General features: G+C 39.9%; 4 protein-coding genes and 1 non-coding gene across 7 annotated transcripts in view; 2 read left to right on the top strand and 3 right to left on the bottom strand.

Moving 5' to 3' along the window:
- The first annotated feature begins 1,364 nt into the window (after positions 1–1,364).
- On the top strand, positions 1,365–6,328 carry FAM237A (family with sequence similarity 237 member A). Its single transcript, XM_020913906.2, has 2 exons — positions 1,365–1,776; positions 5,626–6,328. Exons 1-2 carry the CDS (start codon positions 1,365–1,367, stop codon positions 5,763–5,765), a joined length of 552 nt encoding a protein of 183 aa, XP_020769565.2. The 3' UTR covers positions 5,766–6,328.
- A 2,140-nt stretch (positions 6,329–8,468) lies between these two features.
- Positions 8,469–75,105, bottom strand: DYTN (dystrotelin). Its single transcript, XM_070458432.1, is given in 13 exon segments — positions 8,469–8,818; positions 22,930–23,007; positions 23,010–23,439; positions 25,604–25,763; positions 54,015–54,160; positions 55,555–55,666; positions 61,859–62,022; positions 62,277–62,348; positions 67,438–67,538; positions 68,060–68,145; positions 70,018–70,219; positions 73,033–73,107; positions 74,829–75,105. Coding segments are annotated over 13 exon segments (1,836 nt in total). The 5' UTR covers positions 74,902–75,105; the 3' UTR covers positions 8,469–8,681.
- LOC139032280 (U6 spliceosomal RNA) lies at positions 36,890–36,996 on the bottom strand. Its single transcript, XR_011484815.1, has one exon. It is a non-coding gene; the product is annotated as a U6 spliceosomal RNA (small nuclear RNA).
- A 32,905-nt stretch (positions 75,106–108,010) lies between the features above and the next one.
- On the bottom strand, positions 108,011–134,931 carry MDH1B (malate dehydrogenase 1B). 3 transcript variants are annotated; one of them, XM_020913899.2, is made up of 11 exons: positions 134,666–134,931; positions 129,849–129,961; positions 126,577–126,711; positions 126,250–126,263; positions 123,962–124,458; positions 118,806–118,947; positions 117,350–117,513; positions 113,975–114,114; positions 113,606–113,657; positions 111,427–111,507; positions 108,011–108,264 (listed from the first exon to the last, which is right to left on the bottom strand). In XM_020913899.2, the coding sequence occupies exons 1-11, from the start codon at positions 134,685–134,687 to the stop codon at positions 108,185–108,187; spliced, it is 1,440 nt and encodes a 479-aa protein (XP_020769558.1). In that variant the 5' UTR covers positions 134,688–134,931; the 3' UTR covers positions 108,011–108,184. The 3 variants fall into 3 exon arrangements, with proteins under 3 accessions (XP_020769558.1, XP_020769557.2, XP_020769563.2); XM_020913898.2 differs by having other exon boundaries at positions 126,250–126,392; positions 134,666–134,928; XM_020913904.2 differs by lacking the exon at positions 134,666–134,931 and adding an exon at positions 134,439–134,550 and having other exon boundaries at positions 126,250–126,392.
- Positions 134,932–134,955: 24 nt separating this feature from the next.
- FASTKD2 (FAST kinase domains 2) overlaps positions 134,956–144,179 on the top strand; it is a 19,610-nt gene continuing 10,386 nt past the window's right edge. Inside the window, 8 exon segments of the mRNA XM_070458532.1 lie at positions 134,956–135,052; positions 135,826–135,930; positions 136,046–136,866; positions 139,966–140,069; positions 140,957–141,065; positions 141,357–141,480; positions 141,728–141,867; positions 142,964–143,136. Coding sequence (XP_070314633.1) covers positions 136,147–136,866; positions 139,966–140,069; positions 140,957–141,065; positions 141,357–141,480; positions 141,728–141,867; positions 142,964–143,136 — 1,370 coding nt within the window. The 5' untranslated portion in view covers positions 134,956–135,052; positions 135,826–135,930; positions 136,046–136,146.

A 144,179-nucleotide genomic window follows, 5' to 3' on the forward strand; every position in this document is an offset into this window, starting at 1 on the left:
TTCATGCCAATATCCTGTATAAATAATCTGAAATACAGAGGAAATGTTTCTGAATAGCCTTGTATCTCAATATGCCTCTTCAGGAATGTGTCTATTCAAAGACAGTTTCTGAAATATTGATTTAAAGGAGATCCCCTGGAGAAAGAAATGACAACCCACTCCAGTATTCTTGCCCCTGAGAAATTCCATGGTCAGAGGAGCATGGCGGGCTACAGTCTATGGGATCATAAAAAGTCGGATAAGACTTAGTGACTAAAAAAACATGTTTTGCTGTTGTACAGAAAAGAAAGAGTCATCTTATGGTGTTATCATTAAGTATTCTAATATAGACATATCCTCCAGAGTAGTCCCATGAGCTGTGCCTGGCTTGCCTTCATTATACTAACATCTAAAAGATTTGGATATATAAGATAAAAGTGAAAGTGAGCTGTATATAATCTCCTGCTTTTTCTTTAGGATTGTTTAAGTGTGATATAGTCTGTGAAGATTCAGATAAGCCATTTTCAGGGACAAATTATTATGTTAAGTACATCATTTCTCATTGGGCTTGTCTGAAGTTAAAAGTATTTTCAAAGTGTGTAGGGATGTCTAGGTTTTATTGCAACAGGCTTTGAAAGCCAGAAAAGTTGAACAAGAGACAAATAATTTTTGTTAAAATACTTGAGATTTATAGCAAGAAGAGAAAAATGAGAATATCATTTTTGTGAAAATTATGTAAAAATTGCAGAACATTTTAGATGTTTGTAAAATTAATTTTACAATATTTGTTTATTAATTCTATTCTAATGGATTGAATATATATGTGAATATATTCTATAAGTATATAGATAAGTATATATCCCATACTTTTAACACACTGTCTTGTATTTATTTTTATTTATAACATTTTACAATTCATATACCTTTTTTAATAATGAAAGGAACCGGAATAAGAAAGGATTCAAAGGTAAAATACGTTCAAATTCTTAATTGCTTGGGAGTCTTAGTTTAGGATAGCTAGGATAAATTATGGTATTATGGAATAATAAAGCCATGTAGCAAGACTGAAAAATTTCACTTAATACTCCCTTAAAGTACATTTCTCAGTACTAGGGAAAAACAGCGTTAGTTATTATAAAGGAGCATTTGTTAAGAGTAAACCTTTCTTAATCTAAATATCATTGTTTCAGGCTACTTGGCTTGACAATGCATCATTTTAGATAGAGTGGGGCTTGTGGGAGGTAGGATAAGACTTTTCCTAGAGATCCTGGTATGTTTCCATTGCTGGCACCACGGTTCTTAAAGGACATAATTATTTTCTTTACTGAGTAGAGCACAAGTAGGGACTCATATGAAATATTTCCATCTTGTGCAGTTTCAAGGTCATGGCTGATCTTGGAAGCAGAGGAAGGATCTACCACCCCTTGAGTCTCACCTGCTCCCTGCTCATTGTGGGAACGTGCTGTGTGTCTCCTTTCTTTTGTCATAGCCAGACAGATCTGCTGGCTCTTAACCAAGCTGATCCTCAGTGCTGGGAATCTTCTTCAGTGCTCCTCCTGGAAATGCGGAAGCCTCGAATCTCTAACAGTGTTTCAGGTTTCTGGGATTTTATGATCTACCTGAAGTCATCTGAAAACTTGCAGCATGGGGCATTGTTTTGGGATCTGGCCCAACTCTTCTGGGACATCTATGTGGACTGTGTTCTCTCCAGAAACCATGGCTTAGGAAGAAGACAATTGACTGGAGAGGAAGTGAAGATGTCAGCAGTGCATCCACAGCACACAGGGAGAAAAAAAGGTGGTCAACCCCAGGCCCCATGTCTCTTGAAAGGGTAACCAAGCATGAATGTGCTGAATTGTGAGGAACAGGGAAATGGCTTTAGGGGAATCCATTGCCACACATAGTCTTCTTGGGGGTGAACCCAAAGAACACACAAGTGATAGATAGATACTTAACACTTCCTTCTGTAATTTGTGGTAGCTTTTAAAATATCAACATATTGTCCTCATCTTCATACTTCTGGTAAATAGCAGCAAAGAAGAATCAGATAGACAAGTAAGAAAAGACATGATTCTTAAAACACAATATCAAGGTATAAAAGGATGCCCCAAAATTTACATTTTTTTTTTCAGTTAGGTTGAACATTGGTAGTCATAACCTGTGTTTACTTGCTATGGAATCAGGAAGCTTGAATATAAGCATGAGGAACACCTACAGCACACGAGCTCTTACACCTTTTAAATAGAAAAAATAACCCAAATGTTTTCATATAAATGGAAGGACTCCTTGAAATTCACTTAGTTGATGATATAAATGGTGGAAAAATAAGCTGGCTTGCAAATTCACTCTTCCTTGTTTTCTGAACAAATCTCAAGTAAGTAACTAACTTCCAGCAAGCTGAGTAATTAATTTTTAGAAATCTGGGACTTCCTACAAATTTAGATTTTTCATTGAATAAATATATATTCAAATATTACATATTAATCTTCAGTCTTACATATATCAGTCTTCTCTGGGGGCACTAGAAAAAAATTTCCTATATAGAATTAGAATGAGGGTGAACGAAGCACTGTGAGTAAGCTGAGAGATAACAGCTTTATTCATACTGTCTTTGTTCCTTTTTCTGTGTTGTTTTCAATCAATGAACTTTTAAAGCTTGCAAAAAGGGCTGTTCGAGTGGCAGCAACTGTTTATGAAGTAGTGGAAACCTGAAAAATAAAATAATTTTTTCATTTGCACATTTTGTTGTGAGAATTGTTATATAATTGTAAAATGGAGAAATCTATTAAAATAGCAACTAACAGTGATAGTTCTAGATAAATCTTTTCTCAAGATATTGTAGAACATTTAAATATTTAATTTGTTTTAATCTCAATAACAAAAGATATGATTAACTGATCCATAAAACCAGATAATCCACTGGTATTATTTATACATAAATTTATTGTTTTGGCAAATGTTATTGTCACTTAAACCAATTTCACTTCCTAGAGGACATATTCTTTCACCAGCTTAGTTACTAAAGCAGAAGTACAAAATGAGTGTCTATAAATGTTGGTTGCCAATATTTTGAAAATATTTTGAACAGAGGCTGCCCAGATATTGACATTAGTAAGCACTGTATATTTTCTTCATGTGTATTGTAGACTTTTTATCCCACCACTCTTTTCCTATATAGCTGTCATACTCAAATTACTACCAGTACTTCTTGGTTTTGTATTTTACACTCACTTTGAATTACTTTATCTATAGAATAAATGAAAACAATAATATTTGTGTTCAACTTAACATGAAAATAATCTATAAATATATCACATATAGTGATATTATAATTTTATATTATGTACTATAATTCTATATTATAATTATGTAGATATACATGGAATCTCAAAAAACACTTTCAGTTTGCTTGCTTGCAATAAGCTATCAAAATAGTCTGAGACTACATGGAATTTTCTGAGCACACTTCAACATTTCTATCTTTAAAAAAAAAACTGGTGGATTTATCTTCAGCATTGGAAGTCACTTCCTTCATCTTGCTACAGAGATGCTATTGACCCAGCTGATCTGAAAACTTTGCAAGCAGTAGGACTAAACATCTTACATTATTGAAGTTATTTTAATGTTTGACATAATCAATTGTTGCATATCAGGAAGTAAGACTTTCCATTTATGCTGTATAGTCACAGTCAAAGAGGGTCTTGGGTCAAGGAGACACCATGTTTTAAAGCTAAATAATTGCAGGAACATTGAGATTTTATCTCAAGAGGCTTGATTAAATCTCTAGTGGCTCAACTAGACTCTGGATGTACCTGCACAGATTCTCTACCAATTTTTTTTTTTTTTGTCCCCAGGGAATTAATATTCTATCAGGTTGGGATGGGGTGAGAGTGAAGAGGTATTTGTCCCCATAGTTCTCAGGAAAATTACATCATCAGAGCAGAAGAGAAGAACTAAAATAAGTGTCTCCATAATACACAAAAAGGTTCTTGCTATTTTGATGTCTTCAAGTTAAATAGTTTAAATACACTTGAATAATGTTGCAATGAATCATGCCTTATTAAACACACAGAACTTCTATATAACTTTGTATGTTAATATATTTGTTTTTTTTAATATGTTTGTTAGTATTGAGTCAGCAAATATAAAAACAAGAGATATCAAATAGCTATATAAACTTGGGCAAGCTAATTGACTTATTTAACCCTTAGTTTCTTCATCTGAAAAAGAGGGATATGGAAAAAATTAGAAGACCTGTAATGTCTCTATGGTTCTATGTTCTGATGTTCTGTGATCTTATAAAAAATAAATGTATGAAAAGCATGGATTTACCTATAGGAAGAATCTGAAAGAGCTTTTTACTCCAAGGATAACTTCCTGAGCTTAGTGATGACCTAGACACTGTGGTGCTTTATAATGATGATAAGCAGGAACAGAGGTGATCCAGAAATGAGAATTGCCAAAATTCTGAGACCTAAAGATATCATCGTTTGAGAAAAGACTCAGAAGAGCATCATTAATTTGTCTAGAAAAACACGAGCTAAACCGAATGCTGAAATATTCAGAAGACTGAAGAAGTTATACCCAGGCTTAAGTACTAAATTATGATGGATTCTGTGTAGGCAGATAGGCAGAGAGAATGAGAGAGAAAATGATAAATTGATTTAGGAAAAGTGTAAGCTGATAATGTCTCCCAAGTAGAAAATAACAGAGTTCAGGTTAACTTATGGGTTAGTAAAGGCTTCAATACAAATGAAAGGATTTTTAAGCATATCCTTGTTTGAATCAAAAATGATGATTCCTTGCTTCAACAAATCTTGCTCTGCCCCTGAGAGGAACAGAAAAACTTGCTTTCCTGAGCTTGGGAGTTTGGATGGTCTAGAAAAGTTGTGAGTCTTTGCTTTCCTCTTTGACATGAAAATTAACATTTAGATTTAGAATTTGATGATGTTTGCAGTTGGTGTCTAACTAGCTGACAAATGTTCATAGTGCTTATTTTTTAAACACTAAGCAGAAGACAAAACAATGCTTTAGAAATACAAATTAGATTTACAAATGCTTGATTTTCTACTTGACTCACTATAAGAAATTTTTTAAGTAGCATATTCAGAAATTACTTATCTAGAAATCTTTCTAAAGAAACATTTGGAGCTGTAGTCAATTTTGCAGTACAAGGTCCTTCACTGCTGCAATATTATTTATAGTAACAGAAAATCGGAAATAATCTAAATGTCCCAGAGTCAGGTAATGATAAATTGAATTATGGCATAAAGTATGTATTATGATTCTCTTTGGAAGATTATACTATAGATGGTTTAAAGTTTTTTTTTAATTTTTATATTATATAACAATTTTTTACTTTTCTAATCAGAAAAGTGTACTTTAATACATATTAATCCAATAGGAAATGTATTTCTTATAATCTACTTAATTCATATTACATAATTAAACTTTATAGAACACAAAATTTTGCATAAATAAAAATTTACATATATACCTTTGCAATTAATTTGTACAGAACCTTAATAGCAGAGTAGCAGAAATAGAGTGGCAGAAAATTTTCTTTTTAAAACCAAGTCATTAATGTTTAATCAGCCTGAAAATATTTTGGTGATCTAATGATTAGTTCCTTTTTTCTACTTTCAGGCGCCTATTCTCAGCAACCAAGAACCCCTTCCCTAAAGAAGAAAGAGTTGATTGAAGACTTGATAAGCATGCATGTGCATAGGAGCAGATCAAAGTTCATTGGAAAAGTGACCAGTGGCCTGGAAATAAAGAGAAAATAAGTCTAACCTCAGAGCTACGCACATCTTCGCATTTAAACAAATATATATATTTTTCTTGACTATTGATCATTCATTTACTTGAAATGATGGGAGTGCAGAAAGATAAATATTAAACCACATGCTCTCAGAGTACTTAGCTTCATTCTTTTAGGCTGCTAGCACGTTCCTTCAAATGGTGACACTGCTGTCAGATCATCCCACTGTTTGAAAGAGAGGACCTGTGCATGCTAAGTTGCTTCAGTTTTGGCTGATTCTTTGCGACCCAGACTCCTCTGTCCATGGGATTCTCCAGGCAAGAATACTGGAGGGGGTTGGATGGGGCTACTCAGATTCTTTATATTCATTTTGGTCATTGTTTTGGGATGCTTGACATTGTTAATGAACTGGAGTGCTAGACATTTAATTTGAATACACTGCATGGCTTCAAAGACATCAATCACTGAATTGCTTATGCACAGGCATATGATACTATACTTATTAATTACCTGAATTTTGTTTGGAAGAATATTTTTGAATATTTTGAACTGAGTGATGTGAAAAACAAAATGAAGCAATTCTACTAACAGAAACAAGATTAATAAAAGCTCTGGACCCCAAGTAATGTCATTGAAGTCTTTTTATTTCAATATTCAGTGTTACCATTAATGATAATCCAAACTCTAACAAAATAGCAGTAAGTATAAATTTTTTCTCCAATTAGTATATTTTCTATTGGATTAAATATTACGGCTATAATTGATAACACTTTGCTTTGAAAAACAAACTAAAAATAAAAGCAGCGTTATAAGAAAAGAACCCATAAAAATATTTTTCCTCAAAATGACCAGGCCTGAATAAGGTTCATTGCAAAGAAGTCCAATTAGCAAATTTATTTGCGTTCCAGGCATAATGCTATTTTTATCTCTAATTATGTTAATCTAGCCAATCATTCTGACTATTATAACTGGTGGTTGAAAACCAGTGTGAATTTCAGCTATGTTAGCAATTCACTTGCTTTCCTAGATCCAAAGGAAGTCTCAGTAAGTGTTTTCACTGAAGATTTAGGGCCTCCTTAAATGATAAATCTTATCCAAAGGGTTAATATTAAAAGACATAGCTGCATCTGAAGATTCACCAAATCCTGACAATAGGGGAAGGAAGTCTGGGGAAGGAAGTGAGAAGGGGGCCCAGCCTCAGCTTTAACTTGATTAGAAGAATGAGCACATTCTTTGACTACCATTTCTACAGAGGGTCATGGTTTTACTTTTGTGCTACTTTCACTAATGTCTTATATCAATTTCTTAAAAAGTATCACATAAACTCATTATCTGTTATACATCGTTGAAGAGATGCCATTCTTGCAAGGCTTGCCCCTTACTCCTACACCTCGGTCCTACACGAGAGGGGCTGCCCATTTTTTCTGACGCTTTGTGAGCCATCTAGTCTCTGGTGCAATTAATCAATTCTGTCTTTGCAGAAGGCAAGCAGCTGTGAACAACATGTGAATACATGAACATGGCAGTGTCCCAATAAAACTTGGCTTGTGGACACTGAAATTTGACTCCAAGTCACTTTCAAGTGTTAGAAAACATTATTCTTCATTTGACATTTTCCAGTTATTATTATTATTTTTTAATGTAATAACCTCTTCTCTTTATGCACAGCCAGCACAAAACTGGCAGTGGGCAGATTTGACCCTTGGGCTGTAGTTTGCTGACCAGTGCTCTGGGGCATCCTTATCAAACTTGCAAGGAATAAGCTGGGAAGAAGTAAGAAAGAGTGAATATGCTGAATAACAAAACAAAAAAAAAAAAAAAAATCACGTTAGGCTGAAAAAAGATTAGGATGAGATTGAACAGGAGTAACATAGTCTTAATCTTACCCAGTTGGACATAATTTCACTTCGGAAACATTACTAGAAGTTATGGATCATATGAAAAAGAGCACACAGTCTCTCTAAATGTAATACGAACTGCACATCCAGACAATAGGTGAAATAATGGAACCAAAGCAATTTTTATTCAAAGTTGAAAGCAGTGATTAGAGTACAGGCTCAAGAGCTGGTTCGAGGCTCAACTTCATCAAGTAGTGACGACTTTGGACAAGTTACTGATCATCTTTGTGCCTTAATTTTCTTATAAAATGAGATATCTGTTTACTGGGTTTGTTGTGAGGTTTAAATGAGCTAATACATATACGGTGTGTAGAAGCTAAACACTCTCACAGTTAAAAAATGTTAGTTACTACTTTGAACTTTGTTCAGTTAAATACCCTAATCATACACACAGAGGAGGGAAGCACAGAAGTACTTTGATCAGATTCATTGAATGTGGGAGTTTAGTAAGAAACATTTATGTTTTAAAATAAATTTATTTTGAGATAACTGCTGAGTCATACACATTGTAAGAGATAATACAGAGACATCTTATTTACCCTTCCTCCAGGTTCCCTCCGTTATAACATCTTGCATAACTATAGTACAATAACACAACCAGAGAATTGACATTGATAGAATCCACAGGGTTTATTCAGATCTGACTGGTTCTGCACGCATTCGCATGTGTGTTTATTTTGTTCTTTCCCAAGCCTGTTCTCCAGAAGAAGTATCTGGACAAAAAATTAGGCCATCAATTCAGAAATTTAGATATTGAAGAAGATAGTTTCACAAATTCCTGTAGACCACACACTTGGATACAACTACCAATGTATTCAAAGAAAGGGCCTCTGTTGGAAGTACAGCACAACTAGATTTGAATTTCCTCTTCTTTCCATTTCCCTCTACCCCTCCTCACTCCCAAGGCTTTACTCTGAAGAACTAAGTCACAAGAGTAGAGAGATTAAAAAAATAAAATTTGTGTCATGCTTCATAGCAGACTATCAAGAAAGAGGTAGAAGGTTTAGTGCGGTCAGTCCAGATTTTGAAAACATGTTTCGTCATCACCTTAAGGGCATTGGAATCTGGGTTCCTTTTGACTTCAGGTTGGTCAAGGTGATCTGATCAACAAGGGCAGAGAAGGCCCTGCACACTCTCTCAGCTCCACAATACAGGTCCAGGTTTACTGAAGATTGCAGGTCTGAAATCAACAGAAGGAAATTTCTTCAGAGAAAGCACCCGGTCCTTAAACTGATCTGAATAAAGTTCTAGCACAGAGAAGAACTAAAATTCATCTCTCTTCAGTTCCTGGTGGCAATGCCCTTTCTCTAAGCTAGCCTGCAAATGAGATGGGTATCATTTACCTTGATCAATTACCAATCGAGACAAGTTGTGGTTCTTAAAGAGAATTTTCCCATAGGTCCAAGCAGCATTCTGAGTAGCCAGAAAGCCCACTCTTGAGCAGCGGTTTTCAAACTCTGGTGTATGTTGAAATTGCCTATGTTTGTTGTGTTAGTTGCTCAGTCATTTCTGACTCTTTATGATCACATGGACTGTAGCCTGCCAGTCTCCCCGTCCATGGAATTCTCCAAACAAAAATACTGGAGTTGGCTGCCATTTCCTTCTCCAGGGGATCTTTCTGACCCAGGGATTGAAGCCGGGTCTCCTGCACTGCAGGCAGATTCTTTACCATCTGAACCACCAAGGAAAACCCAAAATCACCTTGAGAGTATTAAAACAGATTGCTAGATCTCAGGCTCAGAGTTCAGATTCAGTATATACAAGGGTTAATTTTATGTGTCAATTTGAATAGACTGTGGTGCTTGGATATTTAGTAAAACATTTTTCTGGGTGTGTCTGTGCAGGTGTTTCTGGATGAGGTTAGCATTTCAATGAGTAGGCTGAGCAGAGCAAAGTGCCCTCCCTAATTAGGTGGATGGACCTCATCCAATCAATTGAAGGCTTGAATAGAAAAGGTCTGAGTGAGAGAATTCCTTCTGCCTGATTGTTTTCCAGCAGAGACATCAATTTTCTTCTGCTTTTGGACTCAAAAGGAGACATCAGTCTGGGGAACTCAGACTGCTATAGTATATCAGGGATGGAACCCAAGAAACTGTGTTCCTAATAGGTTCCTGGGTGATACTGATGCTGCTGGCCTAGGGACGATGCTTTGAGACCTCTGCTCTATAGTTACTGATTAATGGTTTGAGTGGTCCCCCTATGATCTGTTGTAATAGGAATCGTGCTGTAGAAAGATCTTCAGTTTGGCAGTTATCAACCAAAAAATGGATATGCATAATTTTTAAGCTAAAAGTTTCACTTCTAGGAATTGATCCTACAAACATATTTACATATGAGTACAAATATATATGCTATAAGGATACTCACCAAAACATTCTTATCATAATAAAAAATTGGGAGCAACTTAATTACACACTAATAAGTAAATTATTGTATATTTATACCCTGGGATATTATGTAGCACTTTAAAAATGATATTGCTCAATGTCTAAGGTATATTGGCAAGTGAAAAGAGCAAAAACAAGTACAATCTAATTTACGTTGAGAAAGTAGAGACACACACATGCAAAGAAAAAACGTCTGAAGACAAATTCACTAAACTGCCAACAGTGTTTACTTCTGAGAAATAGGTGCCATGTCATGATGGTGAATTCATTTTTAAAAAGCATGTATGTGCACTTGGTCATTTTAATTTTACGATGAGCATGATGTATAATATTGTTTGTGTAATCAATAAAAATAAGATTGCAGGAAATAAAAACTTGGAAAGGCTTATTTTGCTAGTTATACACTTCAGTTACATGATTTATTTTGGCTCCATCTGTGCTGTTTTCTGTTGAATGTAAGAAGAGAGGGTTCATGCCTTTTTTTTTATTGTTTATTCTCTAACACTGCTCCAGAACTACAAGAACCTTGAATAAATAATATTCTATTGCCAGAATAAAATCTTGTCCAGAGGCAAACTTATTTTAGAATATTCTGTTTCTCAGCCCATAGTTGTAAAAACTTTAAGTACAGTAATAAAAATAGAGAAACAACACTCCATTTCATACATTTTTTAAAAAATTAGTTATTTTTTTTAAGCTCCAATTCCTTGAAATGTTAAAATAGCTGAAGATATGCACCTAGAGCTGACTGTGGCTCAGATCATCAGCTCCTTCTTGCAAAATTCAGGCTTAATGTGAAGAAAGTAAGGAAAACCACTAGGCCAGTTGAGTATGACCTAAACCAAATCTTTTATGTTTATACAGTGGAAGTGACAGAAAGATTCAAAGGATTAGATCTGATACACAGAGTGCATGAGGAATTATGGACAGAAGTTCATAACATTGTACAGGAGGCAGTGACCAAAACCATCCAGTAGAAAAAGAAATGCAAGAAGGCAAAGTGGTTGTCTAAGGAGGCTTTACACATAGCTAAGGAAAGAAGAGAAGCAAAAAGCAAGGGGGAAAGGAAAAGATATATCCAACTGAATGCAGAGTTCCAGAGAACAACAAGGAGACGTAAAAGCCCTTCTTAAATGAACAGTACAAAGAAGTAGAGGGAAAAAGTGTTATGGGAAAGACTAGAGACTGCTTCAAGAAAACTGGAGATATCAGGGGAATATTTTGTGGAAGGATGAGCACGATAAAGGACCGAAACACGGCAAGAATACATGGAAGAACTGTAAGAAAAAGCTTTAATGACTTGGATAACCACGATGGTGTGATCAGTCACCTAGAGCCAGACATCCTGGAATGTGAAGTCAAGTGGGCCTTAAGAAGCAACACTACGAACAAAGCTAGTGGAGGTGATGGAATTCCAGCTGAGCTATTTCAAATCCTAAAAGATGATGCTGTGAAAGTGCTGCTCTCAATACGCCAGCAAATTTGGAAAACTCAGCAGTGGCCACCAGACTGGAAAAGGTTCATTACAATCCCAATGAAGGTCAGTGCCAAAGAATGTCCAAACTACTGCACAATTGGGCTCATTTCACATGCTAGCAAGGTAATGCTCGAAATCCTTCAAGCTAGGCTTCAATAGTATGTGAACTGAGAACTTCCAGATGTACAAGCTGGACTTAGAAAAGGCCGAGGAACCAGAGATTAAATCGCCAATATCCTCTGAATCATAGAAAAAGCAAAGGAATTCCAGAGAAACATCTACTTCTGCCTCACTGACTATGCTAAAGCCAGTTTACAACAAACTGCAGAAAATTCTTAAAAAGATGGGAATACCAGACCACCTTACCTGCCTCCTGAGAAACCTGTGTGCAGGTTAAGAAGCAACAGTTAGAGCTGGTCATGGAACAATAGACTGGTTCAAAATTGGGAAAGGAGCTCTTCAAGGCTGTTCAGGTAGGATCAAAAGAAGAGGCCACGTGTCCTGCCACCTCCCCAAATCCTTCTTGTTGGAATCCATCTTGACTGAGCAATGCATGTGCCACCAGGAAGGACCCTGAGTCAGAATAATTTGTCAGAGACAACCCAGAAACTAATCCCATCACCATACAACTGGAGACTGTGAGCCATGTGGCAGAGCAGTCTTCCTAGGTTCCCTTACCCTCCTGCTCTCTGCCCGGACACCTTTTCCCAATAAAGTCTCTTGCTTTGTCAGCATGTATGTCTCCTCAGACAATTCACTCCCATACGTTATACAAGAGCCCACTTTTGGGCCCTGGAAGGGGTCCCCCTTCCTCTAACAGGAACACCTGTGAAATCAGTGTGCATGGGTATTTCAGTCGGGTCCAACTCTTTGTGACCCTATGGACTGTAGCCTGCCAGGCTCATCTGTCCATGGGATTCTCCAGGCAATTCACCATGGAATAGGTTGCCATACCCTCCTGCAGGTGATCTACCTGACCCAGGGGTCGAACCTGTATCTCTTACATCTCCTGCATTGGCAGGTGGATTCTTTACCACTAATATCACCCAACAGTCCAGAGGAAATTGCAATTGGAAAATAATTCACTTGACTGTAACTAACAATCAATCTGGGCTCTGAATGAATTAAGGATGTGAGAGAAGGCTATCAAAATAATGGGTACAGAGGTTTAAACATATTAGATTATCTAGTCTGCATTAGTCTTCTGGCAATGAAAATACTGATCCCATGCCTTCCTTACAAGAATAATTAATCAGGCAAACCAGTATATAGTGAATATCTTCTCTGGACTAAGACCTCTCTCTTGAACTCCAGATTGTACATGTTAATTGCTTCTGATATTTCTATTTGGTTGTTTCCAAGCAATTCACACTTAATGTGTTCAAGACAGAACTCCTGATGTGTTGACCTCTGTCTTAGCTTTCCCAGCCTTCCTCATTGCAATAAGTATATAACCTTTTACCCAGGCTAAGCCACTGTCACTTGCCTAGACTACAATAGACTCTCATCCAGTCTGTTTACAAACCTTCTTGTCCTTCTTCAAGTCATTTTCCACACAATGTCAGTTTTGTAAAAACATAAATCTACCCCTTTCTGAATGAATGCCCAGGATCCAACACAGCTCTTAGCACATAAAGTTCAATTACTATTTGTTGAATGAATGAATGATGAACCAACTAGACACATTTTTTCCTACCTTCATGGAGCTTAATGCTAGAAATCTGTGTACCATTTCCTATCAATGATTTTCATATATGTGCCTATATATGTGTACTTGTATATATGACAAAGAGAGAAAGACTAAGACTTCAGTACATACACTTAGGATTCCTAGGCAGTATATCTATGTATACCTTCATGGCTACATTTGAGAAGTCTACTTTCTAAATAATTGAGATAAAGATCCAGTGTTGCTTAAGCACTGTTCTTTATTTTTCTACAATCTGCTGAAGTTCAAGCTTCATTTTCTGATTATTTAAAATAATAGTTTAGATGACCGTACCAGGTGGGAAAGAAAGGAAATGGAATAACGCTCCCACATCCCCCTTAACCTCGCCTCCTAACCCTCTCATCACTCCCTCGCCTTCTCATCCTTGAAACATGCTGTGGTAAACAGAAGGTAAAGAGATGGAAGAGGAGCAGAGGAAAGGATTTCATAGATTTACATTGGAAATTTCATTCATAAATGAAAAGAAAATAATTTAATGAGAAAGTAAGACTAGAGTATGCTGCCCTTTTTTTGTCACCATAAAAATAAATAGTGTTAGATGCTCCTTCAAATCTAATTTCTTTACTTCAAGTTTGAACAAATCATTTACTGCTGATTTTCAATCCAACATTTGGAATTTAAAGAGGTTTGGGACCATTATACGCCAGTCAGGATGGCTGCTATCCAAAAGTCTACAAGCAATAAATGCTGGAGAGGGTGTGGAGAAAAGGGAACCCTCTTACACTGTTGGTGGGAATGCAAACTAGTACAGCCACTATGGAAAACAGTGTGGAGATTTCTTAAAAAGCTGGAAATAGAACTGCCGTATGACCCAGCAATCCCACTTCTGGGCATACACACCAAGGAAACCAGATCTGAAAGAGACATGTGCACCCCAATGTTCATCGCAGCACTGTTTATAATAGCCAGGACATGGAAGCAACCCAGATGCCCATCAGCAGACGAATGGATGAGGAAGCTGTGGTACATATACACCATGGAATATTACTCAGCCATTAAAAAGAATTCATTTGAATCAGTTCTAATGAGATGGATGAAACTGGAGCCCATTATACAGAGCGAAGTAAGCCAGAAAGGTAAAGACCATTACAGTATACTAACACATATATATGGACTTAAAAAGATGGTAACGAGGAGACCCTTCTATACACTTCTTTTCCAGTAAGTTCTCAGAGTCTCCTGAAATTCTACTATCCTAGATCTTGATACTGAATGACTATTCAGTTATGTCAACAACTATGCCCAAACTGGCCATGAAGCTTGCCATTTTTGTTGCATCTCCTGCATTGGTAGGTGAATTCTTTACACTAGCACCATCCAGGAAGCCCGAGTCATATAGTCATGTAAAGTTCATCTTAATTTCCAAACTATGTTGACTTCTTAGCAAAGCTCCAACTCAGAAGGCTAGTCAGCTACCAGGATAATCACAACACTGAGTGAATATGTTGATAGTCTGAGTAAATCAGTATGTTACAAACTATAGATCTTTCTGGTTTTTCTAACAATTCTCAAATAACAAAAATTAAAAATTGGGGCAGTAAAATGATTAGAAACTTCCTGCCGTTATCTGATGCATCTGTAAAAGAGACAGAAATAAAATAAAAATGACAAATACCTTAATTTAGTTTGTTTGTCTTTCCACATCTTCATAAATGTGGTTATCACATTTCTGTCTCTGATTATATTTGGTGTGATTTTGGTAGGCATGCATAGGTTATGTACAAACTACAGGGGGTACTTTTATAATCCATATCAACAATGGCTAAGTTGAGTTTATAAACAGGATTATATTCAATACATCACTGAATGAGGATACAAAATTAATGAGAAACATTTGAGTAAAGAATGACAGTGTTCACTATGGAGAACAGTGTGGAGATTCCTTAAAAAACTGGAAATAAAACTGCCATATAACCCAGCAATCCCACTGCCTGGCATACACACTGAGGAGTCCAGAATTGAAAGAGACACGTGTACCCCAATGTTCATCGCAGCACTGTTTATAATAGCCAGGACATGGAAGCAACCTAGATGCCCATCAGCAGACGAATGGATGAGGAAGCTGTGGTACATATACACAATGGAATATTACTCAGTTATTAAAAAGAATGCATTTGAATCAGTTCTAATGGGGTGGATAAAACTGGAGCCTATTATACAGAATGAAGTAAGTCAGAAAGAAAAACACCAATACAGTATATTAAGGCATATATATGGAATTTAGAAAGATGGTAACAATGACCTTATATGAGAGACAGCAAAAGAGACACAGATGTAAATAACAGATTTTTGGACTCTGCAGGAGAAGGTGAGGGTGGGATGATTTGAGAGAATAGCACTGAAACATGTATATCAACATATGTGAAACAGACCGCCAGTCCAGGTTTGATGCATGAGGCAGGGTGCTCAGGGCTGGTGCCCTGGGATGACCCTGAGGGATGGGATGGGGAGGGAGGTGGGAGGGAGGTGGGAGGGGGGCCAGGATGGGGACACATGTACACCCATGGCTGAGTCATGTGAATGTATGGCAAAAACCACCACAATATTGTAAAGTAATTAGCTTCCAATTAAAATAAATTAAAAAAAAGAAAGGCAGTGTTAAATAAATATAAAAAGTAGCCATGAAGGTATACATGGATCCTATGCTTAAAGACCTCAAAGAAATTAAATTGATGTAAAAGAAATGAAACAGTAAATTTAAACCTTACAGTTAGTACTTGTTGAATTATCACAAAGTATACAATGCAATAGAATAACAAAAAGGGAAAGGTGTACTTTCCTGCTAATATCATAAGCATGTGTGTCTAATAATGCATGCTTTCTGCAGAAGCAGCTCAATGGTGATACTGTAAATGACACAGGTAAATTTTTTGAGATATATATTTTTTATATTATCTACAAGATTGGATAATGCTAATCATATCTTTTTACATTATTGCATCATCTGAATTTAAAAATAAACTTTGCCTTTTCATGATATCCCTTTTAATGATCTAATGATGGGTGTATATATAGATATATCAATATATATACATATATATGCTGCTGTTTAATCGCTAAGTCCTGTCTGACCCTTTGGGACCCCATGGCCTGCAGCCCACCAGGCTCCTCTGTCCATGGGATTTCCCAGCAAGAACACTGGAGTGGGCGGCCATTCCCTTCTCCGGGGGATCTGTCTCACCTGTGCCTCCTGCGTCTCCCTCACTGCAGGCTGATAGTCTACTGCTGACCCACCAGGGAAGCCTCCATTTATGTGTATGTGCTTAGCCACTCAGACATTTCCGACTCTTTGTGACACCATGGACCATAGCCTGCCAGGCTCCATTGTCCACGGGGATTCTCCAGACAAGAATACTGAAGTGGGTTGCCATGCCCTCCTCCAGGGGATCTTCCCAGCCCAGGGATCAAGCCCAGGTCTCAAGAATTGCAGGCGGATTCTTTACCATCTGAACCACAAGGGAAATCCAAGAATACTGGAGTGGGTAGCCTATCCCTTCTCCAGGGGAACTTGCCAACCCAGAAATCGAACTGGAATCTCTTACATTGCAGGTGGATTTTTTACTAGCTGAACTACTAGGAAAGCTCCATTTGTCTATATGTATAGACCTTGGTAAAGCTACTTAAAATATTCATGGAACTTTTAGATATCAAACTGCATACAGTGCTGTGATCAGTCAATTCAGTTCAGTTGCTCAGTCATGTTTGACTCTTTGCGACCCTATGGACTGCTGCACACCAGGCTTCCCTGTCCATCACCAACTCCTGGAGTTTACTCAAACTCCTGTCCATCGAGTCAGTGGTGCCATCCAGCCATCTCATCCTCTCTTGTCCCCTTCTTCTCCCCCCTCCAATCTTTCCCAGCATCAGGGTTTTTTCCAATGAGTCAGTTCTTCACATCAGGTGGCCAAAATATTGGAGTTTCAGCTTCAGCATCAGTCCTTCCAATGAATATTCAGGACTGATTTCCTTTAGGATGGACTGGTTGGATCTCCTTGCAGTCCAAGGGACTCTCAAGACTCTTCTCCAACACCACAGCTCAAAAGCATCAATTCTTTGGTGCTCAGTTTTCATCACAGTCCACCTCTCACATCCATACATGACTACTGGAAAAACCATAGCTTTGACTAGATGGACCTTGGTTAGCAAAGTAATGTCTCTGCTTTCTAATATGTGTCTAGGTTGGTCATAACTTTTCTTCCAAGGAGCAAGCATCTTCTGATTTCATGGCAGCAGTCACCATCTACAGTGATTTTGGAGTCCCCCAAAATAAAGTCTCTCACTGTTTCCATTGCATCCCCATCTATTTGCCATGAAGGGATGGGACCAGATGCCATGATCTTAGCTTTCTGAATATTAAGTTTTAAGCCAACTTTTTCACTCTCCTCTTTCACTTTCATCAAGAGGTTCTTTAGTTCTTCAGTTTCTGCCATAAGGGTGGTGTCATCTGTGTGTCTGAGGTTATTGATATTTCTTTCAGCAATCTTGATTTCAGCTTGGGCTTCCTCCAGCCCAGCATTTCTCGTGATGTACTGTGCATATAATTTAAATAAGCAGGGTGACAATATACAGCCTTGATGCACTCCTTTCCCTATTTGGAACCAGTCTGTTGTTCTGTGTCCAGTTCTAACTATTCCTTCTTGACCTACATACAGATTTCTCAGCAGGCAGGTCAGGTGGTCTGGTATTCCCATCTCTTTAAGAATTTTCCACAGTTTTTGTGATCCACACAGTCAAAGGCTTTGGCATCGTCAATAAAGCAGAAGTAGACGTTTTTTTGGAACTCTCTTGCTTTTTCTATGATCCAGCAAATGCTTGCAATTTGATCTCTGGTTATTCTGCCTTTTCTAAATCCAGCTTGAACATCTGGAAGTTCACGGTTCACCTACTGTTGAAGCCTGGCTTGGAGAATTTTCAGCATTACTTTGCTAGCATGTGAGATGAGTGCAGTTGTGAGGTAGTTCGAACATTCTTTGGCATTGCCTTTTTTTGGGGATTGGAATGAAAACTGATCTTTTCCAGTCCTGTGGCCACTGCTAAGTTTTCCAAATTTGTTGGTATATTGAGTGCAGCACTTTCACAGCATCATCTTTTAGGATTTGAAGTAGCTCAACTGTAATCCCACCACCTCCACTAGCTTTGTTTATAGTGATGCTTCCTAAGGCCCACCTGACTTCAGACTCCAGGATGTCTGGCTCTAGATGAGTGATCACATCATCGTGGTTATCTTGGTCATGGAGATCTTTTTTGTATAATTCTTCTGTGTATTCTTGCCATCTCTTCTTAATATCTTCTGCTTCTGTTAGGTCCATACCACTTCTGTCCTTTATTGTGCCCATATTTGCATAAAATGTTCCCTTGGTATTTCTGATTTTCTTAAAGAGATATCTAGTCTTTCCCATTCTATTGTTTTCCTCTATTTCTTTGCATTGATCGCTGAGGAAGGCTTTCTTATCTCTCCTTGCTATTCTTTGGAACTCTGCATTCAAATGGGTATATCTTTCCTTCTCTCCTTTGCCTTTCACTTCTCTTCTTTTCTCAGCTATTTGTAAGGCCTCCTCAGACAGCTATTTTGCCTTTTTGCATTTCTTTTTCTTGGGGATGGTCTTGATCACTGCCTCTTGTACAATGTCACGAACCTCTGTCCATAGTTCTTCAGGCACTCTGTCTATCAGATCTTGAATCTATTTGTCACTTCCACTGTATAATCCTAAGGGATTTGACTTAGGTCATACCTGAATGGTCTAGTGGTTTTCCCTACTTTCTTCAATTTAAGTCTGAATTTGGCAATAAGGAGTTCATGGTCTGAGCCACAGTCAGCTTCCAGTCTTGTTTTTGCTGACCGTATAGAGCTTCTCCATCTTTGGCTGCAAAGAATATAATCAATCTGATTTCGGTGTTGACCATCTGGTGAGGTCCATGTGTAGAGTCTTCTGTTGTGTTGTTGGAAGATGGTGTTTGCTATGACCAGTGGGTTCTCTTGGCAAAACTCTGTTAGCCTTTGACTTGCTTCATTTTATACTCCAAGGCCAAATTTGCCTGTTACTCCAGGTATCTCTTGACTTCCTACTTTTGCACTCCAGTCCTGTCTAATGAAAAAGACATCTGTTTTGGGTGTTAGTTCTAGAAGGTCTTGTAGGTCTTCATAGAACCATTTCACTTCAGCTTCTTCAGCATTCCTGGCTGGGGCACAGACTTGTATTACCGTGATCCTGAATGGTTTGCCTTGGAAATGAACAGAGATCATTCTGTTGTTTTTGAGATTGCATCCAAGTACTGCATTTTGGATTCTTTTGTTGGCTATGAGGGCTACTCCATTTCTCTTAAGGGATTCCTGCCCACAGTAGTAGATATAATGGTCATCTGAGTTCAATTCACCCATTCCAGCTATTTTAGTTCACTGATTCAAAACTGTCTATGATCACTCTAGCCATCTCCTGTTTGACCACTTCCAATTTCCCTTGATTCATGGACCTAACACTCTAGGTTCCTATGCAATATTGCTCTTCACAGCATTGGACTTTTACTTCCATCACAGTCACATCCAGAACTGGGTGTTGTTTTTGCTTTGGCTCCGTCTCTTCATTCTTTGTGGAGTTATTTCTCCACTGATCTCCCATAGCATATTGGGCACCTACCGGCCTGGGGAGTTTATCTGTCAGTGTCCTATCTTTTCACCTTTTCATGATGTTCATGTGGTTCTCAAGGTAAGAATACTGAAGTGGTTTGCCATTCCCTTCTCCAGTGGACCACATTTTGTCAGAACTCTCTCATGACCCATCCGTCTTGGGTTGCCCTACATGGCATGGCTCATAATTTCACTGAGTTAGTCAAGGCTGTGGTCCATGTGAGCAGTTTGGTTAGTTTTCTGTAGTGGGTTTAATTCTGTCTGCCCTCTGATGGATAAGGATAAGAGGCTTATGGAAGCTTCCTGATGAAAGAGACTGACTGAGGGGAAAACTGGGTCTTGTTCTGATGGACGGGGCCATGCTCAGTAAATCTTTAATCTAATTTTCTATTGATGTACAGGCTGTGTTCCCTCCCTGTTGTTTGACCTGAGGCCAAACTATGGTGGAGGTAATGAAGATGAGGGTGACCTCCTTCAAAAGGTCCCACGCAGGCACTGCTACCCTCTGCACCCCCGACCCTGCAGCTGGCCACCATCGACCCACACCTCTGCTAGAGACTCATGGACACTCACAGGCAAGTCTGGGTCAGTCTTCTGTGGGATCACTGCTCCTTCCTCCTGCGTCCTGGTGCATACAAGGTTCTGTTTGTGCCCTCCAAGAGTCTGTTTCCTGTGTAAGTTCTGGTGGCTCTGTGCTGGGATTAATAGTGACCTCCTCAAAGAGGGCTTATGCCATACCCAGGTCTGCTGCACCCAGAACCCCTGCCCTTGTGGCAGGCCACTGCTGACCTGTACCTTTGCAGGAGACACTCAGACACAGTTCTGGCTCAGTCTCTGTGGGGTCTCTGGGTCCTGGTGGGCACAAGATTTGCTTGAGCCCTCTGAGCATTTCTGGTGGGTAAGGGGTTTGATTATAAATGTGATTTCACCCCTCCGACCATCTTGCTGAGGCTTCTTCTTTGCCCTTCAGTGTGGAGTATCTTTTTTGGCAAGATCCAACATTCTCCAGTCAATGGCTGTTCAGCTGCGACTTGTAGTTTCGGAGTTCTCACAGGAGAAAATGAGCACATGTCCTTCTACTACAGCATCTTACACCAGCATACAGTGCTGGGATATTATCTCCCAAATATGTGTAGCAGATGTAGTCTGTTAAGAATCTGAAATGAACCACATTTGTGAGGGCTAACCCAATATTTTTAGTATTTTAAAAATCAATAGCTTTCATAAATTCAATTGGAGAAACAACACAAAAAATAAAAATGGGATGAGTATGTGAAATCCTATAAGAGTTTCTAAAATAAAAACCACATATTTATGTGAAATTTTCCTAAAAAGGTCTAGTGGATATTGACTTTATTTTGGAATACACATCATGACCCCAGTGATGTTTAGATGGAAATAAGTGGGTGGAATCTTGTGTTGGCCTAAGAATCAGGCACAAGGAGCTCTCGTCTAGTCTTTATCTCAGCAGTCTGAGCATACTTCTGGCATTTTTGTGATTTTACTTTCTCTAATACAGGATTATAACTTCAGCTCTCTTCACAGTAGATATTTTTAGAATTACCTGGTAATTACTTCATTGACTTGGCTCTACCAAGTTCAATATATAACTGACATTATCATGTTCCCATCTTACAGCTCACCAACTGCTATTGTATTTCCCTTCCTAAATTCTTATACTGAAGTCCCACTTCCACTATCTCCAAATGTGACTATATTTATAGATAGAGTCTTTAAAGAGTTAATTAAATTAAATGAACTTTGTGTGGCTGGATCCTAACCCAATATGAGCAATGGACTTATAAAAAAGAAGAAATTAAAAAAAAAAAGAAGAAATTTGGACAGAGACATTTTGTTGTTTTGTCACTTACTCATGTTTGACTATTTTGGGGATCCCATAGCTGGGACTGTAGCTCACCAGGCTCCTCTGTTCATGGAATTTTCCAGGTAAGAACACTGGAGCAGGTTGCCATTCCCTTTCCCAAGGATATTCCTGACTCAGAGATCAAACCCATCAGTTTCTTTATTACTGAGCCACCTGGGAAGCCCATTATAGAGACATGCACGGAGGAAAATGGTGCAAAAACACAAGGAGAAGACAGTCATTGCCAAGCCGAGGACAGAGGCCTTAGAAGACACCAATGCTGCTTACACCTTGACCTCCAGCTTCTAGCATCCAGAAGTGTGAGGAAAAAATTTTAATTGTTTAATCCACCCAATTTGTGATTCTTCCTTATAGCAGTCCTAGTAAGGTAATACATCAACTCAGAAATATTTGGGGAAGGTCTTCTCTGATGCAAAAACATGAGAACATTAACCTTTGTTTTATCGCTGGTCTCTAGATGACTCATTCCCACATAAAAGATCTTAAAAAGAAAGGGATGTAAATACAGATATAGATATATTAAGATGACAAAATCTTCTATAAATAAGACAATGTCACTGCAAAACAGAAGAAATAGCTATAATAAAGAAGCATTAATAAAAAGAACTCTCGGATTTAGCAACAAGACATAGCTTATAAGGGTGATGATGATGACAGTGTTACTTGTAGAAACATTCATCAATTATCCTCCAGAGAAAGTCTATCATTCTTACTCTCATTTTAAAAGGGTCACATCAGGCTGCCCAGTTATATATGTTTTAGTACTATTGATAATGACAATTGCCACAACAAAATAATAGGCATTTATTGAATTCTTGGTATGTGCCAGGTTCTACAATAAAATCTCATATGGCTTATCACCTCTAAGGCTCACAATAACACTGTCAATTAGGCAATACTAGAAATCAATTCAAAGAGTGCTCAGTCACTCAATTGTATCCAACTGTTTGCAACCCCATGGATTGGAGCCCATCAGGCTTCTCTATCCATGGAATTCTCCAGGCAAGCATACAGGAGTGGTTGCCATTTCCTACTCCATCAAAGAAGCTATTAATATCCAAAAGACTCACAATTCTGTTACTCACTAGATGAATTACAGCTATTGGGCTAATATTATGGACTCAATTGTTTTAAAAGGCAGCCCGATTCCCTGGTCATCATTATCTCTAGTGATTGTAAGAATCTTACCAGAAGGCGCTTCTAGAGTGAAGGCATCTGTGAGTTTTGACAACAGCTCTTGCAGTTCTTCCTCTAGCTCATCCTTCCCTCCTGGATGTTCATTGCCCCTTTCTTTTCCCCTGGTGCCAGAGCAAGACTAGTCATTTCAATAGGAGGAATTTTTGGGATGTCCTGCAGCCATCCTTCCTGGGAACTGGGCAGGGCACTAGAGGTTTCCTTTGACGTCTTCTGTGCTCGGCTTTGTGCCCTGGGGCTTTGCGCTGGCCTTGGCTTTGAGGTGGCCTCTGGTAATTCTGAGTTTGGTAGAGCATGTTTTGCAGGCACTGGACCTCAGTGGCTTCCATTAATCACAGTGGACTTAGGAAATGTTTCCTGTTGTGAACCATCCTCAGTGGAACCCTTGATTTGGAAAGAATCTCCTCCCCTGTTCTCAAATCATTCTTCACCCTTTCTGTGGTCACCCTTGGCAATCACATTTTCCCAGGAAAAAGATGAAGGATGGAGGGACTGCAAAATTGCCTGGGTAAAGACAATTTTATTTATGAAAAAATTAACATTTTTCTTACTTTTTCAGTGTGTGTTAAATTTCAATATTTCAATAGGAAATTTTAATGCAATACTTTCTTTTTTGTCTCTACAATATTAGCAAATTTTATTTTATGCTACTAATTCAATGTCACCTTAAAACTATCTACAAAAGTCAGAACAGTTTAGATTCTAAAAAGATCACAGGGAATAATCATAAGGAATTTTGGAAAACTCTAGGTTCTGAAAGTTCAAGTTCCAAAATATCAAAAGAGTATCTGAAAATGTCATGATATATTGGATTGATAGATAAAAATATTACAATAAAAAGTTCATAATGATCTACTTAGTTAGGTTTCAAAATAAGCCATATGTATAAAATCTAGGGAATGTGCAGCCTATGAAGCACAGGTCTCTAAGTGTGGTCCACAGACTCCTGGAGGTCCCTGAGACCCTTTCTATAGCACAGGGAACTGTATTCAATATCTTGTAATAACCTTTATGGAAAAGAATCTGAAAAGGAATATATGTATTTATGTATAACTGAATCACTTTGCTATATACTTGAAATGAACACAACATTGTATATCAACTATTCTCCAATAAAAAAGAAAAAAAGAATATCCTTGAAGGTATAGCAAAAACTCTTGTTTTTCTCAGTAACATGTCTCCTTAATATTGTATGTGCTAAAATGCAATGTATGCATAAAACATTTCTGATGTTTACTGAAATATAAAAATTGTCTCTTATGCAAAAGAATTAGGCTTTGGTATTTGGCAAACATCTTTTTCAAAAATGAATGAAGTGAGACTATTACAGTAAGGAAAACAATGCTCTCTGAAGACAATTTTAATAGCTAAGCTTTTAAGCAAACACTAGAATTTTATAAAACTTGCATCCACTACCATGAGCTTGCCTCCATTCCAATTCTTAAAGAGTTTTCCGACAAGATTCATGGTAATATTAATGAATATGATTTTTAAAATCTTGTATAATGAAGTGGGTGAGCATTAGGAAGTTCAGCATAGCTTGGTAAATTTCCAACTGACCAATGTATGATGGTACAAAATCATGCCTAGATAGAAGATTCATTCAAAAAGCACAACAGAATATTGTGTCTTAATGAAACAGGGTGCAAAAGACATCTGGTTTCAGATTCAATATTGCAACCATTCTCTTAAGAAACAATCATTTATTATGTTTTGATTTGGTATCAAGGAAGATCTCCAATTATCTGAAAAGGCTACTAAAATGCTCCTTTCTTTTTCATCTGCAAATCTGTGTGAGGCCAGATTTCTTCACATACTTCAGCCAAACATCTTGCAACAGACTGAATGCTGAAGCAGGAAAAATTCAACTGTCTTTGTGAAGCCAGACATTAAATAGATTTGTAAAAAAAACATAAAGCAATGCCTGTCTTCTAATTAAATACATATATAAGAATATATGGGCTTCCCTGGTGCTCAGATGGTAACGAATCCGCCTGTAATGCAGGAGACCTGGATTCAATCCCTGGGTTGGGAAGATGCCCTGGAGGAGAGCATGGCTACCCACTCCACTATTTTTGCCTGGAGAATTCCATGGACAGGGGAGCCTGGTGGGCTATAGTCCACGGGGTTGCAAAGAGTTGGACACGACTGAGCAACTACCACACACACACACACACACACACACACACACAAGAATATTTAATTACTGTTTAAAACATTATATTATATAATAGGTTTATTATTTTCATTTTCAAATTAGTTAGTTTATTTTAAAACCACTTATCAGTCTTAATTTTGATTAAGGTAAATAGCAATAGATATAACACAAAAGCTCTCTGGGACCCTCAAAAAATTATAAGAATCTAAAAGGGATGCTGAGACTAAAGGTTTAAGAATCAATGCTATAAAGTACCTCTTTGCCCCAAGTCTACTGTTTGTAAATGGTACCCATGCTGTTGTCTCCCAATGGCACTACCTTCAGAAAAGTGGAAGATATCATCTGGTCAATGAAAGGGGGAGTTGATCAGGGTATGGAGAAAAGTGGGAAAGGGAGGAGGCTGCTCAGAGTGAGATGCAAGAGCCTCAGGCTGCAGCCCACTCTCAGCCCAAGGATTCTAGGTCAGAGCTCCAGATGGTCCAGATGACCAGTGTCTCCCACATTCTATACTTGTAGATCCTGTCCCATTAGCTGCAGCTTGGTCCACAGACTGTCCTGATTGATTGTGAGTTCATGAATCTTTGTATCATATCTGCAACTTTTTTCTTCCTGGCAGGCATATATGGCTTGCAACTTGTCTTTGTATCGGTTTAACTGCTTTTTAAGGAGCCTGCAATGAGGACAGGTCTGAGTGGCTTGGAAGGGCAAGACACCAGTATAGCAAGATGCAAGAGCCCTAGCGAAATGTACTCCGGGTCCCCTCTCTGGGAGAAGGTGCTGGAGAAGCCTGGATTTGACTAATAACACCTAACAATCATCAGTCTTACTTTAACCTGTTCACCCTGTAGAGTTGTTTCTCATGTCTACTATATACACAATTATCCCAAGAATTTCAGTGTTTTTAGAGGTGTTTTCAGAAATTCATCATGCCTGTTATGGACTATTTTTGACAGCATACTTTCAGCAGCTCCTTACATGTGAATATTGACTTTATTCATCATCTTTCTGTCCATAAATACTCCATTTAGAATGACGGCATGCATGTCACGGCTAAATACCTAACATCTGACCATGACCACAAGGGAAGGAGCAATCAAGCAGTTCGTGAATTCTGGGTCTATCTTGGCTTCTCATCCTAAGTCTCGTTGTTCATTGGTTTCAGAATGAATCAAGTAGTCATTCTTTCATAACATGAGGGAGGTTATGTTGCTCCTCTGCTAGAAGTCCTCCAGTGTTTCCCCCTCTTTATTTGGAATAAACCGAAGTCCTTACAGAGGCAGCCAAAACTTGGTAAGACGGCCAGGCTCCCCCTTCCCTCCTTGACCTCATCTCTTCCTCCTCCTGCTCACTGCCTGCCCTTCAGCCACACAGAGCTCTTGGTAACTGCTTCAACTCCCCTCAGAGCTGGCTCTTTCGGGCCCCTCTGTCTGGAATTCTCCTTCCCTAGGTTTTTGCTCAACTCATCCCATCATCTTTAAGCTTCCACTTGCCATCTCACCCTCAGTGAGGCTCTCCCTCACTGCTCTACTTGAAACTGCAAACCAGGACCCCCAACCTCACCTCCATCATCTCCCATCTCCTTCGCTAGTCCTTCCCATCTCCTTGTCTCCGTGGATTTTTGCCACATCTAATTGCTACAGAACAAGACACAATCCTAGATTTTGACTTAGTCTCGAGCCTTCAGACTTCTGGATAGTCACTTTTATGACACACTACCTGCTTCACTTGTTACTTCACTCCTATTTTACTTATTCTATTACTTTATAATTACTTATTGTGTCTTTATTCTGGCAACTTTTTTTTTGGTCTATTTTGCTTCTTGTCATATCCCCAAACCCAGGCCTAAAACAGTTCCTGTTACAAAGTACATATACAACTAAAATTGGCTTTTTAAAGTACAGTCTTATTCTTTGACCAGTACGGTTCTATTTGTGGAATTTGTGGAAATTGGCTCCCTGGTAGGAAATAAAACAAATATTTTCAGTGTTAGAGCCATTGAAATTTTTAATTGCCACAGATCTTGGAGAGGTCTTGGAATTTAGCTGGGGTTCATATCCAAAGCAGGCATCTCTAAAAGATGGCCTTCAAGCTTCCAGATAGCCACACAGGTGGAACAAGAGTCTGACTTTAAAATCTTTGATTGTAATTAGAATTTCAAGTACATCTTTATGATAGGCTTTTCAGAAAAGAGTCAGCTGAGAGATTTTTATATAGCTGACAACAAAGAAGCATTCTCCAAAAGCTTCTCTAGACAGTATTTTCTATAAGTAGAGTGCTATGTTTGTTATGACCAGTAACGACATCCATTTTCTTCTGTATTGCCTGTCGCTGCTATCCCCTTCCTCCTCTCTGGCCCATCCGCCATGTTTGAATGCCTCATAGAAACACATTCCCATCTTGAACAATCCAGGAGAAAGCAGAGGAAGCCTGCATTTCTTTTCTGACTCTGTTTTTTTTTTTTTTTTTAATGGATAAATTATCATAAAGAGTTTCTGGTGAACGTAATTTACCTAGTGCTCATATTTCCAGGCAAATATTCACTGCTAATATGGTTCAGATTATTTGAGAAATAATTTCTTTCAAGTGATCTGAAATCTGTCTTTATAAATTAGGTCTTTATATGTAGTTCTTCTTTCTGAGGTTAAGGAGCTTGAATCTCCCAAGTAGGAGGCCTTCAAACAGAACACAAATATTCACAAGGCAAATCAATCATGTACAGAGTAGTGATAGTTACTTTCCTTGATCAACACCTAGTAGAGAGTAACAAATAGACAACTAGTAATTGAATGATACTCTTTCTCGTAATGTAGCCTGAAACTACATTGCTTTTTAAATAATCAGTGACACAATGTGGGCTGTTATGAAACTTACAGTTGACTAATTTATCTCAGGCCTTTCCACACTATTTACTGTGAAACTGGGCCTATAACTATGGGATTTACATTTAATCTTTTAAAATTTAGTCTTTATTAATTGCCCCACTATTCCAGACTGCAGCATCTTAGAGATTTAAGACTCTTTTTGACTTATTATTTATGCCTTTTGGTATCATGTCACACACATTTGTGAAGTATGCTATCTACTATTTTATCCAAATCTTTGATGAACACAATGGTGTAGACAGGAACAAAGATAAAGCCTTCACATAGATTTTACTCATTATTTAACTTCACACTGGTATTCTTTGTGTTGATAAATACTTTACTAGGAGACCAAAGGTGTATTTAGTGGGTATGAAGTATATAAAATGGAATCAGTTAGTTTAAAACAATAGCTTGAAATACTTTTATTGTGTTTCAAAAGACAAATCATTCCCTGCGTTTCTGTACCCTATTGTCATTCCTTAATACAGAATTCTTGGCTCACTGATTTTAAGAATTAAATTTCAAAGTTTCCTTTTTATTTCTACATTTTGTGTTTCAAAAATGCCTTTTTATTTCTATACTATTTTCCTTAAGTTTATTTCTAATTTACTTTCTGTATCTTCCAGATGTTCAAGCTGGATTTAGAAAAGGTAGAGGAACCAGAAATCAAATTGCCAACATCTGTTGGATCACTGAAAAAGCAAGAGAGTTCCAGAAAAGCGTCTACTGCTTTATTGACTATGCCAAAACCTTTGACTGTGTGGATCACAACAAACTGGAAAATTCTCAAAGAGATGGGAATACCAGACCACCTGACCTGCCTCTTGAGAAACCTGTATGCAGGTCAAGAAGCAACAGTAGAACTGGACATGGAACAACAGACTGGTTCCAAATTGGGAAAGGAGCACGTCAAGGCTATATATTATCACCCTGCTTATTTAGCTTATTTGTAGAGTACATCATGAGAAATGCCAGGCTAGATGAAGCACAAGCTGGAATCAAGATTGCCAGGAGAAATATCAATAATGTCAGATATGGAGATGATACCACTCTGATGGCAGAAAGTGAAGAAGAACTAAAGAGCTTCCTGAGGAAAGTGAAAAAGGAGGGAGAAAAAGGTGGCTTAAAACTCAACATTCAGAAAACTAAGGTCATGGCATCTAGTCCCATCCCTTCACGGCAAATAGATGGGGATGCAATGGAAACAGTGAGAGACTTCATTTTGGGGGACTCCAAAATCACTGTAGATGGTGACTGCTGCCATGAAATCAGAAGATGCTTGCTCCTTGGAAGAAAAGTTATGACCAACCTAGACACATATTAGAAAGCAGAGACATTACTTTGCTAACCAAGGTCCATCTAGTCAAAGCTATGGTTTTTCCAGTAGTCATGTATGGATGTGAGAGGTGGACTGTAGTGAAAACTGAGCACCAAAGAATTGATGCTTTTGAGCTGTGGTGTTGGAGAAGAGTCTTGAGAGTCCCTTGGACTGCAAGGAGATCCAATCAGTCCATCTTAAAGGAAATCAGTCCTGAATATTCATTGGAAGGACTGATGCTGAAGCTGAAGTTCCAATACTTTGGCCACCTGATGTGAAGAACTGACTCATTGGAAAAGACCCTGATGCTGGGAAAGATTGGAGGTAGGAGAAGAAGGGGACAACAGAGGATGAGATGGCATCACTGACTCGATGGACATGAGCTTGAGCAAGCTCCAGGAGTTGGTGATGGACAGGGAGGTCTGGCATGCTGCAATCGATGGGGTCACAAAGAGTCAGACATGACTGAGAGACTAAACGGAACTGAAATGACATCACAAAAAAGATAAAAAAGATCAACATTGTTTTCAACATTAAATTATTTTTAAAAGTGTTGTTAAGCTTCTTTTCATGAATTATTATAGAATTTTTAAATATTCCTTATCTATCATATTTTTATATTATGAAGCACATCTCATTATGTATGTGTATGTATGTATATACCCATCTCATTATGGGTATATATATATATGATGAAGCTATATTAAATGTTCAATAAATTTATTGACAGCATTTTTATTTTAATACATATTTATTAACATATATTTATACATTGGTTTACTGAGCATCTACTAGATACCAAGTATTGTGCCTGCAAAAAAGATCTTCCCTCAGATCGTCCTTCTTATTGAGGGCCAGAAATTCTGTCTTCTAAAGGAATGACAACAGGATACAGGGACTCAAAGAATGATCTGCCTTTGAGACACAATAAGATGGTAAACAGTTTCCAACCAACCTAATAAACCTTCAAGAAAGATGCTGCTAGAGAAGGTATACTGATTTCTATAGAAGCAGATAAGACACACAAGAGACACAGAATACCCCACCGAAAATGCTTAAGCAAATTTCAAAGAATAAAATAAAACCTAAAACTTAATCTAACTATCCAAGTGGTTTTTGTCATGCTTAACCACTCAGATCTCGCCATTACCTTCATATGAAATCACAGGATTTCTCCATTTAAGGACTATTTCCAGATTAGAAGCAATGCAGCAAAAACTTTGCAAAATTTTTTTCTATAAAAGCAAAGTGTAATGCTATTGATGTGTCTCTGCTGTTAGTATTTGTCCACATACATGTGGTTCCTACCTTCTGTCTCTATGGAGAGCATTAGTGGATTCGTGGGTCCTCCACAGTTCATTCCTAATGCTGACTATGGTCTAGAGAAGCAAGAAATAGAGAAAATAAGTCTTTGATGGGAATTTAATCTATATTCCTAAAAATTCATAATAACATGATAATGATATTTCAAAAATGTTCTTTTTCAAAAAGTGATGAGTGTTTGTATGCTCAAAGTGCAATCACATCATCTCATTTTTACATGAGACACTTCTCTTTAAAGATATACAAACATGAGTACAATTTTTAGGTTTTAAAAATAAGTCACAATAGTCTTTTGCCTGAGTTTCGTTGCTGCCCAGAACATCTTCCCCAGAGGCATCTGCAAAAAGCAGCTGGATTATTTTATTTCTCTTGGCTCAAGAAATCTTCCACTTGTACCTTCTGTTGAAAGTTTCTTATCTTTCCATTTCACGTGCATTGAGATTCATCATTTCTCTTGGCATTCACCAGGTCTCTTTGAGTTAATAATCATCAGCTCAATTCTCATACAGGATTTTCCTCACCAAACTTAGCTGCTTCCTGAACTGCACCCTAAGAGCAAGTCCTGACCTGACCCAGCCTGGCCCAGGCTCCTGGGGCACCATGTACCAGCCCACAGGTCTCTATGGGAGATTAGATTTCATTATTCTACATTGATAGGCAGCTGTGGCTATGCTCTGTGGCCTTCTCTCTTCCCTATTAATAATCTGAAGAGGGACTGGGCACTTGGGGAACGTTCTTCCATAGAATAGCCTACAAGAGAAAGAGGTTGGGGCAGGGAAAAAAAGTGAGCCACAGACTTGAAGTCACATTGTCTGGTTGGGTACCTGCTCTTTGTGGCCCTTCTGAGTGACTCGTGCCTGTCTACCTCTTCATTCAAATATTCCAGCAATTTCTACATGCCTAGCATAGGTCATGGTGAATCAATGAAATCTACATCATTAATATCAATGTTATCACATGGTACATACCGCTCTGCAATTGAGAAGCATTAAAGGCTAGCACATATGGATGTATCATGGTATATCCAGAGAACAGATATCATGACTTAGTCATTTGCAACGGAAGGATATTTCCTGTTTCCAGCTTTTCAGAATTAATAAGCAGTGTTGCAGTCAACAAAGTGGTTCATACCTTCTTGTGCATATATGTGCAAGTTCCAGGTTTTAAGTTTTTTCCCCCAGATATCAAGTTTAATAGATAATAGCCATTTGTCTCCTTTGGGCACACACACACACAAATGAATATTTGAATAGTTGTATGTGTAGTACAAGGTCTGCAAGATATACCCCAAACTGATAACCTCTAGAAAACTAGGGACCAGATTTGGGCTGGGAATTATGGCTGAAAAGGACTTTACCCTTATCTGTAATATTTTAACTGTTTTAAAATATAAGGCAAACAGATTCAAGTCTTATTTGTATAATTTTAAATGTTTTCAGGCAGGAATAGAGGTGCAGACGTAGAGAATGGATGTGTGGACACAGTAGGGGATGGGCGAGGTGAATTGGGAGAGTAGGGCTGATACATATACACTGAGAAGTGAAAGTGTTAGTGTTCCGTCACGTCCGACTCTTTGCGATCCCATGGACTGTAGGCCACCAGGCTTCTCTGTCCATGGACTTCCAGGAAAAATACCGGAGTGGGCTGACATTCCTTTCTTCAGATATATACACGCCCATGAGTACAACAGATAGCTAGTGAGAAGCTGCCGTATAACAGAGAGCTCAGGGCTCTGAGATGACCTGGAGGGGTGAGATGGGGCCGGGGTGGGAGGGAGGCTCTCGAGGGAGGAGATTTATGTAAACATATAACTGATTTACTTCATTGTACAGCAGAAAGGAACAAAACTTAAAGCTACTATGCTCCAATTAAAAAAAGATAAAAATTTAAGAAGTGAAACCAACTGCTCAGTGAAAATGACTTTTCTTCCTCTTTTATTCGATGCAGGAAGTGGAGCAGCTCCTCGCTGGTCGCCCCCATGTCTAACTCCAGCTCTCTGCGGGCCCTCCAGCCAGAAGCCTTGCTGGGTGTGCAGGGAGGCAGCCAGGGGCTCGGCTGCCTGAGCTGCTGATGAAAATGCACGCAGATCTGAAAGGCATCTCCCAGAGGCAGCGGCACAGCCCATGCCTGAGTGGTCACAGGGCTTCCTCTCCACCCGCACTGCTACCCAGAGCAACTGCAATATGGGAGCTCTAATTTCTCTTTGATTGAAAAACATCACAGATGATCACATTCTGAAGCCCTTCCTTAGGATCTGACTGTACTGATTACGATGATGAAAGGAACGCCTACAAGTGGAGTTACACATGGGAGGGCAAATCAACAACTGATTGAAAACATGATAAAGTAGTTGCAGAATGTACACTTAAAAAAAAACAGGAAGCATTTCTAATCCCTTTGATGAAAAATATTTCACTGGGATTTTGCTTTTTTAAGTTTCCTCTCTCTTATGTTCCTTTCACTTTCCTGTCTCAACTCTTCCCTTTGAAAACTCCTGAATGTTTTCTTTATGTACTGCTGCTGATGCTAAGTTGCTTCAGTCGTGTCCGACTCTGTGCGACTCCATGGACGGCAGCCCACCAGGCTCCGCCATCCCTGGGATTCTCCAGGCAAGAACACTGGAGTGGGTTGCCATTTCCTTCTCCAATGCATGAAAGTGAAAAGTGAAAGTGAAGTCGCTCAGTCATGTCCGACTCTTCGCGACCCCATGGACTGCAGCCTACCAGGCTCCTCTGTCCTTGGGATTTTCCAGGCAAGAACACTGGAGTGGGTTGCCATTGCCTTCTCCATTCTTTATGTACAGATGAACTAATTTCCCCCCTTCCCCGACTTTTAAATTATAATACATAGAGTCTTAGGATACTGAGTTGTCAAATTAAGGAATTGTGGGCAGAAGAAAGCCTTGTCTGTATGTAAGCTTTATTTTTAAGTTTTGGGAGGAGACTTATTATCTATGGACACTGGAGTAATTTAAAGATACCAAAATTGAATAGGCAGAGTCCTCTCAAAGTTAAACTTTATCTACTAAGGCAGTGAACATGACAGTTGTACATCAGAGGTAGCGTGTGTTGGGGTTGGAACTGCCCACTCTTTAGGGGGCAACAGGTAAGAGAACATTTATGTTCCTCAGCTACATGTAAATGAGGATAGGTTTGTATCTCCTAAAGGATGTCACTATGCAGTCTTCTAAAAATGCTGCAAATGGGCAATACAAATTATACTGTAATTAATTGCATATATCACTGTTGCCATTAATTCATAGTTCTTAACTGGATAGAAAAGTTATGATGTACTTGATCCTTGCGAACATCAGATTAACCTGATCTATTATCTTCAGGGAAAGCTATGCAATTAAGTGTATTAAATAGGCCAAAGACAGATATGCAGTTTTGTATTTTGAGCATATTACAGGTTTTCCTAACATATTTAGTTTGACCCTTCTGATACAAATGCCACTTTTTTCTCTTGGGGTAAAAGCTGAGAATATTTGAGTTGAATTAAAAGAAATTTGAAGATTTGAAAAATGAATGAAATGATAAGTTTAAAATATCTTTCTTAATTAAATTTGAAAATTGTGAAGTAGGTAATTTTTTTCAAGAAAATTAAATTATCAAAGTTAATTAAAGAAAGTATGAAGAAGTATGAAGAGATTACTAAGCTTGAAGAAACAGAAAACTTTATCTAAATACTATAAAGATTACAGTGTCCTCAGGTCTTCTTGAATTGTGTCTATTTAACTCTTGAACTGTGAACTGAAAATTTTATCTAAATATTATAAAGGTTCCCATGTCCTAAGCTTTTACTCTTGAACTTGGTCTAAAGAAATAAATGGTCCTTATGTTAGAAAAATTGTTAAGATGAATAATATAACTGGTAGCTTACATGTAGCTACCAAATCTCAAATGCTCAAAACCAACAAAAATCATATTGAGAGAGAAAAAGAGACTATTCTGATTCATAAATAATGCAATTCTAAATAAAAAATGAGCAAATAAAATCTAAAGTGTAGTTAGAGAATAGTTCACTATAAACAGGTTAGCTTTTAGCCCCCACAATCCCAGGAATATTTACTATCAGGGATGTTATTAGTACAATGCTTTCAAGAACAGAAAACATGGGATATAAAACAAATAAATTCAAAATCAATTCTGACTTCATACTCCCAAAAATCTTAAAAAAGAAAAAGAAAATGACTTTCCTCATACTAGAAGGAATATCAAACAGACAACTAACACCATAGTATTTAATGAAGAAATACTAGAAAAATGTCCCATTAAAGTTGATCCAATTTAAGATCATCTGATACAAGCCCCATCATCTCTTGCATTACTCAATTTTGTTGTGAAAGATCTGGAGCCTCCCAGGAATGAAGACATGAAAGAGAAATGAGAGGTTTAGATACTAGAAAGAAAGAAACTGAAACAAACCTTTTGATTGCCTACCTAGAAGCAAGAGATTCAAGCTAAACCAATATTTGAAATTACTAAGAGTTCAGAAAGGTTTTTCTTTACAAGATACCAATTCAGAAATCCATAACCATCATCAATCTAGCTACAAAAAAGGTAAAATTAGAAAAACCTTTATTCACAATAGCAATAAATATGTGATACCCAGGGTGTCCCCAGTGAGAAACACAGAATAATAAGAAGTAAGCTACATATAACCTTTTACTGAGAACTAGAAAAAGAGCTGAAAAAAAGTAGAGACCTAAATACCACAAAGATGACAGATATTCTCACAACAACACATAGGTTTAATGCAAGCCTAAATGAAATACTAACAGACTAATTTGGCACCTTACAAATGATTTTAAAGATTTCCTAGAAGAACAATTGTTTAATAACAGTACTGACTCAATGGACATGAGTTTGAGCAAGCTCCGAGAGATGGTGAAGGACAGGGAAGCCTGGCATGCTGCAGTCCATGGGGTTGCAAAGAGTCAGACACGACTGAGTGACTGAACAACACTTTAAAAATAAGAGTGATGCTACCAAGATGGTGGAAAAGCAAGCCCTGGATCCTCCTTCCCATCAAGATACACTGACTGAACTACAACACAAGAACAATTTGTCTTCTGCCTGGAGAAGAAAGGCAAGGTCTGGACCACAGACCACTATTCTGATTTTTTCTGTCTAATGCAGTGGCTTCTGTCTAACCTGTCTCATCACATGCTAGATGCCTTCAGTTCAGTCACTCAGTCCTGTCTGACTCTTCGCGACCCCATGGACTGCAGCATGCCAGGCCACCCTGTCCAACACCAACTCCCAGAGTTTACTCAAACACATGCCCATTGAGTCAGTGATGCCATCCAACCATCTCATCCTCTGCCGTCCACTTTCTCCTCCCATCTTCAATCTTTCCCAGCATCAGGGTCTTTTCCAGTGAGTCAATTCTTCTCATCAGGTGGCCAAAGTGCTGGAGTTTCAGCTTCAGCATTAGTCCTTCCAATGGGTATTCAGGACTGATTTCCTTTAGGATGGACTGGTTGGATCTCCTTGCAGTCCAAGGGACTCTCAAGAGTCTTCTCCAACATCGCAGTTCAAAAGCATCAATTCTTTGGTGCTCAGCTTTCTTTAGAGTCCACCTCTCACATCCATACATGACCACTGGAAAAACCATAGCTTTTACTAGATGGACCTTTGTTGGCAAATAATGTCTCTGATTTTTAATAAGTTGCTCAGGTTGGTCATAACTTTTCTTCCAAGGAGTAAGCATCTTTATTTTATTATTTTTTTCCATTTATTTTTATTAGTTGGAGGCTAATTACTTTACATCATTGCAGTGGTTTTTATCATACATTGAAATGAATTAGCCATGGATTTACATGTATTCCCCATCCCGGTCCCCCCTCCCACCTCCCTCTCCACCCGATCCCTCTGGGTCTTCCCAGTGCACCAGGCCCGAGCACTTGTCTCATGCACCCAACCTGGGCTGGTGATCTGTTTCACCCTAGATAATATACATGTTTTGATGCTGTTCTCTTGAAACATCACACCCTCGCCTTCTCCCAGAGTCCACAAGTCTGTTCTATACATCTGAGTCTCTTTTTCTGTTTCGCATATAGGATTATCGTTATCATCTTTCTAAATTCCATATATATGTGTTAGTATACTGTAATGGTCTTTATCTTTCTGGCTTACTTTGCTCTGTATAATGGGCTCCAGTTTCATCCATCTCATTAGAACTGATTCAAATGAATTCTTTTTAATGGCTGAGTAATATTCCATGGTGTATATGTACCACAGCTTCCTCATCCATTCGTCTGCTGATGGGCATCTAGGTTGCTTCCATAAAAATATGGAACGTTTCACGAATTTGCGTGTCATCCTTGCACAGGGGCCATGCTAATCTTGTCTGTATCGTTCCAATTTTAGTATATGTGCTGCCGAAGTGAGCACGAGTGTCTTTAATTTCATGGCTGCAGTCACAATCTGCAGTGATTTTGGAGCCCCCCAAAATAAAGTCTGTCACTGTTTCCCATCCATTTGCCATGAAGTGATAGGACCAGATGCCATGATCTTAGTTTTCTGAATGTTGGGTGTTAGGCCAACTTTTTCACTCTGCTCTTTCACTTTCATCAAGAGGCTCTTGAGTTCTTCACTTTCTGCCATAAGGGTGGTATCATCTGTATGTCTGAGGTTATTGATATTTCTCCCAGAAATCTTGATTCCAGCTTCTGCTTCATCCAGCCCACCATTTCTCATGATGTACTCTGCATATAAGTTAAATAAGCAGGGTGACAATATGCAGCCTTGATTTACTCCTTTCTCAATTTGGAACTAGTCTCTTGTTCCATGTCCAGTTCTAACTGTTGCTTCTTGACTTGCATACAGATTTCTCAAGAGGCAGGTCAGGAGTTCTGGTAGTCCCATCTCTTTGAGAATTTTCCACAGTTTGTTGTGATCCACACAGTCGAAGGCTTTGGCATAGTCAATAGCAGAAATAGATGTTTTTCTGGAACTCTGTTGCTTTTTCAATGATCCAACAGATGTTGGCAATTTGATCTCTGGTTCCTCTGCCTTTTATAAATCCAGCTTGAACATCTGGAAGTTCATGGTTCACCTACTGTTGAAGCCTGGCTTGGAGAATTTTGAGCATTACTCTGCTAGCATGTGAGATGAGTGCAATTGTGCAGTAGTTTGAGTATTCTTTGGCTTTGCCTTTCTTTGGGATTGGGATGAAAACTGATCTTTTCCAGTCCTGTGGCCACTGCCGAGTTTTCCAAATTTGCTGGAATATTGAGTGAAGCACTTTAAAAGCATCATTTTTTAGGATTTGAAATAGCTCAACTGGAATTCCATCACCTCCACTAGCTTCATAGTGATGCTTCCTAAGGCCCACTTGACTTCGCATTCTAGGATGTCTGACTCTAGGCGAATGATCACACCATCGTCATTATCTGGGTCATGAAGATCTTTTTTGTATAGTTCTTCTGTGTATTCTTGTCACCTCTTCTTAATATCTTCTGCTTCTGTTAGATCCATACCACTTCAGTCCTTTATTGTGCCCATCTTTGCATGAAATGTTCCCTTGGTATTTCTGATTTTATTGAAGAGATCTCTAGTCTTTCCCATTCTATTGTTTTCCTCTATTTCTTTGCATTGATTACTGAGGAAGGCTTTCTTATCTCTCCTTGCTATTCTTTGGAACTCTGCATTCAAATGGGTGTATCTTTCCTTTTTTTTCCTTTGCTTTTCGCTTCTCTTCTTTTCACAGCTGTTTGTTAGGCCTCCTCAGACAACCATTTTGCCTTTTTGCATTTCTTTTTCTTGGGGATGGTCTTGATCCCTGCCTCCTGTACAATGTCACAAACCTCCATCCATAGTTCTTCAGGCACTGTGTCTATCAGATCTAATCCCTTGAATCTATTTGTCATTTCCACTGTATAATCCTAAGGGATTTGATTTAGGTCATACCTGAATGGTCTAGTGGTTTTCCCTACTTTCTTCAATTTAAGTCTGAATTTGGCAATAAGGAGCTCACACAGTTAGCTCCCAGTCTTATTTTTGCTGATTGTATACAGTGTCTCCATCTTTGGCTGCAAAGAATATAATCAGTCTGATTTCAGTGTTGGCCATCTGATGATGTCCATGTGTAGAGTCTTCTCTTGTATTGTTGGAAGAGGGTGTTTGCTATGACCAGTGCTTTCTCTTGGAAAACTCTGTTAGCCTTTGCCCTGCTTCATTCTGTACTCCAAGGCCAAATTTGCCTGTTACTCCAGGTATTTCTTGACTTGCTACTTTTGCATTCTAGATGCCTAGGGATCACAGAAAACAAAGACAGCAGTTTGAACTAACACAAAGGTCAAAGAAAAAATGTACACAGACACACAGACATATAGATAGACAGACAGACACATACACATGTCCTATAACTAACAAAAACTACAAATAACCTAATTTTAAAAATGAACAGAATTTCTACAAATAGACACTTCTCCAAAGAAGACATACAAATGGCCAACAGGAACATGAGAAGACACGTATCAGGAACTTGCAAATTAAAACCACAATGAGATATCACTTCATTCCTATTAGAACATCTATTATAAAAAACACAAGAAGTAACAAGTGTTGGTGAGGATGTGCAGAAAAGGAAACCATTGTGCACTATTGATGGGAATGTAGATTTATGCAGCCACTATGGAAGTTTGGAGATTCCTCAAAAAATCAGAGTTAGAACTATCATACAATCCATAAAGTCCATTTCTGAACATTTATCCAAAGGAAACAAGAACAGTAACTCAAAAAGATATTCTCACACTCATTTTCACTGCAGCATTGTTTACAATAGCCAAGACATAGAAGCAACCTAAATGTCCACCGATGGATGAATGGATAAAGAAAATGTGATATATCTATATCTATCTGTGTATATATAAAATATATAAATGAACCATAAGAAGGAAGAAAATTTTCCATTTGCAACATTGTGGATGGACCTCAAAGGCATTATTTTATTTGAAATGGTTTAGACAGAGGAAGAGTAATACCGCATGATCTAACTTGTATGTGGAATCTTAAAAAAAAAAAAATAGCAAAAGCACCCCAAATCAAAAAACTGAGCACATAGATACAAAAATAGAACAGTGATTGCTGAAGCAGGATGTAGGAGGTAGACAAAATGGATGAAGGTGATCAGAAGATGCAAAGTTCCAGTTAAAAGATAAATAAGCTCTGATACAGCATGGTGACTATAGTTAGTAATATAGTTAGTTGTATATTCAAAAGTTGCTAAGAGAGTTGATCTTAAACATTCTTATTGAAAGAAAAACTGTTTGTAACTATGTGTGGTGGAGGACATTGACTAGACTAATGGTGAGCATAACACAGTTGTACATACATTGAATTATTATGTTGTACATCTGCAACTAATGTAATGTTATATACCAATTATATCTCAATAGGAAAAACAAACAAACAAAAATGGAAACTATCAACTTTGGGTTACTTTGTGAATTATCCCATGTGAGTTAAACTGATGGTGTGAAAGATCATAATGAAAGCATTTTGAATTGAAGAAAACAAATTTGTTCTATAATATGCTAATGGTATCATAAAGCTGCTACTGCTGCTAAGTCACTTCAGTCGTGTCCGACCCTGTGCAACCCCATAGAAGGCAGCCCACCAGGCTCCCCCGTCCCTGGGATTTTCAAGGCAAGAACACTGGAGTGGGTTGCCATTAAAGCTAGAATGATTAAAAAATATTCTTGTGTTAAAAATAAAATTAAAAGCAATTGAGCCAAATAGATGGTGATAAAACACATTCTAAAATGGTAAAAATTATAAATCTAAACAAGATGAAAAGGCAGAGAAATACCCAATAGGTAAAGGAACATGGAAAATGCCCACCAAGTCAAACAAAAGAGGAGGAGATAGGGAATCTACCTGAAAAAGAATTTAGAATAATGATAATAAAAATGATCCAAAATCTTGAAAACATAATGGAGTTACATACAAATAGCCTGGAGACAAAGATTGAAAAGATGCAAGAAATGTTTAATAAAGATCTAGAAGAAATAAAAAAAGTCAGTTAAAAATGAATAATGCAATAAATGAGATCAAAAACACTCTGGAGAGAACCAAGAGTAGAATAACGGAGACAGAAGATAGGATAAGTGAGGTAGAAGATAAAATGGTGGAAATAAATGAAGCAGAGAGGAAAAAAGAAAAAAGAATCAAAAGAAATGAGGACAACCTCAGGGACCTCTGGGACAATGTGAAACGCCCCAATAATATTTGAATCATAGGAGTCCCAGAAGAAGAAGACAAAAAGAAAGGCCATGAGAAAATACTCGAGGAGATAATAGCTGAAAACTTCCCTAAAATGGGGAAGGAAATAGCCACCCAAGTCCAAGAAACCCAGAGAGTCCCAAACAGGATAAACCCAAGGCGGAACACCCCAAGACACATATTAATCAAATTAACAAAGATCAAACACAAAGAACAAATATTAAAAGCAGCAAGGGAGAAACAACAAATAACACACAAAGGGATTCCCATAAGGATAACTGCTGATCTATCAATAGAAACCCTCCAGACCAGAAGGGAATGGCAGGACATACTTAAAGTAATGACAGAGAATAACCTACAACCCAGATTACTGTACCCAGCAAGGATCTCATTCAGATATGAAGGAGAATTCAAAAGCTTTACAGACAAGCAAAAGCCGAGAGAATTCAGCACCACCAAACCAGCTCTTCAACAAATGCTGAAGGATCTTCTCTAGACGGGAAACACAGAAAGGTTGTATAAACGTGAACCCAAAACAACAAAGTAAATGGCAACAGGACCACACCTATCAATAATTACCTTAAATGTAAATGGGTTGAATGCCCCAACCAAAAGACAAAGACTGGCTGAATGGATACAAAAATAAGACCCCTATTTATGCTGTCTACAAGAGACCCACCTCAAAACAAGAGACACATACAGACTAAAAGTGAAGGGCTGGAAAAAAATATTTCACGCAAACGGAGACCAAAAGAAATCAGGAGTTGCAATACTCATATCAGATAAAATAGACTTTCAAATAAAGGATGTGAAAAGAGATAAAGAAGGACACTACATAATGATCAAAGGATCAATCCAAGAAGAAGATATAACAATTATAAATATATATGCACCCAACATATGAGCACCGCAATATGTAAGGCAAACGCTAACGAGTATGAAAGAGGAAATTAATAGTAACACAATAATAGTGGGAGACTTTAATACCCCACTCACAACTATGGATAGATCAACTAAACAGAAAATTAACAAGGAAACACAAACCTTAAATGACACAATGGACCAGCTAGACCTAATTGATATCTATAGGACATTTCACCCCAAAACAATCAACTTCACCTTTTTCTCAAGTGCACACGGAACCTTCTCCAGAATAGATCACATCCTGGGCCATAAATCTGGTCTTGGAAAATTCAAAAAAATTGAAATCATTCCAGTCATCTTTTCTGACCACAGTGCAGTAAGATTAGATCTCAATTATAGGAAAAAAAATGGTTAATATTTCAAACATAGGGAGGCTAAATAACACACTTCTGAATAACCAACAAATCATAGAAGAAATCAAAAAAGAAATCAAAATATGCATAGAAATGAATGAAAATGAAAATACAACCGCCCAAAACCTATGGGACACTGTAAAAGCAGTGCTAAGGGGACGGTTCATAGCATTACAGGCTTACATCAAGAAACAAGAAAAAAGCCAAAAAAACAACCTAACTCTACATCTAAAGCAATTAGAGAAGGAAGAAATGAAGAACCCCAGGGTTAGTAGAAGGAAAGAAATCTTAAAAATTAGGGCAGAAATAAATGCAAAAGAAACTAAAGAGACCACAGCAAAAATCAACAAAGCTAAAAGCTGGTTTTTTGAAAAAATAAACAAAATTGACAAGCCAAGCAAGACTCATTAAGAAACAAAGAGAGAAGAACCAAATTAACAAAATTAGAAATGAAAATGGAGAGATCACAACAGACAACAATGAAATACAAAGGATCATAAGAGACTACTACCAGCAGCTCTATGCCAATAAAATGGACAACTTGGATGAAATGGACAAATTCTTAGAAAAGTATAACTTTCCAAAACTGAACCAGGAAGAAATAGAAGATCTTAACAGAGCCATCACAAGCTAGGAAATCAAAGCTGTAGTCAGAAATCTTCCAGCAAACAAAAGCCCAGGACCGGATGGCTTCACAGCTGAATTCTACCAAAAATTTAGAGAAGAGCTAACACCTATCTTTACTCAAACTCTTCCAGAAAATTGCAGAAGAAGGTAAACTTCCAAACTCATTCTATGAGGCCACCAACACCCTAATTCCAAAACCAGACAAAGATGCCACAAAAAAAGAAAACTACAGGCCAATATCACTGATGAACATAGATGCAAAAATCCTTAATGAAATTCTAGCAAACAGAATCTAACAACATATTAAAAAAATCATACACCATGACCAAGTGGGCTTTATCCCAGGAATGCAAGGATTCTTTAATACCCACAAATAAATCAATGTAATACACCACATTAACAAATTGAAAGATAAAAACCATATGATTATCTCAATAGATGCAGAGAAAGCCTTTGACAAAATTCAACACTCATTTATGATTAAAACTCTCCAGAAAGCAGGAATAGAAGGAACATACCTCAACATAATAAAAGCTATATATGACAAACCCACAGCAAGCATCACCCTCAATGGTGAAAAATTGAAAGCATTTCCCCTGAAATCAGGAACAAGACAAGGGTGCCCACTCTCACCACTACTATTCAACATAGTGTTGGAAGTTTTGGTCACAGCAATCAGGGCAGAAAAAGAAGTAAAAGGAATCCAGATAGGAAAAGAAGAAGTGAAACTCTCTCTGTTTGCAGATGACATGATCCTCTACATAGAAAACCCTAAAGACTCTACCAGAAAATTACTAGAGCTAATCAATGAATATAGTAAAGTTGCAGGATATAAAATTAACACACAGAAATCCCTTGCATTCCTATACACTAACAATGAGAAAACAGAAAGAGAAATTAAGAAAACAATACCATTCACCATTGTAACAAAAAGAATAAAATACTTAGGAGTATATCTACCTAAAGAAACAAAAGACCTATACATAGAAAACTATAAAACACTGATGAATGAAATCAAAGAGGACACAAACAGATGGAGAAACATACCGTGTTCATGGATTGGAAGAATCAATATTGTCAAAATGGCTATACTACCCAAAGCAATCTATAGATTCAATGCAATCCCTATCAAACTACCAACAGTATTTTTCACAGAACTAGAACAAATAATTTCACAATTTGTATGGAAATACAAAAAACCTCGAATAGCCAAAGTAATCTTGAGAAAGAAGACTGGAACTGGAGAAATCAAGCTGCCTGACTTCAGGCTCTACTACAAAGCCACAGTCATCAAGACAGTATGGTACTGGCACAAAGACAGAAATATAGATCAATGGAACAGAATAGAAAGCCCAGAGATAAATACACGAACCTATGGACACCTTATCTTCGACAAAGGAGGCAAGGATACACAATAGAAAAAAGGCAACCTCTTTAACAAGTGGTTCTGGGAAAACTGGTCAACCACTTGTAAAAGAATGAAACTAGAACGCTTTCTAACACCATACACAAAAATAAACTCAAAATGGATTAAAGATCTAAATGTAAGGCCAGAAACTATAAAACTCCTAGAGGAGAACATAGGCAAAACACTCTCTGACATAAATCACAGCAGGATCCTCTCTGACCCACCTCCCAGAATATTGGAAATAAAAGCAAAAATAAACAAATGGGACCTAATGAAACTTAAAAGCTTTTGCACAACAATGGAAAATATAAGTAAGGTGAAAAGACAGCCCTCAGATTGGGAGAAAATAATAGCAAATGAAGCAACAGACAAAGGAGTAATCTCAAAAATATACAAGCAACTCCTGCAGCTCAATTCCAGAAAAATAAATGACCCAATCAAAAAATGGGCCAAAGAACTAAACAGACATTTCTCCAAGGAAGACATACAGATGGCTAACGAACACATGAAAAGATGCTCAACATCACTCATTATCAGAGAAATGCAAATCAAAACCACAATGAGGTACCATTACACACCAGTCAGGATGGCTGCTATCCAAAAGTCTACAAGCAATAAATGCTGGAGAGGGTGTGGAGAAAAGGGAACCCTCTTACACTGTTGGTGGGAATGCAAATTAGTACAGCCACTATGGAGAACAGTGTGGAGATTTCTTAAAAAGCTGGAAATAGAACTGCCATATGACCCAGCAATCCCACTTCTGGGCATACACACCGAGGAAACCAGATCTGAAAGAGACACGTGAACCCCAATGTTCATCGCAGCACTGTTTATAATAGGCAGGACATGGAAGCAACCTAGATGCCCATCAGCAGACGAATGGATGAGGAAGCTGTGGTACATATACACAATGGAATATTACTCAGCCATTAAAAAGAATTCATTTGAATCAGTTCTAATGAGATGGTGAAACTGGAGCCCATTATACAGAGTGAAGTAAGCCAGAAAGATAAAGACCATTACAGTATACTAACACATATATATGGAATTTAGAAAGATGGTAACAATAACCCTATATGCAAAACAGAAAAAGAGACTCAGATGTACAGAACAGACTTTTGGACTCTGTGGGAGATGGCGAGGGTGGGATGTTTCAAAAGAACAGCATGTATATTATCTATAGTGAAACAGATCACCAGTCCAGGTTGGATGCATGAGACAAGTGCTCGGGCCTGGTGCACTGGGAAGACCCAGAGGAACTGGGTGGAGAGGGAGGTGGGAGGGGGGATCGGGATGGGGAATACATGTATCTCCATGGCTGATTCATGTCAATGTATGACAAAACCCACTGAAATGTTGTGAAGTAACTAGCCTCCAACTAACAAAAAAAAAAAGGAAAAAAAAATGTAAAAATTATAATATATACTAAATAAACCACTACATAGAATTTAAAAAAACGAAAAGATTGATTTGAAGTCAGAGAAAACTGGCTATTTAAATGCAAAGTAAGAGTAAGGGAATGCCCTCACTTTCTAATATGTATCAAAATAACAGCCAGGTATATTTAAACTTTAAATGTTAAAAAGCAATCAAATAGTGTTAAAACAAATACAGCTAAAAAGTCATTTGATTTCTTAATGGTAAAAACTTTCCTAGCATAAAGCTGTGTAAAAAGTCAGGAATGTTAAGACTGAGAGCACTTTCATAAGAATTGAAAATGTCTATATTACAAGACACATTATAAATAAGATTAAAGAAAATAACTATAAAGAAAGGTTCTGCACAGCTAAGCTTAATGTTTAAAAAGTTAAAATCCATTAATAAATCTAGTTGATGCATCAGTATAAATGAGCAGCGAACAGCAGAAAGGAAATATAACTACCTTCTAAACTATGTGGGGAAAAGGAAGTTTCATTTCACCCTTAATCAGAGAAATGGAAATTATGGCAAATAAACTATATTCTCCTCATAAAATTAACAAAATTTAATTTTTAATAGTCAATATTAACAAAGATTCAGAGAGTTACTTGAACTCACTAGGAGTGTAATTTGGTATATCCTTTCTAAATAGCAATTTTGTATGAAGAGTCTTTAAAATGTTCCCACTTCTTACTTAGTGATTCCACTTTACAAAATATACACTCATGAAATAAGTGGGGAGCCATGTACAAAGATGAAGGTATGAAGATTTCAGTAGTAAATGTTGAAATTATTGCAAAAGTTGGAAATAACCCAAATATCCAACAACAAAGGAGGGGTTAGATAAATATTGCTCAGTCCATTTAAGTAAAAAATATACAACCATTAAGATGTTCTTGAAGAATTGTAACAGCAATGGGAAAACACCCACAATATAACTTACAGTTATAGAACTATATGATCAACACATTCTGCAGCATGATGTAAACTATATTTGAAATATTTGCAGAGAAAATAAGAAACCAAAAATATTAACAATAGTTAGAGATTGATTGCAGTTTTAATTTTGCTCTTTGCTCATCACTGAATTTTCCAAACTTTACAATAAATATGTAGCACTTTATGACTGGAAATAAACTATTTTAAGAAATACATTCCTAATGGTGGATTAGAAGAAGGAAAACCTACTGACCTAGTTCTTAGCTGTGTTGATAATTTTGAAGCTTGAATGACAATAAAAACAGCTTATAATGAGCTTCAAAAAAGAAAGATGCTCCTAGATTTTTCTTTGATCATATTAGCAGCTTGAAAATATTCCCCAAATTAAGGAATGGCCCATGGCAGTTCACCACACCAATGCAAGTCCAGATTAATTGTGCTTTGATTGTTCTTTTCCTCTTTGGTCTCACCTGATGATGTGGGTTGCTGCCATTGGTTTGCTGAGTCTGAGATAGTCTTTGAAGCTTTTGTTTGAAGGTCTCTGAGGCTGCTATTTCTACTGGTTCAGTTGTACACTCATACATTGGTACTTCAGATCTATTACACTGAATGGAGAGCCTGTTATAAGAGTAGAGTTTTCAGCCATTAAAAAGAATTCATTTGAATCAGTTCTAATGAGATGGATGAAACTGGAGCCCATTATACAGAGCGAAGTAAGCCAGAAAGATAAAGAACATTACAGTATACTAACACATATATATGGAATATAGAAAGATGGTAACGATAACCCTATATGCAAAATAGAAAAAGAGACTCAGATGTATAGAACAGACTTGTGGACTCTGGGAGAAGGCGAGGGTGGGATGTTTCAAGAGAACAGCATCGAAACATGTATATTATCTAGGGTGAAACAGATCACCAGGCCAGGTTGGGTGCATGAGACAAGTGCTTGGGCCTGGTGCACTGGGAAGACCCAGAGGGATCGGGTGGAGAGGGAGGTGGGAGGGGGGACCGGGATGGGGAATACATGTAAATCCATGGCTAATTATTTCAATGTATGACAAAAACTACTGTAATGATGTAATGTAATTAGCCTCCAACTAATAAAAAAATAAATAAATAAAAAATAAATTAAAAAAAAAAGTAGAGTTTTATGAGAGGTTGTAATAAGTTTTAATGATCAGGTGTGACATTGAGGAGAATCTTGTTAGAAAATGTTAAGTCAGTTATTCAATCTAATATAAAAAAATAACAGCAGAGTAGTTCAGGTTTTCTCTGTGCTCTCTCTCTCTTTCAACTACTTAGTTGATATGGAGCTAATTAACCAACAAGTGGAACAAAACTTCCATTCCCTTTCCTCTTGACAATCTAGAAATGAGAATGTAAAGAAGTTCAGGGATGACTACAGAAAATCTCCCAGGTCATCCTGTCCGGGTCAGATACTAGGGGTAAGTGCAGATGTGTGTTTATTACCAACATAGCTAAAAGAGCATACAGTAGAGTAGTTTAAGGTCAGGCATATTTCATTTTATACAACTGCATTTAATTTCATTCCCTCATTCAAAAACTATTTAAAGTATCTTACCATCTTGAGTTACTGCAGACAAAAAAGACTTAAAAAAAAAAAAAGAGAACTCCCTGCTCATAGAGAATTTATGTCTAATGAACAGACAGATACAATCATTTCTGACACAGTGCACTTATTTTTACAGAATGCAATGAGAGTATAAGAAAATAAGTGATTACTCTGCAGTACACTGAACTTGTGTGTTTGTTCACGGGGCCGGCACTTTCTGGTGAACAGAATATAACACACTGACATTTTAAGAACCTTTAGCTCTGCACGTTGCTGTTGTTCAGTTCTTCACTCATCTCTGACTCTGAAAGCCCATGGACTGCAACATGCCAGGCTTCCTGTCCTTCACCAACTCCTAGAGCTTGCTCAAACTCATGTCCACTGAGTCATTGATGCCATCCAACCATCTTGTGCTCTATCATCCCCCTCTCCTCCTTCCTTCAATCTTTCCCAGCATCAGGGTCTTTTCTAATGAACCAGCTCTTTGCATAAGGTGGCCAAAGTATTGCAACTTCAACTTCAGCATCAATCCTTCCAATGAATATTCAGGACTGATTTCCTTTAGGATGGACTGGTTGGATCTCCTTGCAGTCCAAGGGATGCTCAGGAGTCTTCTCCAACCCACAGCTAAAAAGTATCAATTCCTCAGCATTCAACTTTCTTTACAGTCCAATTCTCACATCCATACATGACTACTGGAAAAACCATAGCTTTGACTAGATGGACCTTTTTCAGCAAAGTAATGTCTCTGCTTTTAATATGCTGTCTAGGTTTGTCATAGTTTTTTTTTCCCAAGAAGCAAGTGTCTTTTAACTTCATAGCTGCAGTCACCATCTGCAGTGATTTTGGAGCCCAAGAAAATAAAATCTGTCACTGTTTCCATTGTTTCCCTATCTATTTGCCATGAAATGATGGGACAGGATGCCATGATCTTCATTTTTTGAATGCTGAGTTTTAAGCCAGCTTTTTCACTCTCCTCTTTCATGTTTATCAAGAGGGTCTTCAGTTCCTCTTCACTTTCTGCCATAAGGATGGTTTCATCTGCATATCTGAGGTTATGATATTTCCTCAGGCAATCTTGATTCCAGCTTGTCCTTCATCAATCCAGAATTTCACATGATGTACTCTGCATAAAGTTAAATAAGCAGGGTGACAATATACAGTCTTGATGTATAAAGCTATATACAGATGTATATAGCTCTTTCCCGATTTTGAACCAGTCTACTGTTTCATGCCTGGTCCTAACTGTTGGCTTCTTGACCTGCATACAGGTTTCTCAGGGGGCAGGTAAGGTGGTCTGTTATCATGTCTTTAAGAATTTTCCACAGTTTGTTGTGATCCACACAGTCAAAGGCCATAGCGTAGTCAATGAAGCAAAAGTAGATGTTTTTCTGGAATTTTCTTCCTTTTTCTATGATCCAATGGATATTGGCAAGTCCTAGGTTTGCACAGGGCTTACAATTCCTTTTTTTCATCTTATCTCCACAAACACTACTCTGGGAGTAGGAAGAACAAGTTATCTCTATCATCAGGTGAAAAAACCAAAGTCTTAGAAACATTCCCCAAGGCCACTCACTGGATAAGAACAAGACTTCTTTGTCTTTCTGTCCCAGGTTTAAACGTCACTAGAACAAAGCTAGTGGATGTGGTGGAATTCCAGTTGAGCTATTTCAAATCCTAAATGATGATGCTGTGAAAGTGCTGCACTCAATATGCCAGCAAATTTGGAAAACTCAGTAGTGGCCACAGGACTGGAAAAGGTCAGTTTTCATTCCAATCCCTAAGAAAGGCAATCCCAAAGAATGCTCAAACTACCGCACAATTGCACTCATTTCACATGCTAGTAAAGTAACGCTCAAAATTCTCCAAGCCAGGCCTCAGCAATATGTGAACTGAGAACTTCCAGATGTTCAAGCTGGATTTATAAAAGGCAGAGGAACCAGAGATCAAATTGCCAATATGTTCTGGATCATCAAAAAAGCAAGAGAATTCTAGAAAAACATCTATTTCTGCTTTATTGACTATGCCAAAGCCTTCGACTATGTGGATCACAATAATCTGTGGAAAATTCTGAAAGAGATGGGAATACCAGACCACCTGACCTGCCTCTTGAGAAACCTGCATGCAGGTCAGGAAGCAACAGTTAGAACTGGACATAGAACAACAGACTGGTTCCAAATAGGAAAAGGAATATGTCAAGGCTGTATATTGTCACCCTGCTTATTTAACTTGTATGCAGAGTACATCATGAGAAACGCTGGGCTGGAAGAAGCACAAGTTGGAATCAAGATTGCCGGGAGAAATATCAATAACCTCAGATATGCAGATGACACCACCATTATGGTAGAAAGTGAAGATGAACTAAAAAGCCTCTTGATGAAAGTGAAAGAGGAGAATGAAAAAGTTGGCTTAAAGCTTAACATTCAGAAAACAAAGATCATGGCATCTGGTCCCATTACCTCATGGGAAATAGATGGGGAGACAGTGGAAACAGTGGCAGACTTTATTTTTTGGGCTCCAAAATCAGTTCAGATGGTGACTGCAGCCATGAAATTAAAAGACGCTTACTCCTTGGAAGAAAAGTTATGACCAACATAGATAGCATATTAAAAAGTGGAGACATTACTTTGCCAACAAAGGTCCATCTAGCCAAGGCTATGGTTTTTCCAGTGGTCATGTATGGATGTAAGAGTTGGACTGTGAAGAAAGCTGAGTGCCGAAAAATTGATGCTTTTGAATTGTGGTGTTGGAGAAGACTCTTGAGAGTTCCTTGGACTGCAAGGAGATCCAGCCAGTCCATCTTAAAGGAGATCAGTCCTGGGTGTTTATTGGAAGGACTGATGCTGAAGCTGAAACTCCAATACTTTGATCACCTCATGTGAAGAGTTGACTCATTGGAAAAGACCCTGATGCTGGAAGGGATTGGGGGCAGGAGGAGAAGGGGACGACCGAGGATGAGATGGCTGGATGGCATCACTGACTCGATGGACATGAGTTTGAGTAAACTCTGGGAGTTTGTGATGGACAGGGAGGCCTGGCATGCTGCGATTAATGGGGTCACAAAGAGTCGGAGACGACTGAGCAACTGAACTGAACTGAACTGAACTGAATGTCTTCCAACACTGGATAATTAATTACTCCTTGTGACACTTCATACTCCATTCTAAGAGACCCATGTTATCAATCCAACCATCCATCAATTCCTCTATCATGCATCCACTCATTTTATTATTCAGCCCATCAGTATTCAGCAAATATTTATTGTGCATTTATCATACTGAGATGCTGCTGTAAATTCTGGAAATACAACTGGAAACAATGAAAGTTCCCTCCCCTGATGGAGTTTCCATTAAAGCGAAAAAAGTGAATATATAGAACATCAGATGCTGATGAAATACTTTTGAAGAGAAATACAACAAAGGAGAAAGTTTGGGAGTGTCAGAGTGGGGACAGGGGATAAAATGGTAAATAGGCAATCAGGCAGGGCCTTAAGGACGAGCTGACATCTAACTAGACCTTTTGCGAGTATTTAAGAGGTAAGGAGTCCAGCCATGCAAAGAGGTGGTCTAAGGATACCAATTCTTTAAAGTAAAGGTTTTAATTGTGAGATTGGGGGCTACGGCTTAGTCCTATGGTGAGGAGGGAGGAGCAGAACTGAAGAACAGAGGTGTGGAGGGGAGAATGGACCTGGAGAGGCTCCCAGCGTGGCTCAAACACGCAGGAGTTTTCTAAGTCATCTTACAATGTTCAGTCTTTAGCTTAAAAACAATGTGAAGCTAATGGAGGGGCTTAAGGCCTGCAGTGAGTTTGGGGGAAATGATGCGTGAGGAATACCATCTTATTTTTTTTTTTTTTTTTTTTTAAAGATCAGCCAGGCTTCTATGGCCAAAAGAAATGCAAATAAGAGCATCAATCTTGGTGTTCTAACTATGAGAATGGAGGGATCTGGAGAAGATTTCAAGTACGCAATAAATCCAGCTGACTAATTGTCAGAGTTTAGTGTTACTCTGCTAGGGAAAGGTGAAATAAATGGCTTGAGGATGACAGATGAGTTGCTACCTGATATCTTTGCTTTTATTTTTAAATTTAAATTATTTGTGCTATGTTAAAGATATACATCAAGATGATAGCCAGGACTTCCCTGATGGCCGAGTGGATAAGACTCGGCCTGCCAATGCAGGGGACATGGGTTTGATCTCTGGTCCAGGAAGATTCCATATGCTCCTGAGCAGCTAAATCCCCGTGCCACAGCGACTGGGCCGGAGCGCTACGGCCTGTGCTCCACGGCAAGAGAAGCCACCACGATGAGAGCCCCTCACACCACAACCAAGAGGAGCCCCCTCCTCACCGCAACCAGAGAAAGTCCGCCAAAGCAGCCAAGACCAAGCGCAGCCAAAGAGAAGATGAACTAGAGTTAGCCAAATTCTCTAACTTTATGAGTCCTGTGATAACCACCTGCTAGGTAAGTGTGGTACAGGTATAGGCATGGTATCTAATTTCCAAGTCAATATGTATTTTTCCTTTCAGAGAGCTATAAAAATATATGAAATTACACCAAACTATAAAGTGACAAAATGACCACACAAATAGGGTCTAGGATTGAGATGGAATATGATAGATGTCTGAAAAGTTTAGAGAATTACAGAAGAAATTAACAAATTAATATCAATTTGATTAAAGTGATCTATTTTTACACTTCTGGTAGATAAAATAAGAGTGCATGGATTATTCTGGCTGCTTTCCTCCCAAAAGTTTCATGATCATAAGCCCATGGAAATAGTGCCTCTTTCTTTATCTTCTGGAGTTTTAAATTATAAAGAAATAATGACTTCAAACTTTCAGGTCATGATGACTTTTAAAAGGTCATCTTTAGGCTGGTACTCAGGTGTGTGATGGATGATCTCAGTTACCAGGGTGATGGGTGTCCTTTGAGTAACCCTTTGAAACACAGATTAGCATTCTGAATTTTGTGGATTAACAAAATTCACAACTTTTAATGCAACTGTTTTACTTGGGTGAATTTATCTTTTTTTTTTTTACTTGGGTGAATTTATCTAAATGAAGTATTAAACATATAGGAAAATGCACATATAGGGATGTTGACTACAGAATTTTAGCGGGGGCAAAATTTGAAAAGAATCAAAATGTTAAGGGATTGCTTCTAAATTATGGCACTTCTTTATAACGATGAGAGTGAGGTCGTTGAAATGATGGAAGCTACATGCTAAGTTGCCTCAGTTTTGTATGACTCTGCGACCCTATGGACTATAGTCTACCGGACTCCTCTGTCCAAGGGGTTCTCTAGGCAAGAATACTGGAGTGGGTTGTCATTTCCTGCTTCTGGGGATCTTCCTGACCCAGGGATTGAACCCACCTCTCTTTTGTCTCCTGCATTGGCCGGCAGGTTCTTTACCACTAGCACCACTAATGACGGGACAAATGCTCTCCATTTAATGCATATGGAAAAACAGGTTCTTTACCACTAGCACCACTAATGACGGGACAAATGCTCTCCATTTAATGCATATGGAAAAAAGAATGAAAATCTGTATCCACAGCCTAATTCCTGATTTGGTAATACTGAAATGTGAACAGCATATGGTTGTGAGTGATGGAATGTGTCTTTCTTTTCCTTTTTTAAAATAAAATATTAATTCTGAATTAGGCTTTCCAAAGTAAACCAATGAAAAAGAAAGATGTTGGAGAAAGTTATTCAAATCCTCTAATATTAAAAATCTGTGTCTGTCTGAGGTCTTCAACTGGGATAACTAAATGATGGGATAGGCCACTTAAAGGTAATTTTGTCTCTTGTTCTACTTTAAAGGTTTTTTCTAGAGGGGAACAGCATCTTACCCCTTCCCCTGCTGCAGATGCCCTGGGCTGGCTGCATAACCCCAGTACCAGGCTTCGGGTTGCCACCCTGCAGGAATCCACTCACCTGGCCCGTGCATGGTTAGCCATATCCTTTGGATTCACCTTGTCCAGGAGCCATTGCCTTCTCGCAGCTTCTTTTCTCCTACAGCACCCTTGGAGCAGATTTCTGAGGGTCTTGAGGATGAGTTTTGTATTGTCCTTTGCTGACATCTGCTGGGATGGCCAACAGTACAAAGGGCATCAGATCAGCCTTAACGTGGTTTTCTTTCCTTACTTCGGTAGACTGGCCGCCATGAAAGTTTCTGAAATTATTTCACTAATTTTTATGTCCACAGAAAAATCATCTTACTTCCGTCCTACCTGAACTTCTTCACATTCTCTCTCTATTCACATACATATAATATTCATTTCCAAATTAAATACCCCCTAACTTCCACAACAACTCCTCTTCTGGAATGTGGAATTCTAAAACTAAAAGAGGATGTGAAAGAGAACTGTGTCTATGGATGCTAATTGGAGGGATTCTTTGGAAATTTATTTCCAGAAAAATGCCTATAAATTTAACTTTCCATAAAAGTTCAGTGGATTCACAGGCCACCTGAAGTCCATCCATGGACCCCACACATAAGCCAAAAGGAAACAAAGTAATGAGAAGTTTTAGAATGTTCAACTTTTGAAATCTAAAGTGTAATAACAAAATGACCACATGGTGTCAGTCTAACATCGATAAGACCTATTTTTCCCTAGGATCATATGCTAATAAACCTGAGAATCCGAGTTAATAAAGTTTAGTAAAGCAATATCCTCTGAAAATTATTTGGCAAGATTGAGGCACTTGACTTTTGTGGACCATTCATGGTAAAGAGATCATGAGGGAAAATTGTCCTCAGTAAAGGTAATTAGTCAACAGCTTTTACTATTTTGATTTTGAAAGTGAGGCCAACTGCATGGAGAAACTGATTTCTACTAAGTGATTTCTGGAAAATCTTAAATGCTCTCTGCCTTAAAAGTATCCTATTTCTCTTTGTTATTATCATGAGCTGAATTCTCTTCCTGCATATTTATAGTTTTCTTTAAAATTTTTTTGAAAGTCACCTATAAATCTAATTTTATACTGGCTCCAGCCAAAACTGAGATAGTAATCTTTCTCTTTTGTTTTTACTAAGGAAAATATACTTGAATTTTAGTGCCGAGGAAAAGACATGTTGAAAAAGAAAACTTCTCCTGAAATGCACTAGCAACTAGAGGCCTCATTGCATCTTTTTTTTCTTTTTACCAAATGAGAGTTTTTAAATTTTTAATCTGTATCCATTTCCGATGACTTTCCCTTCTTATTCCTCAGATATTTTCTTACACATAGTACTGGTCAGTGGCTTCGGATTAGACTCTGGCCCATTGTCTCCAAAAGGTTTTATTAAAATCTACAGTGTAAAGTATATGTATATTGAGAGATATTTAAGGTTGAGCTTGCCACTTCTTTAATCTTAAATATTGTAATGTATGAAAGGAGTAGAATCTGTGGTCTTCCTGATGGGAATGTTTCATTGCTATAGCTCTCACTGATAAGACTTATGAATAGCTTGGTACATTGTGTTAAATGTTACCTGGATGCAGTTCTCAACCACGGGATGAGACTTCTGGTGGGACTCGCCCTGAAGACTAGATAAGAAACACACTTGGCAGATGTCAAAGTTGAGACACTTCAGACAGCGGTATCTGCCAATTAAAGTGGAAGTGTGACTTACACCACTATTCATAGGTGAGCAAAGAAAATATTAGTCAGAAGGAGCATCCTAAGATAAATAAGAGATATCTGAGGATCTGAGCTATTGAGTGAATGTACAGTTAGATCTTCTTTTTATCATGTATTTTATTTAGTCACTTTTATAATATGACATTAAATGAATATAATTTTGTCAACAAACTATAGTAAAGAGGGCTGATTTATCCTCTCCCCCACCAAAAAATACCAAGTGTCTTTTATATGCATGGGACTGTGTGCAACAACCCTTAGGATACACTCTGAAGTTTGCGGTCACATTTTGGGTAGCTGCACAAAATGTCTGAGCAGTTTCAATGCAACTGCCAATTTAAAGAAACCTGGGAGATTTCCAAAAAGTTAGAATTCTAAATTCTCTTGAGAATTTGTGAGATGTGATGATATTGGACCTGCATTCCTGTGTGGTATTGGGGAAAATAAAATCATAGATAAAAGAATCTAAAATAAATGTGTCATTTTTGTTTTAGAAATTTGTACGTAGGAAGGAATACAGTGAAGAGCGGGAGTTCCCCATCAGCCAAGGTCCAAGTCCAAGTGAAGCCGCTCAGTTGTGTCCGACTCCTTGTGAACCCATGGACTGTAGCCTACCAGGCTCCTCCGTCCATGGGATTTTCCAGGCAAAGGTACTGGAGGGGGTTGCCATTTCCTTCTCCAACAGCCAAGATTGAGTGACAAACACAGCCAAGTTTGTTAACACATCAGCACTGCAGACTCTCTATTATGAACAGTTACAACCTTAAATCACCTATCAGAGAAGAGGAGATCTTGAGACATTTTGCTAAGGAAGGGTGTCTTTAGGCACTCAGGGAAAATGTTGTGCTTTTCAGGAGCGTTGCTGGTGAGACCACACAGTCAAGAATTAGTAAATTTCAAGGATGAATAGAATCATACCATTTGTAAAATTTCAGGGATCTATACTTTTTCCAAAAAAGCTTTTTATTTTGTATTTGGGTATAGATGATTAACAATGTTGTGACTGTTTCAGGTGGACAAGGAGTCAGACATACACATACATGTATTCATTGTCTCCCAAACTCCTCTCCCAACAAGATGCCACACAACATTGAGCAGAGTTCCCTGTGCTATACAGTAGGACCTTGTTGGTTATCCATTTTATATATAGCAGTGTGTACATGTATCTCCCAAAAGTGAAAGTCGCTCAGTTGTGTCCGACTCTTTGCGACTCCATGGACTGTAGCCTGCCAGGCTCCTCTGTTAATGGAATTCTCATTTGTATCATTTCTTTTTAGATTCTGCATGTAAGGGATGTCATACAATATTTCTCCTCTATCTAACTTACTTCACTCAGTATGACAGTCTCTAGGTACATCCAAGTTGTTGCAAATGGCATTATTTCATTCTTTTTAATGGCTGAGTAATATTCCATTATATATGGAATATATATACACACAATATTCCATTATATAAACAATATTCAATTATATTATATATACACACACACAAAATATCTTTATCCATTCCTCTGTGAATGGATGCTTAGGTTGCTTCCATGTCTTGGCTATTGTAAACAGTGTTGCAAAGTACACTGGGGTGCGTGTATCCTTTTGGACCATGTTTTTCTCCAGATATATGCTCAGGACCAGGATTGCAGGGTCATATGGTAGCTCTATTTTTAGTTTTTTATGAAACCTCCATACTGTTCTCTATAATGGTTATATCAATTTACATTCCCACCTACAGTGTAGGAGGGTTCCCTTCTCTATCTATACCTTTTTCCCGGATATTTAACTGATATTCAACTACAGTTTCTGTGACATAAAGTCGTGTCTTCCCCGTCAGTGGCAACAATGGGCGAGGGCAAAGTGGTAGCTAGTTTAGGGGTTCCTCCCTAGCCTCTTCCCCTCATTTATATACTTGTCTTGCCCCAGAAAGCATTTAAGTTATCCATTCCTGTTTCCAAAGTTACAAAAGCAAAACTATGACAAGATTCCTGTACTCTTCAAGTTTTGTATCTTGCTGCAAAGAGATGATAGGGAAACTTGAGGTATACTAACTAGCAAAATTAAGTACCGTGTGATGAAGTGCAGAGTGAGAGGCATGGAAAATAAATGCAGTAGGAAGAGAGGCGAAGACACCTGGGGATGGGATGGTCTGATTAGCTTTCATGGAAGAAGTGAGGCTCGTGCTGGGTGTAGAATGCTGGGTGGGAGATTAAGGTGAAAGAAATCCCAGGTAGAAAGAAGAGGAGGTATGAGGTAATGCAGACTGGGGTGAAGAAGGGTTTAGAGCTTGTCAGATCTATCAGACCTACAGATAACTCTGCAGAACAGAGGAATAAAAAGTTGGAATGTTCCTAAGGCCAGATGGCAGAAGGGTTTTTGACCAAAGTCATTGGAAGGCAAAGCAGGAGAATTCAAGTGCTATGAGGCCAGCTCTCACGGTCCTTGTTCACTGCTGTCCCTGACACCTAGACTCACAGTGGGGTATTAATAGAGTTTTGAAGGGCTATCACAGTAGCATAGAAAACATTTTTGAGCCCTCACTGTGCAGTTGGCAGGGGACACACATTGATGTAGTTAATCCCCATGAAAGTTCTTTAAGGGAAGGCATTTTTATTGTTACCATCATTTGAAGAAACCGATTTCTTTAAATCAGTTCTTAAAACTCAAAGACATCTTAAGCAAACACACAAAGTTACACAATGACTAGTAATGGTTTAATTAGGCTTTGAGCCCAGGGATACCATCTGAATGGAGATCCAGCTATTTTAACCCATGTAATAGACCACCAAGGGGAGACTTCCCTAGTGGTCCTGTGGCTAAGACCCCACACTCCCAATGGAAGAGGCCTGGGTTCCATCCCTGGTTGGGGAACTAGATCCCATGTGTCGCAACTATGAGATCACATGCTGCAACTAAAAGATCCTGCATGCTGAAACTAAGACCTGCTTAAACCAAGTAAGTAAACAATAAATAAACACACGTATATATAAGGGCTTCCCTTATAGCTCAGTTGGTAAAGAATCTGCCTGCAGGTGCAGGAGACCTGGGTTCGAATTCTGGGTTGGGAAGATCCCCTGAATAAGGAAACGGCAACCCACTCCAGTATACTTGCCTGGAGAATCCCATGGACAGAGGAGCCTGGTGGGCTACAGTCCATGGGGTCACACAGAGTCCGATACAACTTAGCAAACTGAACCACCAAACCACCACCAAATGTATATATAAAATAGAATACCAAGGCAGGAGACTTGATTAGAGTCACATGCCACTATTATAAGATGACCTTGAAACAGAAACTTAAGTTCATGGTTTTGAAGATACCTGGTAGGTTTTCAATGAACATTTATTGATTAAGTTAAATGAATGACTTCGTTTCTTCAAGGAGGAAAATGGGGCTAGTAAATCCTGACCTCTAGGCCTTGTAAGAGTGTGAAGTTGCGCAGTCGTGTCCAATTCTTTGTGACCCCATGGACTGTAGCCTACCAGGCTCCTCAGTCCATGGAATTTTCCAGGCTAGAATACTGGAGTGGGTTGCCATTTCTTTCTTCAGGGGATCTTCCTGACCCAGGGATTGAACCCGGGTCTCCTGCATTGCAGGGAGACATTTTACCATCTGAGCCACCAGGGAAGCCGAGGCCTTTGTAAAGTTTTACAAAGCTTTGAAGATCATTCAACATGCGTACTCAGGGAGACGTGCTATGTATAACGTGAAGTATTTTTTACTAAGATGATTTGATAAGCCATCTGTACTGGCTGCTTTACTTGGCTTTACTGTATGGTTGCAGTTGATTCCTTAGGAGAATATGGTGACCCTAACCTTGGCTTATTTCCTCCATGCTCTGAAACTACCAACAGAGGCATGAGAAAGGGTGCAGTGTGGATAATGAGCTGGTCTGTTGTTGATGCTCTTACTCACAAAGGACCACGTTATTTCCCCTAATCTCATTTCATACTTACATGGCTATTCAGGAGTGTAAGTGTGACACATCCTGCTAAAATTGGACCCTCAGCTTAGGAACAATCTCTGGTCTTTCTCTCTGACTTTAGGAGGCCAAGTCTTGCCCTCTTCCTGCTAACTCCAGATCTGCGAACACTTCTGCTCTAAGATGACTTTATGACTCTCACTGAAACTAAAAGCCTTGATGCTATAGCTGGGGTTTTCTGAGAGTCAAAACCACAGGTTTAAGGTTAGACCTGTAATGTATTCAAGCACTTTCTAACAAGCTCAGATTGTTACAGCTAAGAGAAGCCTAAGTCATTCTTTGATTCACCCATCCTTCTCTTGCTTGCAAAGAAACTGTGGTCTAGAGAAGCTCAAGGTCATGCCCAGATGACTCAGCTGTCTGCATATAGGAGAACTGTACATTGCCTTAGATTTCTAGGAGGAAAGATGGGTCACAGAGGCCTTTCTAAGAAGAAGCTTAATCTTACTCTTAGTAGGTAGGGACACAACCTAAAACTTACAGTATGGCATATTTGGCCCCTTGCTTTTGCTATTTTTTTTTTTGAGTGACCTAAGCAAGTCATTCACATTCTAAGACTCCTTGATCAAATAAAAATAATAATACATGCTTTATGTTATACATAATGATTTTGAAAAAAATACGTCAATGTTAAAGTTGTATTTTATGTAACTGCAAAAACGAATTCTGTCTCTGGCCCAGTACAGGACACAGCATAACTGTTTATGTAATGTTTGTTTATTGAGTAAATGATTATGGTATACTTATAATAAGGAAAATCATATTAATGTTTTCCCACAGCCCAATTAAAAAAAGAATTTACTTTTCATTGTAGTGTGGATATTTCTTTGGTTTAGCTTGCTTGGTTACCAACAGTTGGGGCCATTGGTTTTTTTTTGTTTCAACTTGTGTTATTTGTGAAGAGTTTCTGTGAGTGAAATTTCATTGTGTCCTCAGAATTCTCTGCAAAATCAATTCACTTCCTCAGCAAAATTAAAACCTGATTTCCAGTTCTTAGTGAGCTCAACACACCTATTTTATATCAGACTTCTTTTATGTCGCTTTTCCTGCCCCTTCTGCGCATACCCCCTCTTAAAACCAGTTTTGAGTTCCCAGGTTGTCCTAGCTCATCAGTTCCACCACATCACTAGCCCCTGTTACACCTGTGTTCATCCACCATGGTGATGGTCACCCACTTGCCTGGCCCCCACTTGCTGGCTTCCTTCTCTCCTCCCCATCTTTAATAATAACTCAAATGTTACTTCTTTATTGTTTTATTTGGAGGAAACCTACAACACCCTTTTCCTAAGATGGGATTTTGACTGTCATCTCAAAGCCATGGAAAGATCTGAATTTCCTATGTCCAAACCTAGCTTTCAAATCTGCCTTTTCCTCCAGGAAAAGAGAAGCTCTGGCATGAGCAGCTCCCATAAAACCTCATCATCTCTTCGGTTTCAAGGACTGTTTTCAGTTGTCCGCACAAGGAGGCAGCAGAGCGTCACGGTGGCAGAGCAGGGACTCTGGATTCGGGCCTCAGCCACTTGCTAACCACGTGAGCTTAAGCTTAGGTTACTTAGCTTCCCTGCTAAATAATAATAATACCGCCATTAGGCACAATAACACCATTTTTTATATGGAGTTATAACGTTTTCCACAAATGATCCATGTGAACCACACAACCTAGTATTTGTTCAACATTTAGCAAACGTAAACAAGGTCCTATAGCACAGGGAATCATAGTCAATATCTCGTGATAAACCATAATGGAAAAAAATATGTAAAAGAATGCATGTATGTATAACTGAACCACTTTACTGTACAGCAGAAGTTAACACAACCCTGTAAATCAATTAAACTTCAAAAATATTTTTAAAGAACAAAAAATGTAAACTATTGTTATTGTTATGGTTAACTACAAAATATTTAAAAGAGTTTTGGTAACAAAAGACAACATTACTTTAAGGAATAAAAATATCTAGTGGTCTGAATACGTGTCACTAGAACTTAATATTCTATCAATTATAGAAAGCAAAATAAAATATAAGCAGGATCACTCATACAGGAAATTATTATCCACCCCCACCAAATTAGCTGAGTTCTAAAAGTGTGAGTTGGACAACAAAAAGCATCTGGAGAGAAGAAGCTCCAACTCTCGATCCATCTGGAGAGTGATGGTCAGTGTAACAGTGATGAGTGACTGTACCTCAGTCCTGTGATGGGAAAGTTCCTGCAGATTCTACAGCGAACAGGGTGAGTGGCCATTTCAGTGGCTGATAGTCGGTAGCAGGTTGGGATCCATAAGAGGATGGGAGGCTCAGACTGCAACCAAGACAGGAATTTCTCTTCCTTGATTACTGGGCTCAACACCTGAAAAACAGTGGCACAGTCAAATATGTCTCCAAGCAGGACTGCAGTCTCTTGTAGATGTGTTTTCATCTTCTCTTCTGGTTCTGTTTCTGTTGACTCTGCTGAAGAAGTTTATCTCATGCAAAGGTGAATTAGGTGAATTTACCTCCTGAATTAGGTTGTCTGGGATGTGTGTGGAGTAGTAGGTCTGTGATTGAAATGGGTCAGCAGCTGCGTCTGCCCCCAGTTCCCAAGGACATGTGCGTGGCACTCACCCCTTGGAAACAGCTGCGCGTAGCACTCTCCACAGAGCGCAGGGCACGACTTTCCCCAACGACAGCTGGAATCTACAAGAGGCAAGGAACCCTGTGTCAGTGACTAAGAAATGAAGTGGGTGGCCGCTAGTCACACCTGAGCAGTGCCACTTATGGCCAAAGAGTCACACGTATTTGGTGTCTGAAGCTGGATGAACTGTTTCAATTAGGCAAACAAGACATGTGGATTTTGTGCAGTGTATGAATAGAGACAGAATGAACAAGTGGGGAGAAATGGGGCTGGGACGAGGAGAGTAAGAAGTTCTGGCAATGAGGGCAATACAGGGAGGGCTTCCATGTTTCTCTTGTGACTCCAGTTAAATTATTTAACCTTTCTTTGCCCTTGGACTGCAAGGAGATCCAACCAGTCCATCGCAAAGGAAATCAGTCCTGAATATTCATTGGAAGGACTGATGCTGAAGCTGAAACTCCAAAAGGAAATCAGTCCTGAATATTCATTGGAAGGACTGATGCTGAAGCTGAAACTCCAACCCTTTGGCTACCTGATGCGAAGGACTGATTCATTGGAAAAAACCCTGATGCTGGGAAAGATTGAAGGCAGGAGGAGAAGGGGACGACAGAGGATGAGATGGTTGCATGGCATCACCGACTCAATGGACATGAGTTTGAGTAAACTCCGGAAGTTGGTGATGGACAGGGAGGCCTGGAGTGCTGCGGTCCATGGGGTCTCAAAGAATCGGACATGACTGAGTGACTGAACTGAACTTGCCCTCTTTCACCTATGAATTACATGTAACAACAATACCATATTAAAGTTCAGGGCAGTTTTAAGGAAAACCTTTCAAACACACATCATCTCATTTTAATAAATGCCAGTTTTTGAGGCAGGGCAGTTATTATCCTTGTTTACAACAAGAAATAATTGAGATCTGATATTTTGCTCAAGGTAAAACAAACAAACAAAATAGATGCGAATTACTATACAAAGAGATCTCCCTCTAAGACTCTACTCTGCTGAGGGGTTCTCCCAAAGCTTTGTCACACCTGGAACTCATGTATTCCAATGGCTTGATTTAACACTACCTCACTCAGTGCTTTCCATCTTTCACTCAGCCACACTAAGGAGTTTAACTAAAGGACTAAGAACACCCTGTGACTGCTGAGATGGCCAGGGACTTGGCCCTGACATTAACTATATGCACAGATACATGTACCTGTCACCTCCGTTTATGCCCATTTGGTCACGTGTCCTAATTTCATGTCTGATGCCTTCTACAGCACAGATTGTCAGCAGGCATTGCTCCCAAGCTCAGAAGTAATTTCAAAGACCCCCCTGCTGAGTCCATCAACTCGAATAAACATTCTTCTAATCAGGAAAGTGGCACTTAGAACCACTTTGCTGACAATTAGCCAGGCAGAAGTCAACAAACATTTGTGTAATCGTGACAAGATGGCTTGTACTTTAAATTAATAATAACCCCATCACCAGCTGAACTAAACATGATGTGTTATTTGGCTTTTGTCTGAAAAAATAACTCATTACCCCTACTTTGGCCTGTGAATACTGATGAACTAACTGAACCACTTATTTGGATGGTATCTTGAGCTCTGGGAAAGAGGTTTAGCCTCATTTGTACAGTAAGGAAAGTGAATCAGATAGGATCCACTAGCCAGTTCTGGGATTCTGATATCAATCAAAAGAAAATTCACTTCTGTTGTGGTTTTTAACCTACATTTTTGGCTCTTAAGTGTATGCACAAAGATTTTGTGCCCATTTGACTAATTTCTTATAGATAATCTAAGGAAGAATTAAATGTGGCTAGAGGGCCTGCAGCATAGGCAGAACAGCACTTGAAATGATAATTAGGATTCTCGGGGGAGGGGGTGGGATCACACCGAGGGGCCCAGAGTCTTCTATGGGAACCCATCTCGGTGTTCTTAATGGAAGTCAATGGGATGATAATTTACTATGCAAATCTCCACCTTCCTAACAGCTTTCTCAGAAGCCTACTGATGCATGAGGGGGAGAGAGCACAACAGGAGCTGCCATTTCAGCAGCTCATTGACCTTGGTTGAGCCTAAAACAAGGGCAGATTTTTAGGACCTCTTGGGTGGGGAGCCAGCCTGGGGCCAGCTGTACTAGTGAGGAAGCGGCATAGGATTTCAGAAGGAAGATGCCCCTCCGTCCACCTTCTTTCATCACATCCACTTCACCACTTCAGTCTAACTAGACTGATTGCATAAAAGGATGGGCAGATTTTCCCAGTCTCCCCCCCAAAAAGTGGGGATTGTTGGGGCAGTAGCTTCTTAAGATATGCCTGAGAGTCAGTAGAAAACTGGTGACAGGATCCATGTGCTGGGGCAAGCACCAGAAGAGCTCTTTGAAAACTACATCTGAGGTTTGAACCTTAGAAATGAAAAAAAGATCATTGCTCCACTTAAGAAATATGAGCATCTTAAACGCTGTTTAAAATTTGCAGAATAAATTAAATACAAATTATTGCAATCGGTATGAATATAAACTCTTAATATTAAGACCAAATCAAAGCAAGGGTAGCTTTTTAAATTTTTATTATTTTGGGGAAAAGTAATTATATTTTATTTATTTAATTTTATTTTTTGGCAGCACTGCATGGCCTGCAATGCATGCCAGGCATGCAGGATATACCCGACCAGACATCAAACCCATCCCCCTTGTAGTGGAAGTGTGGAGTCTTAACCACTGGACCACCAGGGAAGTAAGATAATTTGGGTAGGTTTTTCTAAATCATATTCCTTGTCTGATAATCTTTCTCCTTATCTACCTCCCACTCTTACCGTAATAATTCCCTGTTCAGAATCCTTGGTTCTCCAGTGTACCAGAATATGCCACCCCCAAATAAACCTCCTTGGCATATGTATTATTTTGAACTAAAAGTCATTGAGAGCCAATAGAAGCAGGAAAAGCTCTAAAAATAGGACACAGGTTTTCCTTTTGTAAAGGTAACTTACATTTATATAGGAAATTTTTTTTTTTAACCAATAGTGTCTGCCTCTACCTACTAGGAAGAGGAGGACTCTTAACAACCCTTGTTAGTGGAGAAATCACAGACTTAAATGTGCATAACAAACAAACCCTACTAAACAACCCTTGTTCACCATTTATTTCCTGATCATCCTCTCATAAACTTGCCTCCCCCACCTAGAAGCCCAGAGTCCCCTTTCCTTTGTTTAGTGTAAAATAGCTTACAAGCCGGAGTTGTATCTACTCAGTGATGAGTTACTCATCACTGGGTGTTCCCATGCACCATACACATGAATAAACTTTGGTTTGTTTTTCTCTTGTTAATTCTTTTACAAGTCTGATTTACAGGGCCCCAGACACAGAACTTAAGATGGATAAGGGAAAAAGAATTTTTTTCTTCCCTACAGTTCAGAACCAGGGGGAAAAGGACAGAAAATTACTATAGTTCCACAGTGGTTTGAGGATTTTACAGGGGCTTGAAGAATAATAGAGACATCCTTAAAGCAGGGGTAAAAGATATAGAGACAGTAATCACTTGTACACAAAATAATCCAGAGCCTACATAACCCATTTGCAGAAGACCTTGCTTGGTTACGTCATTTTTTTACAATTAAGAAGCATATTTACATTAAGGAGGTTAGATTCCTTATTAATTGGATGAAAACAATGTTATATTTGCACATTCTTAAAGCATAGGAAATGATGGAAATCAACTATTGAGTACTCAGGGCTGCATTTCATCTGTGTTTTCATTAAGCACTTGTTAAAGGCCTTAGTAGGCTTCTCTGGCGGCTCATCAGTGAAGAATCTGCCTGCAATGCAGAAGCTTCAGGAGATGCAGTTTCGATCCCTGGGTCAGGAAGATCCCCTGGAGGAGGGCATGGCAACCCACTCCAAGAATCTTGTCTGGAAAATCCCATGGACAGAGGAGCCTGGTGGGCTACTGTCCACTGGATTGCAAAGAGTCAGACACGACTTAGCACAGATGCATGCACCCATGAAGACTTTAGTATCAAGCACTTTTCAAGCTATTGGAGACATAAAGATCACTGAGATATAATCACCGCCCTTGAGAAGCAGCCTAGTGGGAAAAGCGCATATCTAAGGCATGATTGCAACAAAATTTGACAAGTGCTATAACACAGTTATATACAAGGAGTTTAAGAAGTTTTCGGTGACGAGGTGACAAATATTTTGAGTAAACTTGAAAGACAAACAGTATCTGTCAAGGAAAGGAGAGGCAGTGTGTTGTAGATAGATGTACCTGCCCAAGCCAGGAGTGGAGCATGTCAGGTACAGTAAAGACCTTGATAAGCAGGAGAGACAAAGCTGGAAGGAGCATAAGGAAAAATTAACACACAGAGGAAACCACTGGATATCTTTTCATTGGGGATTATCTGAACCTATAGAGATGTGCATCACTCTCTTTGACTAGGCTACCTTATAATTTTATAGAGATTAATGTCAACTTGTTGACAACTGATCGCAATGCAAATAATTCCTATTTATGGACATGCAAATGAATTCTCTCCTGGTTGAGCGACAACTCCCACCTCTACCCAAGCCACTCTTAAGTCCACCTGCAAATTCATTACAACATTCTTAATCTATCAGTTTGTTCTTTAGTTATTTCTTTCAACTTGTTGTGACATCTTACTGGAGCCCTCTTATAGTTAATAAATAAAAAATTAAATACATTTTTATGTTTATTTACTTTTAAGTTACCCATATTTGAGTTACAAATATTTATTTGTTTGCATTCATTTTAAATTTGTATAAGTATCATTTTACCTCTTTTTGAAAATATAAGATTGGAGAAAGCTTTGCTTGTGAAACTAAGGAGTTTAGGTTTTATTCTATAGACAGAAATGGCCAGTGAGGAATTTTAGGCATTTCCATTGACATTTGGAAGAGTCACTAGCTGCTGTGTGGAGGAAGAGTTGGAGAAAGGAGAGGCTTGAGTTGGGCAAACTAGTTAGGAAATAATTGCAATAGGTCAGACTATACTCAGATATTACCAGTGGCTAGAGAAGAGAGAGGTTGCTTGGAGAACTATATCAAGATAGAATTGACACTGTAAAGAATAAGATCCTTTAATAATTAATATGACAAATATAACTGGAACACATTTACAACTCTTGAGCATTAGAGGTTTACCTGTTGTAGATCTGTTAGTAGGTTTCTCAAAACCCTTTGAGTCATGCGTGCCCCCAAATCATGGCCTCCCCTGTTATTTTCTGCATAGAGCTGAAAAAGAGCTAGACATATAAGGGAGAAGAGAAACCTTTAATTGAATACTTGCCATGTATCTTTGAAGAGTATGTGCTTTGAATCCTAAACACTTAATTTGTGGGTCTAAAGGGGGAAAGAGGGGTAAGTTATAATTCTTGATTATTCGCTTGCTATTTTGAAGGCTTCCCAAACTAAATAACTTGAAAAGTAGTGAAGATCCACACACATTTCTAATTTTTGATAATTGAGCACATCGATGGCAAAGACCACGAGTTTGGTGAATGGTGATGGGAATAGGGACTGCTTTAAGAGAATAAGAACTACTGATGTCTGAATAATCTCTATATAAATAAATATCAAGGATAACCAAATTCTGAATAGTTAGAACACACAGATCAACATTTTGGAAAATTCTGAGTTTTGCTGGGTACATGCTGAACCAGAGCCGTGTGGCAGTGGGGATACAGGAGTGAGTGAAGACGGTCATGTGTTGGAGAGATCTGCTGGTCACCACACTTCAGATACTCTAAACTCCTACTTATGTTACCTCTGTATTTTGTAAGAGGGCTGTCCCCTGAGAGGGTGATCAGAGCGGCGGCTGCAGGTGCAAGCTTGAGAAAACCCGTTCCTGTGCTGCATGGCAACAACAACAACAGAAAAACAACAGGCAAGAATAGGAAAGGCAGGGTTATTCTTCTAAAAACCATGACTATGAACGAACATTCCTGACATCATGTTACAAGTTTGCGCTCTTCATGGTCTGTTTTCTTATGTCTAGAATTTGACAGGACTAAGAATTGGATAGAAATATTTCATCCTTCATTATTTATCCATTCACGTGTTCAACAAAGGTTTATTGGGTGTTTTCTCGGTACAAAGCACTAGCCTAGGTGCTGGGGACCCAGGGGTGCACCCTCTCTTCCTGGACCAGGTGGTCTCAATTTCTTTAGGGTTCACGGGCCCAGAAAACAAACAAGAGAGACAAGGACCAAAGGGCAGGCAGAATAAGCAAACCTTTATGTTAAAAAAATCTGCCTCTTCTCAGGTCACTACCTAGAGCCTCATCAGCCTGTGCCCATCAGCTATGCAGTTGCGAAAGCTACAGAACAATGTAAGGCAGGTGGGTTGTTAGATGTAGGCATTGAATATAGAAAGGACAGCCAAAAGCTTAATGCCTGAAATCAAGAAAAAAAAAAGTCACTTGCGGACATACTTATATATTATTTGCATGACAAAAAATAAACAATAAACTAGTAAGGAATTTGCCAAATGGTTAAACTGTCCTTGTCTCTAGGATGCAGGCTTTGGGGGTGATATTGCTTCTTCCTTACTCTTTTCTGCACCTTCCAAATGTTTTATATTCACTGCGAGTTTTTAAAAGTCCATTCTACAAGATGAAGCCAACTGGGTCAAGACCACATAGATAAACAGAGCTGAAGTGGAGCAAAAAAGTGATAAACTCGGGTTCAGTGAAACACACATACACTCACACACACACATCACTTACTCCAGAGCATGCATAATCAAGTCTTTGACAAGGTGGAAATGTTTATGTACCTTCCCTCTCCAAGTCATATGTCAAAATCCTAGCTCCCAGTGAGAGACTATTTAGAGGTAGGATTTGGGGAGATGACTAGGTCACAAAGGTGGAACTCTCATGAACTAGATTTCTGTTACTATAAAAGAGACCCCAGAAAGCTCTTTCATTCTCTTCCACCACGTGAAGATACAGCCAGAAGATAGACCTCTGAGTGGCTGCAAGTGGTTTCTCACCAGACCCAAGTGTCTGCAGCTGCCTTTGATATTAGACTTCCTAGCCTCCAGAACTGTGAGAAACAGATGTCTGTTAAGTCACCTGGTCCATGATAGTTTTGTATAGCAACCCAAACAGACTAAGACAAGAGGTTAGCCATTTATGCACAAGTTATTCAACCTTATCCCACAAACAGAAACTGATAAATGTTTATAAAGAAATAAACAAATAAGTAAATTACTGGGGACTCATGCTGGGAAAGATTGAAGGGAAGAGAAGGGAGGGAAAGAGGATGAGACGCTTGGATGGCATCACTGACTCAATGGACATCAGTTCAAGCAAGTTCCAGGAGATAATGAAGGACAGGGAAGCTTGGCATGCTGCAGTTCATGAGGTTGCAAAGTGTCAGACACGACTTAGCAACTGAGCAAGAAAAAGTGTAATTTTTAGAATCTATAGATGTAATTGCCCTAGAAAAAGGTGTGCATGCTTCTCTAGAGTGGAAATGCAGTTTGTATGAAAATGTGGATTTTCCTCCTTATTGCTTTGCATGAGTCATTTATGTTAGTGAGGTTGTTAAGCATGTACTTCTTTGTTCCCCTTCTGAATGAGTAATACATTTGAGGAAAACAAACAAAGAAGCTTTCTTAGACCTCAAACCCTGAGCAAATATTAGACATCCTCAGCTGGTCAGTGACCAGGGGCAACTGCACACCCCCTGTTAGGTCACAGCTTGATCTCTTCACCCTCACCTGTCATACATCGTAGTGAGAAGGCTCAGAGTGAGTTCCGAAGCCCTGGGGCACACCTGTCCTGGTTTTTCCACTCTGACTTTCTGGAACATCTCCTGCAGAGCCTGAAAAAGCTGCTGCAGAGAGAGGCTGCTTTCTCCTGCCTCCCAGAGACTCTGACGTAGTAGGGCATGCTGAATCAGAGAACTGCCAATCAAGTCCACTGCAGGAAGCAAAGGAAACACTGCATCATCTGTGATGGGAACAAAAGGCTTCAAAAAAAGTAAACATCATCTAGTCTATAAGACAGTTTTTTTATGGCAGCTATTTTTAAGGGAGTTACATATGACCACAATTTGGACACGGTGTATTAATCGCTTAGTCCTGTCCGACTCTTTGTGACCCCATGGACAAAGCCTGCCACACTCCTCTCTCCATGGGATTCTCCAGGCAAGAATACTGGAATGCGTCTCCTTCTCCAGGGGATCTTCTCGACCTCAAACCTGGGTTTTCTACATTGCAGGCAGATTCTTCACCATCTGAGCCACCATCTTGTACATAATTAAGGCATTCCTATGCTGACAGTTGATTTGATTTTGGAAAAGTGCGTTTGTTAGTGAAGGAAAGTTAGAACATTATTCCCAGTATAACCTCTAAGATGTGACTTTAAAGTAGGAAATTAAAAGGTAAAGAAGTGAAAAGCTTGAAAACAGCTTTCTGAGGAAATTAGAATACTGGTGATAAGTTGGGAAAAGCATTTTTTATACTCTTTATTAAGTGGATTGAGAAAATTCACCTTTCATGTTTACATAACTTTTTTTCTTGGTGCATAGCCTAGCTCGAGAAGGAATATTGTATGTTAAAACACACTTGCATTACTTAAAAAACCCAGTGATCTTTATAAGAGAACAGTTGCTGAATTATCACTCTTTAGATCTCACTCTTGCCTTAGTAATATTTATTTTTTTTGATCTTGGTCCCGTCAGTATCACTATCCTGGAAGGCACTTAATAAAACCAAGGTTGCTTACAAACAATAATGGTTTATTTCTTACATATTTTTTTTTATCACATTCTCCTAAAAATGTTACAAGGCAATGAAGATAAGGGAGAATGAAATAGAACCAACCCTATGGTTTCTTGCAGATGGAGAATGACAGACAAAATGAATAAACACCTACTCGTGCCATCTGAGAGATGGGGATGTCAGTGGCACCAAGAGCTGCTGGCATTTAAAATGCTTCAGCTTGTGCAGTGATAAAACCCCGCGTTTCTGTCTACTTCGTAAATCAATCTCACAGATGAGAAATCTAGCAAGTATAATAAAATTTTTTATTTGTTCTCTGATACCGCTTTTAAGGGGAGAGTCTATGGAAGTGAGGGGTAGGTTTGGGGATGTGACTTTAATAAAAACCTGGCTGCAGGTGGTGGAGGCTGCAAACTCTTTTATCATTATTCAATCGCAAAACCTATCACCTCAGCCTGGCTTGCGGTACACAGGAGGCTGTGTCTTCTGCAGAGAATTCTATACTACAGCAAAACAGATAATAGTGGTGTCCATTCATCTCACCACCAGATTTGGTCAGCAACGCTCCCTAGCTCCCCAGATCCTGCCACCTGGAGCTCACGATATACTTTATCTTGGTGTCTGGGACTTTTCTTTTTGTTTTCTAATTTTGTGTGGCTATCTTCTATAGGTAGAAGCTTCCAACTTCTTCCTGTGTGCACTGTTGCTATTTCCCATGAGTATTATTTATATTCACTGTTTCTGATGCCAGGTGTAATAAAAAGTTGAAAAAGGTACACCCTCAAATTACACTGCATCAATTACAGGCATTAATGATGGAGGCTCGTATAACATTGGCTGCTAAATTTCTTTACTAGGAGACATTCTCCAGGAAAACAGCATAATTGAGGGTGAATTTCTTTTTGAGCGTATTCTGTCTTTTTGTGAATTTCTGGAATTAGTGATTTATCTATATCCATGAATAAAAAAATTTTAGGCCAAGAATTCCTTCTTCAAAGGGATTCTTTCACAGAAGTGCAGTATGAAAGATAGAGAAAAACAGAATTGTTCTGGTGCAGGAACAACTTTTGGGTTGTCGTTTGGGTTTTCTTGGCTTGCCTGTACTTCCTTTTCCTGCTTTGCTGACCCTTTCTTATCCTACTTCACACCCTTGTCCACTCTGAAACAATTTAGAAACCACTAGTCTATAAACCTATTACGCAGAAAGTAATATATAAAAAATTTCAACCTTTATATATACATGTATATATATGTAAAAAAATTTCATTTAGATCTGCTGTAATAAATGTCATAAATCATTTCACATGAAGTGATTTTTAAATGCAATATAAAACTTATTAGAAATCAACACTTTAGATATGCTGAATGCCTGTTTTTCATAGTCAGGACCCAAGTCATTTTGTTTTGGAGAATTCTTACAGGATAAACATTTTACTATATTTTACCATGTTTTACCAAGTTGTAACCATATAGGAGAAGAAATGGTGGCATTCAATCAGATAAAATTTGATGCAAAAGAGCAGTTCAGAAAATTCTCAAGAAAATTTTAAACTTTATGGCCTGAGGACTATTCCTCCAAATTTACTTTTGCAGGTTCAGAAAGAGATAGGAGGAACAGCTTAAAAATGCAAATTTTAAGTGGTAGGAGGAATTTAGAAATGTTTATATTTGAATCTACAAGTTAAACTAACTTATTTTGTGATTTTATTTTGTATCAATAATGGTATCCTGAAAAATAAACAACAACAAAAAAATTCCAGAAACAAGTAGGAAAAATTTTTTTAAGAATTAAAATTCTCATCCACAAACAATTATCAAAGCTGCATGTAGTCTGAATACACAGGAGTATCTTACCCACTTCATCTTCTCTGTTACAAGTGGGGTACATGCACAGGTCCAACCTTCTGGATTCAGCACTCACTCACATGGGGGAGTTTTCGGTTCTTTGTGCATTTTACTTTATGTATCAGGGTCAGATTATTTCAATGTTTCAAGAAGGCCTGTACTTACATTGACACAGGGTTTGCAGTGATCGTAATTTGAAGGCTGTTCTATAAGTGGAATTCTCAATACTATTAAGGGCATCTGTAAAGAAAACATGAAATATCATAGATAAAGGACTCTCCCATTAGATAAATCTTATAAGGAAATTCTAGCAAGCATGTTACGCTGCTTCGTCACTAAGTCATATCTGACTCTTTGTGGACTGTACCCCTGCCCCCCAAGCTCCTCTGTTCATGGGATTTCCCAGGCAAGAATACTGGAGTGGGTTGCCATTTTCTTCTCCAGGGGATCTTCCCTGCCCAGGAATTGAACTCATATCTCCTGCATTGGAAGGTAGATTCTTTACCACTGAGCCACCTGGAAAGGCAAGAGAGCATGTAGCCCTACTTTATTTTGCAGGTTAGGAAAACAAGGTCTATCACTGTTTCCTAGTACTAGTACTAAGTCGCTTCAGTCATGTATGACTCTTTGCAGCCCTGCGGACTGTAGCCCACCAGGCTCCTCTGTCCATGGGATTCTCCAGGTAAGAATACTGGAGTGGGTTGCCATGCCCTCCTCCAGGGGATCTTCCCCACCCAGAGACTGAACTCGTGTCTCCTGCATTGCAGGCAGATTCTTTAGCACTGAGCCGTCAGGGAAGCCTGTTGCTCTTTCCTACCTGGGAGCAAATAATAATGTACTACAGTATCCTTGAATTCTCTGGTGGTCCAGTGGTTATGACTCTGTGCTTTCACTGCCGAGGGCCCAGGTTTGATTCCAGGTCAGGGAACTAAGATCCCATAAGTTATGAAAGAAAAGAAAGAAAGTGAAGTTGCTTAGTTGTGTTTGACTCTTTGCAACCCCGTGGACAGTAGTGCACCAGGTTCCTCCATCCATGGAATTTTCCAGGCAAGAGTACTGGAGTGGGTTGCCATTTCCTTCTCCAAAAAGTTATGAGGTGTGGGCCCCCCCCCCCCCAAAAAAAAAAGGTTTCCGGGTGGTGCTAGTGGTAAAGAACCCTCCCGCCAACGCAGGAGAAATAAAAGACATGGATTCAATCCCTTGGTCAGAAGACCCCCTGGAGAAAGAGTAATCATGGGCTTTCATGGGTCACCACCACCATTTCTACCGGCATCATCTAAAATGATAGCAAACACCTGTAACATGGCAACCCACTCCAGTATGCTTGCCTGGGAAATCCCAAGGACAGAGGAGCCTGGTGAGCTATATGGTCCATAGGTTCAATTTAGCAACTTAAACAGCAACACTACCCTAGGCTGCAGACGGCACTAGAGATCATCCTCATAGTGCCCTACGTTAAGTAAGCAGTCCCCCAACGAGGAGGACTTCTCTGTGAAGATATCCGCTTTTTATATAAAAACAAAATGACCTTGTGAAACAAAACAATAAGACAAAAACTATCTGTAGAATATAAATTGTTAACATATTCAACTCATATGTACACACTTATTTATGCATCTATGAAAATTACTCAAAACCTATCCATCCATTCATTTAGCATATTTTTTTTGAGTTCTTGCTATATGACCCTGGCAGAAGTCCAGGCTCTTGAACATAGCAGTTAACAGATGAAAATTCTTGCCACAAGGAGCTTAATTTCTAGTGGCATTCATCAAAATTGTTAAGAGTGTGTATCTATGAGCGCTAGAATTCTTGGTTATTTTCTTCCTACTTGTCAATATTACCTAAATTTTTGGTGAAGAGCACATGTTACTTTTATAATCAGAAAAGAATTATTAATATACCTTCTTTTAACACCACCAATATCACTACAATAGTGGCTAGCATTTCTGAGCACTTACCAGGCACTGAGTGTGTATTCACCCCTTTCACAGTGTGGAGAAGAGAAAGTGCTGGAGCCATATCTAGGTCCATTCTTTCCTTTTTTCTTTGGGGAAACTAGTTTACTTTGATCTTCAGTGTATTCATCAGATTAGCAGGGATCACATTACTCTCCTCCTAGGGTATTCACATGATTTAAAAAAGAAAATACAGTTAATTATCTCTCTTACTTCTGCTGAGGACCTATAATTTAATTTGTTTCACTGATCTTTCAAGTTTGATTTTTGTTTAAGAGACATATAACAACCTCAAAATAGAACTTTTGATTGGTTGAGACTGAAATGACTAGTCTTCATTTCTAGAAAAAGGAAAATCTAAAAGAATGCCACTGACCACTGAATTCACATTATCTAGACTTAAAATTCTCAAATTTAGAATAAATAAATAAATAACCTACATAAACATGAAAAAAAGTTCTAGTTTAACCATTTAAACTGATTTTGTGACACACAAATGGGTTGCAAGTCACACTTGGATGTTACAGGTGTTTGCTATCATTTTAGATGATGCTGGTAGAAATGGTGGTGGCGACCCATGAAAGCCCATGATTATTCTTTCTCTGACTCAGCACTCCCACACTGCCACAGCTGACCTCTCTCCCAGCCTGTGGCCTTCTCATATTTTTTGCCTTATGTTTATTTCTCTCTAATGGCCAATCTTTGATGGGATCTTCTTGCTTGAATCATCTGTGTCTTCAAAGGAATACATGATATATATTTGTTTAATGAATGTCTGAAGGAATAGCTGTAGAAAAAAACACAATAAATTTAGAAAGAATCCCTCAAGTTTCTACTATGTGTGAAAGCTTACTTATAGAGACATCTGCAGTTAAGTCAACATAAAATAGCTATTCATATTTGTTTATTTATTCATTAATTCGTCCCCCTCTCGTGTACACAAAACACCCAAGATCTGAGTGACTATGAGGTCCTAGGTATTATGCTGGGTACTGAGGGCATTACAGAAAAACAGGAGTTCCCAATGTCAAGGGAGAAACAAAATATGTAGGTTTATAACAGGGTTATAACAGAAGATGAAAAAAGTGAACATCGACATTTTAGGAATCAGTGAACTAAAATGGACTGAAATGAGTGAATTTAACTCAGATGACCATTATATCTACTACCGTGGGCAAGAAACCCTTAGAAGAAATGGAGTAGCCATTATAGTCAATAGGAGAGTCTGAAATGCAGTACTTGGGTGCAACCTAAAAAACCAAAGAATGATCTCTGTTCGTTTTCAAGGCAAACCATTCAATATCACAGTAATCCAAGTCTATGCCCCAACCAGTAATGCTGAAAAAGCTGAAGCTGTACCGTTCTGTGAAGACCTACAAGACCTTTAGAACTAACACCCTAAAAAGATGTCCTTTTCATTACAGGTGACTGGAATGCAAAAGTAGGAAGTCAAGAAATACCTGGAGTAACAGGCAAATTTGGCCTTGGAGTACAGAATGAAGCAGGGCAAAGGCTAACAGAGTTTCGCCAGGAGAACGCACTGGTCATAGCAAACACCCTCTTCCAACAACACAAGAGAAGACTCTACACATGGACATCACCAGATGGTCAACACCGAAATCAGGTTGATTATATTCTTTGCAGCCAAAGATGGAGACGCTCTATACAGTCAGCAAAAACAAGACCAGGAGCTGACTGTGGCTCAGATCATGAACTCCTTATTGCCAAATTCAGACTTAAATTGAAGAAAGTAGGGAAAACCACTAGACCATTCAGGTATGACCTAAATTAAATCCCTTATGATTATACAGTGGGAGTGACAAATAGATTCAAGGGATTAGATCTGATAAACAGAGTGCCTGAAGAACTATGGATAGAGGTTCATGACATTGTACAGGAGGCAGTGATCAAGACCATCCCCAAGAAAAAGAAATGCAAAAAGGAAAAATGGTTGTCTGAGGAGGCCTTACAAATAGCTGAGGAAACAAGAGAAGTTAAAGGCAAAGGAGAAAAGGAAAGATATACCCATCTGAATGCAGAGTTCCAAAGAACAGCAAGGAGAGATTTAAAAAAGCCTTCCTCAGTGATCAATGCAAAGAAATAGAGGAAAACAATAGAATGGGAAATACTAGAGATCTCTTCAAGAAAATTAGAGATACCAAGGGAACATTTCACGCAAAGATGGGTTCTATAAAGCACAGAAATGGTATGCACCTAACAGAAGCAGAAGACATTAAGAAGAGGTGGCAAAAATACACAGAAGAACTATACAAAAAAGATCTTCATGACCCAGATAATGACGATGGTGCAATCATTCACCTAGAGTCAGACATCCTAGAATGCGAAGTCAAGTGGACCTCAGGAAGCATCACTATGAACAAAGCTAGTGGAAGTGATGGAATTCCAGTTGAGCTATTTCAAATCCTAAAAGATGATGCTGTTAAAATGCTGCACTCAATATGCCAGCAAATTTGGAAAATTCAGCTGTGGCCACAGGACTGGAAAAGGTCAGTTTTCATTCCAATGCCAAAGAAAGGCAATGACAAAGTTCAATTTACTGCACAATTGCACTCATCTCACACGTTTGTAAAATAATGCTCAAAATTCTCCAAGCCAGGCTTCAACAGTACGTGGACTGTGGAATTCCAGATGTTCAAGATAGATTTAGAAAAGGCAGAGGAACCAGAGATCAAATTGCCAACATCCGTCGGATCATAGAAAAAGCAAGAGAGTTCCAGAAAAACATCTATTTCTGCTTTATTGATTACGCCAAAGCCTTTGACTGTGTGGATCACAATACACCGTGGAAAATTCTCAAACTGATGGGAATACTAGACCACCTGACCTGCCTCCTGAGAAATCTGTATGCAGGTCAAGAAGGAACAGTTAGAACTGGACATGGAACAACAGTCAGCAAAACAGACTGATTCCAAATTGGGAAAGGAGTACGTCAAGACTGTATATTGTTATCTTACTTTTTAAACTTATATGCAGAGTACATCATGCAAAATGCTGGGCTGGATGAAGCACAAGCTGGAATCAAAATTGCTGGGAGAAATATCAGTAACCTCAGATATGCAGATGACACCACCCTTATGGAAGAAAGTAGAAGAACTAAAGAGCCTCTTGATGAAAGTGAAAGAGGTCAGTGAAAAAGTTGACTTAAAACCCAACATTCAGAAAACTAAGATCATGGCATCCAGTCCCATCACTTCATGACAAATAGATGGGGAAACAATGAAAACAGTGACAGACTTTATTTTTTGGTCTGCAGATGGTGACTGCAGCCATGAAATTAAAAGACTCTTGCTCCTTGGAAGAAAAGCTATGACCAACCTAGATGACATATTAAAAAGCAGAGATATTACTTTGCCAACAAAGGTCCATCTAGTCAAAGCTATGGTTTTTCCAGTAGTCATGCATGGATGTGAGAGTCGGACTATAAAGAAAGCTAAGTTCCAAAGAATTAATGCTTTCGAACTGTGGTGTTAGAGAAGACTCTTGAGAGTCCCTTGGAGCTCCAACCAGTCCATCCTAAAGGAAATCAGTCCTGAATATTCATTTGAGGGACTGATGCTGAAGCTGAGGCTCCAATATTTTGACTACCTAATGTGAAGAACAGACTCATTTGAAGAGACCCTGATGCTGGGAAAGATTGATGGCAATAGGAGAAGGGGACAATAGAGGATGAGATGGTTGGATGGCATCACCAACTCGATGGACATGAGTTTGGGCATGCTCTGGTAGTTGGTGATGGACAGGGAAGCCTGGCATGCTACAGTCCATGGGGTCGCAAAGAATCGGACACAACTGAACTGAACTGATAATAGGGCTAAACACATAGGAATGCAGACAGATGATTTCTCAGGGGAGATGAAGTGAGAGCTGACTCTTGAAGGAGAAGGGAATCTTCAGGGCATTAAGTCAGGTGAAGGGTTTGGGAGAATGGCATTTCCCAGGTCTAGGAAGAGCTGGTGCAAAGGCACAGGTGTATGGGGACCAAGGAGATCAGTCTGGCTGATCAGAGAGCTGGGGAAGGGAGGGCATGGGGTAGGTTGGTATGAGTTCGTTAAAGAGCTTGCAGTTTTCTTGCAAGCGTGGAATTGATTGATGTTGTTGTTATTTAGTCATTAAGTCGTGTGTCCCTGTGGACTGTAGCCTGACCAGGCTCCTCTGTCCATGGAATTTCCCAGGCAAGAACAATGGAGTGGGTTGCCATTTCCTTCTCCAGGGGATCTTCCCGGCCCAGGGATCAAACCCACATCTCCTGCATTGGCAGGTAGATTCTTTACCACTGAGCCACCAAGGAAGTCCTCCTGGGGATTGATAGAAACTTTATAAAGCTCAATCCATCAGTTGTGAAGAATGGATTACTGGTGAAATTAGAAATAAGAATTTATTTCAATTACTCAGGTCCAGATGATAGGATTGATCATGATTCAGCCACAAGGAAAATTTAATGAATTTCAAAAGTAGCAGAAATATTACAGAACTAGAGAAATGACACGTTCTCTGGCCCACCATGCAATAAAACTAGAAATAATCAATGAAAAGATTTTTTTTTAAAGTTGTCATTGTGAAACATATTTTAAAGTTTTTCTAAATGTCATGAGGTCAATTTAGAAATCAAAGTTGAAAGTAAGCACTATTTAGGGGCTAAAAAGATGAAAAAAGAATGACTCTCAATACTATAAGTACCTAAGCTGCAAAACCATAATAGTAATAGAATGGGGGGGGGGGACAGGAACTGGCTTTTTTGGTAAGAAAAGTAAACTAAGCAAATAATTGACAAGAATAGAGAAGGAAAAAATATAAAATATTAGAAATGAGAAAATATTTATATTTACAGATACAGATAATATTTTAAAATGGAAAAATGCTCTGTATAATTTTATACCAACAAATTTGAAAACATATATGTAATAGAAAATAGACATCATCAAAATTCACTAAAAATAGTTGAAAGATTAGTTACTATAGAAGATTTTTAACAAGGAGAAACAGTCTTCAAAAATAAACAACCATAAGAAGAGATGGTTTTCCAGGCAAATTCCTTTAAACTTTCAAGGGATTGGGGAGTTACTTTTACTCAACTCTTCTAAAAGCTGGAAACACTGAGAAAACTCCCCAGTTTATTTTAGGAAACTGGCATAACTGTAATACAAATATCTGATAAAGATTTATTGAAAAAATTATAACTGAAAAAAATTTAACTGAGTTAAATTCTGAGCTGAAGCTTTGAAGGAAATTGGTGTAACTGGCCAAGGAAAATTGTCTAATATGGAATTGTTCCAGTATCAACTCAAAAGTCTAATGTATCATCTAAATGTCCCCTAAATCAGATATATAAAAAATAAACATATCTTATATAAGATGAAAGCAAAGATAAACATATCAAACATTTTCAAGAACATATTAAAAATTATGTTCCAGTATATAGAAAGATTTATTTTAGGAATTTAAAATTTGTTCAACAGTTGGTTTATATATTAAAAGAAGGAAAAAAACTATTGTATCAGTGAATTCTCAGAATATGTTGGTTAAAGCCACTCTGATTTTTAAAAACTGATCTTGGTACATGATACATGGTACATGATCTCAGAAGAGAAGGAAACATACTTAAAATGTCAGAAATAAAAGGCAAATTTTAATAAATGTGGTAGACAAAAGATACCCCAGTTCAACTAGGAGAAAAATCAGCCCCACCGCCCATGTCACCACTACGAGCCTGTACTAGTCTGAAGCAGAGGGACAAACCTCAGGGCATCAGGGCCACCTCTGTGCCCTCCACACTGTGCCAGACAGTGCAGAATCTCTTGGATAGATCTTGAAGGACAGCCCTCCAGAATGTCAGTATCAGTCCATTGGAGCTGGTACATAATAACATAGCAGGAATTTATTTGCTGTCCCTGTTTCGGAATTCTAATCTACAGAAACATAAAAATAAGAGTTATGAATTTTGGGAAGGAAGAGATTTATGGATGATCTCTATTTAGATAATTAATGATGATCATCTGCAAGTTGGTTGGATTTTGGACAATTGCTTGAGAATCAATAATTCATTTTATATCAGTGATTTTCAAATTTATCTTGCCTCAGATTGCTGGTCTTACCCCCAGAGTCTGGAGGGGGTCTGGGAATTGCATTTCTAATCTTAGGCGACGCTTGTGCTTTCAGTCCTGGAACTATACTTTGAGGACCATTGTTTTAAACTAACAATAATTATAACAGGTAATTTTAACATCTAAAAAAAGTCTAAAGTACATGAAACAATGTACAAGACCTTATAAAGTTTTATTGAAGGACATTAAAGATAATATGACTACATGGAGACATCTATTTCCTCCAATCCTGGATATTCCTGGATAGGAATGTTCAATATCATAAAAATGTGAACTCTACTCCAAATGAATCTATAAATTTAAACTAATGTAGTGGTTGGCGGTTTAGTACCTGTATTGTGTTCAACTCTTATGACCTCAAGGGCTGTGGCCCCCCAGGTTCCTCAGTCCATGGCATTTCCCAGGCAAAAATACTGGAGTGGGTTGCTATTTCCTTCTCCAGGGGTTTCATCCAACTCAGGGATGGAACCCAGATCTCCTGCATTGCAGGCAGTCTCTTACACTTCAGGTAGATTCTTTACTGACTGAGTCACCCGGGAAGCCCCGAATTTAAGGCAATTCCAACCCCAGTTTCAGCTATCATTTGGAACTTGACAAAACAATATAAAATTAATCTGTAAGAATAAATGCAATGTGTGTTTATTTCAGGGAAAGATAGGGTAATGGAATAGGAAAGAATCAGAAACTGACCTATGTATACAAAGGGTTTTAGCATATGATAAATATGATATTTTAACTCTATGAGAATCAACAACTTCCCTTTATATTGGTGGTTTATATCAGTGGTTTATACCAATGAGGAAATGATAGTTTATTTAATAATAATTTTGAGACCATCGGATGTATAACTCTTTCAAAAAACAGGATATAGGTACCACAGTTCAGATCATAAACAAAAATAACACCAGAATGTACTACAGAGTTAAACATGAATTTGTAAAACTCTCTATCAAACTTTATTTATCTGGGGACAGGAGTACATTATGGGAAGGGTTTAATTTTTTACTTTCTGTAACATGATAGGGATCTGAATGGAGCTAGCGAGAGAAAATTGCAGGGAAATATGAGGCATAATTTGCTAGTGAAATTGACAGGGATTGATGGCTGATTGATTGTGGGAGGGAGATCAAGTGTAGGAAATAATGGGGGAGGAAAAAGTTTGCACATAGAGGTGGAAGGGAGATTCATTTTTTAACCTCTGAGTTTGAGGTTTCTATAGGTCAGCTGAATGGAGATGTCTAGTAGGCAGTTGGAACCCCCTCTCAGACACTTGGGAATCCAGGAATGTGGAACCTGGACTTGGCCCCTGAGGCCTGGGCTTGGAATGCAGGGCATGGTCCTTGGACTGCAGAGCCTGGAACTAAGGTGATCTGAGAGACCAGGTATACATGTCGGTCGAGGTGTCTTTCTGAGAAGGCTTAGAGATCAAGCAGAGGCCAGGTTAAAGGTAACAGGTCAGAAACTGGGAATGCTGGACTACAGCCAGAAGGTTTCACACGGTGGGGAAAATAAGAAGCTTAAAGAGATTTCCTAGCATCATGAGTAGCCATGAGAACCTTTTGGAATATTGCTGTCCAATAGGAGAAATACAATATGTGTCAAATATGCCAGCTTAAGTTTTTAGCAGCTACATTTTAAGATGAAACAGGTGAGATTAATTTTAATGTATTTCATTTAATCTAATCTTTGCTCAGTGGGTAAAGAATCTGCCTGCAATGCAGGAGATTCAGTTTTGATCCCTGGGTCAGAAATATCCCCTGGAGAAGGGACTGGCAACTCGCTTTAGTATTCTTGCCTGGAAAACACCATGGACAGAGGAGCCTGGCGGGCTACTGTCCAAAGGGTTGCAAAGAGTAAGCAAGCAGGCAATCTATCAAGTTATTATTTAACATGTAACCAACATGCTGATGCTGAAGCTGAAACTCCAATACTTTGGCCACCTGATGTGAAGAACTGACTCATTGGAAAAGACCCTGATGCTGGGAAAGATTGAAGGCAGGAGGAGAAGGGGACAACAGTGGATGAGATGGTTGGATGGCATCACTGACTTGATGGACATGAGTTTGAGCAAGCTCTGGGAGTTGGTGATGGACAGGGAAGCCTGGAGTGCTGCAGTCCATGGGGTCTCAAAGAGTCGGACATGACTGAGCGACTGACTGAACTGATGTAACCAACATAAAAATTATTAAGATATTTTCTATAGTTCCTGTCTTTTTTACACTTGTAGCTTGTCTCATTTTGGACTAACCATATTTCAAGGGCATGATAGCTACATGTGGCTAGTGGCTACCAGACACTGTCAGCTACCAGACAGCTACTACTTCCAGACAGCTCAGTTTTCGAGAATACCGGCTGGGGGAGGACAGCTGTTCAGGGTGCTGGACACACGTCAGTTTTTGACTCTGTGTCTGGAGGTCAGGGTTGCTATTTGGGATGGGATAGAATTTAGGAGTCAGCAGCACTGGCTTTGGGCAAAAGCATGTTCAACTATTAGGCTGTCCAAGAAAAATGCTTTAAGTGAAGATAAAATTAGGCTAAGTAACAGAATGCCTGAGAAACATAATCACTTAAGTAACAGGAGGAAGAGAAACCCAAGAGGAAGGACGAGAAGGGAAAGCCAAAGAAAGCAGCAGACAGCGATGGTACAAGGGCCAAGGCTTGTGAGTTTCAGAAAGTAGAGACAAGTCAATGCTTCAGTCCCTGGAAGCCACAGGAGATTATGGGCTAAAAAGTAACCTCCATGTATGATTAACCTGACTATTGAAGGCTCCCTAAGAACAGTTTCATGGGAATGTGGGGGCCCAAATCAAACTGCACAGGGTTGTAAAAAGACAACTCTTTCAAAAGCCGTACTCTGAAGACAGCCCAAATCTTGTTTTCAGAGGCACGCGAGATTCCAGAATATGTGAATGGGTCAAAACAGAAAATCAGGAGAGAGGATGAGATTGAGGGTCCAAGAAGCAGGGATCCAGGTGGTATTTCATATAGCAAAGTCTATATATGACTAAACATATAAGGGCACATACCTTAGCCATTCAGCATCCATTCATCTTTCTTCTGGTGAACAATCTCCCCCTAATCTTAGTCCATGAAATTCTAGCTGTGTTTATTCCAACGCTCCTATTTCCATGGGGAGCATGTGGCCTGGCCAACCTGATCAGTGAGTACATCATTGCCCTCTGCAGACTTGGGCACATAACCAAAATCAGGCAAGGAATACACCAATGAAACTTGGATCAAGGACTCTTTGTTTAAATTACTTTTTTCCTCTTGAACTTGGAATCCGAGATTGACGTGGTGGTTACTCTCTTGTCTGGGTGCATAGCTTGAGTGTGCAATCAGCACACAAAGAAGAGAAGAGACGAACTTGGAGACAGAGAAAAATCACACCCTAGTGACGTTACCTAGGACCAGAGCAAGCTAGTCCTCCCTTGGGTCATTAATTAAACAAGGCAATAAGGCCTCTTTGAGCTGTTTTCTCCCACAAGCCATTGAAATACAGCTAACTGATACAATTCCTGAGGTAGAGGCAATGGTTGGGAGAAGATACATAGGTGAAGGAATTAGCTCTGGTGAGAAGTTCATTCCCTGAGAGGAAGAAACATATGGAGATGATGATGATGGCTAGGGAGAAGAGGGCATTCTAAGGGCTTCTGTTTTCTTTTTGAAGTGAGGAACAAATTCACTCAGAGTTAGGAGGAGATGGTGAGCAGAAAACTTGAGTAACGATGAAGATTTGAAATTGGTGCGGCAGCCGTTGAGAGAGGTGACCAGTCACACACTTTGGAAAGAACTGCCAAGCAACATGGCATCGCCAATGTTTCCTGTGATGACAAATTTCAATTAAATAGACTTTACACCCTAATGCTTACTTGGAGGCAAGATTTCACACGCAAACAAGCTTTGAGTCCAGGACTGACTTGTATTGATTATGCTGAAGGGAAGACGCCTTAAGGGAAAAAATGCTATATTCAAATTTATCATCAGCTGATTACTATAAAACTCAGGCAATTGGGAATAAATGGTCTGTGTGCTAGAGAAGTGTTTGTGACTAGAAACACAGTAGGCCCTAAACAAAACAAAACAAGGACTTATTGGTGGGAAGGAGGGAGATTTCATTGGTTCAAAAACATGTAGCAGGATAAATTATGGTGATTTTAATTCCTTCCTTGTTCTCACAGCAGTGGGAGAATTAAAAGAATGAAAAGGCAATGTTTCCACGTCCATTTCTGTGTGTGTCCTGAGGCTGAAGTTCTCTGTGCTCCTTACCATCTTTTAAGGGGCCAGTGCTTAGGGGGCTACCCCCAATTCAACCCACTCAGGCCTTAGTATGAAAGGCCCATCCAAGAATCAATGCCATCCATGCACAGGAGACTTGGAATCAACACTACTACAATTACATGGGCTCAGAGCAGGGCGATGTTGTTCTTCCACAAGAAAATAGGTACACTGCTTCACCAGAAGAAACATGAGTGGATGCAGGATGGTCAGCAGAGCAGGTTGCCTCTGAGAGGGACTTTTCTGTGGTAAATATCACCTGGCTGTTTCCCCCACAGCCTGAATCTCAACCTCTTCCTTTGTCCTGGCCCCTCAGCCCGAACCCATACATATCCAGACATTCTAGAATCTCCCTTGCCTTTGAAAACCAATCTTGATGTTAGTGTTGTTCTAGCTATGACTCTCTTTTCCCTGGGGTGGGAGAGATGCTAACCGCTGGACAGGCAAGCAGGAGATGCCTAACCGGGGTTAAAATCTGTGGGCTGACTCAGGGCTGCCCTTACTATTAGGAGCAGTTTCCTGGGTGGAGGGAATGACTGTATGGTGTCACCAGGAGACCAGCCACTAGGCTTGGCAAGGATTTCTGTGTCCAGTCTTGACATGGAGCCCCACGTCTTCAAGTGGAGCCCAAAGCCAAAGGCAAAGAGCAGGGCGAGTGGCAGCCACGATGCCACTTCAGAGCAGAAGTTTTGAACACTTGGGACCAGATTTTCAGGATTAAAATCTGAGTTATTTCTGTTGTGAGATGGCTGCTTCCCAGACAACTCAGTCTAAATTTCATACCAAGCGATGACTTGATTTTGGTTCAGAAAGGTTTCAGGGGTAAGTTTACAGTGCTATGTGAGGCCAACATTGGGAAAGAGACTTCCCTGCTGGCCCAGTGGTTAAGACTTCGTGATTCCAAAGCAGGGGGCATGGGTTCAGCCCCTGATCAGGTAACTAAGATCCCACATGCTATGGGGCGAGGCCAAAAAGTAAAAAACAAACAAACAAGCAGCTGTTTCTTGCCCTTGAGTGGTGTGGCTTAAAGTCCTAACTGTTCCACCTGTGGATACTGAGTGCTGGGCACTATTCTAAGCCACCCAAGGGTGTTATGGCACTGAACCAGGTCAGACCCATTCTTGAGGCCTTGTAGCACACCTCTGACTTGTTTCTAAACATACTCATGATATGATACTCATGATACTCATCAATATATGATCATGAGTCCTGACCCAGGGAACAAACCCAGTTCTCCTGTATGGCAAGCAAATTCTTTACTATCTAAGCCAACAGGGAAGTCCCAAGACACCTACCTCTGGGGAATGTGGGCTGTGCCTAAACTGTCATTAAACAAGGTAGCTTATTTAAAAACCCTCCATATTTTTAAAATCCTTTTTGAACAGGTATAACCATATCAGAGACCTACAGTTTAACTCTTCTGTTTACTATTTCCTGATGTTTTAAAAAAGGCTTAGCTTTCAGTTAAGAGTCCAGTGTTAGAGAAGGGAAGAAGTCACCCCTTTCTTCTCCATGTCTGGAGAAGGAAAACCCATGGAGAATAGCCACCATAGGGTGGAAATGGCTTATAAAAATGTAATGTACAACATTGGTTTTCCTTTTGGAAAGTGGCCAAGTTTTGTGCCCTGAATCCTCTCAGATGCACCAAATGAGCACAGAGAATCAGCAAACTAGGGAGTCTGCAGGTTCCCAGATGCTGCTCGTGGTGGAAGAGTGATTCTGTGGCTACTCTACCATCTGGCCCATCACACTCCTGTCAAATTGTGTTTTGCAGTGTCATCTGATGAAGCTATGCAGCATAACATGGCAAGCTGTGATAGAGTACATGGGGAAAATGAATGAGCATCCCAGGTGATTCACCAGCAGTCCTGCTTCCTCAAGGCTTTTTCTTCTTTTTTTTTTTTCCTCCTGCTGGTAGGAGAAAACTCAAGAAAAGAAGAGAAATTGCTGGATGTATCAGACCCAAAGCTATAAACAAAATAATGTGCAATGTTCAAAGAAATAATAACATAAGCTACATATGGTCTTGTTCATGGAAGCAATTTAACTGGAAAACAAGTTTTGCTTTAAACGACTCATATTTTTACTTAGCCGAATAAATATGTGTCATTTTCTACAGATACTAAGAATGGAATAAAAATTTCTTTCAGCAGTCCCTCATGTAGTTGGATAATCCAGAAAGAGATATTTTAGGCTGGTTGTCCTCCAAGTGTGGTCCTAGGTGGGCAGCATCAGCATGGCCTGGGAACTAGTTAGAAATGCGTGTTCTCAGTCCTCACTCTGGGTCTACTGAGTCACAAACCCCGGAGGTGGAGCCCAGCATTTGAACAAACCCTCCAGCGATTCTGATGCAGACATACTGCATGTAGGAAAAAAACTCCTTTAGGGAGAGAAAAGTGGGCTTTGAATACATTATCTACTGCTTTGTGTGAAGCTTAACTAGTATGAAGGCCCAATTTTAGAAATCCAAAGATAAGTTGAAATATTCAGAATGCTGTTTTAGATAAATAACTTAGGAGCATGCAGAATTTTACATAAAACAAGCCAAGTTAATCTAGATTTTAGCCAGAGGAATAAGGCTGCTACTAGATCCTGAAATAAAACTATCACATGCCGATTGTGGGTCTACCCTGGCATTCAGAGATACTGGAAGATGAGGGACTCAGTTTCCCCCTGTCCATATATCAAATGTCAAATATTCATATAGTAACAGCTGTGAGCTTTTTTCTCCCAACTTTGTTTTGAGATTTTTTTTTTTTTAATGTGGACCATTTTTAAAGCCTTTATTGAGTGGGTTAACAAAATCGCTTCTGTTTTATGTTTTGTTTCTTTGGCTGTGAGGCATGTGGGATCTTAGCTCCCCAACCAGGTATCGAACCCACACTCCCTGCTTTGGAAGGTAAAGTGTTAACCACTGGACCACCAGGAAAGTCTCTTTCCCAATGTTGGCCTCACATAAAACTGTAAACTTACCCCTGAAACTAAAATACCTACAATGATGTCATTTTAATAACAAAAAACTAAGACATATATAAATGAAATGAGCTATTCTGTGTATTTGAATAGCAATTTAAAGTGCAATTACATTGAGATCAAGTCTTTGTTAAATTAATTTTGGTGCTATGGGGACCACAGACCAAATACTCAACATATTATGAATTTCTGTTTAGAGAAAGGAAAAAATCTTCTCTATCCCCAACAGTTTCTTTATCAGCCAGGCATTTGCCAAATGTCACTCCTTTGCAACTCAGAAGTCTGAAAATACATCTGTGTTGTTTTGAACTGTGCTCAGAAACTTAACAATAATACTTACCTTGTTTATCTGGGTTCATTTTAGGACTTTCCTGGAAAGACAGTTGGGAAGAAGGTCCTTGTAACTGGAAACAAACCAATATTTTAAGCAGGAGGTTTGGAAGTGGTTCAAGTGGGATAGGAAGCAAAAAGACAACTAAGCAAAGTCCTTTTACCTGTGCCGCAAAGACGACAAGGTGTTCAGAGAGACTGAAATCTCCTGGAGGATAAAAAATAGGAAAGCAGGGGATGGCTTTTACTATGGGTCCCATCTCTAGGGTGGAGAAGGCAAGGGCAGCCCACTCCAGTGTTCTTGCCTGGAGAATCCCAGGGACGGAGGAGCCTGGTAGGCTGCAGTCCATGGGGTCGCACAGAGTCGGACATGACTCAGCATCTTCACTTTCCCTTTTCACTTTCATGCATTGGAGAAGGAAATGGCAGCCCACTCCAGTGTTCTTGCCTGGAGAATCCCAGGGACGGGGGAGCCTGGTGGGCTGCCGTCTACGGGGTCGCACAGAGTCGGACACGACTGAAGCGACTTAGCAGCAGCAGCAGCATCTCTAGGGATTTTGAACTGTATCTCAGAAACTGGAAACAGATCCTTAAACTAATATGGTGAATATTTGGAACTTTTTTTTTAAACTGAGATATAATTTTCATACAACATTATATTAATCCAAGGTATATAACATAATGATTTGATATATGTATATATTGCAAAATGATCACCACAATAGGATTAACATCATTATCATACTCAGTTATACATTTTTTTTTTCTTGCGACGAGACCTTTTAAGATCTACTCTCTTAGCAACTTTCAAAACAATACAGTGTTGCTAGGTATAGTCATCATGCTGTAGGTGAATACTTAGAACTTTTGAGACATTATAATTTTAAGAGTGGACTAGATTCTCACTTCAAGAAAGTAGAAATTTACTTGAATTTTGAAGGACAAAATTTGAAGTTCTCAATGCTTGAATTTCTAATAGCACTATATTAAATAATTCTGCACATTAAATACCTGAAAAATACTATCTACTTGAACATATTATTGCATATATGTGTGCATTTATGTGAGTGTGTATATATGGAGTATCAGTTTGCTTTCAACAGAAAGAATAAGTTATTTTATAATAAAACCTTAAGCAGTTTTAAGAGTAAGACATTTCTAAATATGAGCAGTTGAAAAATGTTTTAAAAAGTTATATGATAATTAGGCTTAGAAAGGACTTCTACTTCTGATGAGTGTATTAATTGAGGTACAAATTATTGGGCAGATAAGCAACACTTTACAAAGAGAGATACCAAAACAAAATTGATTTACATTATTTCTTTAAAAATACAATAGCAACAGTTATAATGCCAGACTTGGCCCCAAACCAGGAAAGTTCCAAATAAAGTCAAGTAAGATTTGTTTTGAAAAGCTGTAGCAAGGGCCATCAGGTTAGAACGCTTCTTGGTGTTCTCCTGGGCCCATCCTGAAGTCCTCAGGTAGGTGCAGAAGGGTCCAGCCTGCCATCCTATCAACAATGCTCCTGGAAATACAGTGTATCTGCCTCTTTGCCAGGTCCTTACCTTCCTTGGTTTCCTTGGGGACTCAGTTTAGTCAAACATTCTGCAGTGATTACTCAGCAGGTTTGGAAGAAGGACGAGTTGAGTAGTTAACATTGCCAGACGTGGCATTCCTTGGAGAGTCAGTGTCCTGTTCTGACTGCCCAGCAATGACACAAGAAACTGACATTGAGGCTGCCCTGTTTTTAAGGGCTCACAGAAGTGCATTCATTAGTAATAAAGATGATGAATAATTTAAGGCTACTCCTACATCTCTGTTTCAAAGGGCTATTTCATATTGATTTCGTGTGTATGGGAGAGACAAGTAAAACTTCTTCTGTGTGCTGTCCAGAGCAGGGGTTACCATAGAGATTAGGAGATAGTAAGAACGGCCCCACATCCTGGGTAACAGCCACCTTACTAACCATCCCAGGTAATAAGAGTGACCTAGGAATAGAGTCTAATTCATTTGATTATTAGTTCTTTTAGGAACAGAGAGAGAGAGCTATAGATTTTTTAAGGCACCAAATATGACTTTAAAAGGATAATAATAATTTATGAATGCATATGTCCTCTTAAGTTTTAAGTATAATCTGAAAACACACGTTTTAAGTTCAAACTAAAAATGTATCTGTTGTAATCCTAATAAGGTTTTGTTTTTAAAAATGATGTCATATGAAGCCAAATGTATTAGAACTTTACCATTATTGTCACCAGGCGGCTGGAGGCCTGTCTTTCAGAAGGGGTGGAATGCAACGCATGGTACATTACTCTAAGAGCAGTGCCCGGAGAGCCAGAGCATCAGGGAGTCCTCGCTCCCAGTGTCCCCGAGTCCAAGCTCTCTCTGCTCTGAGAGGTGAAGTGTTGAGGTAAGGAATATGACTTTATTCGCATTCTCAGCATGAATCTCTCAAAACAACCATCTTGAAGGGGTCTGGATACCAGTTTTACAGAAAGGAGATGGGGGGAGGTGAGGAAACAAAGTAAAAAGGCTATTACTCTTGCAAATATCTCCTAGAATGATAAGCCTCCAGGAGGGGATGCGCTAATTTCTTCCTTCCTGTAGCTATCCACAGGTGAATGTGGTCCTGAACAAAGGCACTTTGGATTAATTTTCAGGCAAAGGGGTAGGGTTCCCTGGGGCAGGAGATTATGTATAAATGGTACCCTTTTAGTGAACAAAAGCAACAGGAAGCAAAGGCTAAAGTAACAGATCCAAGATAGAGTCAGCATTGGCTCTTCCCTGTAACACAATTGATGCTCCTAAAACAATTATTATAACGAAGGCGGAAACAGAACAGGCTCTATCTTGAAAGCAGAACACCATCTTGGGCCGGATTGTGAGCTATATGCCCAGTATCTATGGAAACGACATACCAACTGGAAAACCAGACCTCCGAAAGGAAGAGCCCCAGGGCTCTCCATACCCTAAAAGAATACCCGAGTTATCTGTGTAACTGAATAGAATAATACATTCCATTATGCTTATTGGGGTATGACCACAAGCCTATTGATAATTGTCCACTGTTAACCACCTAGGCTTAAGGCATATGAATCACGGGTTAACTTTGATTCTATCTTTCTTTTTCCTTTGTTCAGACTAGTTTCAGGGAATTTGGGGAGGTGGGTTTGGGCACTTATGCTTAGGGTATATAAGGTTTTCACAAAAACTGGTCGGGGATCCTTGGCTAAGAGGAGACTCTGCCACGGACCTGCAGGTGTAATAAACTGCACTTCACTATCTGCATTGTCCTTCTGAGTGAGTTTGTTTCCTAGAACATGTGGCTACAACAATAAGTGGTCACCAATACACTTCAGAAAACACCATGAGAAAAATCAGTATCAACTCTAACAAAAGCCCATTTATTCCTTTCTTCTCAAAAAGTGTTAGTATGGCACTACTGGTTTTGTAAAACCAGAAATTTGGGACATTTAAACAATGAAAATTGATTAGTAATGGGGTGAGACTGGGATAAAGTAGAGAGAGTAAAGTGTATAATTTGTTTTTCTCTGTACAAATTTTGTTGATTTTTCTGGGAGCAGATAAGACAATTTAGGACCAGAGAAAATCTGCCTCATTGGAAATCTGTTTGAGTGATATAGACTTAAATTTGAGAACAGATTTTAAAGTTTTTAAATTTCACTATATGTGCAAAAAGACAGCATAATACTTGAGGTCCTGGCTAAAGAGGAAGGTTGAAATGTTTTCCTGAATGCTGCCATGTTGAGATTTGAGCCAATCTCCGGCACTGATTGATTATATGGATCAAAAATCTTGCCCCCCACCCCCAAAAGAAGGTTGTCTGATAGTCTGAAGTTCCAAATGATATAATTGAATAGACAAATGTTTAAGTACGTGAGAATGAACTAGGGGATGTTGGAAAGTAATTTAAGCAGGAACTGGTAGTCCTGAGCCTGGATGGTTTTGGATAGCTAAGATGAAAGGTCCGAGGACAGTTTTAGTTTCACTTACTTCTGTTAACTGGGAGTTTTTAATTACTGTTGCACCTCCTGGTTCAAGTTCACATAGACTTAGTCACATTTTTTCTTTTTCATAGTTTGTTTGGGTTATAAGTCAAAACAAGTTATTATATTTTCTCAACATTATAGATAACTGACAAGCTGTCATTTTTTTTTACTAGTATGGCAGTGTGTGTGTGTATGCTAAGTTGCTTCAGTCATGTCCGGCTCTTTGTGACCCCATGGACTGTAGCCTGTTAGGATCCTCTGTCCATCGGATTCTCCAGGCAACATTACTGGAGTGGGTTGCCTTGCCCTCCTCCAGGGAATCTTTCTAATCCAAGGATCGAACCTGCATCTCTAACATCTCCTGCATTGGCAGGCAGGTTCTTTACTGCTATTGCCATCTGGGAAGCCCACTATGGCAGTAGTGCCTGTAAATCACAAGTCTGTAATTCACAATGTCTTTACCTTCTGAGACAAAGCAGCTCCACCCTGAGGAAGCAGGTGAGAAGAGGGTTCCATCTGCCTGTACCATCACAACTTGCCCTGATTTGGACAGACTCCATACCAATCAGAAACTGGTGACTGCTCCTTATTGTGATGAAAACTATTTTTTGAAGCAGCCAGTATTCTGTTTGATATCTGATAGCTCTTTATACATATATCTGAAGACTCTAACTCCCAAGAGACAAGGAAGATCCTTGACACATCACACACTAAAATGTGTAGGTAGACCCTTAACATAAATTATAGGATAATTTTACATACATATTTACATACATGATGAACTCTTTTAATAAAGTTACCAAAGTTGACTCAAGAAAAAGTAGAGACAAGAGAACCGTTGTGCATTGTTGGTGGAAATATAAATTTGTACTGCCATTTTGGAAAACAATATGTCTAAAAATAGAACTACCTTGTTATCCAGCCATCCTACTTCTGGTATATATCCAAAGGAGATAAAAATCAATATCTTAAAGAGATATCTGAACTTCCATGTAAATTGTAGCATTATTCACAGTAGGCAAGATACAGAAACAATAATGTTCAACCATGGATGAATAGATAAAGAAAATGGGATGTGTATATATACAATGGAATATTATTTAGCCTTAAGAAAGAAGGAAATCCTGCTATTTGTGAAAATATGAATGAACCTGGAGGATATTATGTGAAATTTGAAATGACAGACACAGAAAGACAAATGTCACATGATCTCACCTGTGGAATTTAAAAAGAGAAAAGTCAACCTCATTGTAACAGAAAGTAGAGTGGTGGTTACAGGGCTGGGGGCTGACGGAAGGGTTGGGAGGACATGTGCCGCGAAAGGGGGATATTGATCTAAGGGTACAAACTCATTCTTCAGGCTTCCCTGAGGTCTTCCATGCTGTGCTTAGTCACTCAGTCATATCTGACTCTTTGTGACTCCATGGACCTGCAGCCCGCCAGGCCCCTCTGTCCACGGGGATTCTCCAGGCAAGAATATTGGAGTGGGTTACCATGCCCTCCTCCAGGGGATCTTCCCAACCAAGGGATTGAACCCAAGTCTCCCACAATGCAGGCGGATTCTTTACCAACTGATCCACGCTGGAGTGGGTAGCCTACCCCTTCTCCAGTGGAGATCTTCCCGAGCCAGGAATTGAACTGCGTCTCCTGCATTGCAGATGGATTCCTTACCAGTGGAGCTACCAGGGAAGCCCTGAGGTCTTCCAGGAACACCTGATCTGAAGTAGCTTCAACACATAACTCCATTTTATTCATAACTATTAGCACAACCTGTGGTCATCTTGATTCTTTATTTGTTAACTTACTATTGGCTTCTACCAGAAAACAAACTCCTCAGAGGCAGGAATGAGAGATCTTTCGTTTCTCTCTGTGTGATGCTGTAATTCATGAGAAATGTGCACATTTGGGTTTTGTCCCTTTGTTCCTTTCCTGGCACGCTCAGTGCTCAGTCGCTTAGTTGCATCAGACTCTCTGTGACACTGTGGACTGCAGCCTGCCTTGACAGTTCCTCTTCCAGGTGATCTTCTGGCAGTGAGCTCCCTGAACTCCTGGAATTTCCTAAGGGATGAGAATATGGAACTGTCTTTGGTTATGTTAATGAGGTGACTTTCCAAAGCACTTAAGGATAGGGGACTGGTTGCCAGAGAAACCAACCTCCCTTTTAGCAGGTTGGAACTTTGAGTCTTATTCCGTTGACTTCAAGGGAGAGGAGAGGGGCTGGAGGCTGAATCAATTACCAGCAGCCTATAAGGAGGGAAAACCACTAGGCCATTCAAATCCTAAATGATTATACCTAATATAATCATGATTAAACCTAAATGATTATGCCTAATATAATCATGATTAAACCTAAATCAAATCCCGTATGATTATACAGTGGAAGTGACAAATAGATCCAAAGGATTAGATCTGATAGAGTGCCTGAAGGACCGTGGATGGAGATTCACAACATTGTATAAGAGGCAGTGATCAAAACCTTCTCCAAGAAAAGAAATGCAAAAAGCTTCGCAAATAGCTGAGAAAAGAAGAGAAGTTAAAGGCAAAGGAAAAAGGAAAGATACACCCACCTGGATGCAGTTTCAAAGAATAGCAAGGAGAAATAAGAAAGCCTTCCTTAGTGAACAAGGCAAAGAAAGAGAGGAAAACAATAGACCAGGAAAGACGGTGGCTCAGACGGTGAAGAATCCACCTGCAATGAGGGAGACCTGGGTTGGGAAGATCCCCTGGAGGAGGATATGGCAATCCACCCCAGTATTCTTGCCTGGAGAATCTCCATGGACAGAGGAGCCTGGTGGGCTATGGGTAAGCAAAATGGGCTAAGGGGTAGCAAAGAGTCAGACACTCCAAGCGACTAAGCACAGCATGCAGCACAGAAAGCTCTTCAAGAAAGTCAGAGATAACAAGGCAACATTTCACACCAAGATGGGCACAATGAGGGACAGAAATGGTGTGGACCTAACAAAAGATAGTAAGAACAGGTGGCAAAAATACACAGAAGAACAGTACAAAAAAGATCTTAATGACCTGGGTAACCACGATGGTTACCTTAGATCACTCACCTAGAGCCAGACATCTTGGAGTGAGAAGTCAAAGGGCCTTAGGAAGCATCATTATGAACAAAGCTAGTGGAGGTGATGGAATTCCAGTGGAGCTATTTCAAATCCTAAAAGATGATGCTATGAAAGTGCTGCACTCAATATGCCAGCAAATTTGGAAAACTCAGCAGTGGCTACCGGGACTGGAAAAGGTCAGCTTCCCAAAGAAAAGCAATGTCAAAGAATGTTCAAACGACCTCACAACTGTACTCTTTTCACATGCTAGCAAGGTTTAATGCTCAAAACTGTCTAAGCCTTGTTTCAACAGTACCTGAACTGAGAACTTCCAGATATACAAGCTGGATTTAGAAGTGGCAGAGGAACCAGAGATCAAATTGCCAATATCCATTGGATTATCGGTAAAGCAAGAGAGTTCTAGAAAAAAAATCTATTTCTGCTTTATTGACTATGCCAAAGCCTTTGACTGTGTGGATCACAACAAACTGTGGAAAATTCTTCAAGAGATGGGAATACCAGACCACCTGACCTACCTCTTCAGAAATCTGTATGCAGGTCAGGAAGGAACAGTTAGAACTGGACATGGAACAACAGACTGTACTCCAACAGAAAGGAGTATGTCAAGGCTGTATATTGTCACACTGCTTATTAACTTACATGCAGAGTACATCATGCGAAATGCTGAGCTGGATGAAGCACAAGCTGGATCAAGATTGCTGGGAGAAATGTCAATAATGTCAGATATGCAGATGACACCACCCTTATGACAGAAAGTGAAGAGGAAACTCAAGAGCCTCTTGATGAATGTGAAAGAGGAGAGTGTAAAGCTGGCTTAAAATTAAACATTCAAAAAATTAAGATCATGGCATCCAGTCCCATCACTTCATGGCAAACAGATGAGAAAACAAAGGAAACAGTGACAGACTTTATTTTCTTGGGCTCCAAAATCACTGTGGGTGGTGACTGCAGTCATGAAATTAGAAGACACTTGTTTCTTGGAAGGAAAGCTAGCTATGCCCAACCTAGACAGCATATTAAAAAGCAGAGCCATTACTTTGCTGACAAAACTCCATATAGTCAAAGCTATAGTTTTTCTAGTAGTCATGTACAGATGTGAAAATTGGACCATAAAGAAGGATGAGCATTGAAGAACTGATGCTTACTAACTGTGGTGTTGGAGAAGACTCTTGAGAGTCCCTTGGACTGCAGGGAGATCAAACCAGTCAATGCTAAAGAAAATCAGTCCTGAATATTCATTGGAAGAACTGATGCTGAAGCTCCAATGCTTTGGCCACCTGATGCAAAGACCCGACTCATTGGAAAAGACCCAGATGCTGGGAAAGATTGAAGGCAGGAGAAGGGGATGACAGAGGATGAAATGGTTGATGGCTTCACTGACTCAAGGAACATGAGTTTGAGCAAGCTCTGAGAGATGGCACTACAATCCTTGGGGTTGCAAAGTCAGACACGACTGAGCAACTAAATAGCAACAGTGATTTAATCAATCACTCCTACAATGAAGTTTTCACAAAACCCCCAAAGGATGGGGTTCAGAGAGCTTCCCAGTTGATGAGCTCATGGAGATTTGGGGACAGTAGCATGGAAGCTTCATAACCTTTCCCCATATGTTGCCTTCTGCATCTCTTCCATCTGGCTCCTGAGTTATATCTTTTTTTTTTTTTAAAACAAACTAGTAATCTATTAAGTGAACTCTTTCCCTGAGTTCTGTGAGATGCTCTAGGAGATTAACCTCACCCAAGGAGGGAGTTACTGGAATTGCTCATATACAGCCATTGGTCAGAAGCACTGGTGACAACCTGACCTTTTGATTGGTGTCTGAAGTGGTGTGTGTGTGTTGGGACTGAGCTCTCAGTCTGTGGGATCTGAGCCGATCTCCAGGTGGACAGCGTTAAGAACTGAGCTGAATCACAGGACGTGTGGCTGATCTCAGAGAGTATTTTAGTGGTGGGGAAGATCCCCACACATCAGAATTGGGAGCAGAGTTATTCCTTGTATCCTGCGTACTTGTTTTCCATGTTGCATGAGCTGTTGTAAGCACCCAAGAAATGTGTTGGATAAGTCAGTCAGGAGAGACTAGTTAGCACTGTGTAGGAAGAGAGTACCCTGCCAGTGGTCTCAAACACTCCATATGGCATATGGCTCTACTGTGGAGATGAAGTTAATTAGAGTCTGCAGTTTTCAGATTTCCAATTCATCTGAATACTTTTCCTTGTTCTGACTCCAAGTCTTCTGATTATAATCTGTGTCCCCATGTAGCTTGCATAGGAAGCAAACTCACTCTCAGGACTGTGGACATCTGGTATCCTGGATGGTTCTATTTTAAACCTAAGACTTATAAATTGGCATTCTAGTTCTATCATTAGTTTTGGTTGGTTTTTTGAGGATGATTAATAGTGCCTGAGAACTATACTTCTTATTGTGCAAGGATGAAGATAGACTTTGGTGCTGGATTCTACCTAGGCAATATCACCCTAGAAGAAAACCTGCTCACTTCCTTGGATTTACTGGTTTTCCTTTTTTATATATACTTCGAAAAATAGTAATGATTGCCATTAGAATTTAGAAGAGAGGGACAAAAGCATATACTGGTCACAATTATGTCTCAGGTGTTATTCTAGGTGCTTAGAAAAGATCAGAGAACAGATGATGACCCTGCCATCCTAGTATGGGAGATGGACATTATAATTAGTAACAACACATGAATAAATAATAATACTGATTGTTATAAGTGCCATGGAATATAATAAAAGGTAGAGCAGGATAAAGAGATTTGAGACTGCTGAGTATGACAGTATTAAATAGTGTGCATGTGTAGGCTCTATTCAGCAAGTCAAAGTTGAGCAAAGACTTGAAGGAAGTGAAGGCGCTGGCTAAGCACCATTTAGAGAAAGAGCCTGCCAGGTCTCTAAGTCTCTGAGGAGGGAGAGTACTTGGCAGATGTAAGTTGTAGTTAAGAGGCCAGTCGGCCACAGCCAAGTGGGAAGAGCGTGGAAGAGAGGGATAGGAGAGATGTTCATTGTTCAGTCATGTCTGACTATTTTTTGTGGCCCCCGTGGACCATGACCTGCCAGGCTCCTCTGTCCATGGAATTTTCCAGGCAAGAATACTGGAGTGGGTTGCCACCTCCTTCGCCAAGGAGAGGTGAGAGATGCAAAGGTGAGGGTGGGGATGGGGAGAGGCCATTGTAAAGATCTGACCTTTTCTTTCTGTTCAGTCACTCTGTCGTGTCCAACTCTTTGTGACCCCATGGACTGCAGCACGCCAGGTTTCCCTGTCCTTGACCATTTCCTGGACATAAACTCAATGTTTCGTGTTCACTGAGCCAGTGATGCCATCCAACCACCTCATCCTCTGACCTTTTCTCTGAAGTAAACAGAGAGCCCCTACAGACTTTTAAACATAGATGAGATACTATTACCAAAAGGAATTTCTGGGTCTGGCCGCTTGGCCCTTAAAAGCCAATAAACAGGATAGGTTGGTGGAAAGGGAAGGGGGGGAGGGGGGAGGTTGGCAGACATCTGTCCAAAGGCCAGCCTCCCTCCCACCCCCTCCCCCCCGACAAGCAGGGAGTGAGAGATTTTATAGGCAGGGGTGAGGGGTTACATGCAGAAATAGCACTGTCATCTCAGCCATCTTCAAATTGATCATCAGTGGTCTGACCAGCGACCAGCATCATCTTGACAGTTTTAGGTACAGTTAATCCTTAGTTCCAGGGTCCATTTGTTCCCATTTCTTTGTGGTCAATTCTCAGAACTGTGGCACTCATGTCCTGGGTACAGTGTGGTCATCATGCAGTGAACCTCTCCACTTGGTGTTTTGGTATCTATAAGACAGCTCACAGGATATGGCCCAGAATATTATCTACAGCCCTTGAGAAAGAGCTAAAGGTCCCTGGTAGTGGTGGTGGTTTGGTTGCTAAGTCGTGTCCAACTCTGCGACCGCATGGACCGTAGCCCACCAGGCTCCTCTGTCCATGGGATTCTCCAGGCAAGAATACTGGAGTGGGTTGCCGTGTCCTTCTCCAGGGGATCTTCCCGACCCAGGGATCGAACCTGGGTCTCCTGTACTGCAGGCAGATTCTTTACCAACTGAGCTACAGTGAAGCCCTAAGTATGTTTGAATTGCACTTGGTATATGTATTTGTGTGTGTGTATTACTTGCTCAGTCATGTCTGACTCTTTGTAGCCCCACAGACTGTGGCCACTCCTGACTATGTTTAATGACTACGTTATTATTATTTTGTCTCCTTTGACTGTTTTCCTTTGTCTCAGCATTTCTCACTTCTCTGATTAAACTTACTCTTTCACAAAAGGCAGGCAGAAGACATGCTGGGGTGGCAAGGACCATACAATCATGCTCCATTTCAATACTATCTGATTTACAGGAGCATACTTTGGAGTTAGAGTCAATAGGATTTCCTGAGATTGGATGTAGAACGTGAGGGAACAAGAAGTAAAGGATGACTCCAGTGATTTTGGTTAGAGCAATTGGAAGGATAATCTCTTCACTGAGATTCTGTGGAAGGAACAAGTCTGAGGTGTGAGATGTTGGAATAAAAGAGAAATTTGGCACTTGTCAATTTATTTGCCTATTTGCCATTTAACTGGGAATTCGCAGAAAAATAGAGAAGTGTAAACTTTGGAAGAGATGAAAGTCTGCTGATATAAGTTGGATAGTTACCTACACACAGAAAGAATGTAAAGCCACGGAACTAAATGGAATTATTGACAGATGAGTGTAGATAGAGAAGATAACCAAGGATAGACTCTTGGGGAACTCCAACCTTATAAGAAAAGAGGGGGAATAAGCAAAGGATACAGAGAAAAAGTGGGCACCTCATGGGATAAAGTAGGAAAAAAACCATGGGAGTGGCCTGCCCCGGAAGGCAAGTGATGCGAAGAGAGGGAAATGATCCACCACGTCAAACACTGCAGATGGGTCAAGTCTGTATGAGGACTGAGGATGCATCACGAAATTTTTCAATCATCGCAGTGACTTCTGGGGGCTGTGGATGAAAACCTGACTTGGTGGCATTACTTGAGTGACTACTGCCTGCTGTTCTTCAGCAAGAGACACTCGGATCTGGGGCCACCTTCCCTGAGACAGGTATTGTACCTACAGGAAAGAAGGAAACCACGCCTCTGCAAAACCCTGCTTACGGCCCTTTGTATAGAAGTCATGCTTCCTTGGACCAATGAAGTGAGAAGCTTGTGATCAGAGATCTCTGAGGGATTATAATTTCTGCCCAGAAGAAATTAATCTAAGGCACAGAGCAGCTGCTCAGGCTTGGGAGGGTTACGGGCTCTGCTTCCAGCAGCTCAGCTGTCAGTGTGGGTAACGTTTCCATGTACTCTGCAGAATGAGTAAGCATTCAGCTCTAGGCAAGGACCATTTTAGAGGTAAAGACACTCATGTTAAGGCCAGCAAAGGAGCAAATGAAGGTTGTATACAACATTATTTCCCACCTGGCGGGGTGTAGAAGGCGGAAAAGGCTCTTTAATCTATTTCTGTCTGTTGGAATTCCATAATTTCTTTCTTTCTGAGATAAAAAGTGATTTGTCCAGGAGAAGGAAGGTCACCCCACTGTGTCAGACCCAAGGAGGCTTCAGTGAGATAAGACTCTAGGCAGGGCCAGTGGTCTGTGAGAGCATGGGGTGGGGGGGTGCTGCAAAACTAAAGCTCAGAGGATTGTGGCGGATCAGTCTGGGTGGCATGAAGAAGTCCTAAAACACTGGGCTGGTCAGTGTGGGGAGGAATCCTGCGGCCAGAAAGTGAGTGTCAGGACTATAGTTCAGTCACTCAGTCGTGTCTGACTCTTTGCGACCCCATGGACTGCAGCACACCAGGCTTCCCTGTCCATCACCAACTCCTGGAGCCTACTCAAACTCATGTCCATTGAGTCAGTGATGCCATCCAACCATCTCATCCTCTGTTGTCCCCTTCTCCTCCTGCCTTCAATCTTTCCCAGCATCAGGGTCTTTTCCAATGAGTCAGTTCTTCGCATCAGGTGGCCAAAGTATTGGAGTTTCAGCTTCGGCATCAGTTCTTCCAATGAATAATCAGGACTGATTTCCTTTAGGATGGACTGGTTGGATCTCCTTGCCCGCTAAGGGACTCTCAAGAGTCTTCATCAATTCTTGGGCACTCAGCTTTCTGTATAGTCCAACTCTCACATCCATATGTGACAACTGGAAAAAACCACAACTTCAGGACTATAGGTGTGGATAAAGGGAACTGGGGAGGCGGTTGATTTAGGAAGCCCCATTGGCTGGGGCAGTGGTTATCTAAGTGTGGTCCCCAGATCAGCAACATCAGCATCGCCTGGGAACTTGTGAAGAATGCAGATTCTCAGGCCCCACATAAGACCTTCTGAATCAGAGACTCTGCAGATGGGGCCCAGCAATGTGTTTTTGACATGATTCTGATTCATGCTAACACTGAAAACTCTTGGTCTAGGACTGAACTAGGCTGGTAATGTTTACTAACTGGAACTGAGAACACTAAAAATATGGAAGTCAATACGGCTTTGGAACCTGAGTAGGAGAATTGTCTAAATTATCTAAATATATTTCCTATTCATTCCCAATAACAAAATAAAAGCTATTTCCCTATCAAGTTATATAGCTTTTGGCTGTTTAAGTGACAGAAACCACAACAGGGGCTTAAACCATATTTGTCATTTGTTTGATAGAAACTCTGAAGTTGATCCAGGGTTGGCTCTGAGGCTTTCTGACGTCATTGAGGCCTTGGTTTCAGGCATCAGTATTTTTTCTCTTTCTACACTTCTGCTCTCCTGGTGGTATCCTGCCGGTCATGTCTGTCCTTACTGCCACAAAATGGTTCTCCAAGCTGCAAGCATTACATTCTGGTAGAAGATCATTTTAAACAGGAAGGAAGTAGGTGGAAGTCAAAGTGCTTTCTTCTTGCATGTCATTCATGCATTCACTTTCTCTCTGCCCTCCCCATCTCCATACCCCACCCCACCTCACTCCTCTCTCTTTCACACATACAGCCCCTCTGGAAGATGACGTCTCCTCATGTATCACTGTACAAAACTGGGTCACATGCCTGCCCCTAGACCAATCACTGGTAAATGAGACCATATTAGATCTATCAAGATTCATGGCTGAAGGTTGGGCCCATTGACTATCCCAACAAAATCAGCGTTCAGTTAGGAGAAAGGCAGTAGTGCTGTAGAGAGGGCAACTAAGAGTGCCTGCTATGGTTACAAGGATGTACACTTAATCTATATTTCAGTTATCAATAAAGTAACCAGTTTATATATATATATATATATATATATATATATATATACATATATAATGACTTTATCTGAGTCATACTCTAAAATTCTAACTGAATATTCTTCCCTCATGCCTTTATCGGACAGTTTTAATAACACGGAGAAATTATCTTTTAATAATCTCATATTAAAGTGACTCCTAATGGGAAGACCAGACTTGAGAATTTTCCAAGATGGTTCATTACATGTAATAAGCTACTGTGAGAACCAGTGCAGCAGTTGAAAAACAAAAACAAAATAGTAATTCTCTGAAAGATATTAGTTTTGAAATGGCACAATCATTACTTTTAAACCAACAGCAGACACAAATACTTTCCTCCTCCCATAATGCTGTATCTTATATTAATTTTGAACAGATGTATGGTAGTAGGTATAGTGGTTAAAATCACTTTGTTCTCTTCTCCGATGGGCGTTTATCGTAGAGCATCCCGTCACCCCACAGTGGTTCAAACGGGTGATAGTTCTGATTCATACTGGGAAATACAGCCTGCTGGAGATGGGGCTGCATGTTTCCTACAGTGTCCCCAGAGAGAAGCTCTGCCCATGGCTCTCTCTCACCCCTTCCTAGAAGTCCACCTATTGGAGAAGCAGCTGATCATCTGATCGGTCAGCGTTTGACACCCACTGGGTAGACTCTCACTAAAGGGCAGGGCCACTGGCTTGAAAGGTGGTGTGTGTCCATGGTTGTATTCACTGACTTTCCCTTCTAGTTCTGGCTGATAACTGATGGGCAAAAGTGACTCCAGGGGAATGGAACAGGACGCTTTGCTTCAGTTTCTTAGTCTGAGTTACACGTTCCAATCTAGTTCAGTTTTACCATGAAGAAGCCCTGCATGTTGAGGGCCAACTCTCACATGCCTCACTGTGTGCTGAGGACAGGCAAGTTCTCCCCCAATTACTGTCCTTGGTGGTCTCACTGCTTTGGTTGAGAACCCCACGAGAAGAGGCAGGGGAAGTGGTAGGATTAGGGCACAAGACCTCACTTGAAGTCCTTAACATTAAGTTTTCTTCACTATAAATGAGATGCTGACTTAAAAAAAAAAAAAAAGCCAAAATTAGCCATGGTTTTAAAATCACACGTTTTATTATGACAGGACAGAAGCATCGAAGTATCTGAAATCTCCCTGAATTTTCAGAAAGTCATTTGTACCTTAAGCACCATTTAAAACTACAGAGAAAGCACAAGTATCAGCAATTTTTAACATGACTCTTGGTCATTCAAAACTTAAAGAATCCTCCTGTCAACGAAGGGGACACAGGAGATGCAAGTTAAATCAATGGGTTGGGAAAATCCCCTCGAGAAGGAAATGGCAACCCACTCCAACATTCTTGCCTGGGAATCTCATGGACAGAGAAGCCTTGTGGGCCACACTCCATGAAATCGCAAAAGAGCCGGACACTTAGCAACTAAGCAACAACAACAAAGCTTGAACTATCTGAGCAGACTGGCATGACTACTACTACTTTAATAAAAGACTGTAATTTTTCTTAAACCATAGAATTATAAGGTATGCCTGTGCGCTAAACCACTTCAGTCGTGTCCAACTCTGCGAGTCTGTGGACTGTAGCCCATCATGTTCCTCTGTCCATGGGATTCTCCAGGCAAGAATACTGGAGTGGGTTGCCATGCCCTCCTCCAGGGGTCTTCCTAATTCAGGGTTTGAACCCGTATCTCTTTGGTCTCCTGCATTGGCAGGTGGGTTCTTTACCACTAGTGTCACCTGGGAAGCCCAGGTGTAACATGGTGCTTTTCTTTCAAATGCAGTTTACCCGGGCTTCATGTGGTGTCAAGAAACAGAATCTATTAAATCTAGACTAAAAGTGTGGTTTGTTATAATGATACTTATACCAAGGAAAAACAATGCCCAGCTGAGCCTTATGAAGGTAATGAAGCTGACCAGATCTAAAGACCTCACAGACACAACCTCGTGGCCTCCTTTTGTTCACTACTATTGCTATCACTCAGACACCAACCTACTCATCCATTTTGCTGAGTTCAAATTTCTTGAGAGAGCAAGAGAAAGCTCTGATTGTTTCTTCCTGAGTCAGGTGTCCATTTGGGAGACTGATGTGGTAAGAACATTTGAGCAAACATGGCCACCTAGGCCCATGTCTTAGGGTTGGTCTGTGGGAGGAATAGGTTCTTTCAGAAGGCTGTATAAGCAAGGATGCAATGACTGACAATTCTATTTTAGTGTAGTTCAAAAAACAGCAGTTGGTACCAAATTATTTGGAGAAAGTACAGAAATGGCAATCCACTCCAGTATCCTTCCAGGAAAATCCCACAGACAGAGGAGCTTGGCAGGCTACAGTCCATGGGGTCATAAAGAGTCAGACACAATTAAAGTGACTGGGCAGAGCAGAGACAGCAATAAGCAAACATATCAATGGGTCCAGGTAATACAAAATGATTGAACTGACTCTGTGTGTGTGCTGTCACTGATACTGAACTGTCTAGCATAATATTAGCTAAAGACTGAAGCAAATCTTTCAAATTATTCCTCCCTGAATATAGATATTCAGGCTTTCCTGGTGCTTCAGTGGTGAAGAACCTGCCTGCCAATGCAGGAGACATGGGTTTGATCCCTGGGCCAGGAAGATTCCCTGGAGAAGGAAATGACAACTCACTCCAGAATTCTTGCCTGGAAAATGCCATCGACAGAGGAGCCTGGTGGGTTACAGTCCATGGGGTCGGAAAGAGTTGGACAGGACTTGGCGACTACACAACAACAAAATATAGATATTGATGGTCTTTCCATATTTATTATTCTACCAAATAATCTTATAATTGGCCTGATTTGATCTGTTACTGTTCCATAGCCTTGCCTTCAGAATCTGTGAAAGGAAGGTAATGGAAGGATATGAAAGTCAAAGTGTTAGTCTCTCACTGTGTCCGACTCATTGTGATACCATGGACTGTAGCCCAGCAGGCTCCTCGGTCCATGGGATTCTCCAGGCAAGAATACTGGAGTGGGTTGCCATTTCCTCCTCCAGGGGATCTTCCTGACCCAGGGATTGAACCCAGGTCTCCTGCATTGCAGGCAGACTCTTTACTGACTGACCAGGGGTTGCCTGAAAGGATGTAACTGTTTTAAAAATACATTGGTCAACATGTTTTCATTGGCTTTTCTTTGGCTCCCCTGTCCCTTCCCTTTATTGGATTCCTATACTCAAGCTGATTCATCAGCCAAGGAACTGCATGTGTGAAAGGGACCCTGTGAAGGAAATCAAACCACTGATCATCATTAGATATCTTCACGTAGCAAAACTAAACTCTGGCTACTTTTCCTGACTTTAGTCTATTTCTACGTGCAGTCCCTCTCCCTCTTGGCTCCTTTGTTTCTTATTCTGAATTTTGCTTGCGGCTATATTGTCAGTTTCATTTCCTCTTTTGGTCCTGCTTTCCCTCTATGCACCAATTCTAAATCCCCATGGCCAGCCCCACTCCAAAGCCTACCACACTGCACGTTTTCAGAATGGAAGGCACAATGGATCTGTTCATCTTATTGGATATACAAATAAAAGTGCTAACATTTCCCTTTTCTAACATTTTCAGCTAGAAAAGAACCTGCCTGCCAATGCAGGAGGCACAAGAGATGTGGGTTCAATCCCTGGGTCAGGAAGGTCCCCTGGAGAAGGAAATGGAAATCCACTCCAGTATTCTTGCCTGGAAAATTCCATGGACAGAGGAGCCTGGCGGGGCCATGGGGTCACAAAGAGTCAGACACAACTGAGTACGCATGCATACATGTGAGGCCATGTGTGAATATCCTGAGTTGGCTAACCACAAAGAAATCTACATCTGCCTTGTTTGCGTAAAATATTGTTAACAACTCAGTTACAAACCTTGAGAATCTGGATCTGCAGACGTATTTGTGTCTACTTCCTTACTTCTTCATTCCGAGGGAAGGGTTCCGTTGTCACTGTCATCACCCTGGTTTTTAAAGTAGGAAGCTAGGCTCCAGAGAGTCAGCAAACAAGGCTGAGTTCCTAGGGATGTGGGATCATGTATCACAGGAACACTTGAACTCTTCTACCCAGCTTATTTATAACAGAAAAGATTGCTTTTTAATGTAAATGTCTGTCTACCACCTACCATTTGTGCATTCTTGACTTTGTGGCTTTTCAGAGCCAGTTTGAGGAATCAGATCTAAAAAATCCAATGCAGTAAATAGACAATTAGAAGAATGGCATTTTTAGCATTTAAAGTATATTGATTTTTGCTATTATTCTCATTTTTCCCTATCTTTTTCCTTCTACTCCAAGGTTCTCAGAATGCCTTGCCCTCTTTGAAAGCTGCAAGATGTCAGGTCAGTTTATTGTTTGTTATTGGAATATAATTGCTTAACAATGTTGTGTTAATTTCTACTGTGTTAGATCAGCTATGTATATACGTATATCCCCTCCCTCTCAAGCCAGCCTCCCCACCTCATCCCCCTAGATCATCACCTAACACTGAACTCACCTCCCTGTGCTAGACAGCAGCCTCCCGCTAGCTATCTGTTTTACACACGGGATTCCAGATCACTTTTATATGGTGTCATGGATAAGCCACTGTCAGGGGCAAGCGGGTCTCTAGCCAAACTGCTCTGTGAAGTGTCTACCAACCTCCCTGTGAAGCTTTGGTCACTGGCAACGTTTCAGCATGTGCCGGCTCCCTCCTGTACAGTTTTAAGTGAAGAAGTAGTCAAGATGGAAACAGAATAGATTATTATCTTCTGGATATACAACTCCTTAGGCATATTTTTAAAATATGTAAGCCTCTATGCAAGTATATACAAGATACATATATGTAAGTATGTATAAAAATTTCCCAGATTTCCCCTGTTAAAGAGACTTCTCACTTGGGCTTGTCAGGGTCTTCCTTTCACCCACATTCTGAGAAGGGTCCTGACAGCCATTTTGAGTTTTGTAACGAGGAATTGAGAAGAAAAGGTGAGAGGGTTCATCAGGGTCTTCCTTTCACCCACATTCTGAGAAGGATCCTGACAGCCATTTTGAGTTTTGTAATGAGGAATTGAGAAGAATGAGACATGGGATCTGAAGCTGAAATTAAGAGTATTTGAGGAAAGATGAGGTGGTTACGACATGGAAGCAATTTTGGTTTTAAAATAAAATTTCCTTCCATCTTTTATTATCTCTCCTTCAAAGCATCTATGAGTATGAGAAAGAGTTATTTCAAAATTAGGACTGTGTTTTCTGACCGCAAGGTCATTCTCTAAGACTGGACGATGTCTGTCATGGTCATCAGCACTGCGGAGATTGTTTATCACTCGACAGACTCACCATCTGACAAAATTAGATCTTTTTCATCATCTGGCATTAGACCAGTAAACAAATCTTTATAGTCTGAAACAAAATTAGATGAAACATGGTGGGTTTAGAACATAACTAACAGCCCACGAGATGTTCTATGTGAGTGCTTTTCAAACTTTGTTGACCATTACCCATTATAAATTTTTTTTTAACATTCTATATCAACACCTGCACTTGTCTGCAAGCAATGAAACAAAAAGTTACACGAGAAAATACCCTTTTCTAATTTATTCTTACCCTTCTCTTTTCTACATACCTTTTTCTTTCTATTAATATTCTATTTAGTTTACTGGAAAAATAAAATAAATAGAATATTTAGTTTCTGCTCTTCTTACTTACCTTTTATTATCTATTTTATTCTAGCTCAAGGAAAATGCTAGTTTTTATATCCACTTCATACCTACTAAATTTTTTCACAGTTTACCTTTCGATATGGAAAGTACCATACTGTTATTAATTGATTCCAGTGCTCATTAAACAAATAGCCCCATAACAACCCAAATTCAACCCCATTTTTCCCACTTAACCATCACTAAAATTTTTTATGAATTAGTTAAGCCTAAGAGCCTAAAATTTTAATGAACAACTTATATGGTTCTGGTACAAAGACTCCACAATTTGGCTTTTCCTCCTCTGTCCTGGGAAGCTCCCAGTCATCCCCTTCGTGACAGACCTTATAGTGTTTGCTCGATCCTACCACAGGGGCCCCAGTGGGCTCCTGCTTTCCATGGGCATTGCTTATCACCAGCTGGGTTGACTGTTACCCAGATACCTAGACACACTGGTCTAACTGGACCTCTTAAGATACATATTCTGAGTGGAACTGAATTTGCCATGCTCCTCTGGACAGTGATTTGGTCAGCTCGACCAACCTCTAGAGGAAGCTAGATTCGTTCATCAAGTCTGCCCCTATCCATTTCATGCTTTATCCAGCCACCCACCAGGTATGTTGTGGAGCCTTCCATCAACTATTCAGCTGAACAGTTGATGGCCTCTACCTATCTCTTTCAGCTCTCTCCATCCTTTCTGGATTCCCTGCTCTGTCCCAGCTACCCTGCTTATTATCTGAACACAATTTGATGCTGCCAAAGCATCAATTTGATGCTTTGACTGTGTGCATCACAATAAACTGGAAAATTCTGAAAGAGATGGGAATACCAGACCACCTGACCTGCCTCTTGAGAAATCTGTATGCAGGTCAGGAAGCAACAGTTAGAACTGGACATGGAATAACAGACTGGTTCCCAATAGGAAAAGGAGTACGTCAAGGCTGTATATTGTCACCCTGCTTATTTAACTGATACGCAGAGTACCTCATGAGAAAACACTGGGCTGGATGAAGCACAAGCTGGAATCAAGGTTTCCGGGAGAAATATCAATAACCTCAGATATGCAGATGACACCACCCTTATGGCAGAAAGTAAAGAACTAAAGAGTCTCTTGATGAAAGTGAAAGAGGAGAGTAAAAAAGTTGGCTTAAAGCTCAACATGAAGAAAACTAAGATCATGGCATCTGGTCCCATCACTTCATGGCAAATAGATGGGGAGACAGTGGAAAAGTAGCAAATTTTATTTTTTGGGTTCCAAAATCAGTGCAGATGGTGATTGCAGCCATGAAATTAAAATATGCTTACTCCTTGGAAGAAAAGTTATGACCAACCCAGACAGCATATTAAAAAGCAGAGACATTACTTTGTCAACAAAGGTCCATTAGGACCTTGACCATAGTCAAGGCTATGGTTTTTCCAGTAGTCACATACGGATGTGAGAGTTGGACTATAAAGAAAGCTGAGTGCTGAAGAATTGATGCTTTTGAACTGTGGTTGGAGAAGACTCTTGAGAGTCTCTTGGACTGCAAGGAGATCCAACCAGTCCATCCTAAAGGAAATCAGTCCTGAATGTTCATTGGAAGGACTGATGCTGAAGCTGAAACTCCAATACTTTGGCCATCTGATGCGAAGAGCTGACTCATTTGAAAAGACCCTGATTTTGGGAAAGATTGAAGGTGAGAGGAGAAGGGGATGACACAGGATGAGATGGTTGGATGGCATCACTGACTCAATGGACATGAGTTTGAGTAAACTCCAGGAGTTGGTGATGGACAGGGAGGCCTGGTGTGCTGCAGTCCATGAGATCGCAAAGAGTTGGACACGACTGAGTGACTGAACTGAATTGAACAGTTTCACACTTCTTGCCCTGCCTGGACTCCCTGACATGCCTGCTTTGCTCCTGTTTTTCCTTCTGGTGGGACACCTTTCACAATCTCTTCCCTACCTGCCCCTCCATTAGCACGCCTCCTTTTCACCAAATTACAGGAGTGATTCTTACTCCTCCTTTGAGGCTCAGTTCCCGTCTTATCTCTTCTTGAAAGCCCCTTTCCTAACGCTCTTTATGTGGTTCCCCTATACCCTGGGCCTCTCGGTCATAACACTTATCTCTCAGCAGGGCAGTTTTTGCTCTGCTTTGCTGTCTCCCACACTAGATGGTGAGCACTTTGCGGGCAAGGAAGATATCTGATCTATGTTGACATTCCTAGCACCTCTCACAGTGTGTGTGTGTGTGATAAAAATACATAACATGGAATCTACCCTTTCCACAAAATTTTAAGTCTACAGTACAGAACTGTTAAACATATGTACATCGTGGCATGGCAGTTTGCTAGAATTTTTTCATCTTGCGTGACTAAACCAGCACAGTTTCTGAATAAATATATAAGTGCCCATTTGATTATTTTTACCATCTTAAGTCTCAACTAGATTTCGAAATATTATTAAATTTCCCCCTTCATACATTACAAGGATCTGTTCTTTCCTTGTGAGTTTCTAGATTACTTACTTTGTTCCTTTGTGTCCTATCTTGCCCTGTTTTGTTGAATTTTTTAATTCACTGTGTATCTTGGTGTTTACTTTTTCATATTCTCCAGGGCTCCTTTCCCTGCATTTGTGTGGCCACAGCTGCCTTACTATGAGCTCCAGTGTCTTTCACAGTGACCAGCATCTAGAAGGTACTTAGTGAATATCCGGTACTTTACTTCAAAGATTTCAATAGATTTTTAACAATGATATTTTTGAGTATAGGATGAGGGAGATGAAAGATTTAACTCCCATTTTATAGCTAACAGATGATCCTTTCTCTGAAATTTCATGGTATGCCTTGCATAAAAGCACACTTCTTTTTTCCAAATGATATACCTACCATTTGACACTTTTCGACGTCCCTGATGGTCATTTTTGGTCGGTAAGGTGGTATTTACATCTTCTTGGTTTAAGTCAGTTTCTAAAAGTAGGGAAATTAAGTATTAAATTAATTGAAAAGATTAAATAAATCTTATACATGAATTATCTCACTGATATGATAATAAGCAGAAATTTCCACAATCTGCTAAGTTCTGATTATTTTCATTGCTCTAATCTTAGAATCTCTGGAACAGTGTTTTGGGCAAGGTACAAGGGTCCAATGGTGATAGAGTCATGATCAAATGAATGAACACACATACATATATATGTGTGTGTGTGTGTGCGCACGTGTGCGTGTGTGTGTGTGGGGGGGCTTCCCTGTTGGCTCAGATGGTAAAGAATCTGCCTACAATGCAGGAGACCCAGGTTAGAAGATCCTGGAGAAAGGGAATGGTTACCCACTCCAGCATTCTTGCCTAGAGAATTCCAAAGACGGAGAAGTCTGGCGGGCTACAGTTCATGGAATTGCAAAGAGTCAGACATGACTGAATGACTAACACATAAATGTATATGACTTAACTTTTGTTAATAAAATCACAGCACAAAATCAGGTCATTTTCTTTCAGAAAACCTTCTACAATGCAAGGGTTATGGGAAATTTAGGACCAAATTAGTCAATGGAGTCAAGTTTAGAATGACTGCCTTATCAGTCAATATCATAAGAGGAGTTTGCAACTCTTGCCTGCCAGGCAGGAAAAGAGCGCCTTACATTCTGAGCATGCAAGAGTTTGAGGTAAATGCAACTCCTCATTGGACTTCTGTACCCACTCCCACCTGCATGCTGTCTTGAGGCTTTGTTTGGTCTGGCCCACTCCTGGCGACTTGACCACCAGCCAGAACTGGGTCTCAATCCTCAAAAGCTACCCTCTGCGCATAACCTCTTTTCCTCGTGGTCTCTCTACCCTTCCTTGCACTGCTGGTACTTTGACCTCATTAAACCTTCTTGGGTATGACCAAGGGCACTCTTTTGTAACCTGCCAGCTTCTTTTTACTAGTTAACCCATTCTGAGGGGCAGCAACTTCTTAAATTGGTTGAAATCTGTATCACACTGATTGTTAAATGGTTTCAATATTACCCTACCCCTGCCTAGATTTTCTAAATTTTATTTCTATTTATTACTATCTTCTTCATCCAATAGAGACCCCTGTAGTCCATTACTTCATCAGCTTTCTTTCAATTACCCTCGTCTTCACTGCCTCACTTGCTTCCAACCCAAATGCCAAGCAGAGTAACAATAGTGCACCCATTTTCTGTCCCCATGTTCAATACCAATGACCAAATCATCAGAGCACCCACTTAGGGTGCCAGTCAAACAAGACACACCCATACAAAAAAAACTGGAGAAACAGGAAAACTTTGGGAAGATAATTTGATATTCCATATAAAGTCATCATGGAAATACTCAGAATTTTGTTGGAATACTGTATAGTGTCATCTTTATTCCAAATGTTATTTGTATTCTAAGTGCAGGCGTGGCCGCACTCTCTGATATTTCAGAACTTACTACAAAGTAAGATCCCATGGACAGGGGAGCCTGGTGGGCTATAGTCCATGGGGTCACACGGACATGACTTAGTGACCAAAGAACAGCAACAATACACAAAGTTTATAAGGGAAAAGGGAATAGTGTCATTAAGATGTGATTTCGTGGACTTCCTTGGTGGCATAGTGGATGACAATCTGCCTGCAGATGCAGGGGACACGGGTTTGATCCCAGGTCCAGGAAGATTCCACATGCCGTGAGGCAACTAAGCCCGTGCCACATAACTACTGAGCTTATGTGCCACAACCGCTGAAGCCTGCAAGCCGAGAGCCTGTGCTCCACAACAAGAGGAGCCACTGCAACGAGAAGCCTCCAAACCGCATCTACAGAGCGGCCCACACGCAGCACAAAGACGCAGCACAGCCAAAAATAAATAAGCAAAAGAAAAAAACTTTTTAAAGGTGTGATTTCTGTAGCATTCTTATCAGATACTTTATTTCAAAGGATACACTAAACCTATAGTTTATTTTGTCAATAATTTACCTGAAAAGTGATGAAATATGGATATCTATTTATATTAGTGATTTTATTTTAACACATGTTTCAATACTATTTTAATAGCAGCCCTATAAAATATCACATCTAATAGATTACCTGATTGATACGGCTGGAAATTTGCCAACTCTCCAAGTGCAACAAGTTTCTCCTGTGGAAAAATTTTGCAAAAAAAATCTGTAATCAGAGAATTAAATGACCACATTACTAACCCAACCATTCTTTACTAGAAACGCACTTTGTTTCTGGATATTTAAGTAACCAACTACTATCTTTAACATACTAGAAATTATACAATCAAATAAGTAGTGTTCTTCTGCGGATTTCTCCAAACTTCTATGGCCTTCTGCTGTTCCTAGGAATAAGATGCAAATTGAAACCACAGTAAAACAGTGTATGCCTTGATCTAGGGGAATCCATTTAAGACCATTATTAAAATCAGTTTCCTTGTGGCTATTCTGACATTACCTGAATTAGATCACTTGCCATTCTGGTCATTACTTGTTGACTTATTTCTGTATTTTTGAGATCTGTAAGAACCACCCAAGTTCCATTCTCAAATTTCACAGGCATAGAAAAGACAATCCCTTTAGGAATCCCAAACTGGCCTGCAGGGAACAAACACAAAGCAAAGCTAGACAGAAGCACTCAGATAAAGCAAGCTTCCTGGTGATACTGCAGAGGACACAGTTTTTAATGACATGGTTTTTAATGATAATAACGGCCCTAAACTTCCGCTGTTCCCTCTTTATCCCTTCCATCCCTGCTAGGTTCAGATGGCCTGCCTCTGCCTCGGGGACTAATGCGGTCCTTCTCTCCCACCTCGTCTGGATTCTTCTGGTCTGCCTCCCTAGCTTTTCCTTGGGCCTCTAGATGGTCCCTGAGCCCCAGACACTTGTCCAATTTGGCCTTTGCTCTTCCAACCTACGACTGCAGTCACAGAGCCAAAGAGCGAGCACTGGGAAGGAGAGCTGGTGATTTTCTCACAATTCCAGTTCCCAGTTTAAATGTGCTCCAAATAAAAAGATTGATAATGTTTATCACTAACTGAGCAACCTTCAGATAAAATGTCTCCTGTTTTCGTGCCTTAATCAAGTAGGAAAATTATTCACACCATTCTAGTCATCAAAAATGTTGTCACTATGGAGAACAGTGTGGAGGTTCCTTAAAAAACTAAAAATAAAGTTACCATATGATCCTGCAATCCCACTCCTGGGCATGCTTGTGGAGAAAACTCTAATTTGAAAAGATATATGCATTCCAAAATTCATAGTACTATTTACAATAGCCAAGATGGAAAAGTAACCTAAACGTCCATTGACAGATGACTGGATAAAGAAGATGTGTTAACATATTATAATGAAATACTACTTACCCATAAAAAAGAATGAAATAATGCCATTTGAGTAATACGGATGGACCTAGAGATCATCATACTAAGTAAGACAAATACCATATGATATCACTTATATGTGAAATATTAAAAAAATGGATACAAATGAACTTATTTACAAAACAGAAGTAGACCCACATACATAGAAAACAACTCATGGTCACCAAAGGGAAAGAGGGGAGGGATGAATTAGGAGGATGGGATTGACATATACATACTGTGCTATGCTGCGCTCAGTCGTGTCCGACTCTTTGTGACCCCATGGACTGTAGCCTGCCAGGCTCCTCTGTCCATGGGATTCTCCAGGCAAGAATACTGCACTGGGTTGCCATACCCTCCTCCAGGGGATCGTCCCAATCCAGGGATCGAACCTAGGTCTCCCACATTGCAGGTGGATTCTTTACTGTCTGAGCCACCAAGGAAGCCCAGGGATACTGCAGTGGGTGGCCGCTCTCTTCTCCAGGGGATCTTCCTGACCCAGGAATCGAACTGGGGTCTCCTGCATTGCAGGCAGATTCTTCACTAGCTGAGCTACCAAGGAAGCCCATTTACACACGACTATATGTAAAACAGATGACCAACAGGGAACCAACAAGGACTTATTGTATAGCATAGGGAACTATGCTTAGTATTCTGTAATAATCTATATGGGAAAAGCATCTGAAAAGGATGTGTGTGTGTGTGTGTGTGTGTGTGTGTATATATATATATATATATATATATGAGTCACTGAACTGCATACCTGAACGTTAACACGACATTGCAAATCAACCATACTTCAGTGAAAATAAATGTTGTCACTAGGGCAAAATATTGAGGGGAGTCAAGAAACCAGGAAACCAGGATCTGGAAGACTTTTCTGTAGAGGATGTCCCACTCTGTCCACTCTGTTTGGTCTGTAAGGAACCAACCTTACAAGCAGACAACAGATGGGAGCTTATACACCTGGTACCATCTCAGGGACACAAGGATCACTTGCTTCTCACCTCACTTGCCCCCAGCATTGAGCACTTATTGATGAATTCCTATAGAGATGAACTAAACTTAATTTTTTTTTTTTTTTTTTTTGAATCTTTGTTCCCTGACCAGGGTTCAAACCCATGCCCCCTGCAATGGAAGCACGGAGTACTAACCACTTCCCTAATTATACCAGGGACTTCCTAATTAAACATTTTACCAAAAAAAGGTGAGGTTTTAAATGCCTATTTCACTAAAAAGGTAACATAGTGGTTTGAATTCACATGATGGGGATGTTCGTGCACTTTCACTTTAATTGAACAAGACTCTTTGAGCGTCTACCCATGAAGGAGCAACAAGAAGACCCAGCCAAGGCCCTGCCCTCAGAGTGGATGAACTCTAATGGAGAGGACATATGCAGTTCACAGCCCATCCATAAAGGCAGGCTGTGATATCCTCTCCGATAGAGGAACACATGCTATGTGAGTACAGAGGAGAGATGACATGTATTCTGACTTGCAGGATTTGAGGAGACTTCCTTGAGCTGTACCATAGTCACTGAAACAATGGGAAGAATCACAGTTCCATTAATAATATAAAGGATACAAGAGGTGGGTCACACTGGGGAGCAGGACAATAGGTTTAATTTGGTGTACGTCAGTTTGAAGTGACAACATGACATCTAAGTGGCAACGTTTGACAGGGCAGGGCTCAGCAGTGAGACCCAGGCCTGGAGCTTTGGGAATGAATGGGCTTTGCCCAGGGAGAATGGAAAGCTAAAAGGTAAGAGATAATCTAGGTAGAGTCTACACTCTAGGTAGAGCATCAGCTATTCTTTCCTTCCTATATTTTAAACACAGAAGTGCTTTGTATAGTTTTTAGCAGATTAAAATAGTAAGGATATAAAAATATATACACATCTTTTGCAGATGGAGAGCAAGCTTTCCACATCCCGGTTGCTGCCTGGTACCCAAAGGGCGGTGCCCTTTGTATCTTGCGTCTGTGTCTTTGCTCCTGTGGCTCCGGCACCCAGGTGTTTTTCCCATACTTGTCTGTCAGGGAAACGTGACTCAGACTTGCAGGTGACACTTCTGAAGTGTCCCCTCCTTTCTGATGCCTGTCTTGATCTTCCTGCTGCCTACTGAAAACTGACATTGCTTTCCCCTCCTCAGCTGGGAAACAGTGACAAAAACTCAATGGGATGATTTCATTGACATATGTGACTCTCCTTTTCTCTGCTGTGAGTTTCCTAATAGGCAGAAGCCAGGCCTTCTCCCTGTGTGTGTTCCCAGCACATACACACAAACTACTGTGGCATTGCTGAATGGACGAGTGAAGGAATGCATGCATGCATGCATGATTATGGATTCGTGAAAATCCAGATAGCTCACAGAACCTGTAAAGAGGCAGACAGGTGAGGACACAAAAGTAGGAGCACAAGGCATACACTGAGGTTTTTAACCACCGTAAGACATGAAAAAACCCAGATTTACCTTCGCTCAACACCCCTAGAGACACAATCTCCCCCGGGGGTGAGCCGTGGCACCAGTATTTCAGCGTAGTGGCTACACTGTGTGCAACCAGCATGCCTCCAAGTCGTCTTCCTGTGGCAGCCAACATTTTAAGACTTGCCACAAACTCTCTGCTTACCCACTCCCTGTGAGGAGAGAAGGAAACGATTTTACAATGGAGAAAGGACTAGGAATGGAAAAGAATGTTCCCTGGGTCAGTGCATCTAAACACAAGAAGTCACCTCCACAAAACAGAAATATGACTTCCTGAACCCCTCTTCAAACTTCCTCAATCCCACAAAGAGTCAACTGAAAAGTAATGAGACAGGGCAGAAAGGAGTCCTACAGTTTCAAACTAAAACCATGATAAAATCAATATGAACACAGAAGCAATTTCATCACAAAGAATGTATTCTACGTAGAGGTTATCTTGGAGCCAGGGGTATCTTTCATTTTAATTAAAATAATATCATGAAATGTTGACTTCTTCATATTGGGAAGTAAGAAATTATTAAGTTTTTAGAATCTGAAGGTTAAAAACTCAGGGAATGGTCCAGCTGGACTAGAACAATCATGAAAAGGCCGTCCCTGCGGAGCTAGCACAACAGCTCCAGGAGATGTGAGCCCAAGGACACAAATTCTAGGCATGGGTGAAGGAAGGGAAGGGAAGAAAGGGCTGATGAAATGCATGTGCTACCACTGGGAAAGTACTACAAAGTTTAGAAAAAAGTTCCAAATGCGTCCCTCCGTCCACTTCTCCCATACTCTCTTTGTGATGGTGGTGCTGACTGTGACCGGCACAGTTCTGAGGGCCTTGCCTGTCTGAATCCATTCCGTCTTTCCAGGAACCCTGTAAGGCCCGTACTCTGTTACTGTTTCCAGTTGGCACATGGAAAAACTGGGCACAGAGACACTAAGTAACTTCTCTAAAGCCACACAGCTAATAAGTGACTGGATGAGAATTCCAACCCAGGTGGCTGGGCTCCAGAGACAGTGCGTCTTAGTGCGTCTCGATTCTGTCTCTGCTGAGACCGAGCACCCAGCTTGGCCTGGACCTGCTCACCGTCGGAATTTCTAATTCTTGAAGCTTGTTTCAACTAGTTTTGATTTGAACACATATCTCTGTCTTTGCATTAATCACTTTACATAGGTTTGCTTTAGCAATAACATTAATGGAATATGTGAACCACTTTAAGGATAATCTGAAATATAAAAATTCATGATTCCAAAATCAAATAAATTGGAGGTGGGGTCTGACTAGTTGAAATTCTGTGGAATTTTCTTTGCTTCTTCAATAAAAAGCATAAATGAGGCTGAGTATGAACAATGTCAGGTTATTTTTGTACAAAGATTTCTAAGATGATTTTTAAAAGATTGTAACAATTATTATATGTTTATTCAACCTTGTTGGAATACATCACTTAAAGAGATACCATACCTATCAAAAAGCAGGCTTAAAACAGGGCGTGAATAGTGCGGAGGTCCCCAAATAGCGCTCTCATATCTGTAAACCTTGGCTTTTCTCAGATCAACGTAGTTATTTCCACTAATATTACCCCAAATGATCACATCTTTGATGCCTGTGAAGAGAAGAAATTTTAAAAATAATATAACATAAAAAATGGCCTGCAGCCTTTCTGTTTGTGTGCTTGTTTTATAACTGGTCCTTTTAAAACAGACAAATTTATGCTCCCTAAAACTCTGTAAATGATGTGGATCATCTCCTTAATCGCCAGGGTTTGGCCACTCCTAATAATGGCTGTGGGTGGCGTGGGCATGTGACTGAATTCAGGAGACACTGAAATGCTCCCTGAGTGAAACTGCTACTGAAAATGAAACCCCTGCTGTGGTCCTAACTTCACCACTCTGTTTGCCATGAAGAGGATTGTTTTTTCTCTGCTTTGACTCTGACAGTGAGTCCTTGATTCTAGACTAGATGAAAATTTGGGCCAGTCACTTGACTCCCTGCACGGCTTGTATTTCCTGCGATATGGGGGTGCTGAAATAAGAGGACCTCTGAGGAACATCTTAATCCACAGGGTTACTGAATCAGTTTGTATGTAGGAGGTACTTTTAGATGGGAGGCTCAGAAGAAAGCAAATCAGCCCAAATTCCTGCAGTATTCTGGGGGTGGAGGGGGGTGAGTGAGAAAATAACTACTAAAAACATGATATGTACTTTGAAGAAAAAGAAGAGGATGCAGTTAGAGAGAAATGGGAACTGGCATTTAATACAATTCTAATAATTGTGGATTTTTTTTTAAACAAATGTATCCAAGGTGAAAGAAGGCATTATTGATTTATTTATGAACTTATTTGCTTAAAAACTTAATTTCTTATAATTTCACACCATTTTCTAGTATGGTAATAGAATTCTTCCCTGTTCTGTATGAGTTAAGTTTGCTGTCGGCTTCAAGTAACAGAGTATCCTTCTGATTTAGCTTAACTGGAAGTTCACTTTTCTCAAATAATAAGTAGAGGTAGGCAGTGACACTGGTGTTTGTTCAGTAGCTCAAAGATGTTATTGTCTTGGCCTTCCCCTCATAGTCCAAAAATGGCTCCAGCAGTTTCAGTTATCACACTCATAACAGTTGCGTTCAAAGGCAGGCAGTAGGAAAAAGAATTTTCCTTGTAAGCTTTAAGGCCCTTTGTGGTTCTAAATGCCTTAAGTTATGCTAGAGAAAATTATAGTGGACATCTGCTATTTTTCCCTTAACATCTCTATTTTTTTTTTCCTTTAACTGCATACATGTTTTTCTTTAAGGTAACCTTCCCCAATTTCAGCCCATTTGTTTTGGGTAAAGCTGTTCTCATACCTCAAGTTTATCAATGGGTATGAGACCGAGATTCCAGATTTCTGATCACAACAGTTGATCCGATCTCCTGTTCTGATCACAAGAGTTGAACAGATCTCCTCATCTCCGATCAGGAGACGGGCACATGGTCCAAGATTGAAGGCAAAAGGAGAAGAGGGTGGCAGAGGATGAGATGGTTGGATAGCATCACTGATTCAATGGACATGAGCTTGTGCAAGCTCTGGGAGACGGTGAGGGACAGGGAAGCCTGCTGTGCCATAGTCCATGGGGTTGCAAAGAGTCAGACACAACTTAGCGACTGAACAACACATGGTCCAGGCATAGCCAATGAGAAAATATTCTGCTAGATTTTATACAAAGAATTAAGAGAGTTTTTTTTTTTTTTTTTTTGCCCCATGGGGTTGTTGAACGATGATGTCAGGTGCCATTTTGCCACTTTTTAGAGAAAGTCAGTCTGAGAATCAGCCCAAAGCTATGGAAAGTAGAGCTGAGTGATGAGCCAAGTGACAGCACAGGCTTGACATCATCATTTAATTGACATCATCATTTGAACTCCAGCATCTGGCTATGCCTGAAATAAGAACTACCCCAGCACTCTTATGTGGGAAAACACCCTCTGTCTGACTTCTGTCTCTTTGAGTGGACTTTCTGTCACTTGTATGAAGCAAAAAGCAGAGGAGAAAAGGGAAGTTATACCCATTTGAATGCAGAGTTCCGAAGAATAGCAAGGAGAGCTAAGAAAGCCTTCCTCGGTGATCAGTGCAAAGCAACAGAGGAAAACAATAGAATGGGAAAGACTAGAGATCTCCTCAAGAAAATTAGAGGTACCAAGGGAATATTTCATGCAGGGATGGGCACAATAAAGGACAGAAATGGTATGGATCTAACAGAAGAAGAAGATATTAAGAAGAGGTGGCAAGAACACACAGAACTATACAAAAAAGATCTCATGACACAGATAATCATGATGGTATGACCACTCACCTAGAGCCAGATATCCCGGAATGTGGAGTCAGCTGGGCCTTAGGAAGCATCACTATGAACAAAGCTAGTGGAGGTGATGGAATTCCAGTGGAGCTATTTCAAATCCTAAAAGATGATGCTATGAAAGTGCTGCACTCAATATGCCAACAAATTTGGAAAACTCAGCAGTGGCCACAGGACTAGAAAAGGTCAGTTTCCATTCCAATCCCTAAGAAAGGCAATGCCAAAGAATGCTCAAACTACCACACAATTGCACTCATCTCACATGCTAGTAAAGTAATACTCAAAATTCTCCAAGCCAGGCTTCAACAGTACATGAACTGTGAACTTCCAGCTGTTCAAACTGGTTTTAGAAAAGGCAGAGGAAGCAGAGATCAAATTGCCAACATTCGATGGATCATAGAGAAAGCAAGAGAGTTCCAGAAAAACATCTATTTCTGCTTTATTGACTATGCCAAAGCCTTTGACTGTGTGGATCACAACAAACTGTGGAAAATTCTGAAGGAGATGGGATCACCAGACCACCTGACCTGCCTCTTAAGAAACCTGCATGCAGGTCAGGAAGCAACAGTTAGAACTGGGTATGGAACAACAGACTGGTTCCAAATTGGGAAAGGAGTACGTCAAGGCTGTATATTGTCACCCTGCTTATTTAACATATATGCAGAGCACATCATGAGAAATGCTGGGCTTGGTGACACACAAGCTGGAATCAAGATTGCTGGGAGAAATGTCAATAATGTCAGATATGAAGATGACACCACCCTTATGACAGAAAGTGAAGAACTAGAGAGCCTCTTGATGACAGCGAAAGAAGAGTGAAAAAGCTGGCTTAAAACTCAAGATTCAGAAAACTCAGATCATGGCATCTGGTCCCATCACCTCATGGCAAATAGATGGGAAACAGTGGAAAAACAGTGACAGACTTTATTTTGGGGGGTTCCAAAGTCACTGAAGATGGTGACTGTAGCCATGAAATTAAAAGATGCTTGTTCCCTGGAAGAAAAGTTATGCCCAGCTTTTTTAAAAGTGTATTAAAAAGTATATTAAAAAGCAGAGACATTACTTTGCCAACAAAGGCCCGTCTAGTCAAGGCTATGGTTTTTCCAGTAGTTGTGTATGGATGTGAGAGGTGGACTCTAAACAAAGCTGAGCACTGAAGAATTGATGCTATTGAACTGTGGAGTTGGAGAAGACTCTTGAGAGTCCCTTGGACTGCAAGGAGATCCAACCAGTCCATCCTAAAGGAGATCAGTCCTAGGTATTCATTGGAAGGACTGATGTTGAAGCTGAAACTCCAATACTTTGGCCACCTCATGCGAAGAGCTGACTCACTGGAAAAGACCCTGATGCTGGGAAAGATTGAGGGCAGGAGGAGAAGGGGATGACACAGGATTAGATGGCTGGATGGCATCCCCAACTCAATGGACATGAGTTTGAGTAAACCCCGAGAGTTGGTGATGGACAGGGAGGCCTGGTGTGATGCAGGTCACAGGTTCGCAAAGAGTCAGACACGACTGAGCGACTGAACTAAACTGAACTGTATGGAAAACGTCCCAAGTAAGCATCCCAATGCACTACGTCTGAGAAACAGGTTTATGTGTGACTTGAACTCAAGGAAAATTTTGAAAATATTTGCTACCTTCTTGGCATCTGGAATTTTCCTGAAATGATTCTCCATGAAGGCTTACCTAGTTCATGTCACTTTAACTCTGTCATTGCCAACTTCCTCCCTGCTACTTCACTTCAACTGCTGCCCTTCTATCATTTCCCTTTCTTTGTCCCAACTGGTCTCCATTTGTTTTTCTTTTCTGCTTATCCTGTGCTCCCTTTAAACACAATACATTTTCTGATTCTGTCTCATTCTCTTATGATTATGGAGTCTACCAGCCCAAACATTACTAGGAACAGAAACTGATAAGATAGCATAATCTTAACAAGTTTACTATCCTTACAAACCATTACCACGTGCCAGGCACTCCTCCAAGCCCTTTTGAAATGCTATCTCTTTGAGTCTTGGCATCAATTCTAGGAGGTAGGTGGTACACACATCCTGATTTTACAGGTGAGGAAGTAAATTACAGTAAGGTTAAGTGATTGCCCCAAGTCACACAGCTGGGAAGTGGGGTGGGGCCATTTTAACAGAGCCCTGATATGTTTTAAAAAACACTGATGACCTTAGATAACTATTCTCATGCGGGGAAAAAAACTGAATATTTTCAAATTATTACTTGAAAAATAGGAATCTTATTATTTAAATACTTGTTTCTTAATTTTTATAATGATGTTAAAAGATCAGCTAGTCATAAAAACTAAGGAAATCAAACCAGTCAATCCTAAAGGAAATCAACCCTGAATATTCACCGGAAGGACTGATGCTGAAGCTGAAGCTCCAATACTTTGACCACCTGATGGGAAGAGCTAACTCATTGGAAAAGACCCTGATGCTGGGAAAAATTGAGGACAAGAGGAGAAGGGAGTGACAGAAGATGAGATGGTTGGATGGCATCGCTGACTCAATGGACATGAGTTTGAGCAAACTCAAGGAGATTGTGATGGACAGAGAAGACTGCATTTCATGGGGTCACAAAAGAGCTGGTCACAACTGAGTGACTGGACAACAACAATTAAAATGTTTGCACAGAGTTGAAATCACACAATCAGAAATTCTTGGCATCTGCTCCATACTTTCTAGTCCAGATATCCTGACTGATTTTAGAAGGGACAGGTTCTTCCTGGAACCTGCTGCTGTGACATATGTTAAAAACCAAACATGGAAACTCGAGTTCACTCACATGAGGGAGTAATTTTCAGTTTCCTGGCCAGTGCTGCCTTCGCTTGGCCTTCCATACCCAAGGCTACAGCGATAATATTGCAGGCAAAGGTTGGGGCATATTTCATAAGCAAAGCTGTTTTGAGATTCACAAAGGTTTTCCCTCCCACAATAATTCTGGCAAATTTGCAAGCATTTTTCTCAATCAAGGATCCGTAGAGCTGACACAGAGAAGCTCTGCTGCGGATGCAGTCTTCCAGACTGTATATCTCCTTGTCCACGTGGTCATCCAGGATGATGATCACGTGGGCCCCGTGGAAGGCCTCCTCTGCTTGGGTGCAGATGGACACACTCTGGAGGTAGGGTGACGCCAGGTCCTCAGCCTCTTGTTTGTGGCTTATGAGTATTTCTTCTGTGTGCTTATTGTCAAATAGGTTTATGCTGATTTCCATTTGTGGTCCAAACACTTCACCACTTGTCAAGATGGGAATTAGATGGTAGCAGGCAAGAGATGATGCACTAATAAAAATGGAAAACCAGATTATAAATGGTTAAATCTTTGGCTCCTTTTCAGGTTCTATTCTTAATAGGTATTTTTTTGCATGTGCACTAATACTTGATTAGTATCTTAAATTGACATACACAGCCGCACAGATATTTTCAAGGCTAGGAATCAAAAGTAAAACAAAAAATTTCTCACTGTTACCTTCTTGTTTTGGTTATCTGAAAACAATCCCAAGGTAAGAAGTGTACTTATTTATAAGGCTTTTCCAATTAAACAGAATAGTCAGAAAGCAAAATTTAAAAGAACTGTGTCATGTTACTGTAATTTCATGTTTGGAAGTGTGAAAGTGTTAGCCGTTCAGTTGTATCTGACTCTGTGCAACCCCATGGACTGTAGCCCACCAGGCTCCTTTGTCCATGCAATTCTCCAAGCAAGAATACTACAGTGGGTTGCCATTTCCTTCTTCAGGTGATCTTCCTGACCCAGGAAATGAACCCACATCTCCTGCATTGGCAGGTGGATTCTTTACCACTGACCCACCAGGGAAGTCCATTTAACCACAGCTCTTTTCTATTTAGCCACAATTTAGCCAGTATTTGAGTACTCTATAGCTTGGCTGATAATGAGAGCCCTAATGACCCCTGCAGGGACTTCAGGAATACATCTGGGCACTTTTGATTTTCATACTGGGTTTGGAGAGAGCTGCAATGGGGTTTTCAAGAGCATCTGTACCATTTTAATCCTTTAAAAAAATACCTAAAGCAGATGTAATATTAAATCTGGGTGTTTGGTTCATGTATGGTTATTACATCACTTTCAGTTCTTTTAGCATTTGGAATATTTCATAATAAATAATTTTTCAGATGAGCCTGTATATTAGGATACACACATAAGCAGTAAGAAGGGCAGTGTGAGAGACAGATTAAGAGGTGAGGAAAGGGGGAGGGAGAGATCCAGTAAGATGGACAGCAAAAGAGGAAAAGAGAGACACAGCGCAGAGAAAGAGAGAAGAAGCAGCGACAAACATTGAACGTGCCCTCCCAGCACTGAGAGCGAGGGTGATGGAAGTGAGAAAGGGAAAGAAGGGGCAGGAGCGAGGAGGGCAGGTAATGGAGCATGAGGGCATCGGGAAGACCCAACGACGAGGATGGCGGTGGCACGTGTGGAAGAGGAAGAAGGCAGCAGTCAGGAAGACGGGGGCGGGGAGGAAGGAAGCAAGGGGAAGGGAAGGATGGCACGACGACAGATAGCGGGAGACACACAGAGAGAGGGCGGGGGGCTGGAGGCAGTCATGCAAAGTAAATGTCCTTGCTATACACTGCTCTTAGATTCAGTACGTACGTGTATTACATGCATATCACACACACATTAAAACTGTATGTAGTCTAGAACTCATGGTGGTGGTTTAGTCGCTGAATTGTGTCCCACTCTGTGTAACCCCATGGACTGTAGCCCACCAGGCTTCTCTGTCCATGGGATTCTCCAGGCAAGAATACTGGAGTGGGTAGCCATTTCCTCCTCCAGGGGATCTTCCCGACTCAGGGGTCAAACCCAGGTCTCCTGCATTGCAGGCGGATTCTTTATGGATTGAACCACCAGGGAAGCTCTAGAACTCATATATGGGGCTATATTAGGTGACATATATGCATATACATATACTGTGTATCTATAATAGTCTTATACCTACATAAAAATCTCAAACTTGACATTCAGATATTCTTCTATCATGTAAGTAATTCCATATCATTTTTCCTTTCTAAACATAAAAAGCCAGTCTCATGAATCCTGGGATTTGATGGTCCCACCTGGTGATCCAGACCTGCAAGGGGATAACAAGACCTTTCAGGGATTCCTTCTCCAGCTCTTTTTCTATATGTGCCCCCAGGTTTTCTTCAGCAACTCTCTTCATCAGCTCAGTCGTCATGCTAGAGGTGACACCATAGTAAAGCTAAATATTGGGAAAGAAAAAAATCAACAAGATAGCTGACAATGGCTATAATGGAAAGTTCTTGTTTCAAGCCCAAATAGAGTAAAAAGAGAGCCGAGAGACTACCTTATAAAGAAAGGCACTTGAAAAATACAATAATAGAGCAAAAATGTTACAGACAGATAAGTCAATTTAATTTTTATACCTGTGCATGTTCTAGGAACTCGTTATATCCTCCCAAAAGCAAACCCTTTCCTCCACGATCCAACAGCTCTCTCCAGACGATAGGGGACTTGTTGTGACTCCACCTATTCTTTTTGCACAAATCTTTCAGCCACTCCTATGGAATGATATTGTCCATGAGAAGTCACACATTGCATCTGCCTTGGAATTCAATTCAGTACTTTGGACCTCTGTGTATACATAATAAAATTTAGATATCTTTAAACTGTAAAATACAAATATAGAAATAGTGATGAGTTGAATAACAAATTAATCAAGTAAGAAAGCGCATTCTTCAAATTCGTTGACCAAATAAAGGTATTGAAAGTTGCTCTCTTTCCTGAGCAGACTTGAAGCACAAGTGTTTAGCTTAAAGTAGAAGCCAAATTTTCTGACTCAAATGGTCTTTTGTATTAGCTGTCTCTGGTCTTAGGGCCATATAAATTTGATATTGCTTTCCAAATATGTGAGTATAGTTTATATTTTTTAGACTGAATTAATGAGCTAAAATTATCTGGGGATTTCTGATAATATTTACTGAGAAAAAGCTTAACTCATCATTATCTGGTCTGCACACACCAGGCCTTCCAATGACAATACCTGCAGAGAGAAAGTGCAACGTTGCCATGGGGATAAACCCTGTGGCAACATCCCTGTCTTTGGAGGTGTGTGTAATGAAGCTACCTTACAAATCACATCTTAGAAATGAATTTCCCTTGTTGACGTTTTCACGATGATGATTCCCCCATGGTCCCTCCGGCTGCAACCGAGGCTCACCAGTGAAGTATTGGGAATCTGGAAGAAAGGGACTCTACCTCAAAGGCCTGCAGCAGCAAGCAGGGTATGGGGGTGTCCTGGCAGGAGCTGGGAGAGTATGTATGGAACTGGCCCCTGAGGGAGCTGAATCAGGAGTGGACCATAAACCTGGATAAGAGAATTTATCAAAGTGAGGCACTCTTCTGTTCAAGAGTGCTCCCTGACGAAGGCCTCAGAAGAGTGTGCAAACACGTTGCTAGGACTGTTCTTCAAAGCTTTGAGGAAGGGGTGAAATAAAACGGAAATGCCAGAACTGTCATGAAAGATCATGGAAGAAGGGATGAAAATGCTTAGGAAAAAATGGGCTCGTTACAGTGGGTATGTTACAATGGAGGGCTGGAAACTCACTAGTCCGCTGTGTCCTCTGGAAGGGTCCGGAGGACACTACATTCACCAGAGTGACAAGGAATGCACCCATGAGAAGGGTCTCAGCATCACTGAGAAGCCCTGTGTGGCTGTCATTTCTAGGCCATGGCTGTAAAAGGTCACGCTGTTATCAAAGAGCTGGACCCCCTAGGAAGTTGGATGATAGAATTCTGAAATAAAAGAAGACAGGGGGCAGTGCCTACCAGAGACCGTCTACTGTGAAAGAACCACTAAGCAACCCCAGCAGTAAGAAAACTTAGACAGCTGAAGGCACAATGGAGGCATGAGAAAGTTACGCAATGGCCCAAGAACACAAGTTATCACTCCACAGAGCGAGTGCAGCCACTAATGCTGACTTCCTGTTAATGGCGCTAGCCCCCGAAGACTACAACCAGCCTCTTGGTGGCAAACTGATTACGTTGGATCCCTCTTCCCTGGAAACAGAAGTGATTCATCTCGATTTTAGTCAACATATATTCTGGGTAGAGAATTGCGTTTATTGTTCATAAGACTTTGGCCAGCACCCTGTTCAACACTTTTGAAAATGTTTAACCTGAATTTGGGTAAGCTTTGGGAGTTGGTGATGGACAGGGAAGCCTGGCGAGCTGTAGTCCACGGGATCACAGAGTCGGGACATGACTGAGTGACTGAATTAAACCTACCACATGGTTCTTGCATAACGTCACTTTGAATCAAGAAGCCCACGGCAGAGGAAAGGATGTATGGCTCTGAGCATGTAGCCAGGGGGTCCACTGGCCCTGTCATGTATGGAAGCATCTAGCAGTGTGGTTAGAAGAATGGAACAACCCACCGAAGGTGCAGGCACCAGCTTAGAGCCTGATACCTGCACACCCGGGTAGCAGCTTGCTCAGTTTTGTCGGCAAATGGACAAGCACAGCAGTCACATCCTGAAAAAGGAGTTGAGACGAGGGCTTGGGCCACTAAGGATACAGGTCTAAGTCACCACACCTATTGAGTCACCCGGATCTGCAGAGGGTGAGGGGGCTCCACAAAGGATAGAAGAGCAGAAACGTGAGGAGTGTCAGTTATGGGGCTGAAACGATGTGCAGTGAGACTACTGTCCGTTAACTAACTTCGACAGAGGATGAGATGGTTGGGTGGTATCACCGACTCAGTGGACAAAAGTCTGAGCAAACTCGGGGAGACAGTGAAGGACAGGGGAGCCTGCTGTGCTGCAGTTCCTGGGGCCGAAAAGAGTCAGAAATGACTTAGCGACTGAACAATAACAATTTCTTATAAAGGTAACCAGAATTCTGGAAGAGTTGTTCCCAGATAGTGTGAAACTTACCATATGGAGCATGTGGATCCCAAAGGCACAACTGTTGAACTAGCAAATCCTGTCACATGTTGTCCCTATTTCTCCTTCGTGACCAAGGCATGCATGCCTTCTGCCACCGGGTATATTGACTACTGATGTTCCAGTGCTGGGCATCTCTCTGGAAATTGACCTCAACCAAAATGTTCCTTTGCTTAAGGTTAAGTGTCTTCCCCAGGGCAGTCCACATCCTGTGACTGTTAGCTGTCGGAGAATAGAAACCTGGCCCCCTTGCGGATTTGGGGGGTATCTCTGAAGGGTCATACCAGCTTTCGAGTTCCCTGTAGGGCCAGCTGCACAATCCTGCAGCCTTCATTCTTTCTCAGTATGCTGTTCCCAAGAGTACTCCCCAGTAAAGGAAACTCCTTCACCTAAATTTCCACCTCAATTCAACTGAAGGTCATGTCAAGTAAACAAGTCCCTCATGCCATTAGAAATCAATATGAAGGAGAATTGAAAGTTAAAGAGTGCATACAGGCTACGTGGATTCTTATAGGAAAAAGAACAGCCAAATTTATTCTACTTACTGATTAGGGCCTCATTTGTTCTACCAGGCACTAGGAAGAAATATGAATAATGTTTTGATCCTGAGAAGTAGGGATTTATTAGTATCAGAATATCAATAGTACAAGAACATTCAATACTGGAAAGCTATCTGATACACTAGCTAATATTTAATAAAACCGGAGCACACTTTTATGTGTATGTGAGTTTAACAAACTATAAAGGCCTCTTACCTCCCAAACATCAGGATGTTGTGTAATTTTATGTATCCGGAAATCAGGAAGATTCTTTTGTAAATAATCTGCCAGAAGTTCTGCTTTTGCATAATACGGGCAATCTGCTCTACCTAAAAGAGTTCAAATTAGCAATATTTTCTTTCATCACGTGGAAATTATCATGTAGTTCTAAGCATTTGTCATATAATTATGGAATTAATCACACAGTCACAAAGTAATTTATATAGAGTTATAACTTAAACTGTCATTCCATAAACTTTTGATTTTTATTATATTGGCAAAATAAAATTAATTTCATAGGAGAGCGGAATCATAAGTAATAAAACGTAGAAAGGAAAAAAAGACTAATGAATATTTATTCTCCTCCAGTTCTATTTTTAGACCTCAGATCCTCTAAGAGACTGCCAGGTTACTAATTAAGCATGAACTACTAATAATGAATGACTAATTAGTAGCTATGAAAAGGCAAAGTGTAAAGTGAGGAGTGGTAAAATCACTGGAGGACCTGATATGTGTGGCAGGAATGCTGTGGGAAGGGGACGTGGAGGGAGAGAGAAGAGTCTGGGATAACTTTTTGGTGTGGGGAGGTGATCCTGACCTTACTAGAGAGAAATTGTGGGTGAGAAGTTTCAATTATAGGCAAGTGCAGTTGTAAATGTCTGTGGTATATCTGAGTGGATATGACCATCAGGCAGCTGCATTGTTCAAACTGAAGAGCGGGCCTCATGTGATGCCCTAGGATACAGATTTTGCAGTCATCAACATAGAGAAAGTGACAGCCACTAAAGTGGGTGGGACTGAATGGATGTCTGGGGCAGAGGACAAGAGCAGCACCCTCTCTATGGCCTTCTTCCCTGGTCACTCCCAGTCACCAGTTCTTCAACCTTCTGGTGACTTCTAAGCCATCAACTCCTCTCAAACTCCTATTAGCTTCCCTGTCTAGTTCAAATCCAAGGCTCACTAATTCAGACCACTCTCTGGCTCTTGTCTTAAATTCTCTTGCCTCACTGTGCCTCTGGCAAACTAGCCTGGTAAAGGCCCATCACCCTGGATGAGCCCAATAATCTGCCTTTCCTGTGCCTGAGTTCCAAGTACTGGCACCCCGGGATAAACATGGTAGGACCAAGCAGAGGAGTCATTATAAATTCATGGTCACCAGTCTCAGTTGGCACCACCAACTCATGGACATGAGTTTGAGCAAGCACCGGGAGTTGGTGATGGACAGGGAAGCCTGGCCTGCTGCATTCCATGGGGTCGCAGAGACTGAGCGACTGAACTGAACAGAGTCTCGGTTGGCCCCCAACACTTTCTGGAGATCCCTCTGTTTCCCTTAGCAGCACTCTCTTCTGTTCTCTACAATTACTGTTACAAACTTTGTCTATTTCCTTCTCTCCACTATTTTTCTGCAATATCAGAAGACAATAGGAAATTCTTTTCGCTTTACACAAACTAAACCAAATCATACAAAAAGGTATCAGCTGGGAAATCCCTCAACCTCCTGCCATCAAACCTATCAGCCTATCTGCGTTTGGACTCATTCTTACCTTCTTTCTTCTATTTGATGAAAGAGGGGTTCTACCTTCGGTCCAGGTCTAATCTCACCACTTATGATCTGAACACCACCCTTTTCCTCTTCTATTGGTTATCTCTCTAACGTCTTAGCTCTGTTCTATGGCCTGTTTCCATCATATTTAAATATACTCATTATATTTAAGTTTCTCCTGTCCTAAGAAATAAAAAGCCAATGACTCCCTTTAGCTATTGCCTACTACCTGCTCTTTTCTATTAAAGCTTTTTGAAGCAGTTCTTTACACTTGCCATCCCCAGTTCCTCACTTCTGTTTCCCATTCCACTGCAATCTGGCTTTTCGTATAATTCTCTAGAAGGTCACCAAGGACCTTAATGTCACTAAATCCAATGGATACTTTTTGATGCTTTTCTTATTGACCCTTGGTAGCATTTGTCTCCCTTCTACTCGAAATACCCACAATGGTGGGGGCGTTCTTCAGGTTGTTTTTTTTCCTCCTTCTCTGGCCCCTCCTCATTACACTTTTAGGTTCCTTTCATTTATCAATTCATTAAAAGATTAGCATTCTGCGGGGCATCTTAGCTTCATTCTCTATGATTCTTCCTGTATAATCTCCTCCATTCTCTTGGTTTCAAGTAGAAATCTGTATTTCCAGTTTAGAACTATTTCCTTATCTATCTTTTTATGTTCTTGTATTTTTTCAACTCCTTCCGAATGTCTCATAGGCACTCAGCATGTTTATCATAGTTTTGTCACTACTCTCCCACTATATCTGCTCCTTCTTTTATGTTACGTCCATCTACCCAGTTATTTGGGCTTCCCAGGTGGTACTAGTAGTAAAGAACCCACATGCCAATGCCGGAGACATGGGTTAAATCCTTGGGTTGGGAAGATCCCCTGGAGGAGAGCATGGCAACCCCCTCCAGTGTTCTTGCCTGGAGAATCCCACGGACAGAGGAGCCTGGTTTCAGTTCACAGGGTCGCATGGAGTCGGACATGACTGAAGTGACTTAGCATGCACACACCCGGTTATTTAAGGGTATTAGGAGTACTCACAGTGTGAAGCCTGCTCTGCTTTTTATCAATGACTTCCCATCTACCCAGTTATGCAAGCTACTGCTAGAAAAGAATTTTAACTCTTCCTTCCTCCATCCAGTTAAATATCTAGTTCTACAGATTGTGTCTCCTTAACATCTCCCCAGTCCATTCAGTTCTTTCCAACTCCATTGCCCACCATTCCAGGCCAGGCCACCAGTATCTCCTTCCCGGACTACAGTACCTAACAGGGCTCTGGATAACCAGTCTTTTTCTTCTCACACTGTAGTGATAACACTCAGATAAAATGCAAATTATGTATTTGCATTTTTCTATTTTGCATTGATTATGTATTTACAAAATACAAAATCAATGTATTTTGCACTGATTATGTACTTCCTTTCAAAAGCCTTCCATGTACTTTGGGTAAAGTTTAAAATACTGAACACGGCTCACAAGAATCTTTTGATATATTATCTAACTCTGGCCTCAACTGATAATAGTGCCTTCCTTGTACTCTATGCTTCAACCCTACTAAATCTCTTTCAATTTTCTGCTTATATTCTCCATCATTACCCAACTAGTGCTCCTCATTCCAGCCCTGCTCCCAGCTATCCATGCCTAATTTACTCTCCTCCTTATAAGTTCCTCTCTGACAGGTTATGCTCATCTTTCAGGACTCTGATTAAAAAATCCCTTTCTCAGATCACCAGCCCAGGTTGGGTGCATGAGACAAGTGCTCGGGCCTGGTGCACTGGGAAGACCCAGAGGGATCGGGTGGAGAGGGAGGTGGGAGGGGGGACCGGGATGGGGAATACATGTAAATCCATGGCTAATTCATTTCAATGTATGACAAAAACCACTGCAATGATGTAAAGTAATTAGCCTCCAACTAATAAAAATAAATGAAAAAAAAAAAAAGAAGAAAAAAAAAAAACCCTTTTCCGGGAAGTCTCTGCCACTGCTACTGCTCCGATAGAACCCAGCCTGGCCATTGCCACAAATGCTTCTTTGCACATTTGTTTACCACTGTCTTTCCAGCATACAGTCAGTCATTGCTCAAAAATATTCTTCTGAATGAAAAAAGAAACAAAGGAAATAGGTTTCAGGCAGATGGGAGATGTCAACTGTGTTAACGCTTCCAAGAGGTCAAATAAGACAATGACAGACAGCTCCTGTAAAAGTCATTGGTGATTTTGGTGAGGGCCGTTTTGGAAAGGAGGCAGAAGTAGAAACCAGATTTAGGCAGCAGCAGAAGCCAGATTGAGGACCTGGAGATAGATGAGCAGTCTACTCGAGAAAGTTGCTGAGAAGGAAAGGAAACAGGTACAACAGCCTGTTGCAGTAAGATGCTCTTCGGTGGTTTTCTCGGTATCAGTCCACATTTCCAATCCCTCTCCTCCACTGCTGACAAGGTGGATTTCCTAAAATGCAAACTCATTAAGATACCCGCCTGCTTAAAAATTTTAAATGACTCCTCATTGTTTTCAAGATACAGCTCAAACAACTTTGCTTGGTGTCTCTGAAGGGCAAAGATCTGACTCTTTCTCCCATTCTTTTTTTTTAAGCCTTTAAAAAAATTATTTTTTATTTTTAATTGGAAGATGATTCTTTTGCAATGTTGTGTTGATTGCTGCTGTACAACATGAATCAGCTCTAGGTATACATACATCCCCTCCCTCCTGAGCGCCCCCCACCCACCCATCCCCAATCTAGGTCCTCACCAAGAATCACTTTACTTTACCTAGTGTATACCTCAATGGTACCCTCTCAATGTGTCCCACTCTCTCTCCCCTCACTGTGTCCACAAGTCAGTACTCTCCGTGTTTCTATTCCTGCCCTCCTGCTCCCATATTTGACCCATGTCCAGTCACTTCCTCCATATCCAGGGACTTCTAGCCTCTGTCCCTTTATTTGGAATACCCTATTCCAAACTTTCATAAATCAGCTCAAGTCACACCTCTCAGAGCCCTGTGCACATTTCCCTCATTGCATTAACCGCACCATCAAAATTATTTGTTTACGTGCTACAGGATCCAGTGACACCAAAAGCACCTCGAAGGCAAGGATGTCTTTCCCTTCACCGTATCCTGCTTCCGGCAGTGTTTGTATATAATGACTGCTCAATTTACATTTTTGAATGAAAGCATCTTAAAGCCTGGGTGGCCCCTATAGAAGTTGGAGCGGCTACACGAGGTGAGCAGTCGTCGGTCTTCTGAGGGATCGGCTGGAGTACGGGTGTATCACTCACCCGCGAGCACGAATTTGGCCATGTCGAAGCCGGGACGCTGGGCCTGGGACCGCGGCTCCACCGTTTCCAGGTAACCACACCGCCCAGATTTGGCGCAGGCGCACTCTCAAGCTGAGCGCGGACTCTGGCGCTCAGCTGGAGAGATGCTGGGGTGCAGAGTTATACATTGCTATTAAAAGCTCTGTGGTCTCCGTTGTGCCTGTTCCCCGCAGCTAAGAAAAAGTAGTTATTCTTTTCGTTAGACTTTCTTCACTCTAAATATTTCCAACCGTCCGCGAACACACCCTTTTTGACCTATGAAGGATCCGTAAAATCTCGCGATACGCTCAGCTCGGGAGCAAACTGTCATGGCCGCGCCTATCTACAATCACAGGCATCTACTCTAAGGTGAGTGGACGACGAACTTAAGCGGAACAGTTGCTTGTACAACGCTTTAGACTTACTGCCTTTCGGAGAAAGTTGCCCGGGAAGTAAGTTGAGGGAGGTGGGTTCATACTAAAAGGTCCGGCTCCGGAAGCACGGACTTGTTACACCGGTTCTGAGACCTGGTGAGACTGGTTACATCTCCATCCCAAACTCAGGCATCCCGTGCAAGCATCACTTTAGTTTGCTGCTTCCTCCCCTGAACCGTTCTGCTTGTCCAAGTTCATATTTTAACAGTTCGTGTTTCAGTTCAGTTCAGTCGCTCAGTCGTGTCCGACTCTTTGCCACCCCATGAATCGCAGCACGCCAGGCCTCCCTGTCCATCACCAACTCCCGGAGTTCACTCAAACTCATGTCCATCGAGTCGGTGATGCCATCCAGCCATCTCATCCTCTGTCCTCTCCTTCTCCTGTCCCCAATCCCTCCCAGCATCAGGGTCTTTTCCAATGAGTCAACTCTTGGCATGAGGTGGCCAAATTATTAGAGTTTCAGCTTCAGCATCAGTCCTTCCGATGAACGCCCAGGACTGATCTCCTTTAGGATGGACTGGGTGGATCTCCTTGCAGTCCAAGGGACTCTCAAGAGTCTTCTCCAACACCAAATCCTCAGGTTGAAAAGTATCCATCAAGGTTAACCCCTTAATTTTTATTGCCGACATCTCTGTAAAATCTCTTACTGCAAAGAAAGCTTTATACGAAAACTTCCCCCTCAGAGATCCACTTCTTCTTCTTTTTAAGCCTTATTTATGCATCCACTACTTCCAAAGTAACCTTGCTGCTTTAAGACTGTGTATACACATTGCAGTAGAAGTGGAAGAAGCCCGTATTTGATACCCTTCTAAGGTAAATCTTAATGTCTCCCTAGGTGCCCACTTTAGTCTCTTTTAAATGGATTTTATATTTTTAAGTAGAAATTTTACTCTAATTTTTATTTCTCTTATAACCCCTTCCCCTGCAGGAAAACAACAGCAGGCATGAGTTTTTTTTCATATGTAGAAGCGACGTGTGTGTCATCTTGATAACTTTAAAGTCTTTTGAAAGTATTTCAATAATTAGAAGATGAATAACAGAACAGCTTCCTTTTTATGGAACCTCAGACAACTCAGTACTTTAGTTCCAACATGCAGAACTATGAGACTGTATCCTTTGGCATTTTGCAGGCCAAATATTGCTTATTCAAACTGGAACCGAAGAAACCTCTTAAATATCTTTGATAATAAAATGCATTCATCTATTAGATATCTCTTTCAGGATGCTTTAATTTTTAAATCAGGAGGTGATGGCTGTCAAACAAAGGGCATAAGCACAGTAAAAGTCTTTATAGTTGACAAACTACTTTGTCCTAGAAGACTGTCCTTGGATTCAAAACACTTTCTTGCCTCTGATAATGAACTGAAGAAAAGCTTTCATCAGGAGGCCTCTGATGAAGATGTTCTCACCAAGAGAAGAAAACCAACCCTGATCAATAGTAGAAAACTATCTGAGGAGTGTAATTCCCTGAGTGATGTGTTAGATATATTTTCAAAAGCACCTACATTTCCTAGTAGTAACTATTTCTCAGCCATGTGGACAGTTGCCAAACGGATGTCCGAGGACCAGAAGCGCTTTGAAAAACAATTGATGTTTAACCACCCTGCGTTTAGCCAGCTGTGTGAACAAGTTATGAGAGAAGCCAAGATCACGTATTTCGACAACCTGCTGTTTAGTCTTCATGCTATAGTGAAGCTTGGGATTCCTCAGAACACGCTGCTCGTTCAGACTTTGCTGAGGGTGGTCCAGGTAAAATCAAAAGGAGGTGTAAATGTACTCGGTTTAGCAAATCTTGAAAGAATGATAGGAAGTAGACATATAGCCTCCTTGAATGAAACTTATCGTTGGAATGGTAGTTTACATTTGTTTCTGCATAGATACTAATATTCTATGGCTTAGACACCTTAAGTTAGCAAGATCTTCCTTTTTCTTTAGAAGTTTATGAACACTTGCTCCATTTTTCCTCTCCGGCGTTGAGTAATAGTGAATAAGCTAAAGTGGTAAGAGATACAAAATATACAAGAACAGGTTGGGTAGTTGAAAGGAGGAGAGAAGGGAAGGGAAGGGAGCTACTATTTATTGACTACTTATACCTTTTACTTGTGTTGTCCTGTTTAATCTTCATAATAGCCCTGTGAGGTTGGTGTGTTACTCTAGCAGATGAAGAGATTTGGTTATGTTAAGCAACTTGGCTAAAGTCACAACTACTGAATTTATTCATGCATTAAATGTTCATTGGCTGTCAACTGTGGATTAATTATTATACTTGTTACTAGGGATGTAAAGATATGGAAAACATAATTCCTGCCCTTGTAATATAGCAGGGATAACAGATACTTTGTTCAGTTCAGTTCAGTCGCTCAGTCGTGTCCAACTCTTTGCAACCCCATGAACTGCAGCATGCCAGGCCTCCCTGTCCATCACCAACTCCCGGCGTTTACTCAAACGTCCATCGAGTTGGTGATGCCATCCAGCCATCTCATCCTCTGTTGTCCCCTTCTCCTCCTGTCCCCAATCCCTCCAATTACAAAAATAACCAATATTTGTTCATACATTTACAAGGTTGTAGGCACTATGATATTGTAGCATTGATCATTGGGAGTACAATTACAAAATAAGGGCCACATAGAGCTTTTAGTGCAATGAAAAAAGAATATACACAGTGTGTAACCAGGGGCTTCAAACCTATTTGGGAGAATGCCTTCATGATGGGAAGAGGTGATGGGGGAGAAGGATACAAGATTACTGTTTGGAGCAGTGATATGTACAGAGTTTGAAAGGAGGATTGTCTCATATAATTCTCAGTGTAGCTTTTAAAAGTAGTTATTGTCACTTTCTTCTTCCTTATTAGGAAATTTAGGCTTAGAGAGGTTATATAGCTTGCCCAAGGCCACATATTTGTTAATGTCACCATTTGTAGGTATTTGATAAATATTTGCTGGTTTAATGAACAAACACCTTGTTATAGTAGAGCTAAAATTCAAGCCCAGTAGGAGATGATGTCTAGGCTGGGTGCAAGAGATGGTGTTTCAAGTAGAGAAGACTGTATGTTCAAATCCTGGAGAAAAGTTTGGGGAGCCGAAAGTAGTTCACTGTGGCTGGAAGTACAGATTATTGGGGTTATGAGTTTGAGGGAATTGGTAGGAAATTGTGCCTGTGGTTGTCAAGGAGGAGGGGTTGGTGTCATGACAGGGCATGAGGTTGGGGAGGAAAAGAGGTTGAATCAGAGAGAGCCTTTTATGCCTGGCTAAGGAGTTTGCCTTTATGGTGTAGGCAGTGGGGATCCACTGAAGTATTTTAAGCAAAGATCAAGCTGCTCCAGTTAGTATTTAGATCACTCTGTGAGTGGAAAATGTATTGGGAGAAGAATGAAATTGGATGGGGAAACCACTTTTAGTTTCAAACAAAGGAGTCAGTGTCCTCTTCGATGTCACTGAAATGACACCGGGTTGGCCAAGGGAAAGAATAGTTCCTTTAAGTAATTGTTTACCTCTTAAGAGTGGGCTCTTCAGACTTCGAAACTCAATGATCATAATTAAGTCATTTTTTTTTAAAGATAGGAATTTCCTGAGGATGATCTGACATGTATCTTATCTTACTATAGAATTCAAGGATTGAGTTTCTAGATCTTTGAGAGTTTTTAACTTTTAACATTACTGTGATTTCCATATGTTTTCAACCAGTAACTAATTTGTATTATGTGTGTTTGTTTAAACTGCAGAATATCTGTGTTTTTTGGTAGACTCTGTTCCCTATATAGTTACTTAAAAGTAATTGTAGTAAGTCACTTTACCTGGTCAGTGATTCTCTAAATGAATTTTGGACAGGTATTCCCATCATCATAGTATCTGCATTGGTGAGATATGAATAGTGGGTATTTGGGGTCAGATTATCGGTACATATAATTGTATCTCACTAACGTGGGAATGTTGCAGAGACCTTTTAGCTAGGTATGAAATATATTGTCCATGAATCTTGCCCTTCAAACAGCCAGGTGGTCTTTTCTTTTACAGGAGATATTGATGGAATTCTATAATGGAAACCCTCTCATGGGAATGAGACCTTTTTTTCCTTCCAGCAGTATCCATTTCTTATCATTATCTGGTTCTGACTTGAGGCTTTGTGGCTTGTTGGTCATGTAATTTTAGCAAAAGAGCATACATCTTTCAGGTGTGATTACAAGTACTCTTGTTAGGTGTATAGAGTAGTTGTGATTAAATTGTCAAGCACTAGGTGAACTGTGCTATTACTGTTCACTTTCTAAATTAGGTCATTTCTGGAACTAAATTAATACCCTGATTCAAAGGGTTTGAAAGAAGGATCCAGGGAGCCTGGGTTACTCTTGAGATCCAGATAGTGGTGGTAAAATGTGACAGCAGATGTGAATTAGAAAGTTCACAACTGAGGTTGCAGTTTGGTACTCAGGAAAGAATATAGGGAAATTGTAAGCACAGCAATGTAAGATTCATTAGGGGTGGGAAAACTGTCCTATAGTTTGTTATTGCACTCATCACCATGATGACCTTCAGTCTCAAGAAGGGGTAAAAATGATGTTTGATGAAAGTTATTTCAGAAGTGGAGGAATATAATCAATGTCAAATCATTTTCAGTGGTAATTGAAAGTGTAAAGAAATTGTTGATACAAAAAGAATGTGTATCAATTATTTGAAAAGTTCACTTACTTATAACTTCTGGTTTTCCAAAGTTGCTTTTTATTGTGGACTGACTGAATAATTGGTTTGATACTTAATCCTTTAGTTGAAAGCATCAGTTCAGTGGTTTTGCTTGGGTGAGGTCATCTACTATGAACTCATTACCTATAGTGTTTTTGTGATTACATTTCAATAGGAACGTATCAATGAGTGTGATGAGAAATGTCTTTCAGTTTTGTCAACTATCTTAAACACAATGGAGCCATGCAAGAATGTGGATGTTCTTCTGGCAGGAATGCGGTGAGAACTCTCTTACACTTTCTTCAAATGGCTTTCTCTTTTTCTCTTTTCTCAAATCAAAAACCAAGATGAAAGTTGAACTTTTTTTTTTTAAGTAGGGGCATGAAAGACTTTGTTGGTGGTGGTGGCAGTTTGGTTGCTAAGTTGTGTCGGACTCTTGCGACCCCATGGACTGTAGCCTGCCAGGCTCCTCCGTCCATGGGATTCTCCAGGCAAGGATACTGGAGTGGGTTGCCATTTGCTTCTCCAGGGGATCTTCCTGACCTGGGAATTGAACCCAGGTCTCCTGCATTGTAGGCAGATTCTTTACCATCTGAGCTATAAGGAAAGCTGGTCTTTAATAGCTTGTTAAACTTAAAGTTCTGACTTTGGAACAGGTGAAGCTAGAAATAATGCTTCTTTCAGGATTCACTATAAAAAAAGTATGGATAACATTAAAATTATCTTAAAACATAGTATTGACAAGGGCTGGGGGAGAACTGATACATGCTCAGTTCATAATGGTTATTTGGGTACTATGTGGAGGTCACGTGACAGTAGCCCAGCTTGAAAAGGAGGTTGAGTTTTTGTAAAATTGATGCACCTAATCTTATAGGTTTATGAGAATAACTTTCAATTCCCATTTTCATTGACTATGCATTGGGATGTCTTAATATAATCTCCTGGTATTTGTTTATGCACAAAGATAGCAAAATAATGTGAGAGAAAAGAATGCCAGTCGGGTCTTGGAGCTTTCATTAGCTGTTTACACTCTTGTGGGCAGATATTTCATTTATTTGGGCTTCATATTCCTTGCCTATAAGTAGGAACTGGGCTGAATGACTTTTAAGATTTCTCTTCTGGTTTTAAGATCCTAAGACTGTGGTATTTGTTGTGTTTGATGACAGGATGCTAGTTGATGAGCAAGTTTGGAAAATAAAACATGTCTTCACATTACAAACTATAATGAGAAGTATTGGAAAAGATGCTCCAATTGGTCTTAAAAGGAAATTGGAGGTAAATACTTTCTGAATTTTCACTATTGTATAAAATTTGAAAAAGATATATATATATATTTTTCCTGTGATTTGCTATCATCTCCTAAAGTCAGTTCATTAGGAGGACATTGTTGTGCTTTTGGGTATAAATTTGCTTAAGTGGAATGATAGAAATATTTATGTGTATATGTATTTACATACATTTATATATGTCTGAGTCATTTTGCTCAAACTTTATCCTTTTTTATTTCAATATAAGATTTTAATTTATTTTGCCACAAATGATAAATTAAAGTTTATTTTTCTTTAGATGAAAGCCTTGAAAGAATTAGACCAATTTTCTGTTTTGAATTGCCAGCACATGTTTGCGGTACTGGCCGCCATGAATTACCGTTCTGTTATCCTTCTGAATGAGTGCAGTAAGAGAGTCACAAGTAAGGGGAATTTTTCTTATATGGTCTGTAGCATCTGATCCGTTCTGAACTATATTTGTTTGCTGTTATATGAAAAAATATCTGATGACATGGTTAGATCTAAAGTTTATTTTTGCCTATAGTTATTGTTTTTTGTTTTTACAAAATACAGTGCTGTTTTTCTAAAGAAAAGTGCTGGGTATATAGTATCTTAAATCTTACAGTCAAAACATTTGGTAATTTTTGTTTGTCTAACTCATTCTTAAAGGTAATATCCATGGGTGTCCTTTTAAAATATTGATCAACATATTGCAGTCTTGCAGGGACCTCCAATATATTAATATAGACCTTTTTAAAGGAATAGCAGATTATGTGGCTACAACCTTTGACATCTGGAAGCTGAAAAAAGTAAGTATGTTAATAGTTTAGAATAAGTCTCGGAAACTTTCAAGAAATGTATTAATTAACTTATTTTTGAATATACTTCTCTATCATTTTAAAGTGGTTTAGATTCCAAAATATTCCAATGCTAAATTGGTTTGAAAAATTAGCTCCTTTCAATTTCTGTCTGAGTGTTACCTATTAATATACTGTTCAACGTCTTGATCATCTTTCTATCCGAAACAAAAATAGTATTGCCAAAGTCTGTTTTTCAAAATATTATATGTTACTTTGGTTGGATACTAAGGATTATTTCTGCCTTTCTATGTTTCCTTTGTTAGATTTAGAATAATAAAGATAGCTAATGTGATAGGCTTAAGCTTTTTGAAGAATAAAATGTCGTTACTGTCTTCTATTTATGGAAAGTTTGCTTGGTTCTTCAAGGGTAAGAGCCTTTAAGTTCAGGGCCTGTGTTAATAATAAAATGTTTAAATGAAGCAGCTAGTAAAAACTTCTTTTTATAGTGAAGCAGAGGTAACCATGTTAGATCACTGGCTTAGTTCACTTTGGAGGTTGAGGTGAATATTGTGTTTACTATGGAAATTGATTTTGGAAAGAGAAGTCCTTATTGTAAGAAGGACAAAGAGAGAAATGAGAGGTGAGGTGGAACATTTATTTTAATCATCGTTTTTCAGCTCCATTCTCATTTCTAGTATTTAATATTGAACATAGAAATTTTTGAGTTATCTTTTATCTATTAGAATATAGGAAGCGTCTAGGTTTGGAAAGGAGAGCAGTTTGAAATTGACTTGGTCATTTTGAAAAACTTCAGAAGAGGTATATTTAAAGGTAGTTTGCAGAGATTTTGTATGAAAAGCATGTAGGAAAGGATTTATTTTAAATGACATTGGAAATGGGAACCATTGTGTGCTCTGCTTCTCGGCTTATAAAAAGAGGTTGGTTATTAACTTGATATTTTGTAAGGGAAAGATAATTATTCCTTTTAAGGGAATATTTTTCAATCAGGACAATTTTGTTGCTATTTAAACTTTGAGATCGGAAAGATTGCTGATAACATACTGTAATTCTTAAGAAGTTTTCCCTCAATTCTTTTTTTTCTTAGGTTCTTTTTCTCCTCATTTTATTTGAAAACTTTGGCTTTCGACCTGTTGGTTTGATGGACTTGTTTATAAAGAAAGCAGCAGATGAATCTGGCTTCTTAAATGTGAAAAGCCTTGTCTGTATTCTTAATGTATATTCTTCTCTCAATCACTTCTACAAATGCCAGACCCACGAGTATGTACTTGTTCCATATTATTTTTTGTATTGCCATATATCATATTTATATAAAAGATTACAAAGCTCAATGAATTCTTATAAGCAAACCCATCCATGTCTAGAAATAAAACGTAATATTCTTTATTTATGAAGTTAAGCAATTTTATCTTTGATAAAGATACATGCTTTGCTTTTGCTTTTTTTGTTGTTGTTGTTCTTTGCAGTGTATTTGATAATTCAGTGTGGGAGACTTTGTTTCAAACTTTTGCCCAACTTATTCCCCTTAGCACCCTAGTTTATAGTTCATTTGACCCTAGCTCTTTATCTGGTCCCAAACTACCGCTTTCTGTTCTTTTCATTTTAACTCCTATCATACATTTCTACTAATAAACACAGCAATTCTTTGGACGTCCCAGGCTCTTTCAGACGTCTTCTTTCCACCCAGAACATCTTTCCTTATTATCTAGATCAGTTAAGGGTTCGTTAAAAACCAGAAACGTATATAACATGTCATTTGTTAGAAGAGTGATTAAAAGTGCAGACCCAGGAGACATCTTGCTTAGGTTTGAATCTTAGCTCTGCCATTCATTATCTACTTAACTTTGGCAAATTACTTACCTGTACCTCAGTTTCTTCATTTGTTAAAATAGGGATGAATAATGACTTATTTCTAATCATACTGGACAATTTAATAATCATTGTTATAAGGATTAAGTGAGTTAACCTGTGTCAGAATCTTAAGGCAGTGCCTGACACACAGTAATTATTAGATTTAAAAAAATAGATTATAGGTCACAGAGGCCTTGGCGGAATAAACTGTGGGAGTTCTGAGGGTCTCAGTGGCAGGGTTCACAGGCCATTTCTTTGCCACCAAGTGGCTTGGCTCCCAGGTTATGCAGTGGTTAAGAATCCACCTGCCAATGCAGGAGACGCAAGAGACACGGGTTTGATTCCTGAGTTGGGAAAATCCCCTGGAGTAGGAAATGGCCACCTGCTTTAGTATTCTTGCCTGGAGAATCCCATGGACAGAGGAGCCTGGAGAGCTACAGTCCATGGGGTTG

This window comes from Odocoileus virginianus, chromosome 30 (genome assembly GCF_023699985.2).
Source record: "Odocoileus virginianus isolate 20LAN1187 ecotype Illinois chromosome 30, Ovbor_1.2, whole genome shotgun sequence".
NCBI classification, from domain to species: Eukaryota; Metazoa; Chordata; class Mammalia; order Artiodactyla; family Cervidae; genus Odocoileus; species Odocoileus virginianus.

Coding starts and splice junctions, on each gene's coding strand:
- FAM237A (XM_020913906.2), top strand. CDS start 1,365: ATGGCTGATCTTGGAAGCAGAGGAAGGATCTACCACCCCTTGAGTCTC. Junction 1,777..5,625: donor GCACACAGGGAGAAAAAAAG/GTGGTCAACCCC, acceptor TTCTACTTTCAG/GCGCCTATTCTCAGCAACCA.
- MDH1B (XM_020913898.2), bottom strand. CDS start 134,687: ATGGCCAAATTCGTGCTCGCGG. Junction 129,962..134,665: donor GGCCAAATTCGTGCTCGCGG/GTGAGTGATACA, acceptor GAACTCTTTTAG/GTAGAGCAGATTGCCCGTAT. Junction 108,265..111,426: donor ACGTCGAAAAGTGTCAAATG/GTAGGTATATCA, acceptor ATTTTGTTTCAG/ACTATAAAGATTTGTTTACT.